Here is a 144,179-nt window from a genome sequence, read left to right as displayed (position 1 = left end):
GAGTAATGATGCATTTCATCTCCACACTTCACTTCTTCTGACAATACAAATTATGGTCTGAAAAAGGCTTATTATGGAAACGTTTGAACTTATATGTGGCTTTATTTAATATAAAGTTTATTCTTGACCTCCAGATTTATCCAGGTATTTCAAATGTATCAGTTACTTGATGTTCTGATAGTTTCCTTGTCTGCTATTGTTTTGTCAAACATTGGGGCTTGAAATGAGGATGAAATAAATAAAGTGCACGCAAACAAAATATCCTGAAATTTTAATAAGATTTCATGCCAGCTGGTGTGAGGGGTGAGACAATGAAGAGATCGCCTCCAGGTGCACGTTGGTAAGGACAGCATTTTCATTTAATAGCATTTTTATTAACATTATGAAATAATAATACAAAAAATTACACACACATGTAGTTTCTTAATTTATATACTACTTAAAAAACTGTTTCCATTTAGAAGTTTCAAATCGTACGTAACACAGACCACACAACTCTGCCACACTGCCGAACATGAAATTGGCACTTGCGCACTTCAACAGTACATGTTGACTATTTATTTTCCTGATTTTCCCATATAGTACTGTCTATGTATGGATTTTATTATTTTTACAGATTTTGTTAATTTCTGGAATGTTATTAAGGTGTCTTAAGGTTGCAACGCATGTTTAGTTAGAAAAGCAGACGAGTCTTTCAGTTTGCAGGAGAGTTTGAATGCGCCAAGGTATGAAGAGAAGCATGTGGAGTGAGTGATTCAGCCGATATTCATTTCTCATTCAATTTTACTATAAAAGTATTTTTGGGGATGCCCAACAGAACAGATGAAGAGTTTATACATTTTAATTTTTAAAATAAATATTGTTTGTTTTATTATTTTAATGCTATTTATTTTTTTTTCCAACAATAATACAGTGTATTTAGAAAGCACTTGTATCCCATTACTGACCACACACTTTATTGTGTTCTACATTTAATTTCAAATGGAAAAATGTGCCCATCAATGTATGTGCAGTAACCCATAGTACTGTATATCAAAAAAAAAAATGACAAAATGAAAACATGTTTTCAGAAACATTTGTAACCATAATTTGTTAAAGATCAAAAACTGAAATCTCTAATTCAGTAAATATTCAGACCCTTTGCTGTGGAGCTCCAGATTGTGGTCAGGCCCATCTTGTTTGCTTTCATTTTCCTTGTGATGTGTCTACAACTTGACTAGTGTCCACCTGTGGCAAACTGAATCGATTGAACAGTTCAGAAAGGCCAGCACCTTTATTTAGGAGGTGCCAAAATTCACACAGCATGCAAGGACAAAAAACAAACATGAAGTCCAAGGAGCTCTCTGTAGACCGATGCAATTTCAAACCGGCGAGGGGATAAAACCACATCTAAAGCTTTAAGTGTTCCCAGGAGCACAGGGACTTCAATAATCATGAACTGGAAGAAGTTTAGAACCTGCCGGACTCTTCCTAGAGTTGGCCATCAAGCCATACTGAGCAACCAGGCAAGAATATCCTTGGTCAGTGTAATATTTATGTGCCAACAAAATATTAATACATTGTGGAAGAATAATTTTAGGGTAACATAGCATGCATCTTTAAGAAATAGCATAAAGGGTTAATAAATGTCGGAAACAAGATAAAGATCAAGTGAACAAAATGCACACTGAAATGTAAGAATTGGTTTAGGAAAAATACAGAGATGGTCAAGTAAGTAAAGAATGTATCATCCATCTATCCATCCATCCATCCATTATCCAACCCACTATATCCTCACTACAGGGTCACCAGAAGAAAGATTGATGTAGTATACAAAATGTATATGTTGGTTGACTAAGAAATCAGCATATGTCCTATAAATGACAATGGACAGTTGTTATATACTGTGGAAGTAATACCACAGAAAAGAAATCTTCACCAAAAATAAAGTTTTGGGGACCATCCCTGTATATTGTCCTGAGGACAAAAGAAGTAAAAAAATATGCAAAATGGGATCAAAAGTAAATATATTGTAACAGATGATGATTTGGAAGTGACAAAATAGCATTTTTATAGTACAGTGGATTATGGGAACAGGAAATGATTGGCAGGAAATGACGCTGAAATCGGGAGTCGGAAACAGCATCATGGTGGAGGAACCAGAAGTGATGTCCAAGGGGAGAGCCGGAAGTGATGTCATATGGAGTCGCCGGAAGTGACATCATGGTGGCCATTTTTAAGCCAGGAAAAGCCGCAATTATTTCTTCTGTTTTCCTGTTTAGAGATGAGGTTCAGGTAAGTACCACGTGACAATCCCTCCTCTCGCGATGTTTCATTCACCTTTGAACTTTTTTGACTGCCTCCTAATCGCACGTGTGTGACACTGCACTGAAATTTCAAGGGTGGTGGCTCATCTTAAAAAGTATAAGAAGAACCAGAATATAATAGAAATTTATTTTATATAAATCATTTGGGTGTAAACCAGCGAACCAACCAGAGTAAATGTATGCATTGATTGACATTGTAAATGTAAATTCAACAGTTTATTAAATGACCCTCTGCTCTTTGTTTCTCTGATCATTCTGACTATGCTGTAAAAGACTGCTCCCTCCAAGGCACTTTGCCAAGGAGTCATTAAAAGATACGATGAGCGGCTTTTCTCCTGCTTGATTACTGAATTGTCCTGTTAGAGAATGTTTCTTTCTTTAATAAGATGTTACATTTTGACCACGACATATATACACAGTTTTATTTTAAGACTAGCAAAATACCCGCGCTTCACAGCGGAAAAGTAGTGTGTTGAATAAGTTATGAAAAAGAAAAGGAAACATTTTAAAAATAACGTGATTGTCAATGTAATTGTTTTGTCAGTGTTAGGAGTGTTGCTGTCATCAAGGATTTGATTATCATTATTTCTTTCAATCAGGTTCGTATTGGGAGGACGTGTTGTGTTCAAGTTACATTCCGTGTTTGTCAACCGTTGTAAAGATAAAAGGTTTCATTCATCGAAGTGTTCACTACCCAAATCGGTACTCGTGAATCTAAGATGTTTAACAGGCATTCATGGTATTAAGTTGTGGAATTGCCTGCGAGTATTTAGCGGCAGCGTCTCTATGAACTTGTGGATTTGCCTGCGAGTATTTAGCGACAGCGTGTCTATTAACTTGTGGATTTTTCTGTGAGTATTTGGCGGCAGCATCACGAAGTTGTTTTCGTCTAGCTGGATCAGAAAATGTACCACAACGTCTGACACGCCTCCTTTTTACTGTTTTCTCACAGCTTGGATTGCTGCTGTCATAATCGGTTTGAGTTTCATGGTTTGTTTCAATTACGTTAGTATTTGCAGGATTTGTGTTGAAGTGACATTCGGCATCTGTCAAGCGTTGTAAGCATACAACCGCCTTCATCGATAACTTCGCATCGTAATAAACGAACAATAAAACAGAAGCTGTGGATTAAATAAAAAGGCTGCAGTTATCAGCCTTCTACCTACACGGGAAGTTGGAGAATTAGTGATGAGTGAGTCAGTCAGTGAGGGCTTTGCCTTTTATTAGTATAGATATGTCTTTGAAATGTATTATTGTTATCGGGCATTTTTAGGGACCCATGTCATAAGGAGAGCACTGGTGGAAAGGGACCTCGATTGTGTTTTGTTTTGTTTTGTTTTAGTTTAGAGTATAATATAGAGCACGGATCCCATGAATGTGCTAAATAAAATTCCCTGATATATTTAAAAAATTGTCTCTCCATCACTTCATTTTCCACAAGACATGAATATAAGACATGCTGTCAGAATAGAAGACAGTCATGGATTTTGTTGGGGTGTCCTCACCACAAATTGACTGGGATTCTCTTAACCTGCTGAGATTATGGAAAAAGTTCAGACAACACATGGAGCTGATGTGTTCTGGCCCGCTAAAGGGCAAAGACGAGAGTGGGAAATGCAGCTACCTGCTCCTATGGACTGGGGAAAAAGGAAGAGACATTTTCAACACATGGACTCTCACCCAGGAGGAAGCAAAGGTACTGAAAATGCATTATGACCGCTGTGAGGTGTATATCATGCCTAAGACGTATACAATATTTGCGAGATAACGAGAAGATGCAGGGGATAAATGAGACTTTTGATCACTTTGTAATGGAGTTAAAATTGCTGGTGAAGGACTGTGCTTAGGCAAGCAAAGATGAGACAGAACAGTGTTTGACACAAACTCAACAAAAGTGCAAGAGAAACTATTAAGCACAAGACCTGAACTAACAATAAACAAAGCTGTGGACATCACAAGATTACAGAAGATAGCACAAGCACAGATAAGAAACTTTGATGCCAGCACCCCAAGCAGTTCACATGAACTAACTGTGAATACAGTACATAGACAATGTAGCTCAGTTGATGTTTGCCTAGGGAATGATGTGGAGAGAGTCACTTCTTGAGCCTGGGACTTTCCCAGGTTGTAGGCACTCTTTGGGAGAAATCAGCAAATATACTGTACTACAAATCCAACAGAAAATTTTGAAATGAAAAATGAAAAACAAACATAATAAATATGAGAATGAAACTGCTGGTAACCTTTCACCAAAACGAATACCTCGTTTGCTTAAGACAAAGAAAGTCATCTGTGATTGGCCTGCACATGCACTGTTGAACCAATCAAGATAGCTCATTTTATCTGTCATACCTAATAGAGTGTTGGGACATCTTTTGATAGAACTACTTCCAGATGATCTGGAACACTGTGACCCGACTTGTGTTAGATAGAGAAAACCTCACCAGTTTTGGCCACTGCTCCCAAACATCTGTTCAACACACAGCAGACAACTTCAGATGGAGAAGCCAATCAGATATTAAACTGACAAAAACAAGATTGCACACACGATCGTAAGAAAGCATCAGAATGCCATGCTGCTGATTTGCTGTCAGCCTGGGGAGGTGGGGGGGACACAGTGTTCCAGATTATTCAGGATTAGTTCAATCCTAAACATTGAAACGAGCTCGATACTCAAGTGCTTGAGCATGTTTTACGGTCAAGACATGTTAAACTGGAGAAATACATAAATAAATGTGATATAAAACAGTAAGAAGTCTGTTTGTGTGTTTTTGGCCCCTTAGAAATATGAGATTCATAGACATATGTAATCCACATTTTTTGTTTGATGTTGCTTATGTACACATTATTTTTAATGAGAAATAAAATGGTGGTTACAAATCAAATGTATTTCTTACATATACTGTATGAGATGCACATTTAAAGTACACTATCAATAAGTTGTTTTGGTTATAAAACCCATATTTGGACACTACTAACCATTTAATGTAAGATTCACCTTCACCTGAGTGGAACAGAAAATAATGATGATGATGATTATGAGGAGGAGGAGGAGGAAGTCATCAAGAATTAATGGCATACAATTACAGTACACTCATTGGCCACTTTATTAGGTACACCTTACTAGTACCATGTTCTCAGACCAGCCCGTCTGGCGCCAGCAACCATGCCACGTTCTGCTGTGGCAGAAACACGCTGCTCGAAGAAGGCACACAGAGTTTCAGGAAGGCAGAATCAAGTTTTATTACGTGATGCATACACGGACCCAAATCAAGTGAAATGAACAATTAGCAAATTCAGTGAGCTTACATTAATTACAACTCTTACCACTTACGCAAAATACTCTCCTCCTTCTGGCTCTTCCCATCATAACCTAATGTCCATCACCTGACCGAAACTGCCATCATTACTTCTTACCCTGTGCAGGTGTCCAAAATCTATTTATCAATCGATTTCCAACAGTAAGTCGGAATCAGGCAGATCCACACATGAGATACTGGGCTAGAGGTTGAGGTAGTTGCGCCCCTAAAACAATAATGCTGTTTCATCTAAGCTGCATTTTGCTTGACTTGTCATCACTTTTCCAGGCAGGCAGATAAGGAAGCAGAGGCCCAGACGCTGTAAGTGAAGTGAGTGGCCAAAGCCTCAGTCGCTGCATTTCTTAAAACAATGGCCCATTTTGCCCTCTAAAAGTACACAATGTCCTTGACTGAAGTTTTTAAGCTTAGCAGCTGCAAAAAAAAATTATTAAATGGGCAGGCAAGGGATTTTTATGGTTTAACCCTTACTATACTGGCGTGAATTAGGATATACTTAAATTTTCATACATGCTTATGATTCTTTTTGAATATATGCAAATCATCCACTATAAGAATATTCTTTTCTACAGTTCAAAGTCACTTCAGTCTCCTTTCTTCCCCATTCTGATGCTCAGTTTGAACTTCATAGTTGCCTAAATACACTGAGTTGCTGTCATGTGATTGGCTGATTAGATATTTGTGTTGACAGGCAGTTGAACAGGTGTAATAAAGTGGCCAGTGAGTGTACATACATGACAACAAACCAGAAACCATTACAACTAAACAGAGAAGACATGAAGTGTTGGAAATGCTGGGACCCAGGACGGGATCCCCATTTAATCTCTCTGTTGTAATAAAAAAATCCAGGGACGAGACGTGACTTTTTCAGAGAGATACTTTCAAGTCCCGCGAGAGAGACTTTGTGCCAAGAGGTTTAACCACAATAAAAGACAAAGAGTAGAATGTCATAAAGAATTCAAAAACGTTGGTGCGATACACACGTAGAGCAGTTTAGAGATTATGAAAGTACTAAAATTTGAAAGTCTCAAAAAAATGATAGTAAAGATCGCATTAGCGCAAACAAACGGAAATTATTACTCAGTGAAATAACGGAACAGCGAAAAGAGATTGAATGCTGTATATTGCTCGGATTTAAACTTTAAGTCCAAGACTTGTAGATCGTCTAATTCGCGTTGCCATCAGGGACCAGTAGTGTTTCTTCCCAATGAAGTGGTCTGTCTGTGAGAAATAAAAGATTTGTTGTTTGGTGAAAGTGAAATCTACATACACAGGCGGGAGAGACGTGAAGTGGCTGGCGTGTAGCGCAGGCCGGAGGGGGTTGGCGAGCGAAGTGAGCAGGGGGAAAAACCCCTATTAATAATAGTAATAAAAAACATTTTTTAAGAAAAACAAAGCTGATAAATCCAAGAAATGCAGGTTGTCTCTTCTCCTGAATAATGACTCAAAACTATGGAGGTCCACATTTCTCTGAAGGAGTTCCACTAATGAACAGTGACTTCTAGTGACAGCTTTGCTTAATCAGGCAGAGATGAAGTCACCAATAGTCAGCGGTTGCTACCTCCTGCATTCTGAAAGCTTTAGTTACTGTCTGTCACTCCATCATCCTTCCTGGGGTAATAATACCTGGACAGAACCCCATCAAATTTTCTGGAAGCTCATGTGTATGACAATATATTTTGAGATCTTTACTTTTGAAGGTCTGAGAACTCTTAAAATTGTTTCTAGGTAGCTATAAAAAGAAGCAGGAAAGTATAAAAACAAAATTATAAGCCTCACACCAGGCTGAAGTCCTCATCGCTCCATTTCATTGCCCACTTTCTACGTTTCACCTCAACCATAAGTAAACCGCTGCCTTCCATGTGAGTGTATCTGCTGCTCATGCAGGGCGGGAGGCCTTGACAGCTGAGTCCCAAAAGAAAACACATCTGGCATGGAATAAAATTCAGAGATATTTTTGGGAAATCAAGCATGATTTTCGCCACTACGCATTGCTTACTTTTGGGCATGGAAACAAAGGACCCTGTCTGCGGTCCGAAGCCCCGCTGTCCATTGAAGGGGGTGGATTTCCAGTAGGAGGCTGTAGACACCTCTAACTCGGGGCATCCGCAGGTCAGCAGTGGCTCGAGCATACCGACCAGAGGAAATTAAAAGAACCAATTTATCATCCAGATAGCATCACTATCTATTTGTATTCTGGAGCAGCAGACTAATTGTGCTTCTAAACGCATGTTTTATGTTAAATATGACCCTTAAAATAAACACATCCCACGCCAAATTATTAACTCTTCATAAAGTTTGCTGCACATTTCCACCAACTTGCAACGCTTAGTCAAAACTATAAGGCCATTTTGCTTTTTCACATCTTTAGCAACCCTTCCAGGGTGGTATCTGCTGCCCACCACCGTGACTTTGAAAACAATGGATGGATAGGAAAGCCCTAATAAAATGAGACCATTTTATACACCATACATTAAAGATCGTTTCAAGAAAAGAGGTAATTAATCTATCTCTGTTGTATGTATTGCCATTCACAAAAGCACACGCATCTGTTTAAAACTGTAATTTCTACATCCACTCTCTAACCTGCCTATTCAGTTTGTGGTGCTCAGGAGGCAGAGCCTATGCCAGTACATGATGCCCCACTGCCTGCAGCTATGGGCACTGACCTCCTTTGGGACATCGAATAGTCCTGTCCGAGGTGGACCGAGATAAGTGAGGAGACAAACCCCATGCCAACTTATTAACTCTTCATAAAGTCTGTTGTATGATTTCCCCACAAGATAGTCAAAAATGTATTATACAATTACGAATTAAAACGTCCAAATATGAAACTATGCAGTTTACAATTATACAATAAATAATCCTTCTTTAGAAATTAACCGTGCCTTTAAAACCGTGTCGTAGGATGTTCCATAAATAAATCCACATGATTAAATACATACGTTTAAAATCGAAACACAATAATTCCTGAGGTATTCCCTGTCTCACCCACAGTAGACTGTAAAAAATGTCAGTAAATTTAACAGTAAAAATACTGTAAATGGTGAAAGTATCTATTTCTCTATTCATTTTGTAAAGCACTTTGAGCTACATTTTTTTGTATGAATATGTGCTATATAAATAAATGTTGATTGATTGAATGTTGAAGTAAAATACCTTTTCTGAAAAAAAGGAAAGTTGTGTTTGGCGAAGTACCATTTCATTGCTGGAGGGGTTCATAGCATATGAGGTTGCTTCTTTAGGCTTTGAAAATGTGAACATGACAGAAATCTTTAAGGTATTGTGGGTTTCCTGTAAGGCAAACCTGCACATAACCCGTATGTCAGCATGCAGAACGAGTCCTTTTAAAATCAGGAACACACTGATTCTGTTGTCATCTCTTCATGGCAATTTATGGAGCATGTTGTAGATGTAAATAAATAAAGTTTCTTCATGTGGAGGTTTCTTTAGGAAACCAAAAATGGTTCACCTATGGCATCGCTCTGAAGTAGCACTCTGGCACCTTTATTTTTAAGAGTGTAGCTGCTTATGTGAACAAGTAAAAAACGTGCAGAAAACTTTGCAGTTCATGCATCCTGGATGAATCAGATGGCGCTGATCCACAGTCCTGGGTTCAAATCATATTTCAAGCCACTTTGTATATGGTTCCTTGTCAGTTTTTATATTATCGATATATATAATTCACTAAAGCAAGACAACCATGGAAAGCACGCCGGAAGGGGCGTGGATTCACTAAGCCGCCGACAAGAGAGACACCTATGGCGCAGGCAGGAAGGAGCCACGCCCACCAACTCCAAGACCATTGGATACGACGACAACTCACAGAGCCACGCCCACCAACTCGGACGCGACAACACAGAAAAACCGGCGTCATTTATATTTGTCTGTCGTAGAGGTCACATGCAGCTCCGACCACGTTGACTGTTAATAGAGGCATGTTTCTCGCGGAGGTGAATCGCCATATGTGGCGTGTAAAACTGTTTGCAAGGGGTATCACATGGAATCCTTAAAACATTCCTTTACAAGTGAGGTTAAAACACAATGAAGTGAGCAGTCTTTAAAAAACGAGTTTTCGGTTACGACGCACGACCACGTGCACCATAGCAAACTGTTTTACACGCTACATACAGCAATTCGCATCCGCGACAAACATGCGTCTTCTTAGATACTCCTGCACTTTGTACACACCCCCCTCCCACCGTGGTCGGGTGTCTTGGTGGATTATATATAGAAAGGCAGCCAAAACCGCACAGAGCAATGAAAAGTCTACGTGAGTCACAGGTGCATCTGGACTGTGCAAAGACGACAACGACTCGAGTGACGAGTTGGAGGTGGGCACGAGCAGGCAGTGTATACTGAACGAGAAATTAGCAGACTAGCATAACGGAGGGAGCGGAGTGGATGTCCTTCTCCTCTCCTCCCGTTCCACCCTGAGCGCCGCACGGACGATTGTGTGTTGGTTCGTTCCGTGCATTGGTTAAAACCCAATGAAGGAAGCAGTCTTTAAAAACCAATAAGCCCTGTGCCTCTGTTTCATTACCATCTCACCTGCTTCACCAATGCAGGCCCCGGAACAGGCGATCCGGCGGCGTCATTCCCATGACGCACCGGGCAGCCAACCGGGTAACCAAAGTCTTTGGGTTCAGGGGGGAGTATGGTTACAAAGCTGAAACTTAAAGGAATTGACGGAAGGGCACCACCAGATGTGGACCCTTTCGCTTCATTTGACTCAACACAGGTAACCTCACCCGGCCCGGACACGGACAGGATTGACAGATTGATAGCTCTTTCTCGATTCTGTGGGTGGTGGTGCATGGCAGTTCTTAGTTGGTGGAGCGATTTGGCTGGTTATTTCCGAAAACGAACGAGACTCCCGCCTGCTAAATAGTTACACGACCCAACAGCGATCGGCGTCCAAATTCTTAGAGGGACAAGTGGCTTTCAGCCACGTGAGAGTGAGCATTAACAGGTCTGTGATGCACTTGTATGTCCGGTACTGCACGTGCGCTACAATGAATGGATCAACGCGTGTCTACCCGGCGTGGGTAAGCCATTGAACCCCATTCGTGATGGAGACTGTGGCTTCCAATTGTTCCCCACGAACGAGAAATTCCCAGTACGTGTGGGTCATACGCTCGCACTGATTACGTCCCTGTCCTTTGTAAAGCCCCCCATGGCCGGGTGACTTGGCGGATTATATATAAAAAAAAGCAGCCAGAACCGCAAAGAACAATGAAAAATCAACGTGGAAACCGACTGAGGCGGTGTTTGGAAAATTAACAGTCAACGTGACTCACAGGTGCGTGTGGACTGTACACAGACGAAAGCGACTCAGGTAGGGAGTTGGGGCGGGCACATAAGCGGGCAGTGCGTACTGAACGAGCGCCGTTCAACTCCGTCCTTCGCTTTGGAAGGAGAAAGCGCGACGGCGCTCCTCCGGTTTTCAGTCACGGACAATTGTATGTTGGTTCGTAGCGTGCATTGTTGCAATGTTACTTTTCTTGGTGGTTTATTCAATTATGGATTTTTCAAAAGTTTATTTTTTTCCTCTGTGCTTAAAAATCATTTAAAAAGCGGCTTGATTATGCGGTGTATGCTACGCCGCGGATTGGCTAGTCATTTATATTTTACAAAATCAAAAAATTCTCATAAATGTATTGGCAAATGTGTTTTTAGTTTAAATATTACATATCTGTGTGTGAAGTAATAATTACATAAATGAGTCTATATACCAAGCCCTTCATACCTTGGGCTATAATATATAAAGCTACAAATGTTGTAATAATCATTGCACATTTCCTGTTAAGGTTTATACAGTTGAGAATTGAGTGTAACCAAGAAAAACTGTAATTGACTGTCACTCCATAAAGCCCCATTTACAGTGACATATTGAAGCTGTACATCTCACAATGTGTCACTTGCTTATTCATATACTATACAGCATGTATTAAAGTTCACACTGCCACAAATAATGCAGTCATCCAATCAGCTTCTGTGGTTTATGTCACATCCGGCTTTGTGACAAGACTCTACATGAGGAGGTACAAAATAAATTGAAAGACGCCAACATGTAACAAAACTTTATATCTCTTCTCTACAACATTAAATGATTCGATGAATTAATTTGTACTCCTGGTTGCTCTCCAAGTTGACACTACCATGAGACCCTCTTTCTGAGGAGTACATTTCATTTGAGATACACCGAGTGTAATGCAACAGAAACAAGGTTGCCATGCTCTGCCAGGTTCATTGTTTAGACACTTGATAATAAATTATCAGGTCAAGCTACTATTACAAATTGTTAGATTTACTCACAAAGAAGTACTGTTTTTCTTAAAAAGGAACTTTTAGATTTGATAGTGATGTATAAAAAAGTATAAAAAATGTTGTTCTGTCTTTCATCAAGCTGTGTCCATTGAGTGCACATCAGCAATTTCACACATGTGCAGGTCATATGTTGAATGTAATGGTAGGACACTAGCACTAGAGGGGGCAAAGGGGGTAATACCCTCTCAGGTATAAAGGAAATTGTTTTTTACTTTCATTAACTGAATTTGCACCATAAAACCGAGATGACAACAACACTAAGCATTGACTCAAATTTATGCCTAAAGTGCAAGTGATCACCCATCTAACTCACATTAGACATCATTTTGTCTTCACAAGTAGCAACAGGGAAGCACCTTTCCTAGCTGGTGGTCTTTCATGGTGGCTAAAATGAACTAAACATGCATGGAACACTTATGGTCTACAGTGGACTAAACGTGCATGGAACAGTTACGGGCTAAAGCAGACTAAACATGTGTGAGTTACGGGCTAAAGTGCATTACTGGCAAATTTACATTCCTTCCAGTCTGAATTTTTTGATAGAATCGACCTTCTCAATTACTATATTTGTGGATCTTCCACATATGTATTTCACAGTAAACTTTATAAATATAGTGCCTTGAATGTTTATGATTTTTTTAAAGAAGGCAAAAAAAGAAAGTCATAGCTACAACATTACATTTTGTTTAAGCAGAGGTTATTAATACATAAATAAAATATTAAAAATTAAATAAAGAATAGGACTGATTTTATTTATACCAAATTTGACGTTCCTATCATTTGATATCACTCTTTTACATTGTTGTTGGGTGATTTTAGCCCATCCTTGTCTGCTTTATTTCACAAATGAATAGGATTGTGAGTGTGATCTGCTCACTTCAGGTCCTGCTGTGAAATTCTTATTAGGTTCATGTCAGGCCTTTGACTAACCCACTCTAAAATTTATGGAAGAACATAAGAGATCTGACAAATGAGGGGAGGCCATTCCATCCACCAGACTCATTCATTCAGCTAATAGCTAAGCTGTCCCGATTAGTTAATTTTGCTTCTGCTGAGGCATTCATTTGTACACTTGCTTTTGAATTTTAGGTCATTGTCCTGCTATATATCCTAGTTAAGTTACAGCATCTGGTGACAGACACATTACCAGACATTCTTCTTAAGAATATCCTTCTAAAATACACAATTTATGGCTCCTCCAAGAATGACAAATCTTCCAGGTCCTCACACCATCATACAGCCATCCACATGTTTTAGTGTAGGTATGATGTTCTTATTAGCAAATGCTTTATTAGAAATAGACCAGACATTGTGGGGCCTGTGTCATCAAAAAAGTTCTACTTTTGACTCATCTGTCCATTATTCCATAACGCTTGGATATGATCCAGGTGATTCTTTTCAAATGTGAGACAAGTATTCTTGGACAGCAGAGGTTTCCACCATATGACCCCTTTGTACTGACTCACTTATTGCGGAGTCATGAACGTTGACCTTAGTAGCAGCTAGAGAGGACTTCTGGGATCTTAAGTGATTTCTTAAATGACTCGTCACTGTTCTCTTGAGGTTATTTTGGCAGACTTTCATGGGGAAGTTTCTCCACTGTTCCAAATGTTCTTCATGTGGAGAGAATGGCTCTCACTGTGGTGTGGTGGAGTCCTAGAGCCTTAGAAACGACTTTGTAACCCTTCCCTGATTTGTCAGTTTCAACAACTTTTTTCCTTGTCTATTCTTGAATTTCCTTTTATTGAGGGATATTGTTCTTCAAGAAATTATGTGGTGATTACTTCACTCAATAAGGGTCAATAGTGTGCAAGAAAAATTAGACTTAAGGGTCAGATAGTCATTTAAGATGAAGTGTTTTGATATGTTTTCCACATTATAAAGGATTAACAAGTACAGTCTAAGAGTATCAGGAAACCAGATAAGGGCCAACTGAAGAACAAAGAACAAGGAGACTCTGGGTGATGGTTCAAGAAGTTGGAAGACTATCATGTACACAGTAAGCTTTGCAGGTCATGTACACAGGAACTCAAGGAGTATTGGAAAGTAGTAGATAGTAGAAATAAGACTTTTATTTTGAGGTATGTTGTGATGTGAAATTTTGCATACAAGTTGATACATATTTTTTATGTCTTTATTTGTAACTTGCACAAAGCAATGTAATATTAGTGTTACATTATTGTTAATAACAGCAATGGTTTGATGGTTTAAGAACCCCTTCCCCCCTTTTAGGACGGAGTCTTTGTAATTTTACGACAGGGTTGGCAGAAGTGCCTCAAATATGTTTGGCCAATATTTCTCAGCTGAAGTCTCTCAGTCAACCCCTCAGGAAAGCCAGGCTGCCTAACTGCCAAGCTTTACCTTAACACCTGGTGTGGGGGGCAGTTTGTGAAGGTTTACTATTCCCCCATTAGTCTGAAGTATGGCTGTTTAGAACTGGCTTGTATCAGAAGCCTGTAAGTACCACAACGCCCTACTGGCTCTAGGGGTTGGACAGAAAACCTATAAATTTGCTTGTTTAACCTCGCACTCTCTCTTTCACCAAACTGATGAAAGACCATCTCACACCATGAACTGAAAAGGACAACACAATGAAAAGAACAGATCTGCAGCCATATTGAGACCTTAATGATGCCTTAACTAGAGACATTTTAAGTAGCTAACAAGTTGCTACAAGAAACTACATATCACCATTTATCAGGTTGTTCAAATGTACTTTGCACATTGTTATTATTTATAAATATTATCAATAATACATTTTTTAAATTGTAACTTAACTCCTGCTTATCTTTTACTACACCTAATTGCCTGAGGTTATAAATGTTGAAGGGAAGGTGGGGAGAAGTTATATGGTACAATACCTTATAAACAGTGGTAAGTCTGGGTGATTTGAGGCATTCTGACAAAGGCTACATATTAATAATACAAAAATGAAAAGTAGAGTAATATATTACTCTACCAAAACAAAACAAGGTATGAAAACTGGTTAAAAACACCTCATGTCTTTTGATCCAATCAGAGTAAATGTTAGATAAATATGAACGCAAATTTGTTCTTAATAAATGGACCTCTGGCTCAGTTATTTTGACCATTGTGATCATTTTGTAACAGACTGCTATGATGAATTTTCCATGTTAAGGTAATTTAAAAAACACAATAGACAAGCTTTTTCCTGCCTGGTTTCTGACTCGAAGAAGTTTTATCAAACTTGCCCTAGTGGAGGAAATGTTACTTTCTTTAATTAATACTAGAGGGCTTTGCCCCCTGCTCACCAACCCCCCATCCTGCGCTATGTGCCAGCCACTTCACGTCTCTACCACTCATGTATGTGGATTTCATTTTCACCAAACAACAAATCTTTTATTTCTCGCGGATACGCCTCTTCCTTGGAAAGAAACACTACTTTTTTTTCCCTGATGGCTAAACGAATTAGGCGATCTACAAGTCTCTGACTTAAAGTTTAAATCTGAACAATATATTCAATCTCTTTTCGCTTTTCCATTATTTCACAGAGTAATAATATCCATTTGTTTGCGTTAATGCGATCTTTACCTTCATATTTTTGAGACTTTCAAATTTTAGTACTTTCATTATCTCTAACCTGCTCTGCATGTGTATCACACCAACGATTTTGAAATATTTACGACGTTCTACTTTGTCATCTACTCTTTGTCTTTTATTTCTGGCCCTGGGAGTGATTAAATCTCTTGGCTTAAAATCTCATCTCGCAGGACATGAAAGTATCCCTCTGAAAAAGTCATGTCTCGTCCCAGGATGTTTTTTATTATGAGATGTTAATTTCTACCATAGTACATGGAGAGGTCTAGCTTCAACAGGGCTGGCTGCACTCAGTGTTGCTGTCTAATTATCAATTAGACCTAATCAGCTGTCTGAGTGGGTAACTACAGGGGCAGTTACCTTTCCAAACAAGCAATAAACATATTGGATAACTTTATGACTTAAATAGATTAAGTAGCAATTTAGAAATGGTGTGATATGTTTACTCTTGTTCTTTTTATCTAATACTAGCAAAATACCCGCGCTTCGCAGCGGAGAAGAAGTGTGTTAAAGAAGTTATGAAAAAGAAAAGGAAACATTTTAAAAATAATGTAACATTTGCTTTCTATTCGTTTGCATAAGCACAGTCCTTCACCAGCAATTATTTAATGTTAGCTCAGACCCGGCACTTAAAAGTTTCTGTCGTACTTTTGCTGAGTTTCTACCAAACACTATTCTGTCCCTGACCATCTCATTTTCGTTTGCACAGTCCTTAACCAGCAATTTTAACTTAGTTACAAAGTGATAAAAAAAGTGTCGTTTATACCCCGCATCCTCTTATTAAACTTGTATCTCGCGAATATCGTATTCGTCTTAGGCATGATAAACGCCACTGGCAGCGTGTCTATGAACTTAATTTAAAGTTAAGCTTTACACCTTGTAGCTGCACTTATGAATATGCTTGTATGCGTCACTCGCTTCATATTCTTTTGCTGCCTTCTCAATTGTGTAAAGCATTTTTTGTTTAGCACTCTTTGCAGTTCTTCCTTGTTCTCTACGTACTGCATTCACAGTCAGTTCACGTGAGCCGCTCTCTTGTGTGATCTTGCGATGTCCACGGCTTTATTTAATGTTAGCTCAGACCCGGCACTTAAAAGTTTCTCGCTACAGCAATTTTAACTCCGTTACAAAGTGATCCAAAGTCTCGTTTATATCCCGTGTCTTCTCATTAAACTTGTATATCGCGAATATCGTATTCATCGTAGGCATGAGAAATGCCAGCGGCAGCGTGTCTATAAACTTAATTTAAACTTATGGTTTACACCGTGCTTTGTTTCCGCAGTAGCTGCACTTATGAATATGCTTGTATGCATCACTTGCTTCATATTCTTTTGCTGCCTTCTCAATTGTGTAAAGCATTTTTTGTTCAGCGCTCTTTGGAGCTCTTCCTTGTTCTCTACGTACTGCATTCACAGTCAGTTCACGTGAGCCGCTCTCTCGTGTGATCTTGCGATGTCCACGGCTTTATTTAATGTTAGCTAAGACCCGGCACTTAAAAGTTTCTCTCACACTTTCGCTAAATTTGCGCCAAACACTAGACCATCTCATCTTCGTTTGTATAAGCACAGTCCTTCACCCGCAAATATTTACCTTATATAGGCAGGCACTCAATTACGTGGGAGGTGTGATGATGCGGGATGCAACTCCGCCTCACATGGCGACCGAGCTGCAGGCTATGGCCGTACATATGGTCGAAAGTAGGTTCCAGTTATGGCCGTTACGCGTAGAATTTTGAAATGAAACCTGCCTAACCTTTGTAAGTAAGCTGTAAGGAATGAGTCTGCCAAATTTCAGTCTTCTATCTACACGGGAAGTTGGAGAATTAGTGCTGAGTGAGTGAGTGAGTGAGTGAGTGAGTGAGTGAGTGAGTAGTCAGTCAGTCAGTCAGTCAGTGAGGGCTTTACCTATTATTAGTATAGATTACATGTTGTCATATTGTACATACATATTGTATATGAAGCCATTAATTGTGTCAAAAATGTAAAAATAAAGGCTATTAGGAAGGGGGCAAATACTTGTTCTCATCACTGGGATTGAAGTGGTTTAGGCATGCAGTTAGGGTGGCCTCAGTTACTACTGCAAGGAGTGCGATGTACACAACTCTTTTGAAAAGACCCCGGGCATGCTGAGGAGAATAATCTGTACATTGTGGAGGTTCAGCCCTTTAACACAGACAGACACGACTACAGATGTCCACAAAACACACACATTTAATCTTTCTTTTGGCTTACAGCACCACACAATGTACAAATCAGCTAAATTGCTCACAGTCCCTTCTTTCCTTTACTCTCTCTCAGTACTTCTGCTGCCTCTACTCCTCTCCTGGCAAGAACCGTCCTCTTCCTCCCGACTCCAGCTCCTCTAATGGAGTGAGGCAGCCCTTTTCATAATGCCCCAGATGTGCTCCAGGTGCTCCTTGTCGATCTTCCAGCTGCACTTCCTGGTGTGGCGGAAGTGCTGCATGGGCAAGGCTCTGTAATCCTGTGGGGAACCCGTGGCAGTGGCCACAGGCCTCAATAGGGTTGAGCTTCTAAGCTCTGACCAAGTGACCCCAACACAGACCAGGGCGGCTGCCCTTTCATGGCCTGGGGGAGGTATTGTCCCTCTCCCTGTCTTTTCACCTTCCAGGTGTCTGCCACAACATAAAGCAAACCCACCGGTCCTGGGAGGGTCACATGGGGGGAATGTGGACTGATGCTGCTCCTGAGAATAGGACAGCCAGTATGTTCTGCTCCGCACTCACCATACAAAAAAAATTGGATGTGAAGGAGAAATGAAAATGAAGCGCCTTTCATCGTTTGTTCGGCACTGCCACAGAGGCGGCTTTTCTTCAGTTGTTTTAGACAGCAGCCATACTGTAGCTCGATGACTGGCCTAGGGAAGGGTGCATAATTTTGAATAATTTTCTTTAATTTTTAATTCAAAAGAAGCATTGACCTTCCAAGGCCTTTACTAGCTTCGAGTCAATACTCACCTGAAACATTTTGAGATGCAACAGAAGCCAAACTAGGCCTGGCCTCGTTCTGGCATACTGTGGCAGGAAAATACAATAAGAATTAACTGTAGAGACTGGTAAATTATTTGCATTTGGCGCATGTGTGCAACATTAAAACTGTAAAAATCACAATTTAAATGCATACAGGTAAGCAAGTGTGAAGGGTGAAAAATCAGACGTAATGAGCAGGATCCAATCAGACAAGGGCTACATAATAAGCACAAACAAATCAAGGTGGGATTCAACTCGTGAGTTTTCAAAAGTCTACGTGTTCACTTATCCACCCTGAAGCACCAAGCCGCCATTTTTAGAAGCATAAGGCTCTGGATAGCATCTTCAAAAGTCTCCGTTCTCAGAGGTTAAAAATTCCAAGGTAGCATGGATGAAGTTGAAAATGGAGATTAATGTCTGTGGCTTTAACGTAATGTTCACCCCTGCAAAAATGAGTCAAAAACTGCATTTCTTTCAACACAAAGTTATCTGTAACATAAAGATGAAAATATACAGTTGTGCTTGATAGTTTGTGAACCCTTTATAATTTTCTATATTTCTGCATAAATATGACCTAAAACATCATCAAATTTTCACTCAAGTCCTTAAAGTAGATAAAGAGAAACCAGTTAAACAAATGAGACAAAAATATTATACTTGGTCATTTATTTATTGAGGAAAAGTTTTAAGTCCTTTCAGGATGTTTCCGTCAGGTTTCTAAGTAATATTGAATACATGACATGGTGCATGTTGGGAAAGTAGGAATTTCTCTGTGATCATCAGTAATTCTTGGTGATTTCAACATTTATGTCAAATGTTCTTCTGCTCCTTTAACTTTAGATTTTCTCTCCCTTTTCAACTGTTTTACGCAGCTCATAATCTATGAGTCCATGCACTTTGGATCTCCTTATGCGTGGAGAAATTGGCCCAACAAACACCTCAGCTTCTGCTCTCGCTTGTAATTTCTTTCTCTCAATGGAGCCTTCTTGATTATTTCCTCCTGTACTCTTTTTTTTTACTATCATTCCACTGAAAAATTGGGTCCTCCCATCTCTTGACATTGCAAAAAATAAGTTGTTAAATCATGGGGACTATATTTTAAAGAAGAGATTAGAGAAGGGCAAGACAATCGCAGGATTCCGCTCCAAAGTATGGACACGTTGTACCACCACCACTGCTGAGAAATCACTCAGAGCTCCAGCCCTCTCATCAAGACATCCTCACATGGAGAAACTGGTCATGAACTCTCGGCTTCTGAATCAGAAAGCACCCTGCTTAAGTGAGCAGGTGGTCATTCGAATTTTAAAATGTAGCTGTGAAGCTGTCACATTACACAGCAGCCACTATTTTCAGCTTGGCTTCTCATTGCTAAACGTCATTCTGGAAAAGAGACAGTGCCCTCCATCTCTTCCAAAATTGCAAAACTTTTCCCTTTTTATTTTTTTTTTTAAAGGTACTCCCTTCTCTCTTCTTTCCAACACCTTGGTCCTCTCTTCCTCTTCAACTTTGACAATAATCCAAATAATCCTTCGTCTATTCCACCTCTGTTGCTGATGTCACATATACAGTGCCCTCAATAATACACATTTTTCTGATTTACCCCTCTGCTCCACATTTTTAAATTACACATCAAGCAATTCAGACATGATAAAAGTGAACATTGCACACTTTAAGGGTATTTGCATACATTTTGGCCACAATGTGTAGAAATGACAACACTTATTATGCATGTACCCCCCATTTCAGGGCACCTAATCTTTGGACAATTTGTGTCACAGAGTTTGTGATTCCTCATGTGTGTCTCCTTGCTTCTACCCTTTGGGGTCTGTAGTTACTTTTGTTCAACAAGAGAACAAGAGCTGTGCCAATGAAAGTCAAAGAAGCCATTATGAGGATGAAAAACAACAATAAATCCACTAGAGACATTGCTAAAACCTTAGGATGACCAAAATATCATTAATAAGAAAGAACACAGTGGTGAGCTTAGCAATCACAATGGGACTGGCAGGCCAAGGAAGATCACCATTGCTGATAACCGAAGAATCCTAATTAGGAGAAAGATAAAACCCCCAAATGCTGACAGATTGGGAGGCCGATGTGTGTGTCAGAGACGACTATCAGCACAAGACGACTTCATGAATGGAAATACAGAGGTCACAACGCAAGATGCAAACCACTAGTTAGCCACAAAAACAAGACAGCCAGATTAGAGACTGTAAAAAAAACTTCAGAGAGCTCAGAATTCTGGAGAAAAACCTTTTGGACAGATGAGACAAAGACGAACCTATATCATATCAGACTGATGGCAAGAGCAACGTGTAGAGAAAAAAAAATGGAACTGCTCAAGATCCAAAGCATACCACCTAATCTGTTAAACATGGCGGTGGGGGTGTTATGGCTTGGGCATGTATGGCTGCCACAGGTCCTGGAATACTTGTCTTCATTGATGATGGAACTGCTGACAGCAGTGACACAATGAGGCTCATAGAAACATTTTATCTACTCAAGCTCCAGTAAATACCTCCAAACTCTTTAGACGGCACTTCTATAACAAGACAATAACCCCAAACATACTTCTAAGGCAACACAGGAGTTTTCCAAAGCTAAAAAAAAGGAAATTTATTGAATGGTCAAATTAGTCACCCGATTTAAATCTAATTACGCATGCTGTCCATTTGCTAAAGAAAAAAAACATAAGGGGACAAGCCCTCGAAACCAGTCGAACCTGAAGATGCTTGCATTAGAGGATTGGCAGAACATCACCAGAAAAAATCCTCAGCAACTAGGCAATGTCTCTGCATCGCTGACTTCAAGTAGTCATTGCCTGCAAGGGATACGCGACAAAGAACTAAATATGATTGCTTTAATAGACCTGCCACTGCAGTGTCCCAACCATTATGGTGCCCTGAAATGAGAGGACTGTGGAATAGTGAGTCAATGGCTAGTCCGTTTTTAAATAATTAAATAGCCATCTCGATCTTCGTGGGGGCACATTCTCGCACACCTGCAGGAGGTTGATGTGGTGATTCAGAAGGACCACACCTGTCAGGTTGTGTTCTGTCTTAGTTGCTTTATTGGCTTCCTGCAGTTCACGAATATGGAACTGCGCCCACGAAGGGATATAAGGAAGAGCCAGCATGAGAAACAGGGGAAGATCGGACAGAAAGAAAAGGATGAGACAGCAGAGCGGGCGTGAGAACGGAAACGAGAGAAGAGGCAGTACAAACCAGCCAGCTAGTGTGCGAGAGGCAGTGTGGTAAATGGCCCTGCGAAGAATTGGCACTTTAGAGGCAGATCCTTCCCCACTTACAGTACTGTCTCAAGGGGTGGGTGCGACCAAGAGGGAGTCCATTCCCAGGGATGCAAGGTACACCAGGGGAGTGAGAAGGAAGACCAGAGGACAACCAACCCAGAGAGGTATGGCCGACGCCACTTGGAAGCAGCTAAGACGAGGGTCGGGTTGCGAGGACAGAGGCTGCTAGTGTCTTTGCCGGCTGAGCAAGTACTGAAATCGATGGGGAGATGAAGATCGAGTTGGGCTCGGCTGACAGACCATAAAGGACCTGATAGCTGTTGGTTTTATTCTCGTTCAGATTTTTTTTTTTTTAACCTCCCAGACAGCCAAAATGTTTATGGATTATTTATTTCTTGATGAAGATTTTTTGAGCACTGCACTGTTGGAACACTTTTTGATGGTTTTTAATAAAAGCACTTATTCACTTTATACACGCACCCCTTGCTATGTGCGTCCTCATTTGCTTGGCTCATCCCATGGTTATGTTATTGGCAGTAGCAAGTCCTTCCAGGAGACTCTGGAACCTGCTACTGTGTTATCAGCCCGCACCATCACAGGAACGATGAAGGAACCCAGTAGCATGTATCAACCCGCACTGTCACAGGAACAAAGATGAAGGACGCCTCACGCCTGAACAAACTTGTTAAGAAGGCAGGCTCTATTGTAGGAGTAAAGTTGGACAGTTTAACATCTGTGGGAGAGCGACGGGCATTAAGCAAACTCCTGTCAATCATGAAGAATCCTCTGCATCCACTGAACAGTGTCATCTCCAGGCAGAAGAGTAGCTTTAGTGACAGACTGAGGAGATCGTTCCTCCCCTACACTATGTGACTCTTCAATTCCACCCAGGGGAGTAAATGCTAACATTACCCATAGTTATTGTCTGCTTTTACATGCATTTTTTTTATTACTCTTTAATATTGGGGTTTTTTTTGTATCCATATACTGCTGCTGGATTATGTTAATTTCCCCTTGGGATTAATAAAGTATCTATCTAGAAAAAGTGCTGTCAAGGCGTATGAAAATACCCTTAAATGAAAGTTTGCAATATGCACTTTAATCCCCTTTGTAATTTTAAATGTGGATTAGAGGGGTAAATTGGGGGTGGGGGTAAATTGTTTTGCATCTTCCCATTCTAGGTCTATGGCCTACGCCTCTAAAGAACTTATGTCAGGACAATACTGCTTCTTTCATCATTCCCATTGTGCCAGCAGCCTGCTTTACAACAATTGGTCCAGTAATGAAAAAAAAAAAAAAAAACTACCTGTTGACTGTTTGGTCCTATGAAGCTTGTATCTAATCCAAAATCTTCTCTCATCCATAAAATTACTGCTTTGTTTCTTCTTTGATTACTCACTATATCTACTTAACTCACTGCTGTCTGGATTCTGAACCGATAACATTATCAAAGTTAGTGACATCTTCAAAGTGCTGAAGATGGTTGCCCCCCTGCACGGAGGTTCTTTATACTGTTCTGCTTTTCATACTGTCCAGCATTACAACCTTCCAAGTTTCTAAAGTAGTGTAACCAGTTACTCCTGGAAGCTGTCCAAGACTGTTGTGCTGAATTCAGTGGCTACAGACTTTCTCTTGAGTCTTTCCTTAGGTGCTGAGCTCAATCCACTTCCTTTAAAAAGCATCTGCGAAGATGTCTAAACATCCACCCCAGGCCTATATCGAGATAAGACTTTCTTCATCTTTAATAGAGTACTGTAATCAACAATGTTTGAAAATACCAAATGTTTTTTTCTTGACAATAGTACATCTTGAAAATTTTACTAGCTTAGTTGCACATGTGCACTTACCTTTGAACTGTCATTTTGTGGCTTTTAGAGAGTAAGGATGGCATGAGATTATTGTACAGAGATGTACAAGCATAACTATTTTTAGTTTAAAAAAATATATAAATATATAATTAATATTAGATATAAATTTAATGTTATATATAAAATTTAGCTTTTTTAAGTAAGTAAGGCATTAATAAACTAACAAGTAGATTAAGTCAAATGTTCAAGGAAAGCAAATTAGAAAACTATGCTTTAAAAAGCAAAAATTCCATAAGCCTGGGCAGGAACAGAAGGCTGAGGAGCATGACGGTCGTAAATTGAAACATGACATTGCAGCATGGCTCTAATGCAACATGACAAAGAAAGACAAAAAGTGCCAAGACACAGATTCACTCACAACAAGGTGAATGGCCTAAAGTGGATAAGGAAAGCCCACTGTTGGGCACGAGGAACAAAGCTGCAGCAAAATACTGCTACTGAATCCAGTGATGCAACTTTATCCTGGGGTTCTCCTCAAGACAAAACAATCATTTAGTGAACAAGTGTAAAACATTTAGTGAGTGCATTAAAGCAGTTTGTTAACAGATGGAGTGGGCCTTACTTCAGTATAAATAAAAGGCTACCTAATGGCATTCTTCTTAATGTTACACGAATCCTTCCAATACTACACTTAAGATCTCATAGTACTCATATACTGCATGGAGGCCTCAACTCACTCGGATTGGAAGGGCCAGTTTCTTAAGTGTTATGTGAACACTACTGAACAAACAACTTTAACAAGGAATGACGTCCCATCAAGGGTACACCAGATTTAAACACTGAATTTTGAGTAGGACTGGTGAGGGGTTTCATTTCATGGCATTCTCATCAGGATGAAGTTTACTGCTCCATTGTACAGGAAGGGGTGTCAAAATTACTTGGGCAAAAATGCATGTAGACAGAAAATAATTCTTGCTGTGCAAGTTAATGTTACTTTATTGTTTTCGTAGCTAAAGTACCCATCTAAGACGGGTTGAAATCTAGCACTCAAAGTAGACTTGTAGATTCAGCATTAATGTGTGCAGTGCACCATCTACTGGAATGCATTTTGTAATTCATGTAGTAATAACATGCACTGTACTCGTCACTTCAACAAATGACATATCACGAACATTTTCAGTAATACAATGCATTACTTCAAATGTCTGTGAGGTGCCATCTGTTAGAATGACATGCAATGTATCCGTTGTACCACTGGGTCTGAGATTCAGAAAAACAGTGTAAGACTCACCTCTACTTGATGAGACTGCACAGCGAAAATGACATCAGATTTGGAGACACACTGTTGCATGCATACTGCGCAAGAACATTTTTCTATGTTGCACAGTGGCCATGTATCCAAAATGGGGAATTTCAGGGAGAGGCTGATTACATGGGTGCCAGAAAGATGAACAAAGGGCTTAACATGACAACAGGTCATCAAAACGAAAGGAAGTGAAAAACATTGACTAATCATGGAGGATCCCCACTCACAGGAACATTACATTTTCCCTTCCTCCACCATTTTTGGGTCAGCAGGTCTGGTACTCCATTTCATTTTTTTTTTTGTCTTAAAGTCAGCCAGATGCAATTCTTCTTCCATCATCAGACTGTCACATCCTCTGCTGTGACATTATTAGCTATGCAACCCTAACCAAATACTGTCTCTTTTTGACTAGGAGAATATTAATGAGCTGATTGAATGGACCTCAACAAGTATAAATGTGGTTTGGTCACATATCACATGAAGTTAAAACACAAACTGTGCCACAAACTATCAAACGGGCTTTAATGTTTCTAATGTGCCATCTGTTGGATTGGCAAATGTAATGCATTTTTTTTTTTAATGCAAATGTTTGTGATTGCCATCTGTTGAAATGACAGAGACATAGCAACCAGACAGAAACACGGTGGATACGGCTTAACTGCATTCACACCGACATACAGAAATAATTTAAGTATTATGTTCCTTTTGTAAGAACATCACCAATATGTTTTTCAGTATGCATTAACTTCCTGCTTTTTAAGAAAGCAATTAAGTTTTGTAATCCTAAAAGCTAAGTAAATTAAAATCATGGCATCAAAGTGGTTATAGAATAACATTTGGCTTTACATTTTAGAAAATGAAAAGAAGATCAACTTGCATAACAGAAAGCCCAGTATCTACTGCTAGTGGAATGATGACCAACGCAAAAACAATTGAGCTTGTGGGTACAGCATCCATGAGTTGACCTGACACACAGAAGTAATATAGATATAACCCATTTCCATTTCACTGAGGGAGTGCCAATAATTTCACCAAGTGAGAGTCCACCACCTTTGGTATGGTTATAATATTGGTAACTATGCATGCCCACAATGACGACCCTACCCAGTTTATCTTTCCAGAACAAAGGTAAACAGAAAAGAGCAAATACAGAAACAGGGAAACCAGTACACGAAACAAGAAACAGGACCATTTCACATACTTATTCTGTGCTTTATTATGGATGTCTAAAGACTGTGGCTTAAGTTTAGAATTTTATTGATCTGTGTCGATAAAAATAGGAAGGAATGGTGAATAAATGGTTAAAAAGTTTGCTTACACTCAAAATGAAATGCAGTTAAGTAGTGGTCTCTGAAATCTTTAAAGAAAAAGCACCTAAACAGGACATTTAAAGAAAACAAAATCTAAATAAAAGTTAGGTAATTCAAAACATACAAGTAGATATAATATATATGCATTTCAAAAAAAATTACAGGGTTGGATTGGTTTAAACTAACAATGAATAATAAGCTACGCATACAAATAAGGCCCAGAGGAATGAACACTGTCAGGTATAAAAGCATCCCCTCCAACCCCCCTTTCTACTTCATTATTGAAACGTTAAGCCAAAAAAAAAAAAAAAATGTTCACACATCCACTACATTACAATCATTTGTCACATAATCATTTGAGGCACTAATCTGACCTCTTGTGGAAAAGGAGCGTCAGACAACAGGGGCAGTTCAATCTTAGAGCAGAGCAACTCCCAATCAGTAAATGACAGTATTTCAGTCTGCACTCCCACCCTAAGATGCTATACAATTACATGAGAAAGTTAAACGTGTGTAACAAGTATATCTGAGGTAGATCCATAGAAATCTCTAAACTGATTCCAGTTTTCATGAAGTGGTATAGACAGTCACCTCTGAATCAGATGTCCTTTATGGTAGTAAAACATTTTTTCCAAACACACACACACACACACATATATATATACAGCTACTCAACACAAACCAGCCAAGTATTGCGATGCCACAACTCCAACACATTCAGCACAGCAGTTTTAGTTGAACCCTTTCCGCAGCCCTTCACTTTAAAAGCACATTCCTGCTCTGACCATTTGTTTTTAGAAGCGCCAGTGCAATGTTTAATGCAGATAGTGCTCAGTTATACAAATAGGCACTGTATACATTTAAACCCAAATATTATTATACACCGGTTACCATTTACTTCCTTTTCTGATCTATGATTCCCATTTGATTTTACATCTCTTAGAGCTGCTGGGGTAGGCCCCATCTAACCTGTGGCATACTATCTGGTTTATTGTATGGGTGGTTAAATAAATAAGGGAATAAAGGGGTCTTGTGCCATTTTCTATACAATTCCAAGAACCTTCAAATAAAATATCACATTTAGCAGATCTAAATGTTAACAGTACGACTTTTCAAAGAAGTGTTTAAAATGGAAAACGGTTCATTTGGTAAACTGAAAATTTATAGCATAAACCTTGGTTAATTTTATTAGATCAATAGATACCATTAAATGTAATATTTGCATATGTAAAGCCATTTTCAACACATTTTTACAATTTAATACATTCTTAAAGCCAAGGTATCGTGAAATAAACTTTTAAAGCTTTATGCAGTGTGTTCAGACAAGAAGGTGTCGCCCATTGTAAGCTGGCTGTCAATTCACACCCTGAGAAAAAACTGCATGCATAACTCAAGAATTTCTTATAACCTTCAGTTCCCATTCCACATGCATTCACTATTGTCATTCTTTTCCTCATAATGGTTTCAACTTGTATGTACTTTGAAAATGTATGTCTAAGGCAAATCAAGTTTATTTCAAAATGTAATAAAAATTCATATTTTTGGTAAGAAAAACTCTGCAAAATTCTGCTTATTCTACATTTTACAGTATACAAATGCTAGTTGTATATTGTTGAATACTCATAGAAACACATTTAAAGATTCAAGAGATAGTAAAATCAGTCACAAATAAATGAAACCATTAATATTAGACTATAGTGTTTAAATTTGCCATACATACAAAATTTTAGTAAGACACACAGTTTCTTAGATCAATTAATTTAATTAGTAAGCTCATTGTATCAAGTAGCTACTGAGGTCCAGCACCACCTCCAAGTTCATGCAGACTGAAAGATTAAGGAATTAAACTATTAAGCATAGTTTGCCTTGAAACACTGCACCATTGTGTGGTAATATTAGATACAGCAGATCTAATACAGTAAAAAACAAAAAAAAAAAACTTCTGGCTTTGTATGCAGTTTGAAACAAACTATTTTCAAGCCAGGTATGGTATGCAAGTGGCCAATCCATAAGCCATAGACTGGGGAATAAAGCTAGAAGAGCAATGCTTAAGACTAAAATATTGTAGTTACATTCTAGACTAAAGAAAGTTTAGAATCCCTCCTCAAGTTTTAAACACATTTCAATGCTTCAAGGCCAAAATGAAACATAAAAATTTTAAATTAACAATACACTGAACCAAATAACTGATGGGCTCTGCTTTCTGTTCCATTTTGACATGAATTAAATGACAAGCTATCACAGAAAATCACAGACTTGTGCAAAATCTATTAACAATTAATGCAATTTGCCTCTTGAAATTTACTAATGAAATAACTTGTATAACTAATTAATAATAATCTTCAGTCACTTCATTCATTACAATTATTATTTAGTTATGTGAAAAGATTCAAAAATTGTGTTCTTTAAGGCAAATCTTTCTTAGAAATACTTCAGGAAATCAAAAATAACATTTGTAAAGAAAAACCTATCACTAAAGTAGATGAGAGTTCATTTAAATGGTGTCTTGTTGAAAAGAAAGCAATGAGTATGCAAATTTTCTGAGAAGAGTGGCAGAAGAGTAGAAGTGGATGAAACCGGTGCCAGTTAGGACAGAAACAAAGACAATATCAGAGATCTCCCCTTGCATGTCGAATGTAGTGCTGGTGAAGACTCGGCTCTGTGGTGAATGTTTGCTTGCACTCAGTACAACAGAAAACAGTAGTGTCTGTTGGTGGTGGTAACGGTGAAGAAAACTGATTTACTTTAACCTCCTTTTCACAAACACTGGTATTTGGCTTGGAACATGTATATTCATGATATTTCAGTTTGTTTTTCTGTTTAAATGTTCTGAAACAAGATTTACACTTGAAAGGGCGTTCCCCAGTGTGTATAAGCATGTGACGAGTAAGGTCTGAGGGGTAGCGGAAGACTTTCTTACATAGACCACACCTGTAGCAATTGAGGATGTTTGCAGAATTTGCCAGAGAGGTTTTCACCTTCTTGGATGGTACATTGCCATGAACTTTTTTCAAATGTGTACAAAGATTTCCTCTATGTGAGAATGTCATACTACAGAGCATGCAACTAAACGGCTTCTCCCCAGTGTGGGTGTTGACATGGTAACTCAACTCTGCAGGAACTCTGAAGCGCATGTTGCAATATTTGCACACATGGGGTCGCTTTAAGCTGTGTCTCGGAATGTGTCTCTGGAGACTACTCTCACTATTGTATGCACGGCAGCATATTAAGCAGCAGTAAGGTTTGCTTCTTGCTTGACTCCTGTGAAGTTTCAGCTTATGAAGACTGGTAAAGGACATTCCACACTTGTAACATTTGATTGGACATTGCTTGGGATGCATTACCTCATCAGGCTTCAGTTTTTCATCGGTATCCCCTTTTTCACCAAAATGAAGTTTTATGTGGTTGTTAAGATCCAAAGGTGAGCGGAAACTGGCTTTACAAGTCAAGCACATGTACAACATTGAAGGTGTCTCAGAACAGTTACCATTTCGAAAACAGGAAGACTTGTTTAAACTTTCAGACTGATTTTGAGAACTGGAAGAATCCTTGCCTACAGTTTCAGCCTGCTTACCTAATAGTTTTACACTGCCTACATTTCCATGGGTCTTCCTGTGGTTATAAAGGGCCCCTCTAGAGGAGTATGTTTTTTCACAATCAGGGCAGTGATACAGCTTACGAAGAGAACTTCCCTGGGCTGGTTCATTTTGAAAACTACTTGAAACCACCTCTTTAGATGATATAGCTTCATGGTTGGGTAGTTTTAATACAGCCTCTTTGTGAAGAAGTTCATGTTTCTGAAGTGCATAGACAAAGAAGAAACCCTCGCCACACACGATACACTTATATGGGCCACTATCAACAGCAGTTTTTTCCATGTTTCTATGTACATCTGCTATGGTGGACTCATTTAATTCTCTTTTTTGATTCATAGGTCCATGGGAACAGAACTCAGAGCATTCCCCAACACAATTTCCACAATCAAGGCACCTGGAAACGGGCTCTGAAAGATCTTTATCAAATTTGCTACAGTCCTTTAAAACAGATTCCTTAAATAGGTAATGTGAAAACGGAATTTTAATTGTAAAACTCTTGAAAGGTTGAGTTGTATTATCCTGATTAACAGGCTGTTTCAGCTTAACAATACTGGGCAGTTGTTCAGAGGACTGTACTTTCCCTTCACTTGAAACATGGCTTACAGTATTGGTAGCTAAAGCTGAAGGAGATATTAAAGGTCCAATGGTATTATGAAAACTTGAAGATTCCGATAATGAAACTGGCTGCTTACAATCTACTAAAAGTTTAGCAGATCTTTTATGCCACTGACGATGTGAACGAACTGCCATTCGACTATTGAACATCTTCTTGCAGTCAGGACACTGATACAAATTTTCAAGATTTGCTTCAAGGTGGCTCAGCATGTGAGAGCTTAGGGAAGATGCATGACGGAAATTTTTTCCACATTTTGAACATTCATATGACCGCTCCAAAACTGGGGTCTGGTGGCATAATTCTGTTGACTTTAGAGACTTATGAAACAGTAGTTCATGTGTCTTGAAGCACTTATAGAAGGTATATGTTTTTCCACAAACTGTACAGCTGTAGAGTTTCTTTGAGTTGAGCGGCTTACCATTACTCTCATTTTTGTGCAACTGGATATGGCATTCACGTACAGCAGGCAGACTAAAGCTTTTGCCACAATGAGGACAAGGGCACATATTGGCCTTGAATATCCGCCACTTGAAGTAATTGAAGAAAGCCAGAGGTCTCTGTTTCACATGGCAGCGTTTGTGACGATACAATGCCCCAAATGTCCAGTATGCCTTACCACAAACCCTACAAGGGTATGGCTTATCACCCAACACCATGTTATTGGTATCCAGATCCACCTGAGTAATTTTGCTGTGGTTTTCATGAGTTTCAGAAATTCCATCAGAAGAGTGAGACTTTTGGTGTTGAGAGAAAGCCTCCACAGAATTATAACATTTTCCACATTTGTTACAATTGCAGTGGTTTCTTCTCACATCACAGACAAGTTTCTTTGCATGAAGCTGTCTATGCAATTGCAATGTAGAAGCTTTACAAAAACGTTTTCCACATTCTGCACATTCAGAAGAATTCTCTTGAGCTCTCTCATACTGAAACAAAAAAGGCATCAATGACTTCCCATTTATGTGCTTTTGGATATGACTGCGGAAAGACTGCAGAAAATAATAACCTTTGCCACATTCACTGCACTGAAATGGTTTCTTGGAGTCAACAAGAGTAGTGTCAGATGATTTTAGAGGCCTCAGTCTCCAAGTGTGCCAATAGCGATGAACTTGCAGTGCTAACCTACTGACAAAAGTTTTTCTACAATCAAGGCACTTAAAGCGTTTTTTTCTTTCCATGGGACGTGAATGAACTTCTGAAGGCGGAGAGTCAATCACAGGTTCATTTGTGGTAACCTCTTGGTTTACACCTTTGGGGATTACCAGCCTGGCAACAAAGGTGCGGTCTTTCTTCTCTATAACCTCCTCTTCAGATGAGTTTTCCAAGTCTTCTTCAGCAAAACCATACAATTCCCAGCTGGAGTGGTTCCTCTGGTGAGACTGAAGAGCTGTGGCCCGCGTGAAACGTTTCCCACAAATGGGACATTCAAATGATTTCTTCTCTAATTGACCCACTTGATGAAGAAAGGATTTTGAAGGTGTGATGTCAGCATGCATCATTCGATAATGATTTTCAAGACAGGTCACCAAGTAGTAGCTCTTCTCACATTCAGTACACTTGAAAGGTTTTTCTTTTTTAGCTTCACTCAGATTGTCCTCTGTTCCACTTTTTAAACCCTTACGATAACTGTGCCAACGCTCATGGGTTTTCATGGCTGCTTTGGAAGAGAAAGGTCTCCCACACTCCAGGCACTTAAACATTTCCTTTTCTTTGCTGATAAAAACTTTTGGCTCAATTTCAGAATGGTATCTGCGGTGTGCATTAAGGCCAGCAGTAGTAGAATATAGCTTTCCACATTCATCACAAGAAAATCTTTTTTCAGTCTTGGTCTGCATCTGTTTTTCTGGGTTAAGTGCTTTGAATAGCTTTACATCGGCATGGCATCGCTGATGAGCTTCCAAAGCAGATACCCGAGAATAGCTTCTCCCACAATACAGGCACTCAAAGGATTTCTTTTTTAACTGGGCCAAATCGTTAAATACTGATTTCATAGCATTCATATGAGAGCGCTGATGACTGAGGAAAAATCCAAATGACTGGTAAGATTTTCCACATTCATCACATTTGTATGGTCGTTCATTATTTGCATAAGCAGCTTTAACATGTTTTGCTCTGTGGGAGAGCATGTGCCCATAAAATCCTCTATTGCCAGAGAAAAACTTTCCACAAATGCCACAAGTCAATGACTTCTTCCCCATCCTGTTAATCATTGTATAATTATATTCACCAGAAGAATCATCTAATTGTGAGCCATCATGAGAACTGACAATCTCATACTTTTCCTCAAAGTCTGATTCACAGTCCTTGAAGTGCCAAGTTCTCATTCCTGGAAAAGAAAAGTGAAATATAATGTGAGACAAATGCAGCTGTTATAAAAACTTTATGATATAAATAGGCATGTAAATAAGTACTACAAATTAATTCTGGCAAAGAGCTGTACTAAATCATTAAAGTGAACATACACCTAGAAATTTACAAATCCAAACTGAAATGTCAGTAAATAAGAAAACCTACAAATCAAAGCAATGTATAAAGCAAAAAATACCAACACATTAATCATTAGAAAATATTTTGTTTCTCTTAATCACATGCAGTAAATTAACTGTACTAATGTCACATCTTCTGCAACATTTACATGTGTTGACAGAAGGAATCAAGAGCTACGATCACGGAATCAAACCTGTTCAACAAAACTTAAGACAGAGCCCACATGTTTTTCTTAGATGAAAATAAAGAACATTGTCAACCTTTTCAAGCACGGTTCCCTCAGAAAAACATTTAAGTGTAATAATTTAACTTGGAAACAGAGTAGTTGGAAGCACACAATGGCTGTGGGTTTAATTCCAGTTAATTTCTTAGTAGAAGCAAAAATCTTCTGATTAGGAAAAAGTTGAGAGTAAGTAATTCCTTTCCACAAATATCAGACAGTTCCAAAGTTGCACATTTTCCTTTTTAAAGAACAGTATCACAATCTTTAGTGTGCTGAAGCAATATACTAATTAGAAGACATCTTTTTCCCCCAAAATGATTGACAAAATGACAAACAAACACAGATAGCAAATTTGTCCAGCTTCACCAGATAGGCTTTTATTTCTGTATTATTTACATCTTATTGTTAAATGACTTGCAACTGCCAAAAGGTAAAAAACAATTAAAGCATTTAGAAACTTAATCAAATTAAGAGAAATTAAAGGAAATCTAGCTTTGCTTTAACCCTTGAATCCATGAAGCCTGCGAATATATTTATAATGCCGGGCCACCTTAATTTTACTCACAGCTCCTCATCACTGCACCAACTGCCCACCAATAGCCCCTTTGTTTTGCAAATGTGCCAATTGGTTGCAAGCAGACAGCCTGCTATCTCATCCCCAACAAAGGCAGCTGAAGTCAAACACAAAATTCTCACAGCTGAAGTCTGTGTATCTGGGAGTGTGGGGTCTTTAAATGCATAGGAAAATATATCATTATTTGAAATACACACATTTCATGTGTGTTTCATGTCTACAATGATCTGTGTAAATGTAGGATGACAGGAAATGTGAGGCAAGAAATGTTTTCATGTTATAGTAATAATGACAAAATGTTGATGTGAAGTGAGTAATGTATGAAGACCTAAGTCCAAATATCAAATAAACACTTTCACAAAAGGTATAACAAGTGTGCTTTTATTCAAGAATAAAACCGAAGCAAATGAAGTTGTTAAATTTACATGTTGCTGCCAATGTGTGAAAACAGAAGCCCAAATATCAATCGATACGAAGTAAAGTGTTTGCAAGCATTTGTGTGATTTTGTCTTTCACAGTGGAAATGTGGTGTTCTCGCAGATATTTGCTTTGCTGGTGCAGGGGGGAAAACTGTTGCTTCATAATTAAAATGTAGCTGGTTTGATCCCAGGTCCTCCCCATGGTTAGAGGGTTGGGCTGCTATTATTACTACTATTATAATAAAAACACTCAACGAAACAAGTTTATTCAAGAAAAAAAACTGAATTTTCCTGTCATCCTACACTTGCACAGATTGTTGTAGTCACGGAACACACATGAAATATATGTATTTTAAATAACAATATACTTTCCTATACAATTCAAGAACCCTCACTCCCAGATACAGATTCAGCTGTGAGAATTCTGTGTCTGACTTCAACTGCCTTGGTGTGGGATGGATAACAGATTGCCTGCCTGCGACTGACTGACACATTTGCAAAACAAAGATGTTATCAGTAGGCAATTGGTAAAGTGATGAAGAGATGAGAGTAAAATTAAGGTGGTGCGGCATTACAAATATTTTCGGAGGCATCAGGGATTTCAGTGTTAAAAGAACAGCCAGAAATAAGTAGCATCCTTTTATTGTGCTCTTTGGACATGATTATGGTAGTCAGCAGATATTGTAAGTGTTAGATATTTTTCTGAATTTATGAATCAAACTAGCAAAATACCCTAGCTTCGCAGCGGCGAAGTACTGCCTTAAAATTTTTATTAAGAAGAAAATTAAACCTTTTTAAACTGAGGGAAAATATACCAATAATTATTTGTTAAGGATCTCTTTGTATACCACATTGCGAGTTCGGCCCTCCGGTTGTAATATGACCAAGCTGTGCACTGAGCTTACTCTTGAGCATGTAACGTACAGTTGGCCATGTGAACAGTAATCTTGTTTCAAATCTCACAGCTTGGATTGCTGCTGTCATAATCGGTTTGAGTTTCATGGTTTGTTTCAATTACGACAGTATTTGTAGGACTTGTGTTGAAGAGACATTCGGCACCTGTCAAGTGTTGTAAGTATACAACCAGTTTAATTGATAACTTCACATCCAGCTTTTGAGAGTTTAAACATTTCTAAACAAAGTGTCCACTACTGAAATCATAACCTGTGAATCTAAGATGTTTAAGAGGCATTGGCAGTTGTCCAAAGGTGTAAAATATTTGGCCATTTCGGTACACTTGAAAGCAACAACCGAACAATTCAGCAGCAGCCATCAACTCACATGCAGATGCATAGGTGAAGGGCTTAAGCATTTCACTCTTCTAGTGCTCCTGTGTAGTATAATTATCTCCTGTACCGTCATCAGTCCACACCTTGAGCTTGTCCCAGTCATTCAATACATAAGACACAATGTTCCTCCGGATATCAAGAGTGAGCCTGCAATATGTAACAAAGAGAATGGAAAAGGCAGGTGCCGTCTCCAGGCATGGAAACCACTCGGTAAGTGACAGTTCTTTGATCAATGGTGATCACCTCGATAGACATGTTAATGGGGGTATGGTTGGAATGATAAAGGAAATGGGTACCTGAGCAATGTAAAGTAAGTCTAAAATACCTACACAATAACTATAATTGTAATAAACAAACAATAAAACAGCGGAGAAGCCGTGGATTAAATAAGAAGGCTGTAGTTATCAGCAGGGAGATGTGAATCCCGTGGCGAAGCAAGGAAGGGAATGTAGAGACTGGAGCGACGGATGGCCTTATATAGGCAGGCAGCCAACAGCATGGGAGACGTTGGGTTGGGGGACCCAACGCTGCCTCAAACGGTCACCGAGCTGCAGGCTATGGACATATATATGTACGTAAGTAGGATTCAGTTAGTGTTTGGAACCCGTGTACCAAATTTCTTGAAGATGGGCCCATAAGTAACAAAGACCGTTGAAAAGTTCAATATGGTGGCCAACAGTGGCATCATACCACCGAAATAAGTACCAAATTTCAGCCTTCTACCTACACAGGAAGTTGTAGAATTAGTGACGTTGGGAAGTTCAATATGGCGGCTGACAGTGGCGTCATACCACGGAAATAAGTATGTACATCGGTTTCGGTTAGCGCAGGGAAGCCGCCTACCAAATTTCGTAAAGATGGGGCCATGAATAAGAAAGTTCAACATGGCGGACGTTGTTGACCGTTATGACCATTACACTTAGAATTTCGAAATGAAACCTGCTTAACTTTTGTAGGTAAGCTGTAAGGAATGAGCCTGCCAAATTTCAGCCTTCTACCTACACGGGAAGTTGGAGAATTAGTGATGAGTCAGTGAGTGAGTCAGTCAGTCAGTCAGTGAGGGCTTTGCCTTTTATTAGTATAGATGATAAAAGCATCCAGCATGTGTAGCAGTTTTAAGTTTAAGGGTCTGTACTTTTAAAGGGGCACAACATTGTAGGAAGCACTTAAGTTTCAGTTTTGTTTTAAAAGCTGACCTGAATAACAACAACAACAGAGGAGTACAAGTAAATGAAAAGGCTTTCAGACACATGGGCAAAAAGCAGAAAGAGTGAAGCTGATGGCTCAAAATGAATATAGCTTTTGGTAATGTTTCATTTAAGTAGTTTGTTTTTATTTTTTACTGTACATTAACAGATGATCCTCTAAATGTACCGTAGATACTCGCGTATTAGTCGAGTGTATTTTTTTTAGCTGAAAATTACGTAATTTGTTATGACCCGTGTATAAGTCGAGGGTAAAACTTGGGTTATTTCAAGGCCCGTTTTCTTATTAAGTACGATCGTCTCACCAATACCTGCTACAGTTCGATTCCCCGGCAAATCAAATGTCATTGGCGTTTCATCCATGTTACCAATGTTACTGAGATCAAAGTCATGCCTTTGTCTTTGCTTGATAATAAATTTATGAAAGGAACTGACCTTTTCTTCTAGATCTTTCGGCAGCTTCTGCACGATTTTAGTTCGCTGACGAAGGCACAGCCCATATCTGTTCATAAACTGTGTACACCTGCCAGTCAATGTTTGAAATTCCAACAAAGGCTTATGTGGTGTTATGGGTCCACAGATCTCTTAGCAAAGGCTGTTTTAGTTTTTAAATAAATAATCACAGTGCTCGCGACTTAGCGAGCCGCAGGGCGATCTGCGGTGCGGGCGTTTCTCACCTAGAGCACAGGTAAGGGACTGCCCACATCCGTGATTGTTCCTCTGGCTAATGTGCTGCAGCTGCTATGTCCTCTCTGCATATAAAGAGAAGCGCGAGTCAGTTACAGAGGAAGGAAAACGGAGTAAAAACAAAAAACACCACAAGGAAGAGAAATCAAGACGGAGGGGGCTGGAGAAAGCAAAAGAGAGAGAGAGAGAGAGAGAGAGAGAGAGGGAGGGTTAGTGCAAGTGGGCGCAGGCGTGGAAGCCAAAATGGAGTAAAAAAAAAAAAAAAAGGAAGAGAAAGAAAGATGGAGAAGATGTGCAAGTGGGTGAGCAAACGAACGAGCCCTTGCAGGCAGCTGTGTGGTAGCCTTGGTGCTAGGCCGGGTTTTTAAAGGATTGTTCCTTCAATTTTGTTGATTTTTAAACCTCCACGTTTGCTTTACACTGTGTGCACAATTATTAGGCAAGTGAGTATTTTGACCATATCATCATTTTTAATGCGTATATTCCAACTCCAAGCTGTATTAACTTGAATGCTTATTGGATTTAAGCACATCAGGTGATGTGTATTTGTGTAATGAGGGAGGGTGTGGCCTAAGGAGATCAACACCCTATATCAAGGTGTGCAGAATTATTAGGCAGCTAGTTTTCCTCAGGCAAAATGGGCCAAAAGAGATTTAACTGACTCTGAAAAGTCAAAAATTGTAAAAAGTCTTTCAGAGGGATGCAGCACTTTTGGAATTGCTAAGATATTGGTGTGTGATCACAGAACCATCAAACATTTTGTTGCAAATAGTCAACAGGGTCGCAAGAAACATGTTGAGAACAAAAGATGCAAATTAGCTGCCAAAGATTTGAGAAGAATCAAACGTGAAGCTACCAGGAACCCATTATCCTCCAGTACTTTCATATTCCAGAGCTGCAACCTACCTGGAGTGCCCAGAAGTACAAGGTGTTCAGTGCTCAAAGACATGGCCAAGGTAAGGAGGGCTGAAACCCAACCACCACTGAACAAGAAACATAAGTTGAAACGTCAAAACTGGGCCAAGAAATATCTGAAGACAGATTTTTTCAAAGGTTTTATGGACCGATGAGATGAGAGTGACTCTTGATGGACCAGATGGATGGACCTGTGGATCAGTAATGGGCACAGAGCTCCACTCCAACGTGGAGGTGGGGTACTGGTATGAGCTGGTATTTTTAAAGATGAGCTAGTTGGACCTTTTGCATTGAAGATGAACTCAAAATCAACTCCCAAACCTACTGCCAGTTTTTCGAAGACACTTTCTTCAAACAGTGATACAGGAAAAAGACCATGATTTTTATGCAGGCCAATGCTCCATCACTTGCATCGAAGTTCTCCACTGCGTGGCCAGCCAGTAAAGGCCTTAAAGATGAAGGAATAATGACATGGCCCCCCTTCCTCATCTGACCTAAACCCTATCGAGAACTTGTGGGCACTTCTTAAACGCTAGATTTACGGGGGAGAAAAACAATACACCTCTCTGAAGAGTGTCTGGGAGGCTGTAGTCACTGCTCCACAAAAAGCTGATCGTCAACAGATCAAGAAACTGACAGACTCCATGAATGGAAAGGCTTATGACTGTTATTGGAAAGAAGGGTGGCTATATTGGTCATTGATTGATTGATTTATTTTTTTTGAAATGTCAGACATGTTTATTTGTAAATTTTGAGGTATTTGTTTATTATTCTCACTATAACAGATGAAAATAAACAAGTGAGATTGGAAAATTTTCATTTTTCCTTTAGTTGCATAATAAATCTGCACACTAATAGTTGCCTAATAATTGTGCACACATATGTATTCCCCTGATGATGTTCACACTCACATTTCCGTTGTGAAACATTCAGGTTTCAGGTTTATTAACATTTTGGATTGACTGATAGCACTGTGTTTGTTCCATATTAAAATTAATCCTCAAAAATACAACTTGCCTAATAATTCTGCACTCCCTGTATGGATTATTTATTTAATGAAGAGTTCTTTTGAATCACTGCACTGTTTACTTTGAATACTGATTTTGATTGACTGTTACCATTACCCAAATTCTATGGAAAATTGTGTTGCCCCGCGAGTAAGTGGACACTGTTTTTTTTTAATGAATTTTAAGGCATAAATTTTTCGACTTATACGCGAGTATCTACAGTAATGATTTAGATAATTTACCATGCTATTCTTAATTTCTTTGCAGATACAATTCTATATCGCAGAGTTTATATTTACTTGGCATTCATACCCCCTTTTGTTACAAGGTATTTTCCAAAATCTGATCTGTTTAAACTTTACATTCTATTAATTTTGAAACACTCCATTCAAATGGACATGGGTGCACTTAATTCTCATAGAACCCCATGCTTTAACAGTGTGAGTCATTGCACATCTGAAAAGCAATCACTCTGTGGTGAATAGACGAACTGAGAAATTAAATGAGACATGACAAAATTATATTTTTTTAATCCAAAAATTGCTTACTAATTTGAATAGCACACAGTTAATAATATCCAATTTATACTAATTTTATGTACTGCTATCACCTGAGGGACTTTTCTATCAGATAGCACATTTAATGAAATCTATATGAAGTAGTGCCTTGCATCTATTCCCTTAAAAGTAACAATGGGAAAAAGTTTAGATAAAAGTCAGAGTTGAGAAGGCCTTACAAATGTACAAATACTAACTGACATCAGTGCACTACTTTAAATTACATGAAAGGGGGATGTGTGTTGCTTTAAAGACACAATCTTGTACTGTTGCATATTTCAATTTAGGTAAGGTTATTACATAAAAAAAGATGAAATTATTAGGAGACCAGTAGAAATGCACATGTCACAACATAAATGAGGACACTATCTACTATACCAGGTCAAATGTAACTGTTTTTACCTTCTGATGTTTTCTGCAAATGGTAGAAAACATTCATCTTATTGATGCATTCTGTTAATAACTAAAAGCTTTACATAATCTGCTTTATCAGACAGTGTTAATCACACACCTGGGAAAGGCTGGGCTATCTAAATGCTTGGGCACCATATGCATTAGCATGACAAAACAAACTGCTTCTTTTTAATGTAGAAGCAAAAAAAAAAAAAAAACACAAATTCAAAGCTGCAAAAACTACTAGATTCAAAACAAATAATCTAACATGCCAAAGGTAGAGATAAACTGTGGGAAAACTTCCAACAACCACTGAATGGAAGCACCTCAAGGTTGTATTAAAGGATAAGTTCTGCATTTTTCAAGTTAAAGCTGTTTCTTCACAATTACGGTGTCTATTAATCTGAACCAAAAATACTGTTCTAAAGTGAAGCATTTTTTTTACATACGTTATAAATAATACCTAACTTCTTGTTATGTTTTAAAATAGAGTTGATGGGGCCAAGGTCCAAAAGTGAAAACAAAAGCCTTAAAACTTTTCTGAATACATCTACTTGGACACAGCAAAGCTTTCAAATTAAAAAAAGTGCCTTCTGAGTAAATTGGAAGTAAATAGATTCTTGGTACTATGTTCCCGAGGTTAAGTAAATGTTTCCCATTCTCTTGTCTGCTTATAGCAGCCATTGTGGGAAGAGTTTTGACATTTATCCTAAGCACACTCCAAATTAATCAAATAGATATAGCTTCAGACAGCATAATTATCCTATTTGTGTCTCTTCAGATGTTCCTTTAATGGTTAGATTCTACCACAGCTTGTAACAAATAATGCTCTGCCCAAAAGAGGTGTAGAAATCTTAGTTATTGAAAAAATGAAAGCACTGAAAACCTTGTCCCTTAGCATTAAATATCAAAGTGGAAGTTTGTAAATAAATAAATAAATAAATATAACCCAACCTTAACTTTAAAGTCACACATTACCCGCAGTGAGTTTTTTAATTTAGGAAACACTGCAAATGTTAAACCTTCGGTAACACTTAAAGACTCTAAGCAATTAATTCAGGCTTTTGGTTTTAGTCAACTACATTACTATAATGCACTTCAGATAGTACTAAAAAAAAAATAAAAATAAACACACACACACAGAGTTTCAGTTAGTTCAGAATGCACTAACAAGAATCCTAACCAGAAAAAGAAAATCTGGGCACATCTCACTAGTTTTAGCAATTAGTGATTTAATAATTCTGTGTCAAATCATCACATTCTTGGACTTCATCGTCACAGATTTTAACAGAACATAGTATGCTGATTTGATCCAATGAGTAACCCACTGGACTGAAATTGCACATGGATCAATATTAAAGGAAATTTAAATTAACAAAGTTTGAACTTCTTGAGGTGGGGTGGAATTATGACTTTGACTTGCTGTATCTTCCTTAATATAAGTTGCACAGAAATGATCTATTCTTTTAAAGCTCTTATCCAGCTCTATATTTTGTGTAACTACATGACATGGAATTACCTACTATTACAATGGTTACCCATGTTCTTTACAATTGACTTTGACATACTGCTAATGTACATAAACTTTAAATAATCTTGCTCCTCTATATATTTTGGAAATGCCTGTCTCCCATGTTCCAAGTCGTATCCATAGATCTTCTGATAGTAGTCTGCTTATTATTCCAAAAGTGAGCCAGCCTTTCCCATTCTATAATAAAAATATTAAATACTTTACCCAGAGATGCACTACAGGTGCCAGTCATAAAATTAGAATATCATGACAAAAGTTGATTTATTTCAGTAATTCCATTCAAAAAGTGAAACTTGTATATTAGATTCATTCATTACACACAGACTGATGTATTTCAAACGTTTATTTCTTTTAATTTTGATGATTATAACTGACAACTAATGAAAGTCCCAAATTCAGTATCTCAGAAAATTTGAATATCAATTAAGACCAATGCAAAAAAAGGATTTTTAGAAATGTTGGCCAACTGAAAGGTATGGACAGGAAAAGTATGAGCATGTACAGCACTCAATATTTAGTTGTGGCTCCTTTGGCCTGGATTACTGCAGCAATGTGGCGTGGCATGGAGTTGATCAGTCTGTGGCACTGCTCAGGTGTTGAGAGCCCATGTTGCTCTGATAGTGGCCTTCAGCTCTTCTGAATTGTTGGGTCTGGCGTATTGCATCTTCCTCTTCACAATACCCCATAGATTTTCTATGGGGTTAAGGTCAGGCGAGTTTGCTGGCCAATCAAGAACAGGGATACCATGGTCCTTAAACCAGGTACTGGTACCTTTGGCACTTTGGGCAGGTGCCAGGTCATGTTGGAAAATGAAATCTGCATATCCATAAAGTTTGTCAGCAGCAGGAAGCATGAAGTGCTCTAAAACTTCCTGGTAGACGGCTGCGTTGACCTTGGACCTCAGAAAACACAATGGACCAACACCAGCAGATGACATGGCACCCCAAACCATCACTGACTGTGGAAACTTTACACTGGACCTCAAGCAATGTGGATTCTGTGCCCCTCCTCTCTTCCTCCAGACTCTGGGACCTTGATTTCCAAAGGAAATGCAAAATTTACTTTCATCAGAGAACATAACTTTGGACCACTCAGCAGCAGTCCGGTCCTTTTTGTCTTTAGCTCAGGCGAGACGCTTCTGACGCTGTCTCTTGTTCAAGAGTGGCTTGACACAAGGAATGTGACAGCTGAAACCCATGTCTTGCATACGTCTGTGCGTGGTGGTTCTTGAAGCACTGACTCCAGCTGCAGTCCACTCTTTGTGAATCTCCCCCACAGTTTTGAATGGGTTTTGTTTCACAATCCTCTCCAGGGTGTGGTTATCCCTATTGCTTGTACACTTTTTCTACCACATCTTGTCCTTCCCTTCGCCTCTCTATTAATGTGCTTGGACACAGAGCTCTCTGAACAGCCAGCCTCTTTAGCAATGACCTTTTGTGTCTTGCCCTCCTTGTGCAAGGTGTCAATGGTTGTCTTTTGGACAACTATCAAGTCAGCAGTCTTCCCCCTTATTGTGTAGCCAACAGAACTAGACTGAGAGACCATTTAAAGGCTTTTGCAGGTGTTTTGAGTTAATTAGCTGATTAGAGTGTGGCACCAGGTGTCTTCAATATTGAACCTTTTCACAATATTCTAATTTTCCGAGATACTGAATTTGGGACTTTCATTAGTTGTCAGTTATAATCATCAAAATTAAAATAAATAAACATTTGAAATACATCAGTCTGTGTGTAATGAATGAATCTAATATACAAGTTTCACTTTTTGAATGGAATTACTGAAATAAATCATCTTTGTCATGATATTCTAATTTTATGACCGGCACCTATAGATTATAGTTCTACTAATAGACAACACATTCTTGAAATTATCATATTTTTCATTGATTCACAATCATTATTGTCTACTTTTTTCATGCTTTATTTTCGGTTTTATTTCATCACCACCTGAATGAGGCATTGTGCAACCCCTTATGATGTTTGAATGAAGGCAGGTGCCTCAGCTGTCTATGAGAACGACCCAGTGCATCGAATTCTCTAGGACAAGGCCTAAAGAAACAATATGGAATAACTTAAGTATATTTGTGCTACACGGAATGCCCAGTGGCGACTGGCTGGTCTTTAGACCTCTGAACCCCGGCAGATTTATTAAAAAAAAAACACTTGTATGGAGTTTTTATTTTTTTTGTCCTCCACAGCCATATGAACTTAACATTGGATTTACCTTTAATGACTTAAAAATATTCTGTATAAGAACTCTACCTTTCTACCAATTACATATCTATTGTATGCCAAGTCCACAGTAATGTATTATTTTTACCTTATTTTGTTTTTCTTTCCTTGCAAATATTTTTTTGACATCTTGCAAACTTCTTTGTGCTATTTTCTGTGTACGAAAATTGCTAATGAAATGAATGTGGTTGTTGTTCACTGTCTGATGTAACAGGTCTGTCAATATGCCCAGAAATTATCTGATTTGAGTAAGCATCTGAAATGAAACACAACCTGTACACTCAGATCATACTGTACTATTTTGTTATGGCATCATGTACTCAAATCTTTCTTTATAGATAATGCTGGTACACATGCTGAATCAACAACAGGTGTGTACTCAAATCATATGGTGTTTTTTTTTTCCTGTATGGTGCCTACTTTTAGCTTATTACATTCTGTGTTTTTAGCATAGCCTATGGAGTGAGACTGAAAGCGAGTGGCAGTGTGATGCATGCTTGTTAAGTGTGGACATTACACTTTCACTGCACACATAATAATACATCTGAACCAATCACACTGCGCTTCTTATAAAAGCCTTAGATTTTTCAAAGAGCTACGGCCACTTTGGCATCAATGCTAAGTTCACAGTGCCCATCAAACTCTGCATTATGCACTTCCTGTGGCATGTTGTGTACACGCATGATAAAAGCAAAACACTGAGAAAATTAAAATGTAAAAGATTTTCCAATACAGCAAAACTACAATGAAACAGACTGAAGTGCCACAAACCAGTTATTGAATTTTACAGTACAAGCTGCTCTTACTGAGGATATGGTGGTAAAATAACAGAAGACGGCAAGTTTCACGGTTTTACCTGGTAGACTAGTACGCAAGTCAATAATATGATACATTTGTTTGCAGAGTTTTATTTTCCTCAAATGAAGAAAGGCTTTTTTTTTTTTAAACAAAATCTTTCCTAGCTATATGAACAAGAAAATTGTAATGTTTATTTATAATTTACAAAAAAATTCAGTTAAAATAATCTGTCAGTTAACAGCCTTGCACAATAATTCAAATTATAAACCACTGGTTTAAAAAATGCTCTCTCCAGTGATATTAAACCACCATAAATGGATAAATAATGCAAATCACAAATTCTTAGGCAGACAGAGCAAGCATTTGAAAATACTGTCATCATTGCTGAATGTAGTGCTAGGTGGTATGACCGAAATTCTATATCACGGTATTTTTCAAAATTATACCGGTTTCACGGTATTTTCTTCCCTTGCATGACTGGCTGTTAACCACATTTTCCACTTCAATGACTGCAGCAGACTGGCTAAGAATAACCTATTCCACTGTCATGAGAATTGTACATTGTACAAAAAACATTTTTATGTGCACACAGGTATTAATACAGGTTTGCATAGCCCCATAAAGTGATAGTTTTCAAAGGGGTGGCACATTGCATGACAGTTGCAGTCAAAATATAGAACCTTTTTATTGAACAAATTTTGCTAAATACTTACAACTATAATTTTGACAACGTATTTTTAACCATCCAAAGAGACATTTAGACTTAATAAAATATCCAGAGGTGCTTGTCAAAAGTTGTATTGCATTGAACACGTCTTAGAAAAGGAATAAATAGTAAATATTTTTTGTAAGCCAACTACACTTTCTGTTAATGTTAACAGTATCAGTCCACTGACACGTTACCTACTGTATATGGATTGTAATGGCGTTGGTTATCTTGATCCACTGCACTGTTTTTGTCATCGGCAGTACCTCTAGCAAACGCGTCTACAAGTGACGTCTGACTCGAGTGTCCTCTAGATTTTCAGTTTTACCTGAGGACGTGGAGGGTGCCAATCTTAGTTCCATACATTTGTGGCACTCCAAAGCATGCTTGCGGCTAAGGTGGTGCAGCAAATTGCTTGTGTTGCCAGCAACAACTTTAGCTTGACAACATTTGCAGTAAATATTTGTTTGGTCCACATCCAACCATTTAAAACCAAAAGTATCTCTAGACAACAGACACTGCTCCTTTTTTCAGCAAAAGTTCTTCTGTGTCATCATTTTCAACTTTATCGTCTGCTACAGCTTCAGTTTCGGAATGTTCTCTGTCCATTTTCACCGCTCAATACCTCCACTAATGCATGTACTCCATTGCATGCGTGTAGCGGTGAAAACTGTCCCCCCACCCCCCCCTTAAACAGCTTCCCACTACGCCACGTTCCGAACATTGTTTAGGCTATTTAAACCGATGTTGCGGTATAAGAAAAATCCAAATCATAACACAAATAAAAAACGTTTTCGGTATGAACTGGTATACCTCCCAGCACTAGCTGAATGCACTCTGAAAGAGCACTTGTTGTAGGAATGAAAAAGATATTTCTTTGCATCGACAATTGGTTTGCAGAACATTAACTGAAAGCACTTACATTTACTCTCCCTCTCTCTCTATCACTACCTATTTCTCATGACTAGATAAACACTACAAGGTCAAAAGCTTGTGTACACCTGACCACCAAAAAAAAAAAAAAAAGAGAGTTGGTTGGACATTCAGTTCAGGTTAGGTAGATGACTTGGGCATTTTTATGGAGTCATCAACCACACAAGCTGGCTAGAACAGCTTCCACTCTATTGGAAGTCCTTGCCAGGCCATTTTGGAGTATATGTGTGGGAACTGTGGCCATTTAGTCAAAACAGCATTTGTGAGGTCAGATACTGATGTTGAAGACCTGGTTTGCAATCAGCATTCCAATTCAATCCAAAGATATTCAAAAGGACTGAGGACAGGACTCTTTGTAGGCAACTCAAGTTTCTACATGTTAAGTTAATCTTTTTATTAAATGGCACTGGTGTTGTCAAACATCAATCAGGGCTGGGTGTATGGACTTAAATACATACTATGATTATTCCAACCTAAAATGAGAACTGATATATTTCTGGATATGATCTCAAAACACCTTAAGTTTGAAGATTAGCACCATATAGATACGTATGGTGAATACATGTCTGTTATATGGAGTCCAAAACCTGGTACAATTTGTTATAATCATAATATCAAGTATTAGCTTTGATTTTATTATTTGCTTTGTTTTTCAAAATGAACAATTTTGTGAATAGCTGTGCCTCAAACAGCAAGATCAAATATTTTTTTCCAACTATTTTTGCTTTACAATAGATCCCCAAAATTTGCAGGGGGTGTTATGTTCCTAGAGCACCCGCAAATTTTGGGTGTGGTTAAAAAGAAATGACTGTTTTTATAGTTTAAACCCTAAATATGCCCCAAAAACACTTTAATTTCAAACTCAGCTTAATACATTACCTAAACAAAAGAATGCAAAGGTAAACCTGCATACTGTACAGTACTGTACTGATATGTCACCCGCAGTGCTAGAATGTAAAATACTGATGTTACTGCTATATGTACTGTAATTCATGCAAGCGCGTTTTCATTGCCAGAAGCCTGAGAAGGTGCAGGGCGTTTCGGCGTTTTATACTTGGGGTTAATGCATCCCTGGACACCAAATACTTATTTTGCTGCACTTTAAGTCAACGTCACAATTCACAAAGAAAAAGTGCAATTTTAATGGAACACTTTTTTCATGCAAAGAGTGTCACAATTACTGCAACACTAATCATTTTACACACTGCTAATGAACTGTAAAGACTATTTAAAAAAATACTGGAACAATACGGTATGTACACAGTGCAACTGACGTTATGGACGTAAATCACCGAGCCAACTGTGCTTGAACTGGCTGCAAGTAAGCACACTGAGGTAAGCACTGATGCTGGTAGACTAGTCTAGTGCAGTGTCAATCCCAGGGACAGTGAGGCTCCAGAGTGGAACGCTTGGGTCATAGAATTGCACAGAAACACAGGAGATTGTAGAGACAGGAACTTTATTTAAACACTTCAAACAAACATGTCTCTTTCAGAAGTAAAACAAGCTCAGTATACAGTTATAGATTAAAGGATAGACAAACATCATAGGGGAGCACAACCCCCAACAGAAGCATAGGAAGTCTGGGGGAGGAGAGAGAAACAAAGCAATCAGCCAAAAAGGCCAGGTACTGTTCATGCTTTTAAATATGCGTTGCGCAAGAAGCAGCCGCAAGTAAGCCCAGCAAGTAAGGGAGCAATGTGAAAGTAGTCCATCAGCGTTTTTTAAGAGGGGATTTCTGAGCAGCTTCCGTGTCTTCTAGAGGTGCGTTCAGCCCCCCTGCTCACAAGGGACTGGCAGTGGTCATGAGCTGGCTGCTCAACGAATGTACGGCACTGACTGATCAGCTCCTGCGCACTCGCAAATGGCACTGGGAAACAAATACCATATAACCGGATGTGGCGATTTAAGGGTTAAGAGAAACAAAACGGAAAATACAAGAACACTCAGCTGGGGATGCATCACAGTCATTCAGCAGCAAGGAGAAATGAATAACACTGTGGCAGTCCGGTGCCGCTTAAGATTCACACCATCAAGAAGACGGTGATTTACTTATTTTTATAGTGGAGAATCCAGGGACATACCTATCCTTGGCCCGACCTGCACGCACTCACAAACAGACAAAAACAAAGCAAACTGGTAATCAAACAGCAAATAAAGAATGTAATGAAAACAAATGAAATAAATGAAAACAACAATACCACCTCTTGTTCCCCTTACGGCGATTATACATTAAATACAACAAAGCACAAACAAAACACACACAGTAAATCATGAAAAACGGCAACAGATGAAATGTAATGATGAAAATTGATAATCCAGAGTTCTGCACGTTGAATGGGAATGTAAAGATAGTCCTACCGCTAGTTCCTGAAATGGTGAAGACGTGTGGACGGGTTCAGGAGCGCTCCTTTCTTTGCAGGATGCCCATGAATCCACTTACAGTCCTCATGTACACAGGCAGACAGCAGACAATCCAAACGCACAAAATGATCCAGGACAAAATGAATAAGTACAGGTAAACCCAACAGAAGGCAGACAGACAGAAACTTCTAACACAAATTACAAAAACTTTTTTTTTTGCTTTTGGTCACAGGCCCCCTTTTCAAAAGCCGCGCTGACATCCTTTGACCCCAACAACCACAGCAGAAGACCAATTAGAGCCACTGCAGGGACTGCTGGGAGTTGCAGTTTCAAATTCTATTGGCTACTTTCACCATCCCAAGCCCGGTTTTCCACTACAGTTGCTTCCTGTTCTCTCTACAGTCCAGTATTGCCACTACAAAAGCCATAAAAATTGCGGGGGATATTTGCAGTTTCCGCTAACAATTATTACATAGGTTCTAAGGAAAAATCTGGCAAACTCTGAACCGCGACTTTGCGGGGGTCTACTGTATATCTTCTCTACTTATATTTGAGTTCCTGTTGTATGTATTGAGTTTAACACCTTGAATACTTTGCTGTCATCTGTGTCTACCAGTCAGTAAACACTGCTCTCTATTTCTGAGTTTCAATTTTTATAAGGAAAGACAAAGGTTTTGATTTACTGCATTACTGTACTAATTACAGATCATAATACATGCATATACTGTATGTAAATTAGACATCTATATATATAATTCACTAAGGCAAGACAACCATGGAAAGCACGCCGGAAGGGACGTGGATTCACTAAGCCGCCGACAAGTGAGACACCTATGGCACACGCAGGAAGGAGACACGCCCACCAACTCCAAGACCATTGGATACGACGACAACTCACAGAGCCACGGCCATCAACTAGGAAGCGACGACACAGAAAAACCGGCGTCATTTATATTCGTCTGACTTAGAGGTCACATGCAGCTCCGACCCACGTTGACTGTTAATAGAGGCATGTTTCTCGCGGAGGTGAATCGCCATATGCGGTGTGTAAAACTGTTTGCGAGGGGTATCCCATGGGATCCTTAAAATGTTCCTTTACAACTGAGGTTAAAACAGGAGACAGGAGATCCGGCAGCGTCATTCCCATGACCTGCCGGGCAGCCAACTGGGTAACCAAAGTCTTTGGGTTCAGGGGGGAGTATGGTTACAAAGCTGAAACTTAAAGGAATTGACGGAAGGGCACCACCAGGTGTGGAGCCTTTCGCTTCATTTGACTCAACACAGGAAACCTCACCCGGCCCGGACACGCACAGGATTGACAGATTGATAGCTCTTTCTCGATTCTGTGGGTGGTGGTGCATGGCAGTTCTTAGTTGGTGGAGCGATTTGGCTGGTTATTTTTCAAAAACGAATGAGACTCCCGCCTGCTAAATAGTTACACGACCCAACAGCGGTCGGCGTCCAAATTCTTAGAGGGACAAGTGGCTTTCAGCCACGTGAGATTGAGCATTAACAGGTCTGTGATGCACTTGTATGTCCGGTACTGCACGTGCGCTACACTGAATGGATCAACGTGTGTCTACCCGGCGTGGGTAAGCCATTGAACCCCATTCGTGATGGAGACTGTGGCTTCCAATTGTTCCACTCAAACGAGAAATTCCCAGTACGTGTGGGTCATACGCTCGCACTGATTACGTCCCTGCCCTTTGTAAAGCCCCCCATGGTCGGGTGACTTGGTGGATTATATATAAAAAAAGCAGCCGGAACCGCAAAGAACAATGAAAAATCAACGTGGAAACCGACTGAGGCGGTGTTTGGAAAATTAACAGTCAACGTGACTCACAGGTGCGTGTGGACTGTACACAGACGAAAGCGACTCAGGTAGGGAGTTGGGGGCGGGCACATAAGCGGGCAGTGCGTACTGAATGAGCGCCGTTCAACTCCGTCCTTCGCTTTGGAAGGAGAAAGCGCGACGGCGCTCCTCCGGTTTTCAGTCACGGACAATTGTATGTTGGTTCGTAGCGTGCATTGTTGCAATGTTACTTTTCTTGGTGGTTTATTAAATAACGGATTTTTCAAATGTTTATTTTTTCCTCTGTGCTTAAAAATCATTTAAAAAGCGGCCTGATTATGCGGCATATGCTACGCCGCGGTTTGGCTAGTATTTCATAATTTACATCATCTGTAATAGTTCCAACTTATGTACTTTTATATGCACAACTCTGTTACAGTCTTCATGATGATTATTTTACAATATTTACAAGCAATGCAAGTACTGCATTTGCAGCCAGGCAACTCATACTTTACATCCAGGGTTCTTAATAGTTCCCTGAATCCTCCTTTCTCTAGGGTATAGACACGTACTTTACATGGCCAGCACCACAGAAAAAAATGTGTAAGGACAAACGCTTGAAATTCTGAAGAGGATGGTGATACTTCTCTGGAAATGAGGCTGTGCTAACTACCTGTGGAAACTTTACTTTCAATCCCAAAGAACAGTGAAGTAACAGCTCATTATTAAAATTTGGGATTATAAAAATCATACAGATTTTTATTTCATTAACTGATACTTTATTATACTATGACTAACTTCTGCCCACAAAGTAATATGGTTGTATATTTGACTTTTTGTAATAATCTTAACAAATTCAAAGATCACCCAAACAACATATTTAGATGTTAATGCAAAATTAAAGTGCTATATGTTAAATATTCATTTTTTCCCATTAAGAAGCTCAATGTACTTGCTAAACATAAAATGAAAATAAGATGACCAGCAATGCAGCTAACCTCAAAGGCTACTGCTTTAATTCAACACAGAGCACATAACGGCTTCTCACTTCTGGTGTGAATTTGTGGTTAGTGTAGACATATGCAAGACCACTGACAAAGCAGTGTATTTTTAGGAAAGAAGTAGGTTAAACTGTATTTTGCAATATAGTAATTCACCGCAGCAGTCTCCTCCTTCAATCTACTTCTTGTCCACTCATGCACTATGCAACGAAACAAACATCCCTAAGAGCTTTGCCAAGCAGGGACCTTTGTTGCCAGAAAGCAGAAAGGCATGTTGCAGACGAAACACACACAAGGATAGCCTCCTTATATGCAGTAACATGTTTTAACAGTGGAGCTAACACTACTTGCTATGATCCTTTTCTCTTTTTTTTTTTTACTGATCATCACTTCCTATGAAAAATGGGTGTAGTCGTGCTTATAAAGTGCGCCAAAGATTTTGCAGATTTTAGTTAATATTTAGAAGCAGTAATGGAAATATCAAATAAAAGTGCTGAAAATATCGACACTGTATATTGATTTTTTAAAAATACTGAATCAAAATGAAAATTTAATATACTGTAAAGTCCTATACCAGTACAAGCACAGCATGCCCAAAAGCAGCATGTAAGGGAAAATGCATGTCACACCCCTAGGAAGCAAAAAATAAATACACCCGAGTCTCAACAGATTATGTAGTCTGGTAGCTGGTTTATACTGGGTGTCAATACCCACAATAGAGCTATCTGTAATAATGTCAAAGGAAAATTGACATTGTGCCCACTGTCAACAGATATCCAAATATAACAACACATAATTTGATCAAAGAAAAAAAAAAAGAAAAAAAGATTTGCCTCTAGTGTGTGCATGGAGGTTCCATACAAATGCTTTAATAGGCAATGAGCATTTAGAATGCTGTGTTCATTTCTGGCCATTATGCTGTTGCAAACCTTGCAGAGGAGGGGGGAATAAAAAGTTACTAAGGTCTAATTTATACTTCACACTCAGAACGCGTACGCGCCTGCATCATGGCTGCCACACGTTCCCAGTGTTCATTTGACGCGTACTCTGAGCAGGTCTTCAGAAATTAACACGACACGTGCGTGAGTTGCAGTACCACCAAAAAGTTGGGGGGGCGTGGTGTGATAAAAGTTGGAATGTGACATCAGTCTCTGTTTTACTATCTACATGTGACAGAAAGCTGCTTTGAGGATCCTCCGGAATCAATGTGTGTGCTTTGATGTTTGATGAATTGTTCAATGTGGTGAAGCAAAATGCCGACATACATTCGCATGCCGATATGCATTCCTGGAGCTTTTATATTTAAGTTTAGCATATTCCCCATCGTAATGACACAATACATTTTAAAAGTCTCACATACCATCTTTTGTGCCATTGTTTTTTTTTTTTTTGCAACTTCACAACAGCAACATAATATACAGCGCTGTATTTGAGCCACAGAGGAAAAAATTAAGAACGCAGTAAAAATGAGCTGATGCCATGTCTAGGGACTGTTTCTGCTTCGTGCCCAATGCTAGCTGGAATGAGCAAATCCCTGGATTGATGGATTTAATCATTAAACATCCTTTTCAGGGATATTGCGGTAAGGTGTCATCGGAATTTAATGGCTATTCCAGGCAATCCAAGCCAAACCTGTTCTCACTGTGATAATATCTCACACTGCCACCTGGTGGATTCCTCCAGATTTACGTAAAGTATGCGCGCAAGTATAAACAGTAAAACGCTTGTGCAGCATGCATTGCATCGCGTGAAGTATAAACCAGGCCTAAGAGCTATTAAGCCTCAGACCCCTTTAAATAAGTGAAGACAGTGATCCCAAGAGATTGTAAATAACAAAAACAAGCACCAAGTTTAATATAATTAATATGCAAGCTATGTTTCAGAGACAAGTATAAAGTCATAGGCCTAAGGTTCCCAGCCATTTAGAATTTAAGAAGCTCCTTGGACTGCAAGAAAGAAAAAACTAAAAAAAATGTATAATTTTAGGCAAACTCAGACAAGTACGGGTGAGTTCAACGCGTTTTAAAGAAAATAATTTATGTTGGCGGTCTTCTGAACCAAACTTAGGCCACTACAAGGCCAATGGAGCTACGTACAACCTTGGCTTAGCAAGAAGTCAGAAAGTAACCTTGAATTCAGTGCCAGTGTACCATTAGAAGTACAAGTGCACATAGGCTCCAACAACAGGCCAATTTAGAATGACAACTAAGTGAAAGAAAATGAAAATTATTTATTCCAGTTTCCATTATTGTCCCTGGCTAAATTAACCCATTTAAATGGGATAGAGTCAGATAACTGAACAGTTATTTTGACCCTTACCACAAAAGATCGACCAGCATATAACAAAAATCAAAGGAAATTCCTGAAGAGATCATAAAAATAGTTTCAACATTTATCTGTCTGGAAATGACAACAAACCTCAGAAAGAGCATATTCTTCAAATGGAAGACACTGGACTATAGCTTATCTTCCCATGAGTGGTCAGACTGCCACAATTACACCAACTAATTACATCGGATTTTTTAATGTGGTCAAGCACCATCTGATCATGATGCTCATATATACAGTATGTGTATGTATGTATGTATGTATATTATATATATATATATATATATATATATATATATACATACATACATACATACATACATATATATATATATATATATTACACTCACATAAAGGATTATTAGGAACACCTGTTCAATTTCTCATTAATGCAATTATCTAATCAACCAATCACATGGCAATTGCATCAATGCATTTAGGGGTGTGGTCCTGGTCAAGACAATCTCCTGAACTCCAAACTGAATGTCAGAATGGGAAAGAAAAGTGATTTAAGCAATTTTGAGCGTGGCATGGTTGTTGGTGCCAGACGGGCCGGTCTGAGTATTTCACAACCATTTCTAGGGTTTACAAAGAATGTTGTGAAAAGGGAAAAACATCCAGTATGCGGCAGTCCTGTGGGCGAAAATGCCTTGTTGATGCTAGAGGTCAGAGGAGAATGGGCCAACTGATTCAAGCAGATAGAAGAGCAACATTGACTGAAATAACCACTCGTTACAACCGAGGTATGCATGCAGTGTTGTGAAGCCACAACACGCACAACCTTGAGGCGGATGTGCTACAACAGCAGAAGACCCCACCGGGTACCACTCATCTCCACTACAAATAGGAAAAAGAGGCTACAATTTGCACAAGCTCACCAAAATTGGACAGTTGAAGACTGGAAAAATGTTGCCTGGTCTGATGAGTCTCGATTTCTGTTGAGACATTCAAATGGTAGAGTCAGAATTTGGCGTAAACAGAATGAGAACATGGATCCATCATGCCTTGTTACCACTGTGCAGGCTGGTGGTGGTGGTGTAATGGTGTGGAGGATGTTTTCTTGGCACACTTTAGGCCCCTTAGTGCCAATTGGGCATTGTTTAAATGCCACGGGCTACCTGAGCACTGTTTCTGACCATGTCCATCCCTTCATGACCACCATGTACCCGTCCTCTGATGGCTACTTCCAGCAGGATAATGCACCATGTCACAAAGCTCGAACCATTTCAAATTGGTTTCTTGAACATGACAATGAGTTCACTGTGCTAAAATGGCCCCCACAGTCAACAGATCTCAACCCAATAGAGCATCTTTGGGATGTGGTGGAATGGGAGCTTCGTGCCCTGGATGTGCATCCCACAAATCTCCATCAACTGCAAGATGCTATCCTATCAATATGGGCCAACATTTCTAAAGAATGCTTTCAGCACCTTATTGAATCAATGCCACGTAGAATTAAGGCAGTTCTGAAGGCGAAAGGGGGTCAAACACCGTATTAGTATGGTGTTCCTAATAATCCCTTTAGGTGAGTATTATATATATATATATATATATATATATATATATATATATATATATATATATATAAATAAATGGATGTGCTTTAGCTACAGATTCTTGCCTGTGTCCCAAATGCCACTCTCACTCGACTTTTTGTGCTTATCCACTCTCAATGCTGATTTCAGTCCTGTGCTTACCGATTGCTTTCCCAATCTGCTACCATGAACACCCAAAAATAAATAAATAATAGGAAAGTGCTTCAAAAGAAATAAAGAAAATTTGACAGCAGTTGTGTTCTGACATATTCTGACCCTGCCTGGTATATGAAATATTGGTATAAGTACAACGGTATAAACTTGTCACAAGGTGAAATTTTTGTATATCATTTCTGCGGTGGTTTAGCATATCAGGAAACCACCTTTACTAATTGTCATCAAAGTGACATACATGTTGTAATGGTGTGGTTGAAAGTGGGGGGTTTCATTACCATCCAACACAAGGCAGCATGTGGTGGTATAACCATAGAGAAGGAAAACAGAAGGTGATCAATGACCAGCTGGCATCAGTGAAACATGTGCCACAATGACAGAATACCTGGTGTCCACAGGACCTGGATGACATCTCATAAATTAAAGAACCATGAATGATATTCTGTAAAAGAAATTTGTTAAGGAGAATATTTGGTCATTTGTCCAAGAACTGAAACATAGCTGGGCTGTAAGATGACCCAAAAAAGAAAAGAAGCAAAATTATAGTTTAAGACAGACCATGTCAAATTCCAGTACTAAGTATAAAGGTGATACTCTGGCAGGCCCCTAAAGGAGCTGATCAAACATTTTTGAATAGTAGTTTTGTAAGGAAGGGAAGAATAAATTTCCTACACAGGATGAGAAAAAGCTGGTAGTAATCACTACACCTAAAGAAGGCACAAACTTTTATTAAGAGTAAGTGGGCAATTCCTATTTCACACATTGTTAGTTTGTGCTGGATACCTGTTCATTCCAAAAAAAGTGTTACTTTTTAACTAAGTTTCACTAAGGTGGTCTATATCCAAACAAATTATGCACTGCACCATGACTTTTCATTGCATTACTGTACTTTGATTTCCAATTCTAAACTATACTGATGGGAGGTTTTTAATTAATCCCAACCATATCATAAAGCAAAAGTACGAAATGGAGGCTAAGTGGATCAAGGGATTATCACATAGCAAAACAGCAGCAGCTCATTATTATTTGGCCACTGGTTAAAAATAAAGGTTCTCAATCATAACAATTAATCAAATTCAAATTAATGAAGACGTACGTTCAATTAGCATTAGCACCTGGTTGCTAATTAAGAAAGAGGTTAGAAAAAAAAAACCTTCAGCCAGCGTTGTCCACAAAAATATGAAATTAACACCCTAGCTCACAGATCTTTGAATGTAAGAGGAAACCCTCCGCAGACAATGGAAGAATATATAAATAGTGCTACTCAATTTGACACCAAGCCAAGCACTGTAAAAAGAGATTTTTGCAAAATTAACATACATTACATAAGGCAAAAGATACAAAGTAATACAGTAATGCTGGGTAAACAAAATCGATTTTTATTAGAATATACAACAAAGTAATAAACAATCTCTTAAATAGCTGCTGTATTATAGAATTTTTGCACTGCAAAAGTGTGTCTGGATGACTTAAAGCCATTAACAATGGTACTTCCCTGTTAGCCTAAACTATGGTGTCATTTTATGTTGCAACATAAGTTTAATACATAAATGTATTTGGTAAATCATTTTAAACAATTTGCTATAAAAGTTAAACTATCAAATACCACTTTAAGCCATATGCTTTTCTTAAAAACTGAAAAAAAGAAAAAAGTAACTGCAACTGATTTAAAAAAAAAATAACTGGAAGAACATCCATCTTTTCAAAGAGACTTTGAAGCTTAAGTCCAGAACTAGTATGTTTGTGGATATGTATCAGCTTTTCCAGTATTTGCAAATTAAATTAGCAGGCATACAGAACAATTATGCACACAGTGTTTTTCCATTTCAGACCTGCTATTTCTTGCTACCATCCTGACACATATACTCACAGAAAAGTAAGTGGACAAGTATAGAACACTAAAAGAACTAAAAAACATAAAATACCAAACCTCTACTCAATTTTGAGATTATTGGTTATCTGTTTTTTAATGTTTAGTACCTGTAGTGGAAAACACTCTGGGCTAAGTTTCTTAAACTCATTTTTTAAATTACCACTGTATTCAGAAATTTTCAAAACTAACATTAGTTCTTTTTGTATTTTTAGAGTTGTGGATCGAGCATTTTGAAATTAATGCTACAGTTCCAGCGTAAAGGAAAACATTGTGATTGGTTGTGCTCATATCCACCAGTTTAATTTTGAAACTAACACTTTGTTTTCAGTACAGTGTACAGTGAATGCTTAGAATACAACTGCCTTAATTGTCAACCATTATACAGGCAATTTAAAACAAAAAAAAAAGAACAATTTCTAACATGTAGCACTTTGGGCTACATTATTTGTATGAAAATGTGCTATATAAATAAATGTTGTATTTGATCTCAGAAGAACAGAGGTTTGGTCAGATGGTGGCATACGGGAAAAAAATGTTGGTCTAAGGGTTTAATAACATTGCAGAAACTGATGCACTGAGAAAAAAAAAATTAAGAATGTACAATATAAATAAGAAATGTACAACATTTGAATTTTTCTGCACAAATAAAAAGATGTGAAAACCTCAGTGACAACAGCTCATATCAAAAATTTATTTGACAAAATGTTTTCTTTGACTAGGTAGTTTTGGCACACTTTCATGAAGGTATATAATAGGTATATATTGTGTATCTGAACACAAATACACGGAATGGGATATTTCTGTGCTATGGCAATATAAAAAGGTCAAGCATCCTTTATCTTCTAACAGTCTTTTCACCCATGTTCACAAGGTATTTTGGGGGTCTAATCCCAGCAGGGAAAAAAAAGATGGAAAATATGAGCTATTAGTCATGTTCCGATTACAGTACAGAATAGGATGATGATTTTATGACAAGGCATAACAAAGCTCAATATGTATTATAAGCAGTTTGGCATATGTTAAAGTAACAGACCTCCATAATAGCTAACTTGATATGTACCACAGTGCACCACTGTAACCAACATGATCAAGTGGCCAAACTAGGCTAGCTTCTGCTTAGTTAAAGGTGGACTAGCAAAAAATACCACACCTTATTCAGCCCACCAAGCCAATTATGTCTCTGGTAAGTTACAAAATAAATATTAGACAACGGGAGAACAGGCTATTTTGCCAGTAGCAAGAGTATAGCTTGGCTCCACACAAAAGTGGAATAAACCAATTAAGCAAGTTGGGCACTCCATAAACTAAATAAAGACAGAATTCAATACTTATATTTAAATTTACATGGTTTTCCCCTTTCCTATTATTATTATTATTCTAAAGGTGTACTGTTATAATTAAAAAATAAAAACATGAAAAAAGGAGTACATGAAAATTATGACTGCATCCTCTGCATTATTGTACAAGTTCTGAATTTTATAATCCTTATTGGAGTATTTAATGGACTCTTAAGCATATACATTTACATATACATATTGTCTTCTTCAGAATGCTAATTTTTTTATGCAGAAATTGTTTAAAAACAAGCAAGTCCTTCTTCTTTGTTGACTTGCTTTGCCAGGAAATTGTAACAAATTATATTGATTAATAAAACACCAAATATAAACAACATACAAAAATGTCACAAAAACCAAACAAAAAACAACATCGTATTTTTCATAATGCACGTACAAGTTGTATTTATATATTAGCTATAGGTACTTAACATTTTAATAAGAATGCAGAAAATAACAAGAAAAATCTAACAGTTTTATATACTGTTTTTATAAGAAAAAAGTGCGATAAATAAAAAATACATTTCATATTGAAAGAAAACAAATTCAACATGAAACCCCTAACACCACCAAAACAGAAAAGCAATGATATACATAAACTTTCTTATGATTAAAAAACATAAGTTCATCTATTTTGTAGGAAGCAAAACTGTGCAAAAAATGGAAATTAAGTATTTTTCAAACATTTTGTTTTAAAAAGATTGCATTGCAGTAAACAGCTAATAAATTCACTTTCTAAAACACACACACACAATTTGTATTACATTACACTAGTAAAATATGATTATAAATAAGCAGTAATAACTTTAGGGTTTCAATCCCTGAACCTTTCACTTAGTCTAGAGCATTTTTAAAAACCATTTAAGCTTTGTAAGAAGACTTTTGCCGACAGGTTTAAAAAAAAAAAAAATAGAACAAGGACCCTGATAATTCATAAGCCTAACTGTGGGCATCAAGTGCTAACTCATAAAACCATATGAACTTTTTGGGGAAGAAGAGAGAGACATTTTAAAAACTGACAGTGAAATTCTGAAACCATCACATATGTATAAAACATACCTTGGTTCACACCAACACTCAGCTTAAGTTAGACTCTTGCACAACTATAATGCCACTTGTAGCATCTGGAAATGTTTAAATTGATTTACACTGGGCCAATCAATCATGTTATTAAAAAACTGTTCCATCACTGGAAACTCTCCTCCAGAAAACGTACCCTAAGAGCAATTTTTTTTAAAGAGCCAAATGTGCTCTTTCAGTTTGTGGTAACCAGCCGAGAGCAGCCATATCTCCCACACATTGTGCTGGTATGTTAAAAAAAAAAAAAAGAAAGACTGCACATCTGCATTTATGGTTCTGTACAACAATCTAGATTATTTATAATAAAACTGTATGTGTTTAACTTTTCTTTAATCTTTTCAGGATAAACATTTGTCTTGATAAAAAAGTCAGCTATTCAAAATGTTGAAATATTCACTCAGTCCATATTGTTTCAAGTATAGTTGTAAAGTAATCAACACCAAAAAAAAAGTTTAAACCCCCACACTTGATTGAAAACTTTGTTTCACATTCGACAATTATTTGAAAAATGTGAGTTAGAATACATATACATAACCATACATTGCAGAATAATGTTTGAATTACTATAGTATATACAGAAAAAAAATGCTTAAGAAATTACATTTAGATTTCATGCAAGGATACACACAATAACATGCCACATAAAAATAAATGAATGCTGCAACTGCACTTGGATAAAAAAATGCTACAAAAAGCTGTAGCCATATAGTCCCATCCTGTAGCACTTATTTTAGAATGAAAAGAGTTAAATTTGGGAGTACAAGATCTCTGGAAACACATACCAGAAAGTATATCTTGGCTTCTGCTTCAAAAGGTTTATTATATTTTAAATTTGGGACCCTACACTTAAAATAACCCAGTGACCTTTTAAAAGACATTCTCAGAAATCTGGCAACTAACTGATGGAGAAAGCTATCTCAATCTGTCTAAAATGTGCTTGCACAAAATAAGTTCACCTAGGTTGTTTTCTGGCTAAAAGTGTTTCATTTGTTTCTAAAATTGTGTTAACCTCCCTTGAAATTGCACAAATCCCCACTACAGTATTCAGAAGAATGTTGTTGTCAGCACAGGTGTTCAATGAAAAAGAAGGAGTTGGGGTCATATCAGATACTGAAAGCAAAGGTTCACATGCTTTTGCAACTCACAAATATGTAATAATCAATCATATTCCTCAATAAATAAATGACCAAGTATAATATTTTTGTCTCATTTGTTTAACTGGTTTCTCTTTATCTACTTTTAGGACTTGAGTGAAAATATGATGATGTTTTAGGTCATATTTATGCAGAAATATAGAAAATTTTAAAGGGTTCACAAACTTTCAAGCACAACTGTAGGAACTTAAAGCTATTCTTCCAAATTAGACAACTAATTACACTGACGCCATATTGCATGCTTATCTAAACATTACAATGTGGTAACAAAGACTACATTTTTGACCAAACAAAGTTCTTTTTGCTTCAGTTGTGCAAAACATTTTACAAAGCAAGACTGAAATTGACATTTTTATATATTTTATATTATATATATATATATATATATATATATATATATATATATATATATATATATATATATATATATATATATATATATATATACACACACATACACACATATACATATAAATATACACACATATATATACACACACATGCACACACACCCAGAGCATAATCTCATTTTACACAAAAGATATGTTTCTAGGCACTAGGTACTATGAAATGTCCCAAAACACTTCATAAATACCCCTGAATTATAGTACAGCAATCTTTCCTTTTGTTTACATTAATATTTAGAGTATTAAAATATATACATCAATAGCTGTAAAGAAAAATGTATACCTAAAGCTGTTTCCGTTCTGTAGAATCAGGCTCTGCATGTGAGACTACAATTAGAGGCAGATATACAACTTTGAGTGATTTAAATCAGTTCACTATTGCAAGGGACAGACCAAATCTCTAATTCACCAAAAAATAAAAAAAAGATAAAACAAGAATCACAGTTAGATAGCTTCATCACAATCAAGCACTACATGCTGTGACTAAGACAAAAAACTAATCTGGAAGACAAGAAAAACTCGTCACACCACCATACATTATAATTTTTGAGATGGAGTAACAGTATAGGAGTAGCATATCTCACACTTTATGGTGAGCAAGACAGAGCACAAGAATAGGACTAGCATATCTTAATATAGTGTGCCACCAAACACCACAGTGAGACAGAATGTGTGCATCTCCATCTCATTTAACCAAGTGCACAATATAGTTCTTTGCTCTATAAAAAAAACAAAAGAATTAACTTTGGTCAATTTTAAGTCCTTCAAATCCTTCCCGTCTTTATTATATTTACCTGCCAGTCCGTATAAAATTGAATTTGCCCAATTTTAACTGTCATAAGTGGAGATTCAATAGCATTTTTCCATTAAAAAAAAAAAAACTGCATTTAAAAGGATAACGTATTGCATCATACAGTATAATAAAATAGCTTGAAAATAAATCTACAAATCATGTAATCAAATGTGCAATAATGCAATATAAATATTTCGTATTTTAAATAAATAGCACAATGCCATTGATAAAATCCTTCGATTGAAAAACTACTTCAATCTAGAATGTAGGCAAGTTAAATGGGGAACTTTGAATTATCTTTTGTTAATATATGCTATTGGCATTAATTACTTTTTTTCAGTAAACAAAAAAACAAATATTTAGCTTAAGAGTCATTTTAAGTGAAAGCAAAGCTAATAATCTGCACATGTAACATAAAGTGAAACCACAACCGTGACCAGATTTTTTAAGCACTACTGCACCACACAATACAACACTGTTAATCTTGGTGCAGTAGTAGCCACAGAATCATAAAATATTTTTTTCTGAAGTGCTAAAGGGAGGAGCAACGGGATATCAACTGAAGTTAACAAATAAGTTCACTACATTGCCTATCTTTTCATGACAAGAAGTTGATAAGCAGAGCACACTGAAGATTCAATAAATCAGTACACTAGGTTTCAGAAAACATATTGCAGTAGTGAAAGAGGAGGAATGAAACTTTACCACAGTTTGAGGTAACAGGACAATAAGCAGAATTTGCATTATTTAGTACATTCAATATGCGCAATTTCAGTTTTCATGCAAGTTTTGAGGCGTTTTCATACTCCTAGTTCATTTTCTTTGTTTTGAATCAGGAGGGGATTAGTTACTTTGTTTCAGTCTTCAGTTAGTTCAGTTGTGTTTCACACTGCAAACTTTCAAGCAGCAGAATTATCACTAGAATGTCCCATGGGTGTGTCACAGACTTTATCATTGGGCAGAAACATTTTTTATAGGAAAAATAATAATGAAGGGGTCAACAAGAGGTGCCACATTTAAAATCAATACATGGTTTGTTTAACACAGATAGTACTAAAAGCAGAATGTCTAGGATAACCAGAAGAGTACATGAAGATGATGTGTTCCTATAAAAGCTACAGAAAGGAAACGTTTCATCTGGGCAATACTACATAAGATGACAAGCTCTGCTGAAGGAACTCAGTGAAGCATTTTACTTTTATTTATTTAGACACTGAACTTATCAGGTGAATTTTGTTTCACTGCATAATGTTGTGTTTTTACTCTCCAGTAGCCTACTATATAAATATAACCTATCTTTTTCACATGGTCAACTGCTTTTCAAATTTGAACCTCTGTGGCTGAAAGATGTGCAAAGGCTGAACTAACTGAATGATACTTGCATGAGCTGTTTTAACTGTAGAATTGCATGCAAGTGTGTATTTATTTTTATGCTAACATAGCCTGATTACTGCCTGGTGTGGCGTCAAAACCACAACTTGCACATATTTTCCTCATAGTATCTCCTGCACCTAGATTGGCCCCATGTTGGATCACACTCATTCCTTACGCAGACTAATCCGTAGTTCACTTGGTACTACACTGAGACCACCAATTTTAAAGGGTCTCAGTTCGGTTGTTTTGGTCAGTGTTATTGTCACATCTACCTAAATGAACTAGACTAAAATTGCTTCAAAGGTGGGGGAAAAAAAATTCAAATGAACTAGGAATGAAAACACCTTTAAATACTATTTTAGACATTAAAACTAAATATAAAGAATTAACCTTTTTCAAAAAAATTAAATAGGTTTAAAATATAAAGCTATTTAAAATCTGTGAGGCTTGCTTTAATGTTAATAGTGTGTCTTATAACACTCAAAACTAGTACATTTTACTTATAGCTTTAGATATAATTTTCACTCCAAGCACTAAACCACAAATTCACCCAAAAGAAATGGTATCAATGAAATTTCTCTTAAAAAGCCTGTTTAATCTATCAAAGAATGAAGCTCATCTGCTATAACCTAAAGGGAGAGAGATGAAAATTAGGAAGACGTGCACTACCAGTGAAAAGGTTTAGAAAACCTTAATTTATCTTCAAATATAAGTAATACAAAGGATCACCTAAAATGGCGAAAAGGTAAGTATTAGACTGCCAGAGGTCTAAATTTAAAGTTTAGGTTAGCAAAAACTGAAAAAAGTAAATTTCTAAATATTACAAATGGGCCTTTATTATCATTGGAATTTACAACTTTGTAGGATGTAGAGGGTGAAATATCTCAAACTATTCCAACTCTGCTTTAAGACAGATAGAGGGATTTTAAGTAATCGAGAGAAGTTGGGACACCGGTGTAAATTGTTTGCTTCAACTTGCAAGGCTTAATTTAATTGCCGCATAACATCTCTAGGTTGTAACCTATTAGCTGCTCCCTGAAGAAGCTCAATTTGTAACATTATGAAATGACCTCTCTTTCAGTTTTTGTTAACCTAAAATATAAAACTGAAACCTCTGGCAGAATACTGCTTACCTTTTCACAATGTAAGATAATTTATTGCATTTCAACCAGTTACATTTTAAGAAAAACTGGAAAAACATTAACATCATCAATATGCCAGTACTTATAGCTTCATTACAGAGCAGGGCTAGACTGTAACAAAAAATGTAGCAGCCTAAGCTAGAGGAATTAAAAATAAATAAATCTTTAATTCAGGAAAATCTGTCCAAAACTGGTCAAGTCTGTAAAAAACTGCATAAAATGCCAACTAGCACAATTACATTTTGACTAGCTGAGGTATGATTAACAGTATCTTTAATGTGCTTTAATTATATATTATACGGGTATATGCACTGTTTATATCTCAAATGCAAGAAATCTGTATATATACAGATCCAGCTGTATATAATTAACAGCTCCATATAATTAACTGGGTAAAGTCATAATTTTCGGTAATCAAAATGTAATTGCAGATATAGAATTTAAATTGACTAGTTAAAATTTAACTATTTTGAATTATAATTTTGGCTAGCCATACATTATTAAGTACATTGTAGATCTTTCACATGGTGACTAGTCCAAAATTGTGCGGCTAACTAAACCATCAGGTCTGAATAGTAAAAACTATATTTCAGACAACTAATTTGTAATTTTAAACTTTAAATAATGTAATTATATTAACTAATATAAGTTAAACAAAAGCTTTAAATGTTAACACAGCTTGGTATACACATGACCCTTCTATGCTCAAAGGGAGGGAAAAAATTTAAAAAGCAAGCATCCACAGAAAAGTGCAATGTTAATCAATGAATGAAATTAATCATATTCCTTCAATAAAAAAGTTATGTCTATAGGAGTGTGTCTCTCAGAAATGGATGCATAGATGAAAACAAAAAGGATAACAAGCAAAGTTTCTGGAACATAAAGCAAAGGGAGAGCCAATGGCTGCCGTGAGACATTAAAAAAGTAGCTTGTGAAGAAAATTCAGTTACATGGAGTAAAACTAAGAAAGACACAGCAAGTAATCCAATACAGCTGTACAAATCTTAACCCCTGATCTGCATGTTTTACACTACCACCTATCCAAGTGATTAATCCCATTAAGGAAGATTACATAAAAATCTTAACAGTAAGAACAGTTAAAGACATTTTCACAGAAACTTCAACTGACGTTTTTTATCATTAAAACTTCAGTATCTGACTGGACTATTTTTACGGCAAAAAAATCTAATCCAACAGGAACATCTTGCAGTCTGATCAGGTCATCATTACCACTTTTGAACCCTGCAGTATATATTTGGGAAATGCAAGTAATATGGTGAGACTATCATTATCGCTACAAATTCTGGGAACACATTTTTTACAACATATAAAACCATCAGAAACAAGGAAATACATAGATACACTCAACATTCATATCACACAACATACATTCTTATGTTACATATAAAAACGCAAAGATGGTTTACCATGGAGAAATAAATCTTTCAAGAACAGTGGAATCTTCAAAGCAGCTCCAGTGGTGAAAGGCCCACCAAAGCAAGCTCACCAACTTGACAGCTGTGTAGTGCACCTTTTTAACATACATGCTGATTTTAATACTACAGTTTCAATGCCCAATGGATAACCATACTTTATTCAATATACAAACCCATCTTACATATTGTAGCTTGCAGCTTGTACCTGACAGTAAACACTACTCCATATCTGCCAGAGCTGCAAATGTCATTGTAAATCATGCGCTAAACATTCTCTTATAATTCTTAACTACTGACATAACTTAAGTAGTATTCTATTTGTAACTGATGAACAAAAATTCATGAGATCCAATGTTTATGTATAATCTGGGAACCTGTGCTGTTTTAAACTAGCATATTGTAATGATACTTTCTATGAGACAATACTCAATTTAGAAAGTGCTATTCAAGTTTTGAAAATTAAGCTAAAAACATGCATGTATAGTCACATAAAAATTTCAATGCGAGTTATATCCATGGCACACTATTTTGAATGTGCCAGTACTACTTCAATATTGAAGTCTGCCTTTGAGATATACAGAATTGTGTGCATAATTTATAAATGTTTACGCAAAAGAAAAAACATCTAAAATTAAGTTTAACATACGCTTAAGAATCTGTGGTGGGTTGGCGCCCTGCCCAAGGTTTGTTTCCTGCCTTGTGCCCTGTGTTGGCTGGGTGTGGTTCAGCAGACCCCCGTGTACCTGTAGCTAGGATGTAGCGGGTTGGATAATGGATGGCTGGATGAGCTTAAAATGCGTTTTCAATGTGTATACATATAAACAGGGAGTACTACTTCTGAATTTCAGTCCTGTATGAAGAGTATCTTTAAAAGTAATAGTATTGTTAGTTTAAAAAAAAAAAGTCCAAACTATGTTTTAACTGATGCTTTGTGGAAAAAGCTTCAGCTCAGTAGGTGAGTTTCAAAGATAAATGAATGGATACAATCTTTCCACCTTTAAAACTTCATGTATAGTTAGCCTTTTTAACATTTTTCTTTACCAGTAAAAGCAGTTAGGAAAATAAGATGTTTCTATTTACATAATACACAAGAACTTCAAAGAAAATCATTTAGTCTATCAAGCCCTATTGTTTAACTGATAGCTAAGCAGTCCCAATATCTCAACCAGATTTTTCTTAAAAGAAAACAAAGTCACAGAAAGTGCTTTATCCAGCCAAGTATTTTCAAACATCTTCTTAGAAAATTCACTGTGGTGCCAGAAAGATGTGTAACCCCTGCCTAACCTTGCAACCAGTAGCCACTACTTACAGGTGCCTCTAAATCATAAACAGCCCTAACCACACCATCTCCCCTTAAACTTTGCTTTAACAGAGCTTGCATTCATTGTCCAAGGCTCCAAGGAAGTTTTCACATCATGTAATGACTTTTGTGTTCCACCAACTTAAAGACTACTGCAAGAGTATTCACATTAAAAGACAATTTCTATATTGCAATTTCACCATCTACAATAAAGTCTGCTTAAACTACATACTCAATAAGGTCCATTTTCAGTATCTGCTGGTCAGTTACATCATACCATTGCTCATAATGTGAGCTGTAAATAATTCTTACATTTACATATTACAAAAAAAAACTGTAAAAAAATTTAAGTTAATCAGCTGAAAAGAAAATAATATTCCAAACTTTGACTATGCAAGACATAGCATCCCAAATATTTTCATATAATATTCTGAAGGTAACAGAGGATTTGTTTTAATGATGAATAAGGAAGAATGTAAAAGACACAGATAAGCAGATAGAAAGGAAAATCACTTGCAAATTGAAAACTACTAAAGCAACAGGAGAACTAACATAATAAGAAAAATAAACAGAACATCCCCAACAGTAAAGCTTTAGTTACTGACATTAAGTTTGGTTGAAAAAGTGTAGCATTATACAGTACCTGGATTTACACTCATTACGTCAGCCCTGCATATTGTACCTCAGTAAATTCTGACAATAATGATACTTAAAATCAGAAATTCTAAATCTGTCAAAAACTCAACAGAACTGTGCTCCAAATGTAGGCATGCCTAATATGTTTCCTCTGTGTAATGTTTAAAGTGAAAAATAGAATTGTAAGCAAGCTTCAAGATAAATATTTTACTTTTAAGATGACAATTTTAAACTTCAGACTAATGAAACAAAGGATTGCACACACAAAACAGGATACATCATTTAACCATTAAGCAAGACCTCAGAAGACCAATTGAGAGATATTTTAAATTTAGCATATGCCTGCTAACAGTCAAGCAAGTCTATAAATGTCCAGTTGCATGCTGTATCAAGTGGAGGTAGAGCTCAAATTCCTCAATAAAAACCTTTTCACAAATATTGCATGAAAGCTGTATAGCTTTTTCACTTGAATCTTGTGAACTGCCATCCTCCTCTGCTGGTGCTTGGATGTGCTGAGAGCCATCATTCATTGATTCAACCTGTTCTGGCTCAGTCTGACTCTGCAGTGTACCATGGTGAGAATGTGTGTGCGAAGGTGAGGATGGGCCATCCGGAATCTTTTCAAGACACATCAAAGGCCTCTGTCGTTTGTGGCCTGCTAAGTGCTGCTTTAATCTTCCCTCTTTGAAATATATTTTGGAACAAATAGGGCAAGAAAAATGCCTCCTACGATACTTCCATTTGTTACTCACTCCAGTTTCACTCCCAGGGTTGATTTGGCATTGGGAAGGACAGGATGTAGAATGTACTTTAAGTTCAACATCATCTTGAAAATACAGTCCACATTCTGAGCATGTCAAGTTATGGGAGGGATTGTCCATATCCTTGAACTTAACATCCAAGTCATCTTTCTTATGAGTGTTTAAGGAACTTGACAATGTGTTACTTCTTCTTGACTTATTGCGCACTATGCGCCGTTTAGGGAAATTTTTATGACGCATGTTAAACGAGGTTGATTTGGAAAAATGTTTTCCAAGTTCGGTGTTTTCAGAAGAGATGTCCACTGTGTCAGGATTTTGATTCAGGGACGGCTGTACATTCACATGGGACCGTTGGTGAGCCTGAAGCCATGTAAGTCGAAAATAACCTTTTCCACAGTAAGAGCATGAAAATCTTTTTTTGTTAATAGCAGGAAAGTTACTCAAGTCAGATGAAACATCAGTACTATCTATAATTTGACTTTGAGGTAATGCATCTTGAGGCAAATTTTCTACCACAGAAACAGATCTAGGTTTAATTTTATTTAAAGGAGAAATCCCTGCATAGTCAGCCGATACTTTTAAGATAGCATGAGTCTTTTTGTGGGTATAAAGTGCTCCTGGTGATTGGTATCCTTTTCCACACTCACATGTATAAGGTTTGTCAAGAGCAGCAAATGCCTCTGCATGTCGCTGCTGATGTGCCTGAAAAGCAGCCATGCGGGAAAAACTTTCTCCACATTCTTGGCAAACAAGGGCCTTGGATTCATCACTTGCAGGGCTCAAGTTTGAAGCAGATTCAACTAGCCCTCCTCTAACCTTTAATCGTTTCCTAAATTTAAGAGTCTTTGCCAAGAAGCCACTTCGGTTAGTCTGAAAGGTTTCATTATTTCTTTTATAACGTTTATGCATGGAAATTTCTCCACCATCATTGGACACACTGTTATTGTGTCCAGGACTTTGCTCATCTATCTTCACTCCAGACTCCCGATTTTCACCTTGTTGCTCATTATCCACATAAATGGGCTTCCCATCCCGTAAGCTTTCTGGTACCCCACTCTGCTCACCACAACGCTTACAATGAGAAAACCACCTAGACTTTTGCATAAACTGCTTTCCACAAACTATGCACCAGTAGGATGCTGAACGGCCAAGATTAGACGCTGGCTTGGATAACACAGGGTTGCTACGGGAGTACTGCGTTTGACCATGGCTAGAAATGTGGCGCTCTAGTTTCCCTTCTTCTCGGTAACTCTTACAGCAAAGTGTACAACGAAAACGTTTCTTGGAGCGTAGCTTTTCATGATTCTGCAGTCGCTGTAGAGAAGTAAACACTCTTTTGCATTTAAGACACACATGTCCTTGCTGACTGGTTTCCATTTCTCTTCGACAAGTGCTCTCAGGATCTTTGTGAGACAGCCATAAATTTTGTTTATTGTAACCACCAAGTCTTGTGTGTGATTTACTTTCATGACAAGCTAAATGGAGTATTAGCTGTTTTCTGCTTTTGCAGGTAAAGCTGCAAGAAGGGCAGGAAATGCACTTGGCCAAAAGTTGTTTCTTGTGAGCCCTTAATTGGTAAAGGGAATCAAAAACTTTAATGCAACATGAGCAGCGGTACCTGGGTGGTTCTGGTATATCATGTGATTGCTGGATGCTAAGCAATTCATTTTCACATGTAAATTTCACACCATTCTCAGAGCCAGTGATCAGTTGTGACTGGGCACTTTTGCAAAGACGATCTGGAGAAGTTTCATCATGCAGAGACTTCAGCCAGGGCTTATCAAATGCTGCCTCACTTTTTGCATGACACTTCATATGGTTCTGGAATGCTGCAGAACGAGAAAAAGATTTCTTGCATTCAGGGCACTCAAAAGAACCCAAAGGGCTACGCTCTTTAGAGAAGGTCTTCTTTTCCTTTAAGTGGGATTTCTGGTGCGTTTCAAACCATGAAAAACTAGAATAACCTTTTCCACACTCACATATGTATCGTTTCTCTTTTGACTCTGATGGCTGATTAACAAACGTTTCTGTACTGTTGATATCAGAAAGTTGATTCTGGAGAAAAGGAGGCAGTCTGACTCTGGGCAAGCGGACATGGCATTTTAATGGTTTTTCGTTAGGCAATTGGACCTCCTTATGTTCTTCCCTGGATTTCTGACGCTCAGCACATGAACTATACCTTTTGTGATTTAACAAAGAACCAAGACAGGAGTACTGTTTTCCACATATACATTTGAAAGGCTTATTAATTGCCGTCTGAGATTTATCATGCCGCTGCTGATGGGTCTGGAGTGCAGCTATGCGAGAAAAACGCTCACCACATTCTGCACACTCAAGTGGCTTATTCTCAGTTGTTTTCTCATGATCTGATACAGTAATTACAGTCCTATCAATATGCTGTCTTTGATGATTTTTAAGCCATGTCATGGTTAAATAACCTTTTCCACATTCTGGACATGTGTAGGGCTTTCCTTTGGAAGTAAATGAGCTTAGACTAGGCACCTCTTTCTCAGGTAGGTCTTGAAGAGAGTGGACTTTCAAATGAGATTCATAGGCTTCCCTCAGCGTAAATGTCTCTCCACAATCCAAGCACTGGAAGGGACCATCCCCTACAAACAAAAGGGGGAAAACACGGACGTGAGGCAATTCCAATGGTTATCCACAAAAAGTAAGTTAAAAAGTAAAATACATAAACAGAAAATGTGGAGATTTGCCTGCTCCATTTGTCCAGTGCCAATGACTTAGTTATACTGCTCAGTTATATTTCAGGTATAATTTAGTCAGAAGAAACACCAAGGAGTTTTTCCAGTTTTATTTTTGTTTTCATGAACAACATAAATAAATGTATTTTTACAGAACACTAATAAACAAATGTAACTGAAACACAAAAACATGCAAATAAAAAAGACAAATATAAAACATAACTGAACTTAAAACATGTCACCTGTAATCTCAGAAATTTTGAGAACTCTACACAGTATTAATGGAAAATTCCAAAACATTGTAAGATTGTTTTATTTACAAAAGTGAATATGGAGCTTGGGTTAATCCAAACATTATAAACATTTTTTTTTTCATTTTAAAGTTTAAAAAGCAAAATGTTAGGGAGTGATGAAATTTGCATACATAACATCACACTCTCTATGCATATGCACCAGCATTCAATCTTGTGCAACAAAGCCTGTCTTACACCTTCAAAAAGTATGTACTATGTCCCACACAGTCATGGATGCAAGAGAGTTAAAGTTCATATTTTTGTAGTACATTTAATAAAATGGAAAGACACATGAAACTATGAACAAGAAGGAAAAATCAAAAGATATAATCAATTATTTCTGGGAATTAAGCAACAGAGATTAAAGAAAATGTTGCTGACACAAAACAACACTTATGAAATCTATCACCATGGGAAAAGACAAAGAACTGAAAAATAAAAAGATAAACTGGAGAAAAAGTACAACCATTTTGTTCAAATGGGAAATGGTAAGGAAGTTAAAAACCACAAAAACATGTTAATTTACTCAAAGTGAATTCACGTAATGAGGGAATAGTGTCTGTCAAGGGCACTGGCAATTAGTGCTACTGAAAGAATTTTTCAGTGATGTTCAGCAAATAGCAGTGTAACAGGGCTCAACTGAAGTCAGTCTGTTACAAAAAACGTTTATTCAAACAACTGAAAAAATGAAACAGAACAGGTTCTTCTTGAGCTCACCTACCTAACAGTTATTTTTCCATTCACCATGGTGGAAGAAAACGCAGATTTATGATCACTATTTGGTGTTTTCTAGCCACATACAATAAAGGTTTCTGTTAAACCAGCACTAAAAAAATAAATATCCAAAGACAGTTTAAAAAATTGGGGAAAACATTCTAAATACATCAGGTTACTCCAAAATATATTTCATACAACAGGGCAGTAAACCATGGATATCAAAGTTAGCAGTGGCACGGATCACCATATAGTCAGTCTCAGTTTCACTTAAACTTATCCAGTAAACCCAATCTTGTCTAGGACAAAGAAGGGATTGGAGAACAGTTTACTCGAACAGTCAAAAAAAGGAAAAAAAAAAATACACATTTGTGAAAGCAAAAATGAATGACTTTGAAATTTAACTATTTACAGTTGTCTATGAATCTTTTATTGTTATGGTCCTGACAGATGCCATTAATGAAACCCAAAAAAAAAAACAAAAATCCTGATTTGAACCCCACCCCTCCGTTCAGGCTTCCGCCCCTTTTCCTCCCTTTACCATCAATCACACCCCAGATGTCAGATCTCAATTGACCCAACAGTCACTTCCCCACAACCCTAACTTCAATCTGGCCGGCACACTACAATATAAATATCTAAAATGGTAGACTTATTTCTCATCATTTATAGTGTTCTTTTTTAAAAAAATAATTTAATTCAACATGTAACATAAGTCTAAAAGTAGTTATGACACTACCAGTTCCAGCTTAGGATGGGTTGCAAAGACTATGCTTAATTTAAAATATTGCCATAATCACAGAGAATTTACAATACCCTCCAATGACACTTCTTTTCCATCAAGTCTCATGAAAAATCTTGATATATTATCTGTGCCAAAGATACACTATAAGGATAATCAAAAGAAAGCTATTATTACTAAGAAAATTCTAGGAAATCCACAGTTTGTATCTGTGTACATGCAGATTAGGTTACCTGATGACAAATTCTCCTGTTATGTGTAAGCATGGAGTGTATACGCATTTGTCCTGGAATAGAGGAATTCCCTGTACAAGTTTACTACTCACCTGACACCTAGTGCTGCTCAGAGCAGCACTGAGTGAAGTTTTAACGTTCACCTGTGCCTGCTTGGTTTCCCTTCGACATCCACAAAAACATGCAAGTTAGTTAAACTGCTAACTCCAAATTGATCCCAATAAGAATATAAATAAGTGCTTGAACAGGACTTGCAGAAGGACTCCCTTTCTTCAGTTCTGTTTTAATAACCTGTCGCCCCTCACTACACTGAATGGGATTAAGCAGGTTTGAGAATGTAATTTTTAAATTAACATATACACTGGGTTTGCAGCAATCAGACGGGGAAAAATAGCTGCAAATGCTAATAGACATAAATTAACACGGTTCTTCTAAAAGATCTCAAAGAAGTTGAAAAGGAAGATTTTATAAGGTAGAGGAAATAAAAAAAAAAAAAAAACTTACAAATGACACTAATTAGAATAGACAAAAAGTTTAATTAAGAAGAACATAAGCAAGCTCTGAAAATGCTGGTAACCCAAATTGAATCGGACTCAGGGATAAAAAAAAAAATAAAAATTATTCAAAAGAAATATTTAAACATTCTATTTTCTAATGTGAAATGAGCACATTGAGGAACATATTTTATGACACTGTCCGTCCAGCACCATGATTAAAAATCTCATTCAAGGAAGGACAAAATTGGTCTGAAAATGGCAATAGCTTATGTAGAGGTGGATCTTACTCAAGGATAGTAAAAATAATTTGTTGGTTAATTTGCACTAAACGTTTTCCAATGGCAAAGTGCTTTACCACTTGATATAAGAAACAACTCAGACTTAAACTTCTCACCAGAACTGCAAATACCTAAACCTGGCAGAATCTTTGAATTTATACTCTTTTTTTATTAAACCTTGAAATGCAATCATTGGCAAAAAAGTAAACTGGCAGGTTGTTTACATTGTTAATGTGAAATATGTGAAGGGACTAAAACTTCATAACTAATATTAAGGTACTTATTGAGATCAGGCTTATTAACTATGACTCACAGTTAGAAAAACAGTCACATGTTAATTTCTAGACAGTAACAAAGTTTACTACAAGGGAGAGATGCAAATATATTACTTCTCAAAGACAAAAGGAAGACATAGCAGTGAAATTTGTAATAAGGGACCTTTCTCACTACTGTCTCTTGCACCTAGTCAGGAGAGTAAAACGTTTATATTTATTTATTTTTTAAATAGGAGATATAACATAACATGTTAATGAACTGAAACTGGAGATATTTAACATATGCAGTAGTCCAAGGCAAATTCCTCTGCTTTGTAAAAAAAACATTCTCAGCTGTATAGAAAGGCAGCTATAGCAAAAATAGGTTTAAGCAACTTTTGACAGCTTGCTCGTTTTATGCTACAAATTGTCGCTTATGTCCAACACAACTTAAGTGCTCCTGGCATGTGCTACCAAATGGAAATATTTTCTAAAAAGGCTGTGCTTAGGGGTGCACAATTACATAAATACAGGTTATTGAAGCGAACACCATACATATGGATAGTATCAAATTTGATATAAGGATTAATAATTGATGATTACTGCCTTTGATGTTATTGTAATTAATTTTGATTAACAACACTACAAAGATATAAATATTTTGTGTTGTCAAATTCATATACTATATCCAGTACAGTAGAGCCTCCTTTTAGCAGGGAACTGCTTGAAATTGTTGCTGGATTAGTTGATAAATTAAAAAATTAGTGTACAGAATTTTTTTTAACAATAAAGACACAGTACATTTGATGAACAGTTATTACTGTTTTTCCAATTTAGTAAATACAGTAAATTACTGATATTAAAATTATGAAAAAAACTTTTTCAAAACAAACATTACATCAGGACCATTCCGCAGTCAAAATGTAAAATGTTGGAACATGATATTTATAGACAAGATAAAGTAGAGCTCTCCTGTATTAAGAAAACAAAAGTTCCAAGTGTACATAAAATCAAGGCAGATCATGAAATCGTTAAGTGACAGTAATGCAAGATTAAGAATTTAATGCACACACAACCTGATAACTCTGTTATACAGATACTTTGTGTAAAAGCGGTAAATGTAACAAAATAGCAAAGTATTTTGATGGTGACACGCTGACATTCTACTACCTTTGTCATTTACATATTGGTGACACACTGACATTCTACTACCTTTGTCATTTACATATATTTTGCTACAATACAAATACAGCACTATCAAATTAAAATAAGAACATAACTGTCTAAATACTATATGTCACTATATGCTTATACATTATAATATATGCAATACTGCAACATTATAACCACCATGGTATTTAGTATTTGCTTGTAAACAGCGATTAGCCTATTGTCAAAGCACCAGAGACTAGTTCAGTCACTTGTTCATGGTGTTCGTGACGTTTGCCCCAATTTCTGTGATCTTGCAAACCTGCTGCTCCAACTGCAACTGTCAGCACTTGAATATTTGCATTTCCATTCTTGATGACAGTATGCTGTTTGCAAGTATCTGCTTTTAAGCCTAGACTTCTCATCAATATTATGAACAATTATGTTCAGATATGCTCCCATTGTTCTACTCAACCACAAATTTGTTGTGTCACTTGTTTCAGTCCGAAATCTAGAATAAAGTAGAGCCAATTAATTTTTGGAAAAACTGAGGGAGTAGTTTGCATTTTTTTTAAATCCTTCATTGTGCAAACTTCTAATCTGAGCCTTGATTTTTGACAAATAAAGCATTATGACTATGATTACCAAATTTTGCTTTCAATGGACAACTGGACATAACCATTATCTATTTATGCTATAACGCATGTCTATCAGTCTCCCAGACATAAAGTTACTGGGACTTGGTGCTGCTTGCTTAACTTTCATTCACACACTAGACTATGTGCTTGAATTTTACATGGCTGTATAAATGTTTAAGTGCATTGGTGCTATAGTTTGCATTTTTGATCAACATCATCACCGTTGAAAACAAAATAATGGCAAATAACAGTTGGTTCTATTCATTTTGATTAAACAAATGCAATAATAATTATCCATCTCATTTCTTTCTGGAGGCTGCTGCAAACGCAGGAGATACAAATTCACACTTTTTAAAATATGCTGATAGAGATCACACTACTAAAAATGCAATCAGCATGGTTACCCTATAATTAGTCGTATGATAAGTACTCGTATTCGTCCTTGTGCAAACACCTAGGAAATGTCTATGATTTATTTTAACACTGGTGTTGCTGTTTGAACACTTTGCAACTAGGAAACAATCTCTGATGGGACAGAAGTATGAAATTGAATGCAGTAATCACCATTTTTCACAATTAATATATCGCTACACCTATAACTGCAATTGCTATAAATTTAGAATTAATTGTCCATTCCTAACCGTACTAAAGACTTTGATATTGCCATCTCCTTTAAGGTGAGGAGATTAAAAATTTTCAGTTCAGCATTGAGGACTGCTTCTGGTAGCTTTTCAGATCTAGATGGCTCATATTTTCACTTATATATGGAGAATCTAATATTCTTTAATGGAGACCAATATTCACAACCTTCTAAAATTTTAGCATCTACTAAAACTTAAACACAAGCTACCAAAACTAAAGTGAACTTATAATATTGAAAATGAAATAAGTCACATCAAGACTACAATGGTGTCTGCTTAAGGTCTAAAGCAACTATTGTAGTCAGACGCGCATGAGAGAGACACACAAATACACACATTGCGTGTGGGAGACAGACACACACACAGGCACACGAGAGAGACACACACGCGAGAGAGAGAGAGGGAGAGAGAGAGAGACGGCTGGATGTAAAAGGCCGAGAAGGCAGTTAAAGAATGCACCAGGCTAGTTTTTAAAGAGACAGACCCGAGCATTGTTTTAACCTCATTGTATATAATGAAGACTTTTTTCTATTGGATTTTAACCTCCACTTCACTTCTGTTTACAACGATCGGTTCATAGCATGCATTGTGGCAATGTTACTTTTCTTGGTGGTTTATTAAATTACGGATTTTTCAAATGTGCATTTTTTACCTGTGCTTAAAACTCATTAAAAAAAAAAGTGTTTTTAGCGAGCGGTTCATAGCGCTATAGCACGAACTCTTGTAATGTTAGTTTTCTCTGTTGTTCAAGGTTTTCTCATTATTTAATGTTTTTACATTTAGTTTACTATTACGCTGTGCATTCTACGGTATTATTATTTATATCTGTGCTTAAAAATCTTTAAAAAAATATATTTACATACAGTTTGTATGTCTGGAATGGATTAATTGTATTTACATACAATCCTATGGGGGAAAATTACTTCGGTTCACGACCAAATCGGTTTACGACCAGAGTTTTGGAATGAATTATGATCGTGAACCGAGGTTCCACTGTATATAGCAAGTGAGGTGTGGGGGTTAGGTGAAAGGTTGTATTAATCCCCTAACTAAGCTGTGGTTCAGAAGGTGTTGGTCATAAAAGCTTTTTTTTATTATTTGGATGTTGTTCTTTTAAGCCTGCATATGCAGGGTTCAAGTCAAAGTGTCTGTTAATGGCGATGTCATTAGAGAGCTATGATTTAGCAAGCTCTCTGGCATTCTTAGTATTTTACTTTCACAGTGTCCCGATTAAACATGTGTCCAGTGGAACTTGTGTGTGTGTATATCAAAGACCATGGGTCCTTTCTTCTGACGGTATTCTGACATACAATTGTACAAAACTGTGTGCAAGCATTCCAACCTGTATACAAATAAGAGACTGTAGGAGAGTAGAATGTCACAGGTGTAACAAAAGTTACAAAATAATTAAAATATACAAAGGAAAATAAGAAATAAAAAAAGATTTCAGAAAATAGGTTAAACGTAAAGAGATTAAATGTTCCAAAAATTAAATGAAAACCAACTGATAAATCAGGCAATCACAAATACAAACAAAAGCCAATGAGAAACATGCAATGATGAAAATTAGCAATTAAAAAAGAACACAATAACTTACTGTATTATTCTAATCAAGTCAGAATAAAGTTGCTGAAATTGAAAGGAAAGCAAAGCACTGAATAAAAACATTAACAAGAATATAGGGCGTCTGCCACTGAAAACGTGACTTCACTATAAAGATTGTGCTGCTGCGCATTCCAAAGTAAAACCGATATTTCAAAACAAAAACAATTTATATATTTAAATTATTTCAAAAACAAAAATAAATCCCAGCAGATAAACAATTGCTAGTGGTGGGAAGCTAGGTTGTCATATAACCACTAGTTTACAAAAAACAAACATTACCTAAAACAAAAATACTACTTTAGCAAAATCTGGAACACCGGAGATAACTTGATGAGAAGAAATAAACCCACTACTGCTTTATCACAGAACCGTTTGACACTGCTAAAAAGGAAACCTACAAGCATCTCCAGCAAGTGCATTTCTACCCCAAATATCCCAAGAGAATCGTTTAATCACATTGGGCAAAAACAAAAGAGAAATTGTCTGAGCAAGTATATATATGGAATCCACATCCAACTGCAACATGCTATTAAGCAGGTTAAATAAACAATACGGTAATAGATCATTTAATCTAGCAGTAAATAAAGTACCCATTTTTGCTAATGATGAAAAAATACACTTAAGTATAATATGATTCTTTGAACTGTAAAACAAGCTATAAAAAAGTAAAAATCAACAGATTACATTTTTTTTGCCCTATACAAAAGTTATTCAGTGATATACCAAAACTTCATTAATTTACCAGTAACACCTTTTTATGAGCAGTTTGAAATGTAATAAGGACTGCAGTTTCCACAAGAGATAGACACACTGGGCACATCACGTACTTCATCCCCACCTAAGTAGCAAACCCACAACTGCATGCTACATGCAAAGGAATAGAACAGCAATCAGTACAATACACTAAAAGGAATTATGCTTTAAAAATGTTTGTGTCAAAAATGATTTTGTTAATAAATTATTAATTTCCATTCTAGTTAAACCTTTAATTAAATAATATTCAATTAAGTATTTTTTTAATATTTATTTATATCCACTTATGGGAAAGATAACTTAGTACAACAGCTGTACTAAAGTTTGTGTTTTTGGTTGTAAGTTTTTTGGTGTTTAGTATAATGTGCAATTTTTATTTATTTATTTGTTTATTTTAAACAGAAAGGACTAAAATGTCACATCACATGATTTTTGCATCAAGTCAAATGCATAACTTGCTGAAAATTCATTAGGCTGCTATAAAATTTAAGATCCCAACAGTTCTCTTCTGTTGCCAAGAAACATTAATAAATAACAGTTGTTTAACAAAAGAAGGGGTATAGATGTTGAATGAAAAAGTTGCAGAAAGTGTCCTGGGCTTATAATTACCACTCGGTAGTAAACGAGTAATACAAATGCAAAACTAAAACTTTAAGCTTAGAAAAACGTTTTAATAAAAGCAAAATAAGTTGCTATATTACTATAAAAAGATAATGGCAAACATATAAAGACGTCATTTATTATACTTTCAACTACCCCAAGTACTGTATCTTTTAGTGAATTCCGACAGTAATAAAGTCCCCCTTAAATTTTTCTATATTTAATTTCAAAGCAGTTCTGCCAATTTCCAAAACATTATTGTGCATATATTCCACAGTTTAAAATTACATATTAAACAGTTCAGACGTGATTAAAGTACACATTGCAGGCATTCACTTATAGGTATTTGCATACATTTTGGCCACACCAAATAGAAATGACAACAATTTTTTTTTTTTTTAAATCATGGTCCTCCCATTTCAGGGCACAATAATGTTTGGGACAATTGGCATCATACAGTTAGATCCATAAATATTTGGACAGAGACAACTTTTTTCTAATTTTGGTTCTGTACATAATGAATTTTAAATGAAACAACTCAGATGCAGTTGAAGTGCAGACTTTCAGCATTAATTCAGTGGGTTGAACAAAACGATTGCATAAAAATGTGAGGCAACTAAAGTATTTTTAACACAATCCCTTTATTTCAGGAGCTCAAAAGTAATTGGACAAATTAAATAACTGGAAATAAAAAGTTCATTTTTAATACTTGGTTCAAAACCCTTTGCTGGCAATGACAGCCTTAAGTCTTGAACTCCTGGACATCACCAGTTTTTAATGCTCTGCCAGGCCTTTACTGCAGCGGCTTTCAGTTGCTGTTTATTTGTGGGCCTTTCTGTCCGAAGTTTAGTCTTCAACAAGTGAAATGCATGCTCAAGTGGGTTAAGATCAGGTGGCTGACGTGGCCATTCAAGAATTCTCCACTTCTTTGATTTAATAAACTCCTGGGTTGCTTTGGCTGTATGTTTTGGGTCATTGCCCATCTGTATCATGAAACGCCGCCCAATTAATCTGACTGCATTTAGCTGGATCTGAGCAGACAGTATGTTTCTGAACACCTCAGAATTCATTCGGCTGCTTCTGTCCTGTGTCACATCATCAATAAACACTAGTGTCCCAGTGCTACTGGCAGCCATGCACGCACAAGCCATCACACTGCCTCCACCGTGTTTTACAGATGATGTGGTATGCTTTGGATAATGAGCAGTTCCACGCCTTCTCCATACTTTTTTCTTGCCATCATTCTGGTAGAGGTTGATCTTGGTTTCATCTGTCCAAATAATGTTTTTCCAGAACTGTGCTGGCTTTTTTAGATGTTCTTTAGCAAAGTCCAATCTAGCCTTTCTATTTTTGAGGCTTATGGGTGGCTTGTACCTTGCAGTGCACCCTCTGTATTTACTTTCAGGCAGTCTTCTCTTTATGGTAGTCTTGGATATCGATACGTCTACCCCTACGTCTAACTGTTGTTCACTTGGTTGGCTGTTGTGAAGCCATACATAGAAATGATTCTGCAATCATCCACCACTGTTGTCTTCCATGGACGTCCAGGTCTTTTTGCGTTGCCGAGTTTGGCAGTGCTTGCTTTCTTTCTCAGGATGTACCAAACTGTAGATTTTGCCACTCATAATATTGTAGCAATTTCTCGGGTGGGTTTTTTCTGTTTTCGCAGCTTAAGGATGGATTCTTTCACCTGCATGGAGAGCTCCTTTGACCGCATGTTGTCCGTTCGCAGCAAAATCTTCCACATGCAAGCACCACACCTCAAATCAACTCCAGGCCTTTTATCTGCTTAATTGATAATGACATAACGATGGACTTGCCCACACCTGCCCAAGAAAAAGCCTTTTGAGTCAATTGTCCAATTACTTTTGAGGCCCTGAAATGAAGGGATTGTGTTAAAAAAATGCTTTAGTTCCCTCACATTTTTATGCAATCGTTTTGTTCAACCCACTGAATTAAAGCTGAAAGTCTGCACTTCAGCTGCATCTGAGTTGTTTCATTTAAAATTCATTGTGGTAATGTACAGAACCAAAATTAGAAAAAAGTTGTCTCTGTCCAGATATTTATGGACATAACTGTAAGTGCTTACGATTCCTCGGGTGAGTTTCATTGCTTTACCAATGCAGGCATAAGATGCCTAGGATTGCTTCTATCAAAAAGACTACCTTAGGAGTCTGTAGTTGTCATTGTTCAACATGAGGAAAACAGCTGTACCAAAATCAAAGAAGATATTATGAGGCTGAAAAACAAAGATAAACCTTTACAAACATCTATAAAACCCTAGGATTACCTAAATCAACTGTCTGGAATATCACTAAGAAGAAAGAATGTACTGGTGAGCTTAGTAATCACAATTGGACTGGTAGGCCAAGGAACACCATCACAGTTGGTGACAGAGTAATGATCCTCACTAAGGTTAGAGAAAAAAAATAAAATCCCCCAACACCTGTCCGACAGATCAAAAACAGTCTTCAGGTGGCAAGTGCATATGTGTCAAACTGCTATCTGCTTAAGACTTCATAAACAGAAATACAGAGGCCACAATGCAAGATGCAAACCACTAGTTATATACAAAAACAGGATGGCCAGATTGCAGACTGCAAAAAAGTACTTCAAAGAGACTGTAGAATCCTGGAAAAATGTCTTTTGAACATATGAGATAATGTGGAGACGAAAAGGTACTTCCCAAGATATAAAGCATACCACCTCATCTGTTTAACATGGTAGTTGGGGTTGTTTTGGCTTGGGTATATATGGTTACCACAGGTTCTGGCACACAAAACAGTATCTGTTCAAATTAAGTAGAGCAACTGAAGACAAGCCTGGCATTTGGCTTATGCCTCTCATACTGGACTATAACAAAGTACTATTACATTAAAGGTCTTTGAAATAATGAGAGTCCGGGAAAGGATAAAGTGATTTACTAACCTTTAGAGTTCAATATTGAAGGCATGATCATGTTTACATTTATATACTCACATTACTGTAGAACATAAGCCAAAAGGTTAGCTGAAACACTGATCAAAAAAAAGATGCTAACGTGTTACTTAGTCTATTTTAAGAAGAACAAAAAATTTCTAGAAGAGACAGGATATTCATATATCACGTTATCTAACTTTACATTAATAGAGTTAGAATATGTGAAGATACAAATTCAGAATTGCGTTATGCAAGTATGTAAAACATACCTTATTCGTATTAAAATATCAGCTTGAATAATCCATTCATCTATCAATTTCAGGGCTGCACAAGAGTGACTGGACTATAACCTGAACAACCTGGGGCTGTGAGACAGAATCAGCAAGTACCCTGCAACCCTGGTCAATTTAGATGACATTTTACTAAGTTAGTGAAAAATTAAAAGAACTTAACAGAAGTTCAGGTTGTTAACTGCTATTACAATACTAGGTTTTAAATTTCACACAGACAAGTTTGGGTTTTTTTTTTTAAAATAACCTTTTTACAAATATTGTTATTTTTTAACAATTAAAATTTTGACAATTACCAAAACTTGAACATTCAGTATATTATTTTATGCTACGACCTTGCACCAGCACAGAGTACTACAGTAAAACCTTGATTATCTGTCACTTGATTAACCATCAGTCTCCATTTCCTGTCAGGAAAAAAAACTCTCATGCCAGTGCCTGCCTATTACCGTACTGCTACTGCTACACAATACGCTGCAAGCTATGCACATTGGGAAAACTCTCCCTTTTTGCTAGCATGTAGTGTTTTTCCCCAGTACCACATTATACCGCATTTTGAAATCAAAGTGTCAGTTACATACTTTCAGCTTTAATAGCATTTTGTAGCTTTTCTCTTTTGTTATAATTAAACTACTATACAGTGTTATAGCCGATAAACCGATACATATAGCGATGAAATTGTCCCAAAAAAAATGAAGCGCCAAAATTGTTTCAAGTATTGCTTCAATTTATGGAGTGGAAAGAACAACAGTGAACGATATAAAGCAGGATGCCAACAAAATTGAAAGACATATTGAAAATGGAAACCACTGACAGTAAAGTTATTCTGTATTAATATTAACGTTCTCCTACATTGTAATTTTCTTTTTTAAATTTTGTCATATTATGTTTTGTTAATATATTGTGACATGCAGTCAGCTTGTGATGTGTTGTGCAGGAGCAGAAAGGACGTAATGCTGAGTAAGTAATAGGACTGGGTGAAGGGCTTCTATTCTGTGAGGGGAGGTCACATTTGTTAGAAGATGACTGACAGGAGAAGTTAGGAAAAAAAGGAAGGCAGGGTGGAAGGATGTTTTGAGTAGAGAGTCAGGAGACAATAAGCAAGAGTGTTTGCAATACAGAAAAATACAGAAAATGAGCGGAAGGAGGTAATTATTGGTAGGGAAAGCTTTCTTTTATTGTTTTGAAGGTGCACTCTGTAACACAGATAACGGCGGATTGAAGACTCCAGGTAAATAAGAGAAAACTCTAGTACTTCTGAGTTGTGTTTGCTCATTACGCTGATCATTACAATATTAGATAAATTAGTTTTGTTAATACTATATTTTGTTAATTTAGCTATTTGCTAAATTAATCTATTGTATATCATTTTTAAAGTAGCTGTTATGTTATCCGTCTTTTCTTTTATCCATCACGGCCTCGGTCCCAACCCCTGATTTAAAATCAAGGTTTAACTGTACTTGGGTGGAATCTAAATATTCTGTATCCATATTCTACTGTGAAAAATCATGGAAGAAATATGGCATCAAAGGAAAAAAGAACTCAGATAGGGCAGTGTATTGCTGAAAAAAATCACCACAGTAGTTGTGAAATTTGTGAAGTCACAGCTTCATATGAAACTGACTGCAAAACACCTCAACTCAATGACAGAATGAGGCAATCCCACTTGAAGAAACATGTTCATCAACTCAGCTCCTAAATTCAATTCAATAAAAGCAGTAATATACGATATTATAGCATACAGACATACAGTTAGTTAATTTTGTAGTGGGTATAGTCTTTACATAAATAACTTATAAAGTCACAGCATGAAGTTCCTTCCAAAAAACTACCATTAAGAGTAGCAACACAACGAAACTGTCCAGAAACAAAAATAAAGTTTCAAATTTAGAGACACTAGCAAACTAGAATGCTTGATTGAAATTGTGTACTTCAAAAGAATATCTTAAAAAAAACGAATATGTAAAAAAAAACTTCCCTCACAGGGGTGTCCCACCCATCCTCCACTATATAATACAATATTAATATGAGAGAGAAATAATTTAAAGTAAAAGGCTACAGTATGTATGTTGTTGTGAGTAAGTAATACCACTGCAGTGAAAAGTGTGACTGTAAGGAGTGAGCTTTTGGAGTAATGCTGTATTGGGAGAGAAATAAATACATACATAAATACTGTTGGATAGGTTGATGTTAAAAAAGGAGGAGTGTGGCAGTTGCCTCTTATATCAGCCAATATGTTCAGTTTTGTTTTTTTCGCCGTTAACTGAATATTTGCTTGTTAACCATCACAGACAATAATATAGAACAATTTGTCAAAATGCATATCCCCATTTTAGACATGGTTTTACATGTGGAGGTATAAATTACTGCAATCATTTCAAAAGAGCTTTTTTCTTTTTGTACTATTCTCCTTCTCTTGCTTTAATTCTTCTGTCATGCATAAACCATAAATCTAACAAAATAGGTGAACATCAACACGCAAAGAAGAAAAACCATTGCTGGCATTAGGCCATGTATTATATTTCATTAATTATAGGATCCATCCTCATTTCCTGTATGAGGACTTCATGAATTTTCACCAGAGATTAAAATGGTAAACTGGCTGACAAATGAAATACATTTCACATTTGCTTGTATTACTTGTAAAACATAGAAAGCAGCAGAATGTGAAATACAACTTAAATAGGTCTAGACGTTGCTTCTTGAAAGGTTAAAACGAATTAAAGCTTTTAGGATAGGCTTATTATTTTACCCTCCGTGCCTGTCTACCTATGATGAATGAATACACAATGATAAAAAAAGAAATTGGGACTATACCAAACATGTTGAAGGCTACATAAACAATGATGTAGCTCTAACCTTCTTGCCTTTTATCATGGATGAAATATTTTTTTTTCCTTTTACTGAAATTTGCTTATGCAGTCTTCACTAACTCCATCAATAGTATACCTTCATAATTTTAAAGTACCACATTCAGAAATATGTGTATCAACCAATTGCATTCCATGATTTATGGTGAATTCTGATCTTTCAGTATCAGAGAGCAAGGAATCAGATTATATGTTCACATAGTACGACATAGAAATAAAAATTTCCCAGTATGAAATTTCACCCAAGTCCTTCCAAATGATACAATTCAGAAAAAACAGTAAATAAAAAGTAAACAACCAGGAAAAAAGACAGGAAATTGCATTTTTGTTGTTTTGTATTTGCAGTGATATGATACACACTGTTTAGTTTTCCTTTTATTTTCTGAGAATGTGTTAATACTTGATTGTTTTAGCGCAAAAAAATATAACGAACTTAATGTTTGGGCTATTAAAACACCAAAAAAAGGCTATTACACTGCAAAGAGCAGCATTGGAATATCCATACTGAATTTATCCTGATATCTATTACTTCAAATGCTTTACATTAGATAAAAACAATAATTATAGTAAAGTAAAAACGACAGTCTTTTCTGTGTCCCCATAACAACAGGCACTATTTAAAAAACTATATATGACTCCAAAACAATTAAGAATAAGTAGGCTCCATTCATGATAATATTATTTTCCTTTTATTTTCTAAAACGAAGCGTGTTACTGGGCAGGTAACGTAATTTACTATAACTTTATCAAAGCTGATTATCGCTAAATCCAATCAGGATCGCGGCGTTACTGAGCTCATCACAGCACAATCGGGCGATAGTCCATCGTTTGATCCACTTGACCCTGGCACAGCGTCCCTCTGTAATTACCGATTTAACTACCCTGTGGGTTTTTAGTAATATAGGGGTAAAAGCCTAGGGAAGAAACGGGATGCGGGAATCAAACATCAAGTCTGTCTGATCAGGTATCTTGCCCAGGTACATCCGTCTAAACACTGTTGGTACGACGAAAAAGGAAATACAACTCGTGAACTAGGCATTGTATATAATGAGAAGATACCACCGATTGGACGCTTTAACTATGAAAGAGGAGGGTCGTTATTTGCAGTCACCAACGTGCGAGATCGCCATAGGACGATCACAGTATGCATTTGAAAAAACAAACACTGTACCAAGTCTGCGACTAGATGAAAGAAAAAAGCAGAGTAAATACATATTATTCAAATGGTATTTTTATATAAGTCGTGAAGTCATACGCAACCCCTACCGGCTATGAGAAGGCAGAGCAATTAACAATATTTATACCATATTTATCGAACTCTAAAATCGGGCCACAAGCTGCTAACATAACATACCACTGTTGTTCTCGTCATTACTGGCGCCCTCTTGCTTGCAAAGGGTCCCGTCTTCACTGCTCTCTCCAACCTCGCACACTTTAACCTCCATGTACTCCTCCTCGACCTTGATTTCCGTACCAACTCCGGGATTTGGTTCTTTGGACACACTACGAGGAACGGTGGATTCGCGGTTGGCACCCGAATCAACTCCTTCGCTGCGGCCATGTTCAATTTGCTCCACTTTAATTTCAACTCCATCTGCAGTAATAATCTGCACGTCGGGAACACTTTCCAACAATGACGGTGGCTGAGCTATGCAGTCCAGCTCGATGCTGCAGTCATTAACGGCAGGCGATCCCGCAGACGCGTCCACATCGGCCATGACAGCCTTTCTCTGTGCAAGCCGCGCCACAGTATACTGCGATGTGACATCAAAAGTCGCTGCGCATGCTCAATTGGCACTACACCATGTGGCGGAAAACGCCTTTCCCCAAAAGATGTTTTGTTAATCAGGGCGGTTATGGCTAAAAGAGGAATCGACTTTTCACTAAACATGTTTTTAATAACATCTCGATACATTACTCGCATTTCAAAGTAAACGTTTATAGGTTATTCAATAAGTAATACTCACATATTCAAAAGAAAGTATCTTTCAACAAGATTCGTTTTTTTCTGTTTTTATTGGAATCGTATTGCGCTTGCCCTAATTTTTAAGCAAGGAATATTGTGAACATTTTAATGTAGGGGCATGTTTTTCTGTTCCATTCAATGTTCAAATTCCATTTTAAATGTTGTAAACTTGTCCGTAATTGGAAATACATTTTACGTAACACGCAAATATGAAGTTTATGTTTTGTGCTGAAACAAAACACGTAATGTGGCGGCGTCACCAGTCCACCGCGAAAACGTTTCCTTCTGGAGTAACTATACGAAGCAGTTTATAACTTTACACACTAGTGTATGTTAATATGTGTATTACACTCCAAATTGTTATCATTAGCATTTCTAGGAAATTATAAAATTTTTATTTGCATCAACGTCTCAATATTTAATACGCACCAAGCGGGATTGGGGGATGGTACTACTTCCGCAAAACCAAATGAACAGAACATTCAAATATCAACCGGAATTTATCACGTCACTCGCAATTTATACAAATTATACACACAATTTAAAAATATTTTTTGTTTTGGAGTTTACACATATAATACAAATACCGAACAGAAACAACTACTAAAGATATGTGCGTCAAGGAAGAGAATATGCAGTCGCTATCGGTAATGTGTACTTGAGCGAGAAAAACAGACCTCGCCATATTTTACTTGGGTTCACAAAAGGGAAATAATGCGAAGTCAAGCAAAATGGCACCTTTTATTGGCTGACTAAAAGAATTACAATATGCAAACTTTCGAGGCAACTCAAGCCCGGAAATTCAGGGTTATGAAACTATGCTTCGTGTTTTTTTTTATCATAGTCACAATAAACGTTAAAATCATGATGCATTCATTTTGTGATTATTTTATTTACTGGCATTGTCCGTTGTTTTTCAGCTCTGAGATTATCCTAATATATTACAATAGAGTGCCTTCCAAAGGCGCAAACAGTCCCCTTCTTCTTCTGGGTTTTTACGGCGGATGGCAGGCCAATGTAAATGTTGCATTACCGCCACCTACTGGGCTGGAGTGTGAAGCAAAGACTCAGGAGGCATAACCACCCGGGGTTTTTGGAAATGAGAAAAAACTTAAAATAATGTAATATCAAAAAAGTCCGACACTTTTTAAGAATTTAAATAGGCATTTTGAGACACTATATTGCCAACACTGCCCTAGTGCATTTTCTATGGTAATAATCTCCTGTCCCGTAAATTTCAGTTTTTTTAAAAATAGGTTATTCTTTGCTTCGTGTATTCAGTATACTCCTGCAGTATATATTTTACTGTTTCAGGATAAATACATATTCTGCATATCTATGTGTCATACCTTTACTCTAAACAGTAAGTAATTCAACCCTATGTGCCCAAGACGTAATCGTGTGATTATGACTTCCTTTCCTCTATTACGAATTCCTACTTTGGTCTTTCCCACCACCTTCTGATTTTAATATAAATACCTTCTTTTTATTTTTATGCCATCTCTGATGCCTAATTGATTTAATTGATGTTTTTATTAAGGATCTTGTTTCCCTTTAAAGAGTGGTACTGTTACATTTATATTCTTAACACTAAGTGACTGCTTAGTCGAGTGATCAGCTACCTCTTTCCCCTGAATACCTACATGAGCAGGAGCTCATTGAAAATAAACACCAATGCCCAGAATCTTCAAATGTTACTATATCTCAATTACTATATCTGGTCTTCATTTGAAATTTACTGATTTAATACTTGATAAAGCAGCTAAAGAACCTGAACAAATCAATATTGCTTTGGGTGCAAACAGCCTTTTCTACTTCCGGATTAATATTGTTTTAAAGCCTGAATCTGACAAGTGTTAATTTGCAAGATTATCTAAGAAAGAAATAGCTAACTTACAAAAAAATGTGATTTTTAGGCTTTCATTTTTTTACTCAGAATTTTCCAACACTGTAAGCAAAAAGCGATGGCGCGACGGAAGAATAGGATTTCATTTTGAAAGTTCAGCGCGCTAACGGACAGCGGCTCGTTCACAAGCTGCACCATTTTGAAGACGGACGTACTTTCGCGCATGCGTTGTTTACATCGGGTAACGACAGTATCACCGGTAAAACACCCGCAGAATGAGCTGACATTCCAAATGAGCTAGCGGCTGGGAAGTCTATAAAACCAGAAGCTAAAGTCGCATGAAATAAACCGTGAATTTAAACGATTGCGGCGACAGCAACCTGTCCTTCATATTGGGTCGGCGCCAGTGGATGCATTTTTTAAATTTACCATATATGTATTGTTTACTACAGGAACAGTCTAAAGCCGCAGTCACAAACAGCATAAAGCAGATTAAATATGCCATCCACACAAGCCGATATTTCCCCCAGATGTGTTAGAGCCGGTAACTGAAACTCAATAATGAAATGAGTTTTAAAGAAGCACACTGTGATTGTGGATATACTGTATTAACACAGTACCAGCTTGTGGAAATTTCAATCTGTAAAATAACACTACATTTAAAATTAAACATGTTTGTATTTATTATTTGTTTACCTAAATCTTATGTTAGGAGTAGTTAAGAACGATGCAATTCAGTCTCATAATATTAATGCAATTATTTTTGCATATTCATCACTTATTCAGCAGAAAAATTAAAAAGTAATTTTGTGAGAAAAAAATCTAAACTCCAATAGTAATGAACACCTCTTTGTCCTGCCTTGCTAAAATGCTTAACCCTATTCCCAACCATTCCTCCCAAGGTGACAGTCCCTTATATTATAATGGCACAGGCAAGCAGCATCAGCCAAGGGTGAGCAACCACCACTATAATCACAATGAGCAGATTCAGAGTCAACTGCAGTGTGCTTATAAAAATGGTAAGCTTGCAATTTTTGAAAACAGAATAACATCTAGTACAGTAGAGGCAAGTAGTCTTTTAAAGATAGCAAGCCACCTAGAGAGCCATGCAAGAGCAAAAGAATCTATTCTTGCAGTCAGCGACGAAACTGAGGATAAAAAAAAAAAAAAGTAGTACACACTTTGGGATGCTGGCAGAAGGAATTTAAAGGTAACTGAGACACAGAGGAGTGGATATTAAAATCCCTTACTCAAGAATTAAGACTTTCAGGAGCACTATGACATTGGGACTAATACATTTCTTGCAAAATTGATTCTGTCTAGTCTTGGTGGAGTTGTTTGTTATTTTCATGGCTTCAAAAAATCTGAATTATTAGAGTATAAAAAATTAATATGCTTTTTCTTTTGTGCTATTCCAGCTGATGTATGCTGTTTGGATGTGATTACTTTAAACTTGTACATTAGGGCTTATTACTGTTTATAGACACTCCTGTCTTTATTGACATCTAATTTAATTTATAATGTAGTAACAGTACTTAATGTATGCTTACATTTCAGACACCAGCAGCATTAGTGATTTGCTCAGGATCATGATTAACAAATCATGGTTATTAATAGTTTCTTTTAAGCAGTACACCACTTTTCTTTGTTATTGTCAAGCATTATATATAGGGCACTTTAAACTTAAAATTGACCTTACTGAATAAATTACTCATATCTACAAACAGACCAAAGTAACTGCAGAACAAATACCAGTATATCAGCACAACTCTGCTCTAGGTCTCATTTTCTAAGCAAAATTTATATCATATGCAAGCATCTTTATTTTTTTCTTATGTTGTAAATTTCCTTAAATATGTTTACAGTGACAGTCGCTACTTTACACCCTCAGCTTTGCTAGGATAGACTCTGGCCCCCCATATATATGAACTGGAATAAGCATGATGAAAAATGGTTGGTCATATTTTAAATTAAATTTGTACTCTGTAAGATTTTCATTATTTTATATTCCTTCTCAAGACATTCATATGGTTTCAGAGTACATAGGTAACACCACAAGTAAAACTAATGTATGCATTAAAGGTGATTTGCATAGCTACAATAGTTCTGTGAATTGATATGGTGGCTTTGTGAAATAATGCATAATAATGCAATACTTTTGTGAAATACAAAAATGTACAAAATAACACAATTTTTTTCTGTGACTGGAATAAGCTCAAGAAGATCTAAAGGTCATTATGTTAAAATGTTTGTGAAAGGATTAAATTTGCTTCATCTGTTGTATAACAACTTGGATGCCGTCAAGACGCATGCAAGGCTCCTGTTCATAGATTTATCAACAGTTCTTAATACCATCCGGTGCCTACATCTTGCAGAGGCACTTATAAAAGATTTTAATTTATACTTCAGTTTGGTAAGGTAGCTTATTGACTTTTCAAGTGACAGTATGGCTCAGAGAGTGAAAGTAATTGGTTGTCTGTTTGAGATACTGTCCTTATCTGTAGGCTCCCTTGTATATTTTCCACACAAATCGTCACTGTATAGGTTCATCTTAACATCTGCAGATAACTCAGTGATTGTAAGCGTACTTAATAAGACTAAAACCAGTCATGGTTCAGTGGCAAATAATTTTGTTTTGAGTCTTTTCTACAGGTAAATGTTACAATAATTAAGGAACTAAGAAGAAACACTGTTCGCTCACAAGAAACAATTATCAAGGACAAGGCAGCTGAGATTTTCTATAGTTTTATATATTTTGGGACAATTATAGACTCAAAACAGGCCTTTAATGAAAATACAGAAACTGCCTGCAAAAGAGCAACAACACCTCCACTGCCAAAGGAAGAGGAGTCTTTTTAGTGTGCACCCTACCCTATATGTCAATCTTTTATAAATTTTGTATTGAGTCTGTCTTTACTTGCTGTATGTTCAGCAGGCCAGGTGTAGAAATTTTAATGTCAGCAACAAAATCAAAATAAATCAAATTGTAAAATGGATTAGTAAAGCGATAAGATCTCAGCTGTCAAATCTGACAGACCTGTTTAATAAGCACATATTATGGGAGCAGCGTGTATTCCCTCAGACAGGACCCACCCACTACATTCTCAATTTCAGTTTTTGCCATCAGGGCTCAGGTTCAAGGTTACAAGAATAAAAAGTAACAGGTTCAAATACTACTTCATCACAACTGCTATTAATCTTCTAAATAAGTTCAACTTTAATAAACATGAACAAGCTTAAATCAGCTATCATATGCATTATTCTCATTCATTACTCAAATCCTAATGTTGGTTTAATTTTTATGTGTCACACACACAATCTGATGTTATAACAAAATATGTTTGATGGCTGTGTTCTTTGTGATGTGTTTTTAATGCTATGTCGTGATCTCTCTGTAAAGCCTGCTGACATACCAAATTTCCTTCTTAAGACAATAAAATGGCTGTGGTGGGCTGGCACCCTACCCAGGGATCTGTTCCTGCCTTGCTCCCTGTGCTGGCTGAGATTGGCTCCAGCAGACCCCCGTGACCCTGTGTTAGGATATAGCGGGTTGGAGAATGACTGACTGACAATAAAATGGAATTGAATTAAATTGATTGTTTTTAAATTTACAAACTGTCTAAACAAAGGTTGTTTAACAAGAATTTAAGAGATTAACACATTAACAAGGAGCAAATTATTTAGCTACTGAAGTGGATGAAATAAGCAGCTTAGTAGTACTCAAACACATCTAAATATCTGTGTACAGTAGATGTACGTATATTTAAAAATAAGGTAAAATGTAGTATTTGTTCGATTCAAGTAGCTCTCTTCCATAACATTTCAATTAACAATATCATAGGTTTCCTTAGAAATTTTCCAATAATCAGAAAGCTGTTTCTGATCAAATACAGAATGTTCCTGAGTAACTGAAAAATACGCTTGTTCGGGGGCAGTAAGTAAATCTGAATCATCTGATTTTTTTCTAGATTTTGTTTTCAGTTCTAGCTAACTGATGGCTTTCAAGTACATGTGGCACCAAAAGCTGAAAAATACATTCTTTAGCTTACATTTTCACTTATTTTGCTGCAGGGAGTTTAAGTGTATGGTGTTTGAAACCAAAGTTAAAATCTTTAAATATAATGTTTTTTGCTACTTGTGTATACATGTCTGTAGCTATTTAGCACCAGTTCAAGCTAATGACAGACCCCTTGAGATTTTTTTTTGTTCTGGTTTGGTACAAGTATTACAAATTACAGCAACAAGGTTTAAACCAAAAAATTACATTGGGTCATGAAAAACTGTGAGGTAAATGGGCAACTATTCTTTCCATAATATTTACAGACTCAATCCTCATTAATTTTCTGGTTGTTCTATTATCACATTTCCTTTAAGAATTTACGAGTATTAAAAGTGAAAGGAGCTACATATAATATTACATTCAAGATCACCATCATTTTGTTTTGGTTGGAGACTATTAAAATTACCTAGAGATTTTATTATTATTAGTTTCATATAGGAAGAGAAAAATAATTTACAAAACAATCAAGTAGGAGCACTATGAGAAAAAATATTCAATCAATTTCAAAGCTTATCAAAAACAACTTAGCTATACAGTGTTTTCAAAAAGGGAAACTGGGTGGTAGTTAATATGAATTTGTCTAGCCATTCATGCATTATCACATCCACTTTTCAATTGGATAATAAAATATACACTTTTATTTATACTCTACATTTACTTCCAAAGAAACTCTGTTCAGAGCCGATTCTTTCCATTTGTCTATTGTTGTTGGGATAGGCATCGGCTCCCACTTCCCTGAACATGCTGATTAAGTTAAGTAATGGACAGATATACCATGTGCAGGTGACAGATAAGACCTACACATCAAGTACTTGCCGTTTTGTGCATCACTGTGAAGTAATTTTAGGACAAAGTTGGCTTTGGCCATTCTCTTAGGCTTTTAGTGGCACACAAGGCCTGTTAAGACAACAGATTCAACAGGGATGTAGAAATTCAGCTTCCCCCAATCTGCATTCCTGAGAAAGTGACTAAAGTGCAGCTTATATCACACTTGATCAGCCGTGTACTTCATCTGATAAAAAAGGTGTAAATCTGAGTTAAGCTGATACTTTTGGAGAGACTCCCTCAGACATGAACATGCCTAAATGGACATTTATCTTGATCCTTATGATCCTGCCTGAATGTGATGTACAAAATAACGCACATATGAGCATGTTCTGTAATCTAATCACCAAAGGTTACACCCTCCTTTAAAACTAGCTGTACTTGTCTTTTTCCGCTCTCCAAAGCCTGCTTGCTCTCTGAAACCAAAAAAGTGATGAAAAACCTGAAAGATGAGATCCACTCAGCAAAGCCAAGTGTTGTCCCAGCTTGAGAAGCAGCTATTTTAAGAATGGGACTTTACAGCCTAAATTCTTGTTCCAGAAAGTTGGAGAGGATACAGCAAAGAGACTGTGACTTAAGAAAAGCACAGCACACCACAAGCAAAGACCAAATCACAAACAATAAGGATGCATTTCAACGCAAGTAAAATCCTCCTTTTGAACCCAGAGAAACAACACTCAATTCCACATAGCATTGGGCATCATCCGTAAAAATTTGGTATCTTAAAACTTTATCTGTGTCAAGATAAATTAGAACTGGAAACCTCCTGCCTCTTCTGTGTTATAAGTTTGTCTGTCTCTTCTGTCTTTCAAGAACATATTCTTTTTACTCACCAGTACATCATTGCTACTCAAGGATTGATTACTTCTTTATAGACAATAACTTCTTGCCTATGATTAAATCTTGCAAATACGATGCTATTGTTATTTCCGATCATGCACCTCTGATCTTGGAGATAAAATTACTAAGCCCCATACACTCACCCCGCAACCCTCAACCCGCTTCTATTAGCTGATGAGAATTGTACGGAATTTATTTCCAAACAAATCAAATTCTTTCTAGAGACAAATACATCCCCTGAGATCTCTGCAGGAATACTCTGGGAAACTCTTAAGGCCTTCTTAAGAGGACAGATTATCTCATATCTTTCCCACAGAAATAAATCCGAAGCCAAGAAAGTAGCAGAGATAAAAAGCGAAATTACTAAAATAGATGAAGAACATGCCAGACTACCAAGCGAGACTCTACATAGGAGGAGGCAGGCTCTACATTCAGAATTAAACCTCTTGACAACTAAAGAAACTGAACAACTAATTTACAAATCCAGACATCATTACTATGAACATGGAAAGAAAACTAATAAGCTTTTAGCTCAACAAATTCAAAAGCAAGAAGTGCAACGCAATCTCGTAATCACAACATAACGGAGATAAAATCATCGAACACAAAAATATAATGCACACTTTCAGAGACTACTATAAATCCCTATATACTACTGAGTTTAAAGAAGACAATACACAATCTAATGCATTTCTGGATACATTACAGATACCACAAATAGACGCTTTTAGTGTGGAGGAACTTGATAAACCTCTGCATTATCAGAATTACTAGATGCTATAAAGTCACTCCAAGGTGGAAAGCAGCAGGCCCTGATGGCTACCCTGCAGAATTTTACAAGAAATTCTCCGCTCAGCTAGCTCCCCTCCTATTAGCAACATTTACAGAAGCCAGAGATAACCAATCTCTTCCACAAACCTTTCGCCAAGCACTAATCACTGTTTTCCAAAACAAAATAAGGACTTATTACAATGTGCATCATACAGACCAATTTCACTTCTGAATAACGACGTTAAAATACTCTCTAAAATCATAGCTAGAAGGATGGAGAAAGTGCTCCCTCGTAATATCACAAGACCAAACTGGATTTATTAGGGGCCGACACTTATCTTCAAATCTTCGACGCCTGTTTAATGTAATATACTCACCAACTAAATCAAACACCCCAGAAATATTATTATCATTGGATGCAGAAAAGCATTGACATGATTGAATGGAAATACCTTTTACTACATTGGAGAAGTTTGGGTTTGGCCCAACATTTGTGCATGGATTAAATTACTGTATACTAACCCAGAAGCTTCAGTTTGCATCAACAACATTTGCTCAGACTACTTTAAACTAGAACGTGGCACTAGACAAGGATGCCCCTTGTCACCGCTGCTGTTTGCATTGCCATTGAACCACTGGCAATACATTGTCGAAATACTGATCAGATAAAGGGGATTAGCAGAGAAGGACTGGAACAGAAAATCTCATTATATGCAGATGATATGGTACTGTATATATCGACCCAGAAAATTCTGTGCCTGCAGTCTTAGCAGCACTCACAGAATTTCAAAAGATCTCTGGTCTCAGAATTAATCTGAATAAAAGTGTACTCTTTCCAGTGAATTCTCAAGCATATAATATTAGATTAGATACCCTACCTTTTATCATTGCAGAACAGTTTAAATACCTAGGGTAAACATCACAAGTAAACATAAAGCTCTTATCAACAAAATTTCCTCTGCATGGAAAAAATTAAACAAGACTTGCATAGATGGTCAACCCTTCATCTCACACTAGCTGGAAGAATTAACACTGTTAAGATGAATATTCTTCCTAAGCTCCTTTTTATTTCAAAACATCCAATATACATTAATAAATCATTCTTTAAGCAATTAGATTCAACAATAACCTCATTTATTTGGAATTCAAAACATCCACGCATCAAAAGAGCGACCCTACAAAGACAAAAGGCAGAAGGCGGCATGGCTCTACCTAACTTCCAGTTTTATTACTGGGCAGCAAATATACAGGCGATAAGAACCTGGACACAAATAGAAGAACATACACAGGCTTGGACCGCAATAGAAGTAAAATCCTGCAGTACTTCTTTGTATTCCTTGCTCTGTGCTCCAATAAACACACGTTATCGGCAATATACTAATAACCCAATTGTGCTCCACTCACTTAGAATCTGGAACCAATGTAGAAAGCATTTTAAGACGGAGAAGCTTCTATCTGTGGCACCTCTGCAAGAGAACCACCTCTTTCAACCTTCACAAACATATGCAGTTTTAATATCTGGAAAAATTTGGAATTAACTTGCTTAGAGATCTTTATATAGACAACGTCTTTGCATCCTATGAACAATTACATTCCAAATTTAACATTCCAGCTACACATTTCTTTCACTATCTTCAAATCAGGAACTTTGTTAAACAGAACCTTCCAGATTTTCCTCATCTTGCACCCTCATCCATGCTGGAAAAAAATATTGCTCAATCTCAAGGACTTAGACTCCATCTCTACAATATATAAAATCATTTTACAATCCCTCCTTTCAAAGATCCAAGAGGACACTGGGAAAAGATCTCTCAATTAATATATCAGAAAAGGAGTGGAAAGTAGCAATGCAGAGAATTCACTCGAGCTCCATATGCAAAGCATACAATTATACAACTCAAAATTATATATCGAGCACATCTGTCTCGACTAAAACTCTTCAAAATGTTTCCAGGGCATGATCCAACCTGCGAACGTTGCAACCAAGTCCCAGCCTCACTGGGTCACATGTTCTGGGCCTGCACCAAATTAACATTATTCTGGACAAAAATTTTTAATTACCTCTGAGATAGCCTTGGACTCACAATCCCTCCTAACCCATTAACAGCTGTGTTTGGGGTTCTTCCAGAGGAGCTTAAAGTGGAGAAAGACAAACAAATTGTGATTGCATTCACTACACTTTTGGCACGCAGACTTATTCTGTTAAACTGGAAGAACCCAAACTCTCCTCTTTAAGTCAGTGGGAAACTGATGTGTTATATTATTTGAAATTGGAAAAATCAAATACTCAGTTAGAGGATCTGTACAGACTTTTTCAAAACATGGCAGGATCTAAACAGTAATATTTTAAAATAAGTTCATAAAGCACAGAGAATTTATTAATTTAGGTATGTTTACAAGTCTTAAATTTCACGCCGTTTGGCTTGCTCTCTCTCTCAGGGGTGGGGATAACAACAACAACAACAACATTTATTTATATAGCACATTTTCATACAAACAGTAGCTCAAAGTGCTTTACATATTAAAGAATAGAAAAATGAAAGACACAATTATAAAACAATAATCTGATCTGTTCTTAACTCAGTTTTTTTTTGTAAAAACTTGATTGCTGTGTATGGATTGCAATAAAATTAATAAAAAAAAAAATTTAAAAAAAAATGTTAAAGCTTGTCCTGTTTCACTACTATGGGGCAGAGCCATGGGGGACAGCTAGTAATTACTAAAACTAACAGATATAAAAATAAAATAGAAATGTCTTTGTGAAATCAAAACTAAATTAAAACTACAACTACACAATGATGGAAAACTAAAAATAAACTGAATTTCCCTACGGTGGGCTGGCACCCTGCCCAGGATTTGTTTCCTGCCTTGCGCCCTGTGTTGGCTGGGATTGGCTCCAGCAAAACCCCCGTGCCCCTGTAGTTTGGATATAGCGGGTTGAATAATGGATGGATGGATAAACTGAATTTCCAAGTAAGGTCAGAAAAAGTATAAAAATAAGAACTAATATAAAAAGTCAAAAACTATAATCACCATGGTGTAAATGCATTAAGCTAACAAAATAAATAACCAATCTTCAAAAGTCTCATATGAAATAAATGTTTTAGATATATACTCCTTACCATGCACAAATCAACACTCAGTTTTATGCAGGACCAATCTGGAATCACCAATCACATTTGGTAATGAAGGAGGAAAACTGCAGTATTCAGAGACAGAGACAAGAAGGATATGCAAACCTAACATAAATGGGCACAGGATTCAAACCTAGGATCTTAAATCTGTGATTTAGTAGGGCTATTCGTAAGCCAAACAAGGCAAGCAAACTGCAGTAGTTATTATCTGTTAGCCAAGGAAAAAAATAAGTTTATTTACCACAGAAGTGACATCTAGCAGGAATATCGATAAATACTATATACAGTTAGGTCCATTAATATTTGGACAGAGACAACTTTTTTCTGATTTTGGCTCTGTACATTACCACAATGAATTTTAAATGAAACAACTCAGATGCAGTTGAAGTGCAGACTTTCAGCTTTAATTCAGTGGGTTGAACAAAAAGATTGCATAAAAATGTGAGGTAACTAAAGCATTTTTTTAACACAATCCCTTTAGTTCTGGGGCTCATAAGTAATTGGACAAATTAAATAACTGGAAATAAAATGTCCATTTCTAATACTTGGTTCAAAACCCTTTGCTGGCAATGACAGCCTGAAGTCTTGAACTCATGGACATCACCAGATGCTGAGTTTCCTCCTTTTTAATGCTCTTGCAGGCCTTTACTGCAGCAGCTTTCAGTTGCTGTTTGTTTGTGGGCCTTTCTGTCTGAAGTTTAGTCTTCAACAAGTGAAATGCATGCTCAATTGGGTTAAGATCAGGTGACTGACTTGGCCATTCAAGAATTTTCCACTTCTTTTCTTTGCTGTATGTTTTGGGTCATTGTCCTTATGTATCATGAAACGCCACCCAATCAATTTGATTGCATTTAGCTGGATTTGAGCAGACAGTATGTCTCTGAACACCTCAGAATTCATTTGACTGCTTCTGTCCTGTGTCACATCATCAATAAACACTAGTGTCCCACTCCCACTGGCAGCCATGCACACCCAAGCCATCACACTTCCTCCACCGTGTTTTACAGATGATGTGGTATGCTTTGGATAATGAGCTGTTCCACGCCTTCTCCATAATTTTTTCTTGCCATCACTCTGGTAGAGGTCGATCTTGGTTTCATCTGTCCAAAGAATGTTTTTTCAGAACTGTGCTGGCTTTTTTAGATGTTCTTTAGCAAAGTCCAATCTAGCCTTTCTATTCTTGAGGCTTATTCATGGCTTGCACACTCTGTATTTACTTTCATGCAGTCTTCTCTTTATGGTAGACTTGGATATCTTTACGCCTACCCCCTGGAGAGTGTTATTCACTTGGTTGGCTGTTGTGAAGCCAACCATGGAAATGATTCTGCGATCATCCACCACTGTTGTCTTCCGTGGACATGCAGGTCTTTATGCGTTGCTGAGTTCACCAGTGCTTGCTTTCTTTCTCAGGATGTACAAAACTGTAGATTTTTCCACTCGTAATATTGTAGCAATTTCTCAGATGGGTTTTTTCTGTTTTCGCAGCTTAAGGATGGCTTCTTTCACCTGCATGGAGAGCTCCTTTGACCGGACATGTTGTCTGTTCACAGCAAAATCTTCCAAATGCAAGCACCACACCTCAAATCCAGGCCTTTTACCTGCTTAATTGATAAAGACATAACGACGGACTTGCTCACACCTGCCCATGAAATAGCCCTTGAGTCAATTGTCCAATTACTTATGAGCCCCTAAAATGAAGGGATTGTGTTAAAAAAATGCTTTAGTTGCCTCACATTTTTATGCAATTGTTTTGTTCAACCCACTGAATTAAAGCTGAAAGTCTGCACTTCAACTGCATCTGAGTTGGTTCATTTAAAATTCATTGTGGTGATGTACAGAACCAAAATTAGAAAAAAGCTGTCTCTGTCCAAATATTTATGGACCTAACTGTACCTGTACTGCTAATGTGACAATGACCACAGTTAGACTGAATTGATGACAAGGTGGTGAACATACACTGCAAAGTTTAAAGGCATGCAAAGTTCAAAAGCCAAGAAATCAAACTAACCAAAGAGCCTAAATGATAGTCAAAAATGTAAATAAGAGGTAAGTAGCAAGGAGTCATTAGCAAAGAAGAAAGCCCACTGAATATGTATTGGCATGGTTTGCCCACAAATTAAGATGATAGCAGCTCTCTGCTGTTGCAATATATAGGCATTCAGAGATGATATCACAACAAGAAGAATTTTTCACTTGACTGCCATGCAGTTATTATAGAAACAAGTCAAGGACACTTAAAAAAAATTACAAAAAGTAGCAGCAAAATGCGAAAATAAGAAATGCACAAAATGGCAATGAAAACATTATGTAGAACTAAAAATATTTATTTTAAATCAGAACAATGAGGAATAAGGACAAAACGTGTGAACCCCACACTAAATAACCCAACAGTGTAAAAACCATAACAGTACTATAGTATGTTCATTCATTTATTCATTTAGAGTAGTCATCTTGATAATCATTATTACTTAGTATATTGTTTCTTATTTACTACTGTAATTAAATTTTATAATTTAAGGGTCAAGAATGCCAGTTTTAAAACAGGTACTTTGATTGATTGACTGTTTAAGATAATGATGAAGAATTAAAATGATCCCACTTAAGACAATTTACCAATAATAAGACTGCCATTTTAACATTATCTATGTGCAGTACTTTTTAATGTCACAAATATTCATGAAAAATGACAGTATTGTAAAAATTATTATCAATTAGTATTAAATATAGCTGTGGATTCTCACCCTACATCACCACCCTCAGCAGTCTCCTATAGCAATACAACTCAAGAATTTTTAAGTGCCAATGGCCATCCTTTTTTAACATCCACTCTTCACATTCATACATTATGTTGTAACTATCAGCAATAGGATGCACTATTACACAATATAATACAGTATAATATGGCAATATTGATGAAGAGTTTTACATTGTGTTACTTATCCACCCATCTAGCATCTAGTATTCATGTTTGTCCTGCTTTATTATCGGTTGCTCCTCAGATGATCTAAATAATGAGCGTGGAGACAAGTATCTTCTGAAACCTCTGACAGTGTTTCTAACACATTGTCATTATGTACAACTTAAATAATTAAGGTATATGAGAATAATTTCCATTAATTAGCTCATGTATACATATTTCTGTACATGTTTTCTTTAGACAATACAAAAGAAGTTCAAGCTTCTATCAAAACTATGATGAGTATCAAAGCACCATGAATTTCACTTCTTTAAGGTAAATATCAACATGACAAATAAAAATGCTAAGTAGCTGTTGTGGTCTATGGCCGACTTGTCATTCTGGCCAATACCCCCAGGCCGCCAGATGGAGCCCTCCCTGCAGCATGGAGGTGCCCCAAAGACAAGCAGGGAATCATGGACAATGGAGTTTTCATCCACAGCCCTGCTGGATACCTCAGGGGCCGCTAGAGGGAGCTGCAGGGAGGAGCAAAGAATATTATTTGCCCTACGCCCCGGAATTATGTCCGAGTCACATGGACAATTGGAATGACGTGCTTCCGGGTTAAAGAAAAAAGAAGAGTTTTGATCTGACCCGGAAGTGCTAAGAAGTCACATGGACTGAGGGTTCAGAAGCACTTCCGGGTCACGGACTATAAAAGGACTGTGGCAGCTCCTAGACAGCAAGCTGAGCTGGGTGGAAGGGTGGCAACACGACTGGGAGTGGTGGACAGTTTATTGTTATTGTATTGGTGAATTTGAATGAGTATTGTGGAGGAGAGGGTGCTTTGTGCACTGTGCTGTGAAAATAAAGTCAACTTTTGGACTTTTATCTGGTGTCTGGAGTCTTGGACAGGGGTTGAAGGGAGCGATACTGCCCCCTATCTGTCACACTGTCAACAAGAACTCCTCAGTCAGAGCTTTTTTCTTATCTTTAACTATCACTAGGACATTTTTGACTTTTGGTTTATAGGAATTTATCCAGCAGTGAGTTAATCAGAGCATGTGTGCCCTCATCTTTTATATTCAAAGTAAGATGACATACAGTAACCATCAGTGGGCACAGAAACAGCAAGCAACATGACTGTGGCCAAATAGCAGCACCATGGTAGCTACAGAGCTACACAAAACTCTTAGGCACCTGCAAAAAATATTGTAAAGTGGGAGTGCTTTCAAAAATAGTTCCATAAATAGTTTTTATTAATCAATAAACATCCTAGAAAGTACAGTAAACAGAACAAACCATAAACAAAATCAATAGTCTGTGTGACCACTTGTTTCCTTAATAACATCTGCAATTCTCTCAGGTCTACTTGCTTGGAGTTTCTGAAGGTTTTTAAATTGTTCCAAGCCTCTTGGAGAACTTGCTACAGTCCTACTGCAAATCTTACTTGTAATCCCAGACTGATGCGCTGATGTTGAGATCAGGTTTATGTGGGGTCGTACTCTCTGTTGCAAGAATCTATGTTCCTCATTTGTCTGCAGATTGCTTTTTTATTATTTTCACTATGTGTTTGGGGTCATTGCCAAGCTGTAGAATGAAGTTAGGACTAATCAGACATCTTCCTAATGGTCTTGTGTAATGGATAAGAATTTGCTTGTGTTTTTCAGTAGTGAGATGGTCATCAAGTTTGATCAAATCATAAACTCAATTTACAGAAATAAATTCCCCAGATCTACAGGAAGCCTCCACCATGCTTCACTGTTGCCTGAAAATATTCATCCATGAACCATTCTCCAGTCCATCAGTAGACAAACAACCTTATGTTAAAAATTTCCAATTTTGACTTATAATTTCAGAGCACCTGCAGCCATTTTTTGCACTGCAGTCTTTGTGTTTTTATGAGTAGTTGATCTGTTTGCCTTTAATTCCACTTAAGAAGAATGGCTTTTTGGTCACAATATTTCTATCAACACCACTTTTATTTCTCCAGAATGTAGATGGGGTACCCAATGATGGACATCTTTCAGTTTCAAAGGGAAACAAGCTTGACATATTTGTTGTTTGCAGCACTCAGTTTCCATGGCTGACCACTGTGTTTCTGGGACTTAACCTTACCCCTTCCCTTCTGTGCTTCTGCAGAAAAGCTAGAAGAGTGCACCTAGAAACAAATGTCTGCCGCAAAACTTCTGCTTGGGAAACACCATCATGATACAGGGTGACCACCTTGCTCACATTTGGTGCAAAATTTTCAAAATAAAATGCTACATTTGCCTCACCTTTTTAATATGGTTATCCCTCAGTCAGTTTTATTCCCTCTACTCAACTGTTTTAGTTTCAAAGTTAATAATTTTGGCTCAATCTACACATGATGTCTTTGATCATTACCACCTGTTTGGTAGATTTGCTTATATGAACCATATGAGTAAAAAGGTATCACAGTGATTTTCAATCAAATAGTGGCTTATTATAGTATTAGTTTCTTTAAAAACATTCAGATATCTTTTTGTATTGCTTAACTTTTTCTAAAAGAAATGATTGGTAATGTAAAATATGCTCTTTTCCTTTTGCACAATAATCCAGGCATAAAATAGCCATCTAATTCTAATATTTTTGTAAACTATCTAAAGTACCTAGAATTTGTATACCGTAAACTATATTAATTAATTAGCTGATTCACTGCAATTTAGTTTAATTCACAGGTCATTTCTTACTTTTGGAACATTCTTCTTTTGCTATGTTTGAACCTCTTATATGTTTTTCTTAAAATGATGGTAAAACTGATTTGAGTACACAGTCTTAAGGCTAGTGTAAAAGTGATACATTTACTGGATTTAGACTGCTTTAGAACAAAGTTAAACTTGAGGTCACATTCGGATTCATTAACTGACATGCATTTTCTTTGAAGAGCCAAACAAAATAAAAAAATATGTTTTAGTAATATTCTAAATCAAGCATTAGAAGGCATGCCTTTTTGAAATTAGCTTCACTAGGCAGTGTTAAGGTTAAAGTCCCTTTTCAGGTTTTATCTAAAAACCTGTTTACTCAGAAATTACTTAGATGAGGGCCATCAGCTAGCAACCGTATTAAATAAGTAACAAACTCACATGTGTACATTAGAAGAAACTGATCCATAATGTGTCAGGTCATACACTATTTTAGTGTGGTGTTAATTGAATTACCAATCACTTTACCTTCATGTTTATTTATTGAATATAGTGGTTTTGTGTTTACTGTTTCTTGCTTTGTTTACCACACCCACAAATTGGTACCTAGGAAGCAATCTATAAAAAATGATGCCATTCAAAGTATGCAGTTCCTTGTTCACTAGGAGTCTATGGTATTTTGGGTGCCTAGTATTCATGTAAATGCCCCAGCTTTCATGTACCCATTTCATTGCCAATTGTCAAAATCAGTTTGACATACCAGAACTCAGGTTCTAATTATAGTGGGCATCCTAGAATCAATTTTAATGACTGCACCAGAGAGACAATGCCATCCTATGTGAAAGAATGTAATTCCTCGAGATACATGGATAATATTCAGAACAAATTTGGGAGGATTCTACTATCATGCTACATTTCTGACTTTAGCCTTTCCATTGCTTTTTCTCACACTGTTCACCTGTGCTACCTCTTACTTTGGGTTACACGACAATAATGGCTACAGGGCAGTGGTGTGATGTACATCTAGACATGCTTCAAGCTTCAATGTGGCGATCATGAATTAACTTCAATAAGTCCCTTGAGTTGTATACAAAATGTTCCGATTTTGTTTCATTCTTGGATTTTTGGCCTCTTTCTTCTATTCTTTACTTTGTTTATTGGCTCAAAATGTTGTTTGACTCAGCTACTGACTGTCAGCCTGCCTTCTCCTACATTCCAGCCTCATCTTATCATTCCTGAAAGTCTTTCCTCTCTCCAAGGTTTTTATGTGTTCAAGTTTGGTATAATCTACAATTTTGTACATCTTCTATTTCAACACATACATTTGGATCAAAAAGTTATTAGTTACATAAGACTGCCAAACAGCCTATTTATGTAAATTTTAAATTTGACATTTATAACAGTCTGTGATTCAGGGGAATGTTTTAATAAACTGTCAGAAGATCTGGCAGCCTGACTCTTCAAACACCTGTGTCCCTAAATAGAGAATAGTTTTACCACTAACTTGAACTAGTAGCAATATATACCCCCCTAAATCTGCATATCTATGCCTCGGCATCTCAATGAGTACAGATTTACAAGAACTATGTTTGTACTAGATACTAGGAACGTGGATTATGTACAAAACTGTTAGTAGTACAGAATGGACAGGCAAGTACAGATCAACAAAAGCAATGGAAAGTAAGACCAAAAAGACCATCTAAAGTTGCAATAAATAAAACAGACAAAAAGAACCAAAACTGAGATAAAACTTTTAAATTAGACACCATAAAATTTTTAGAACCATGGTTAATTAAAATATGCCAAATAAAAGTGATGGGGACAGATAACTAAATATAACATTCTCAAACCTGCTTATCCAGTTCAGAGTTATTTCGGTCTGGGCCCTACTCTGGCAAGATTGGACATAAGGTAGGAACTGACCACGGACAAAACACCAGTCCATCACAATGGCCACTCTGTGCCTATTTTTAAATCACCAGTTAACTTAACATGGGGCGATACAGTGGAACAGTAGTAGCACTGCTGCCTCAAAGTAAGGAGACTTGGGTGTGCATTCCGGGTCCTCTCTGCATGGAGTTTGCATGTTCTCCCTGTGTCTGTGTCGGTTTCCTCCGGTGCTCTGGTTTCCTCCCAGTGTCCAAAGACATGCAGGTTTGATGAACTGGCAATGCTAAATTGTCCATAGTGTGTGTGTATGTGTGTGTGTTCACTCTGTGATTAATTGACACACTGTCCAGGGTTTGTTCTGGCCTTGCACCTTGTGCTAGCTGGAATAGGCTCCAGCACCCTGCAACTCTGCTCCGGATTTAGTGGGTTAGAACATGACATGTCAATTAACTTAATGTGCATCTTTGTAATTATGGAAACTGGAATACCTGAAGGAAAATCCATCTGGATATAGAAACAACATACAAATTCCACAAAGAGTTATGGTTCAGATAGATTCAGACCCACAATGCTGGTTCCATGTGGTAGCAGGGACAGCTACTGTGTGACTGCACCATCATATGCTTAAATAATTTATATTAACTAATTTGATTATCAATATAATTATAGTATTTGACTTTTTATATGTAGGAAAAAATGACATTTCCAAAGATGTTATTGCATTTATTATTACATTTTATTCTAGAAGAGAATAATGATAACAGCTACTTTCATATACGATCGTAGAAGGCAGTTTTGCTGTTAGAATATAAATGAACATCTAACTATGCCACTTTAAACATCTCTAACTAGAACTCTCAACATTTCAGTTAGGTTTTGGACATCATGGATGAGAAATGTTGATGAATAATTAGCATATATAGTATAATATTTGAACAGAAATACATGTAATGCATTAAAGTTATAGTCTAAACAGAAAAGAAGTAAAAAGCAAAATGAGAGCAATGTAGTAAAAAGTTTGAGTGTCTAAGACTGCTTCTTGTTTCCATTCCATTACATATTTTCTGAATTTTCTTGGCAGTAATATTTCATAACTTGTTTGGTTCCTGTTCTCTGCATTGAACTCATTTTGATCTGGGGAGGCTTCCTGCCAGTATCGTAATGGAGATGAGAATGCTTTGCTACAACTATTATTACTGTGTGTACTGTTTTTAAACACTGGTTTTAGTTGCTTGGATTTGTTTTGTGCACCACTATTTTTTATTCAAAATGCACTGACTAGTGTACAGGAGAAGAAACTAAGTCTAAGCAGTTATTGACAGAATTCGATGCAACTTGGAAACTTTAATGTGCATCAAATTGCTTTGTATATTTGAATAATAAAGAATATGTCAGGTATGGGCATCCTGCACTGCATATGACCATGCAGAGAAAAAAATAAAACTCCAACAAGAGAGTACAAAAGCAACAAAATGAAAAATTTGCATGACTGAGCAATTTCCTTTATATTAATTATATGGCAAAGAAAGCAAACGCCTAACATTTAGTTTATGTAATCATTGCACAAATAACGCTAGTGGCCTAGCAGCAGCAAAGTACAAACCAAAAGTGCACCTCTTTTGAAATTTTGGAAGGAAAAGGCCAAAAATGTATGCATTTTCAATTTTAACAGCTTGGTATTTTGCTGTCATTCAAAAATGTCCTCACTTTTGCCACACCACAACAAAGGTCAAAGTTAACCAACTACATATCCTAATATAACTCCTGACTGAAAAAAACAATTTACATTAAGAAAACCTCAGCTTAAGATCTAAATATGGTATGCCAGTTTTCTACCCATTTTTACAAAAATGTGCAGGTTAAGTAAATTTTTGATTCCAACTTGTCCTTACATGGGTATTTGTGTGAGTTAGTACTGTGATGTTCTTGCACCCAGTACTGCCAAGATATGCTCTGGTCCCCCAATGGCTCTGAATTGTAGCTAGTGGGTTTCAGAATAGTATGTTAAGATTTAAGTATATAAGGCAGATATCTTATTTATATTATCACTTTCTTTGTCTGTGGTATATGTGAGCCATCTGTAACAATTCAATTTACTTAACATCTGTCTACAACTATACAATATATTATACCTACAAATGATTATATCATAAAAATAAGCTTAAAAAAGTAATTTATCAGTATAGTTGTTGCTTCTAACATTAGAAATCATAAAGACTACATAAAGCAAATGCTAACAAAAGCTTAGAGAGGGAATGTTGTAAGTATTTGGTCATGAAAAATCAGTGAAGACTAAATAAAATGGGTTGAATGCTTTAATGGCCTGTCTTGACTGATATTGATCTGAAATTTGTAATTTGGAAGCAACATATCCAAGCATGTATCAGGTCATCTTTTAAATGTGGGAAGAAGAAGAAGAAGAAGAAGAAGAAGAAGAAGAAGAAGAAAATGGACAGCAAAAACACATCACATTAACAAATTATAACAGAAAAAGAAAAAACTAGACTTTAATCAAAGCATTAACTTGGCAAAACAACTTCCTTTAGATGTATTGTTGGTATCATAGGCTTGATGTTACAGTTAATATAGCAGATGTAACAGATGATTTGCAATTTTTAAAATGTGAGTTGGCTTGAACTAAAGGGTGAGTAGATATAGTATGATAATAAAACCCTCACCAAGACATAGCACCTGGTTTAATACATCAGGCTTAGAAAGCAAAAATAGAGCGGAAATAAAGCTGGGACCTGTCGTGAGTTAATAATAAATCATCATTTTTATATCTTGTTACATTTATTTTTGCAATATTTTAATTTTTTTTTTTCGTTTTACTCTCATATGATAATGACATGTCCCATGTTCATCCATACGTATGGTGCCAAGGTGCTTCATCACACAGTTTTGGTGATCATTTTATCTAACTAAAGCCATTTTGTGATTGTCGTAAATTTGTTCCAATAAAATTAAAACATTTTTGTGCAGAGGGAGAGTTAGCTTCTCTGCCTATTTATTTAGAAGAGTTCAAGATGAAAGGGCTTTAAACTTTCCTTTTTAATATTTCACCCAAGTTACTCTTGCAGCAGGGAATACTTATGTGAAACCATCTGAAAGAAAGTGGTATTTATTAAATAGCTTGTTCATTTGCCAATAGAGGGTGATGACACTCCAGCTAGGTGGTCTATAGTAAGCCATTATGTATATTGCATTTAGGCAAATAAAGCTATAACTTGCAGTTAAACATCTCAAGTTTGCTCTGAGACATTTAACAATTTCCTGTTTCTCCTTTAAGCTTAATACCTCTAACTTAGCAATGGGTTTACTAAGGCACTTCAGATTAACAAATCTTGCATTTTTACTGAAACATTGAGAGGCATCTCACATACGGTGGCATACCTCTCCTTTTGGAGAAGCAAGATGGCTATTGTTTTTTAAATCCAGAATAGTTTAATATGATAACACCAAATTACTGGTTGCCTTTTTCCTCCACCTCCTGTGCTGTTTCCAACACATCTAGAGTCCTGAGCTATTGTAGAATTTACTTGAAAGTGTTTGCTGTCATTAAATTGCCCTATCCAGTGGATCTTCATTTTCTTGGTCTTAATTTAATGGGTGGAACTACCTTATTTATCAAAATTTATCTTGTAATGGTTTTGTCTGCATTTTTCCAAATATCTTGGTGGAACAGATGACCATTATTTTCACTGACTGAAGCTACCTGTCAGCATTTACCTTATCATCTGCCTTTAAGGATTATATCATCTGTAAAATGTTTGTTGCCACCTGTCTGTCTGCAGATTTTCATGACCTCTCTTACTTACACTTTGTAGAAGGTCAGGTCCTGGTCATTTGGTAAAATGTTTGCCACGTAGTTCTTAAGTGAGGCATTATGTGTCTCTCCCTAAAGTGCTATTCATTGTCTTATGCTTTTGTTACACAAATCATTGTGCAGAACTTCCCTTTATCTGTTACTGCTGGAATGGCACCTGGCCCTGGCACTCCTTTATACTGATTAAAGGTCTTACATATGTAATTTATACAACTGACTTATATTCAAGAATGTAACTAAGTCTATATTTTTTGGTTTTACCTTACCTATATCTTGCCTGACTAGATAAACTACTTTGCTAGAAATAGAAAAGCACCCATACAGAAAGAAGACAAAATGGGCACATTAGACAATGCTCCAAACATAATGTAATTCTAGAATACATGCTTATTTAATGTTAATTGCAGAAGATTGCATGCTACATTGGTCTTTTTATCAAACCAAGAACATGAAAACTATGCAGCACTATTTAACGTAAATCCAGGAAAGCTATAAAATATATAAGCATTCTGATTTTATGCAATTGGCTGTTTTGTTAGCTACTGTATATACAGTAAGCAGTAAATGCGGAAATTACTGGAGCTCCTGTCTCTTTGTAATTCTACTGCATTGGACTGTTATTTATTGTTGTTTAGTTCATTTATTTCCTTTTTGATAACAACCAAGCAGTTTTTAACATAGTAAAGCATACCTTAAACTGAAATTTTCATTTTTTTACTTGCCTTTTTTAAAGGTGGCTTAGCAATCACTGTTGCTGCCACACAGTTCCAAGTAACTGGGTTCAAATCACTTTGTCATATCTACGAGGAAAGTGTGACAGTGGTGAGGTCTGCGGTAGGAGTGACGGATGCATTCAAGTTGGAGGTGGGATTACATCAGGGATTGGCTCTGAGCCCTTTCTTATTTGCAATGATGATGGACAGGTTGAAAGACAAGATTAAACAGGAGACCCCGTGGACTATGATGTTTGCTGATGACATTGTGATCTGTAGCGATAGTAGGGAGCAGGCTGAGGAGACCCTGGAGAGGTGAAGATATGCTCTAGAGAGGAGAGGAATGAAGGTCAGTAGGAACAAGACAGAATACATGTGTGTGTGAATGAGAGAGAGGTCAGTGGAATGGTGAGGATGCAGGGAGTAGAGTTGGTGAAGGTGGATGAGTTTAAATACCTGGGATCAACAGTACAGAGTAATGGGGATTGTGGAAGAGAGGTGAAAAAGAGAGTGCAGGCTGGGTGGAATGGGTGGAGAAGAGTGTCAGGAGTATTTTGTGACAGATGGGTATCATCAGCAAGAGTGAAAGGGAAGGTCTAAAGGACGGTAGTGAGACCAGCTATGTTATATAGGTTGGAGACAGTGGCACTGACCAGAAAGCAGGAGACAGAGCTGGAGTTAAAGATGCTAAGATTTGCATTGGGCGTGACGAGGATGGACAGGATTAGAAACAAGTACATTAGAGGGTCAGCTCAAGTTGGACAGTTGGGAGACAAAGTCAGAGAGGTGAGATTGCATTGGTTTGGACATGTGCAGAGAAGAGATGCTGGGTATATTGGGAGAAGGATGCTAAGGATAGAGCTGCCAGGGAAGAGAAAAAGAGGAAGGCCTAAGAAGGTTTATGGATGTGGTGAGAGAGGACATGCATGTAACGGGTGTAACACAGCAAGATGCAGAGGACAGGAAGATATGGAAGAAGATGATCCGCTGTGGCAACCCTTAATGGGAGCAGCCAAAAGAAGAAGAAGAAGACTGTCTGTATCGAGTTTATGTATTTTTTTCTCAATTTTTCCTTCTAGATACCAAAATCACTCTAGTTAATTTTTTTTGGCAACTATATAATGGCCCAGAGTAGGTTGAAGGTGAGTGTACGTGTGAGTGTGCTTCTGCTATGGCATGGCATGAAATATGTACAGTCAATTGGTACCTCAGACCCTGTGAACCTGATTTAGAGCAGAAATTAGATGGATGGATGGATGGATATTTTTTATTATTAATATATGCTGAAATTAAAATAATATAATAATTAGATCAATTAATATTAATTTTGCACATAAATTAACCACAATCCATAAGCATGAATTTAAGAAACTATATCTGTGTAGATTTTATTAAGTTATTGCAGAAAAGTGCAGTTGTCTTTAATGGCTAAATTTAGTGTTTCTTCTTACTCTGATTCAGAAATAAAATGTGTAGTAGGTAATTCTTGTTGTGGAATGGATAATCAAAAATTTGGGATTGCAGGCACTATATTAAAAGGAAGCTGCAATCTGTATTCTTTAGGAGTGTTTAATCAGATTGACTGCAATTACGTGTAAATGAACTCTCTACAATTGTCTTATATAGAGTAGTGTTGTGAAAGCCTTTGAAGACCAATGCGGTGAGACATTATTTTGTTTCAATACGTTGTGTTGTGTTTTGTTTATTGTCCTTTCTATGATATCTACATTTACAACTCACATTATAAACTTATTATTAAATGGCCAGATAATTTAGCCTATAACTTAAATTTTAGCAGAGTATATATATTTTCCCACAAGAAATGGATAAGTGCTCTTGATAAAATAACGTTTTCTTTTGTACATGCTTTTATTAGTCATGGTTTTAGGCAGAGCTATCCATCACCAAAGCAGTTATCCAGGTATCTGTGTGTAATATTGCTAAGTGTGGAACCCCACGTGGGCGTTTTGGCATAAAGAACAGCTCGATTGAGGATTAAAGAAAGATATCAGTGACACTCCATCCACATGGACAGCAAAGACGCTGTCCATGCATCAGTCCAGCTGCTGAATTCAAAAGCTGCCCAACGATATTCCTTCTCTGGTACAGATGTTACCTTTGCCCAGAGGTTCTCAAACTTTGGGGCGTGGCTGAAGCTGTACAAGGGATCGTCGAATAAATAAACATGACATCAAAATAAATTTTTTACATCTTTATTTCAAATTTAAATTTGCAAGCATATAATCACAACGAATGCATTATAACTAAAATTAAAATAAAATATTTCTAAGGCATAGATCTAATGACTAACTGACGAGCAGCGCCGCTGCTGCTGCTGCTTTTATAGTTGCGTATTTTCAATCTAGAATGTTCGAGACGTATCGGTATCTGTCGCGAACATTCGGGTAACAGTAGATCAGGTGATAATGCGGCGCGGCCGAACCACATTGGCAGCTTTGCCAATATTGCCAAATTGAGTTAAATAATGTACTGTGTATTGGGTTATTTTCATGATACAACTAACAGCGGTATAATATTTGTCGGACGAAAATACATTCGTCTCGCGCAGATTGACTTCATCGGTGTCCTCGTTTACGAGATTTTTAACAATTAAAACATATTTAATCGTTTCTTTACATAAAAAAATAATTACAAAAAAATATTAATTGTTTTTGGGATTAGAATTACTACCAAAAACCACACAAGGCATTTTAACAGTTATTAAAGCACTTTAAAAAAATAAATTGCAAATATTTAATCGAATTTAGCCGAACACATGCAAATCGTATAAAAGTAAAAATGATAGGATACCGCGACACCGCACGAGTATCACACCTTTGTTAGTTGTATCATGGGTTATTCTCATTTTATATTATGCTGGGGGCGCAGAATTATTCCAGGTAGGCGCGAAATACGAAAGTTTGAGAACCGCTGCCTTTACCTTTACATAAAGTATTGTATAAGCTTTTTGACTTTAAAGTAAGAGTATATTTTTAGGACTTTTCAACCAGACTTTGTTATTATTTACAATTAAATCATTTTTTATCAATGTTTTTCTTGAGATTCTGTAAGGTATTAATTTTCTCTTGTGGGCAAATAAATTCTATCTATCTATCTATCTATCTGTCTGTCTGTCTGTCTGTCTGTCTTATTAAGACAACATTAGTGGCACAGATTCTGGCTGAAACACAAGGAAGTAAGCAGTAAAACTTCTCCCTAAAAGAACACAATGACTAAAGCAATGCCCTGTCCTCACTGGTATTGAGGAATTTGGCATTACATTGGAATCAATGAAAGAGACTGCACACATAGAAATCTAATTTGTTAAAATATGCAGCAATTTCCAGTGTAGAGGACAAGGACTTAATATAACAGAATCATAGCAGGAATCTGCACATTCATGGTTAGGAAAGATCGGAGTCCATCCCAATGAGGCCAGCAGTCTGTCCAGGGGAATACTCATTCACACACCCACAACTACCAAAGAGAATGTCTCTCAGCCTCATGCACACTTTATTGGCATCGAAACTGTGACCCAACATTTGCGCGATAGACATATGCGCGCCGACAAAATAGCGCCGATTAAAACGCGCCGACAAAATCGCCCCAACAAAATCGCGAAAGTTTCATTAAATATGAATTACTAGTTTAAACCATATATAATAATGTTTATTTTAGAAGTCAATATTATGAGACGCGACATGCCATCAGCACGGCACACTGATGGTCCTTAAGATCACGCCTTGCATTTGTAGGAAGAATTGCAACAAGGGCGTCCCACTCTCTTGGGCTCTCTCGCGATTTTGTCGGCGCGCATTTGTCGAAAACCAGTTAGCGGGTTTGTCGGCGCTCATTTGTCTGTCGCGGTTTTGTCGGTGCGCATATGTCTATCGCGCTTTTGTCGGTGAACCCATGAAAACCCCGAGAAATGTACTAACATGGGATCTGAACCTACTTTCCAGATGACATAAGGTGGCAGCATTAACCATAGCACCACCGTGACACACATAGAAGTAAATAGGATTTGAAAATCAGAAAGAATGTTAGCTTCTGTGGAAAAAATTGTGCATTTATTTCAGAATGTGTGTTGTAGTGTGGCCAAGTGGCTAAAGTACTGGATTATAAACACTGATGAATCATCTAAAAAGCCACCATTCTATTTTTCCATATGCTGGTAACACCCAGCTTTACATGAAAGTCACTACTGGCTGTTTGGTATATTCAGACAATCTCACCATCAGCCTTATTGGCGTCTGGTTGCTTGCTAAAATTGTACATCTAAAAATTCAGACGTGAGTGTCAGTGGGGTTTGCGACCTAGGGAACCAAGTTGCCCGAACTATTCTATAACATTTCAGCAATTTTTTATTGCTCTGATGCTGATCTTTCTGATCATAAAATAGGACTTACGATAGCAATTGATGAGGAGAACTAAAATTACAGTATTTGAGGATTCCAGAGTGCCTCTTCTTATTGTACAATGTGGCTCAAAAACTAATCAGCACATTGTCATCTCATAACAGACTTAACCTTTGAGTTTGGTATTTTTCCGTCCAGCCGTTTTAGCTCTAGACCAGTGTTTCCCAACCTCGGTCCAGTGGCCCCCCGTCGCTGCAGGTTTTTGTTCCAACCTGCTTCTGTTTTTAATTGAACTCCTTGGCTAATAAAGTGATGTGTTATTTCCCAAGTTCTGTGTTTTGGGAACAATATAGAAATTAGAAAACTAAGTTTGGTATATATATATATATATATATATATATATATATATATATATATATATATATATATATATATATATATATATATATATATATATATAAAAAAATGTACCAATGTACCAAGCACTTATATGGGAATTATGTATTTTTTTTCTTTTAAACAATATTTTCATCTTGATTTTCATTCTGCTTCTGTTCTAATTGTTTAATTAATCCATTATTTACTAATTAGTGGGTCTGATGTTAAAGTACTTGCAGCCATTGATTATTCAGTGTTGTTTGCCAGGGTGTCTGCTCTGCTTATTTTTAACTGTCATTAATAAGATACAGCGAAGGGGGAAAACTGCACAGAGAATGGGCAAAATATAATGAAATCAACAAAAGAGAGTTAAGCATTTAAATCTATAGCAAAAACAGAAATATTTCTAAAAGTCTTATAAATGTAAAACTCATGCTTCTTGCTTTTCTGGATGTAGAATAAAAGAAAAATAATACCAGCTAATTAAATGAGATCCGTGTTCACTGATTAGGAATCTGTTTGGAACAAAAACCTGCAGTCACAGGGGGGCCACAGGACTGAGGTTGGAAAACACTGCTCTAGACCATCCTCAAGAAAAGAAACAGACACAGACACAGGGCAGACACACACCCATCATAGTGATACCAATGTTTTTTGTGTCAGGGAACCCTAAAACATTGAGATCCATCGAAAACTGGAAATCAAAATTTGATGAATCTAAAGCTTTCGCTCCATTCCCATAGGTGATGGGTTATGGTGGGGGAGAGCACAAAGCCAAAAAACAAATACATATGGAACATTTATAATAAATAATATTGTTCAAGTCAGGAAACTTAATGTGATGCCGATTCTCAAATCCTGCAAACATAGCCCATCTCCTTCTACAAAATCCTTGGTTCAAACTAGAGTGCAGTCAGAACTTCTTGCTTTCAGTTCCTTGATACTGTCAAAATCAGAGCCGGCATTTTCTCTTCCAGTTTGCGCATACATTACCTTTTCATGCCTTAGTTACCTCTGATATGGAATACTGCCCAACATATTGACAGATCACCTAGAGTCCTACATAAGCAATTATCAATGTATTTGTTGCTTCTTTTCAGTTTGCATTTCCCTGATATTTATTATGAATTCAAATTATACTATGTTCACCTTGTAATTGTTTGTCAACTTTTTGTATTGCTTTAAACTATATATTGTGCTTTGTTTAGATATAAAATAAAGGTTTATTGATTGGAGTAGAAACAGAAAACACTTATTCTGTACTAGGGCAGAATGGTGAGACAGTGGTTAGCACTGTATACCTCACATTGTCTGAGTCTTATACAAGGACACTAGTTTTTCTTGAGTTTGTATATTCTCCCTGTGTCACTTTGAGTTTTCTACGGAATTGATGGGCTTTTGGATGGGTGTGTTAGACTAATTATTTCTGCCCCCTGCCCCCACCTCAGGATTGGTTTCCAACTTGTGCCCAGTGCTGCAGGGCTATGTACTGGCTCCCTAAAAACATGAAGTGGACAGGCGGGTTAAAAAATGGATAGATGGATGGATGGATGGATAGAAGTTAATAATAATAATCATAATAAACATAAATGGGGACAACACAGTGGTGCACCAGTTACTGCTTTTGTTTCACAACTCCAGAGGCCTAAACTTGAACTCTGGGCCCATGCACTGCATCTACGAAGTTTTCATGTTCTTTCCATTCTATGAGTGTTTTCTCCAAGTACTCTGGCTTCAGAAAACATCTGTAAAATTTGCATGCTATGTTAACTGGTAAACCTGAATTGGCCCACTGTTGGTGTTTACATTTACATTAATGTACCCTGTGATGGCCTGGCATCTTGTATATGTTTGGGTCCCATCTTTCACCCAATGCTTCTAAGATATACTCAGACATCCTGTGACACTGAACTAAATAGGTGGATTACAAAATGGATATACGTTCTGTTCATTATATGCTAAGTAAGATTGGATGGTGCACATTCCTCCCATTTTCTGAGAGTGAGTTTTCATGTGCATACAGCATGCTCCATTAAATGGCACAGTGGTACTATGGGTATCACTACCACCACACAGCACTTATGACTTTTATTAAGGTGAAATGCCTCCTGTTCACAGTTTATATGTTCAATAGGGTTTTCTCTAAATGCAACAGCAACATTCCATACTCCCAACACATTTTGTCATATTTATTGAATGTATAGTGAACTGTCTTACTTAAAAGTCTGTGATGGACAATGTTCCTGTTCAATTTTTTTTCACACTGGAACCTGCCACGCCCTGTCTGAAAATATTCAAACGACAGGTGTAAGAAACACATGCTATGGGCTCCAATAGGTTGATATGGTAACAGAAAGATAGATGTCTCCTGAGAGAAGTGTGATGTAAAATATGATCTGTGGTTGATGACATTTCCTTCTTTACAATTAATAACGCTCATATTCATTTTGCTTTCATCTCAGAGCACTTCGTAATTACTACTGCACTGCGATGGTAATTAAAAATCATGTAAATGAAAGAAAATTGCAATGTATGCCTCCTTGTAGCTCATCTTCGTGTATGTCAACTTTGCATAGATGAACATTTGGCACAAACCGGAAACCTTGTCTCATTCTGGACATGGATCAGCGGTCACTTGACTCCATGGCGAAATAAAATACAAGGGTGAATTTCCATAATCCCGGCGCCCAGTTTTTGGTTTCCCTCAACCCCAACCCCGGACGCGTTGTCCCGGTGAGCCTTCTAGTTGCTAAGGACGCCAGCGACGCACGCGGGTGACGTAGTGACGGCGGCGGCGCACCGAGCCGAGCGTGCGGGTCCGCCATCATGGCCGCTGTTTACCCTCCTGCGGGGCTCCCTGCACTGCCCCACACCGCGGCCGGAGACGCCCACAGCGACCCGAGCCAGCCCGTCGAGGCCGGAGCCGGAGGTGGGGGCGGGGGCGAGGGCGAGGGCGAGCGGAGCAGGGAGGAGAAGGAGGAGGAAGAGGAGGAGGACGCCGGTCGGGCGGAGGCCTGCTACACAGCGCCGCCCCCGAACTGCGGCGGAACAAAAGCGGGCAGGCGAGGGGGCCAGGGGCGGCGACGGAGGAAGCGGGCGGGGAGGCCGGACAGCAGCTCGGGTGATCCCTTGTGTCACCAGCCTGGCGGCCAGAGCTGCGGGCAGGAGGCTGTGGCTGGCGCCGGGCACGGGGGTAAGGAAGCCTGCGCGGTGGCATGCGCAGTTTAGGGCGGGGGTTGCAGCTCTGAAAAATGCCTACTGCAGCAACGAGGACCGAGAAAATGGCTTTAGCGATGCAAGTCGATTAAAGCGAGGGAAAAAAAAGACAAAGCTACTTAACACTGAGGATGCACATGTCAATTAGCGATTGCGTCACAGGGCTGCTTTTCTCAGAAAGACAAAACTAGGCATCTTAGCGCAGAGAGGCGCGTCTTCATTAAGAGCTGTGTGTTTAAATCTAGGACATTAGGCCAGCTTCGCAGCAGAATACCCAGACAAACTCGACAGAACAATTCCGTTATTAGACACAAAATTTGGCCTGAAGTGACTTGATGAGGTGATCTGTAGGTTTTTTTTTCCTTCAGGTGCTGGTGAATAAGGTACTTTAATTAATAGCTGAAGTGTTTATTTTTGGATACAGTTCATTTTGCGCAAATGAGGTGTGACCAACACCAACCAGATTGCTTAATGAATCTGTCCTCGATTTTATATTTCCGTTAATTCGCACAGAAAAGCAGCGAAGACATTACTTTTTTTTCCCCCACACATACAGAACAATGTTTCTATTTTCAGCATGCTGAAAACAGTCAAAACGCTTGACTTAAAAGAAAAATTTGAATGCAGATTTATGCACTATACGTGCTTACAAATTTATAGAGCTCGATATATGAGGCGTTTTACCATGCTAACTTTAATACCAAAACATGATGATTTAGCGAACAATAATTAAAAACAAAAAAAAAAAACCCAGTGATTTAATATCTTCACCAGGGGACCTGCCTTATTTTTTCTTGGCAGAGAGATTCCACAGTGAACCATGACGTGAGAGAGCAGTGTCACATAGAGCATAACCAAATTACTACAGTGTTGGTCAGCTTGGTTGCACGTGTAGGGAATGAATGATGGAGCAAAACCTCTATGTAACTTGGAGCTTAGTTATTTTTAGATTTAAAGGTTATTTGCAAATTTTTAAATCGCATGCATGCAGCATAAACAGAGGATGTGTGCTTTGATGTTGGCAATTTAGTTAAAAACCAATCTGCTGCATTTTGAAAGTCCCAGCAGGACCATCAAGTGAGACAAAGTAGAGTATTATAGATGAGGTAAACGCATAAGTTAGTTTTTTCAGGTTTAAATAAAAATAGAAATAGCCTCTGAAAGATGCATTTCTATGAAGAAAAATGTAATTTTAGTACTGTTCTTGAGATGTGCATCTAAAGACAAGTTAAATTACATATTACACCTCAGTGGCTTATATCTGACATCTTTGACATAATTTCTAAATATAACTTTTCTAGATTCATAAAGCTGTTTCCGTGTTTCACTAAGTACTAAGTAATTTTTCTGGGTTCCTCAGTAAGATATTTAGCTGCATTTTGTTTAAGCAATAGAATAACTTGTAAGTATATTAGAATTCAGTTGATGGACTTTACATAAATGCTAAACAAAAACATACAGAACTGACTTTTGTGTGACACTAGAAGGAACAAATGGAACATTTTAATCAGCACTGCTTCTTATTGGTCAGATGGGCTCTGAAGGAGCTGAGTGCTAAACCTACAATATGAATAAAATTCCCTGCTAAATTAACAGGAACTAATGAATGATCATGTCAAAGGTTTTGCTCAAGTCCGAAACAACAAGCATTAATGAGGCTAGAGGCAGCAGCTGTTGGTTTACTTAAGCAAATTACATTTTGTTTGAAAAAGAAAATGTCTTAAAAGTTATTGTTATGAAATGTTAAGTTGTAAATGCTAATTGCTTTAAAGATGGTTGTTTGTTTAACCTATCAGAGTCTATCTATCTGTCTACTTACAAAGTATTTTATGTTTATAGCAGGTGTCAAAAAAAAAGAAAAATATTTTAAAGGTGGGAGGTTTGTTGCAGGAGATGTATATCAGTTAACTGTTAATTCTAAGTAAGCATTGACATCCATTGAATGTATTCGTAAAAATAGAATGTGGATAGTAGTAACATATTGTTAAATGATATATTTTGATTGGGATATCATAAAACATCTAGAAAAAAAAGACAATTTGCACAAAATCACTGTTGACTTTGTGGGGCTCAAGTGAGTAGGTGAAGTAATGCACTTAAGAGAGGCAGTGATTAAAAAATCCATACAACAAAAATGTAGATTTCAATCAAGAATATGGTGTTTACTATGAATTCAGGGAACTTTTGTGCAGCTTGCAAAGAAAAATATATATTTGCAACTTCACTTGAGCCATTCTCATCTTCTAAATTGAACAGATTTAGTCGGTCTGTTCAAAATTTGGTATTAGCTTACACAAGAAAAAATACTAATATGAATACAGATATTTTCCAGTTTAAGAATTGCTCCAGCAATATTTAAATAATCATTAATATACATAGCCTAATTGATTGCTGGTGTAAGCCAGTTAAAATTGCAACACTGTCCTTATAATAGTTTTTTTGTCTGTCTGCAGGTTTTGATTTTGAATTAAATCACCGTGTACTTCGTAAGCGAATACCAATCAACTACTCTGTAGAAGAAGAAGATGTTGCGGAAGGTGTTCTTGCAGAAGAAGAAGAATGCCTTAAAGATGGCGAAACCTTATTGCCTAAGCAAAGAAAAAGAAAGCGGCAAGTGGTACGAGGTCAAGTTGCTGTGGACCAAAAAGAGACATCAGATAGGGTCTGGGAGAGCTCAGAGTGTGGCCACTGTGGAAGGGTATTCAGCCGAAAGTATAACTATCAGAGACATTTCCGACTGGTACATGCTGGGAGTAGGTCATACAAGAAATATAAAAGAGTGGGAAAAGTTAGGCTGGAAGCAGGACAAAGGGCCCAGATTAATGAGGACAATCCTGATGTCAAAACACTTTCTAAAAAACAAATCCCTAATGACGGTAAACCAGCTGAGAATGGAGAGAAGCCTTTTGTATGTGACAAGTGTGGCAAATGTTACTCCTCTTCTGCATTTCTTCAAAACCATCAACAAATGCACTGCGCTCTCAAAACCGTTCCAGAGAAGCCTCACAAGTGTTCAGTATGTGGAAAAGGCTATTCCTACCTCGAGTCACTTAAAAAACATCAACTAGCCCACTCTCCGCTCAGTCCTGCTAAGAACAAATTAAGTGAGAAGCCCTACAAGTGCAGTCAGTGTGAGAAAGCATATTCATATCTAGCGGCTCTCCATAAACACCAGCAAAATCATGGAGACTTCTTGCCATTTAAATGCCCCGACTGTGGAAAGCAATATCAACACTGGTCACTTATGAAAATCCACCAGCGCAAGCATACCAATGACCAGCCTTATCAATGCCTCCAATGCAGCAAAAAATTCAAGCACAGGTGTAGTCTGTACCAGCACCAGGTCACACATAAGAAACCACACAGATGCCCAATATGTGACAAAGCGTTTGCCACAGCACAGAGCATGAGAAGTCACCAGAAACTACATCAAGAGAAGCCATTCAGGTACAATTAATTCAACTTTGCATCATATGGGGTGTTGAAAGCCTGAAATTTAGAGTGTGATTAAAGTCTGGGTCTACCTAGAAAAAAAGTAGAGGAATCGCGTTTTCAGTGAAGACGCATAAACAAAAGCCAGCAAAATAGTGTTGTCTAAATGTCTAAACCATATCAATTGTAAAACAATTAACTTTTTTTTACTGAAGGTAAGTGGAAGGGGTAATTGACTATTTCTAAGGTGACAACGTGAGCTGAGCTTTAGGACATAACATAAATATAATTTTTATAATAGGGTAGAACAAGAAAGGAACCAGTAACAGCCAGAATTATAATTTTAATAGTTTTTTTTCTTGATGTTAATATGTCTGATTAAATAGCCATTTTGTATTTTACTATTCGTTCAGGCTCCTTTTGTGGTAAAGGAGGCCATAAGAATGCATTTCCCATTTACAATCATCCAACAACTTGTATAAAAATATCATTCCACCTTGTTGTTCAGTGAGTAATAACAAGGAAGACAGCAGTACATGCAAGGGTCATTTTTAAATGATTGATGTTGAATCTTGTAGGCCAAGGGCCAACACCAGTGATCCAGGATAGCCAATGTGTTTTCTTCTAGCTTTATTGGCAACCAAAATAGTATTTGTGCATGTTTACAACCACATCTGGACTACAGTTTAGGTAAGATTGGTTGCATTGTGAAAATTTTTCTGTGGGTACTAATATTTGCAAGACCTGATATTCAATACATGTTATTTGTTTGGAGTTGATAACATATTTCTTATTAATGTACAAAGTAACATAGCATTCTAAAATACAACAAATAATATTGAGGGTTGTGGGGGTAAAGCCTGTCCTTGTAGCAAGGCATGAAACAATCCCTAAGCAGGACAGAAGTTCAATGCAAGGCCCATCGTTTTACATACTTGCACAGGATCAATTTGGAGTTGCCAATTAATCTAAGTATCATCGGTATTGTGGACTAAAACAAGAATGCCCATGAGAAAATCCATGCACAGTGGAAGAACATGCAGACTCTGCACAATGACCAAACATAATCCAGTACACCGAATGTGTGAAATGGCAATGCCGCCCCAGCCCTTTACATACTTAATAACCTTTGGGGAGTTTCTATTTGGAAGAACTAAGCAAAATTCATACTGAAGATTCACAGTTGCTCATTGACTATATATGTTGTCCAGTCTGTATTAATACAGATATCTTAATATTGATATTTAAATACATAAGGTTAGCCCTCTAAAGATCATTTCTCCAGTTATGTGCCTATGCAAATGTAGCAGATTCCCTGAAAGTGTTTGATACTCAAACATTGATCATTGACTGTTCTGCATTACTCATCTGTTGCATCATAAACTGTTAAAAACATGCAGTAACAATCCTCATGTAACACCCCATTTCGCATAACTGCTTTCAGACAATGGTGGCAATTTTCTATATCCTTTTATTTCCTGGGTATGATGCAAGAACAGAACAAGCTTTAATCATCTTAAATCTAAAAAGTCTTATCAAGAGAGTATCAACATAATATTCATCTAGCTAAGTATTTAGCATGGTTAGCATAAAAATGTGATGTAATATCAACAACTTTTATAAGCTACTAGTTTTTGATCACAAGGAACATATGCGGGTTAGAATTTGGCATTGTTTGGTATGGAAAACACGTAGGTGATCTGTTTGGCCTGGAGTTGTACATTGTACTTGAAGTGTAAATCAGTTCAGAAGTTTTTCCCTACATTATAACAGACCCCTTCATTGTTTGGAAAAAAAAAATTGGGACAGTATGTCTTTAGGTTGATGTACATACAGTATACAGTATTCTTCCTTTACAGTGTTTTGTTGCTTGGCCTTTTTCTGTTGTTAGGTATGCAAATTTGAATCGACTTCTGTGATTTAACTGTGGTGTCCTGCCTCTTTAAGTTCTCCTTAAACGCGTTTTGACTAAGTATTTTATTCTAGATTACTTGAAGGCTTTTACCCCACACATTCAAATATAATAAATATGTATATTTTCACAATTATGTGCTTTTCCTATATATTTTCTTTGTACATTCTATAATGAAATGTTTTTAGACACTGCCAAATATATCACATCTTTTTTTATGGGGTCTTGGGTTTTTGTGCAGTCATGCTAACTATGATTTAAAAAACAGGTCTGTCTTGCCAGAAACCTTGAATTGGAATGAGCATATTTAAGGTATTATGATTTAGATTTTTATGCTTAATGTAAAATATGCTTATAATAACATTCTCTAACCATCTGGATCCAATTCAGGGTCATGTGGGTGTAGAACCTATTGCAGCAGAATAAGAGGCAAAATTCAGATTTGGAACAGAGGCTTGTATATAGCTAGTATGAGTAGTCCATGACAGTTGTTTGTAACTTCCAGTTAGGTTTTTATTTTGTGTTATTGGTAGCTTAAATGTGTGTTTCTTTTCTCGGAACAGTTTTTTTTTTAAACAATATAATTGGAGGAAAATTGTTCATATTCTGTCATCTAGTGGCCAAAATAGATATCATACAATGCCACAAAATACTGCAGTATGAATAGTTTATGGTTGTAGGACCTGCACCATTAATATTTATTTTTATATTCACAACTGTTGTCTCCTATAAAGGTTTCAATTTTACTTATTTATGTTAACAGTTAATTTTATAGTGCTATTGTGCCTTCTATTAGTCATAGTGATTATGGGTATTTCCATTGCAAAATGAAATACTGACAACATTTGATATGAAGAGAATTGTACTATAAATACTTATAATTTAGAATAACATATTCCTCCTTAGAAAAGTGCAAAATAGTGTGGAAGCCCAACAGAATATTAATGAAAAAGAAATAAAATTTCACTGGAAGTCAGATTGATTTTTTTTTTTTAAGATGGTCATGTTGAGACAGAAACACCAACAATTTTAAATGCACTGCCACTGTATGCACATTATACTTGCTTGTGTAGTAGGAGGAAGTCACCATGGGAGATGATTATTATTAGCTAGTTTAAATTCCTCATCAATATCAGGAGCTCATATCAGATCAGGGCTGCATATTATTTTTGCCAGGATATACCAGACCAGTTCGAGTTTAATTTTCATAACCGATCAATGTTGTTTTTTTCTTCTCTTAAAAATCAAAGTACTGCTACTCTAGTTCTGCAGAATGTTGGAGATGGATTCAATATAGAGTAAATGCATTTTTTCTGATTAATATTGTTATAATACAAGAACATTGTTCAGTGCCTAAGGGTTCATTTGTAATGAAAACCAGAATGTCACTACGGTTCCTTCGATCCAGAGTTACAAGGCTTTGCTAATATTGCATGAAGCATAATGTTAGGAAGCAGGTTTTCATCAGTTAGAATATGTCAAAAATATAAGTGTATGTCTTAAAAATTAGCATGTATATATGATGGGACATGAGTTTTCATTCATATTTGAGAGTAATTATATTAATTATAAAAACTAATTTTTCTGCAAGAATTAAATTGTATTAAATTATATAACATGCTCAGACTTGGGGAACATTATTAATTGTAAGTTACCTTAATAAAGGCATTAGTCAAATGATAAGTAGCAATAATCATGTTATTAGGTCACTGGAGCTGTTTACTCTTGAACATGTTATTCACAGTTGTCCATAAGGACAACATTCCTGCACTAGATCCATTCCTGGTTTTCCTAGTGACTTGGCATTTATTGATAAGGCATTGTAAAACACAATTTTACAGGAAAGAGTACTGATTATAATTGAAATGTGAAATTTAGGGATTTTATAATTATTATTAGATGTTTACAATTTTCACTGTTTGAAGTGGACATACATAAGTGCTAGTACCTAATTTCTTACACTGATGTATTAATGTGAAGAGCAAGGACTGCGTAGCATTTCTCCATTCGAAACTCAAGCTCCACTATTTAATGCTGGGCATGCACTGTGTGATTCTTGTTCAATTTTATGTCTGATTTGCAGTCGCTGACTGATTTTCTGAGTCAGCCAGAGTTTCAGGTTCGTCGGCCATCATTTCACATGAAGTACAAGAGGGACGGTGATGTCCAGTTGCATCTTATGATTGGGTTGTTGTGTGATTGAAAGAATTTTTGCCATGCCAGAAATTTCATTCAGCTGTTTTGGAATATGAGCTGACTCCATTCCCAAGTCACTATCGAATGTCATTATGTATCAATTACAGTATACTTTGCATTGGATATTGCCATTGTCATGCTCATTTTCACATTTTTGATTTCAAAAATTTGAATATCCTATACCATCACACATATAACTAAATGGCCAATGACACTAGCATCTTGGGAAACCTTTACTGAAGAACCCAAAATAAACACAAAACAGAAAATTACATCGACTATGTTCCCCTGATTCTCTCTGTAAAATAGGCAGACTCCATTGTCTGCACCTCAGTGGTCCAATTGTGCCTTTTTCTTTGTACTTTCAGAACACAGTATGGCAAGAGTCAGGAATGTAGCTCTTTGCTTTGTTGACACGCCTGTAGCTATCATGTTTATTTTAAATGGGTCAGACTGTCTGTCTGGGTCTTGTACATGTATAATCTATGCATTCATGTCATGGCATATTCATCACACCAAATGTGTTCATACAGTTAGTCACTAGTAGTATGCATGCACAATCATGCATTGTGAGAAGCTACTTGACAATTTCTAAAAATTGGACAGAGTATGCCTGACATAAGGCTGCTGTTTCTCCCTTGGAGTATGAAACATCTCAGTCGCGGGCTCCAGTGCCAGTGGCTGGTGGTCAGCGGAGCAGAAAGGATAACCATGATGAGAGTGGGTATGCATCTAAGAGTCAACAGCAAAAAACAGCTCTTGCTCTATTTTGCAACGTGATTGCGTCTCTTTTTTTTTTTCCTGTCCAGGACTCTGCCTGTCTTTATTTATCCATCCACCGTGTTAGTTACTGGTGCTATTTGTGAGAAATTCTTCTGCATTCTTCATTTGAATAAAGCAAGCTCTCAGAGCAGCTGAGAGCTTGTAAGTTAGTGTCATATTAACAAATACATAATGACAAATTTAAAAAAACAAAAAAACATTTCGGTAATTTCCACTTTTTTACAACATCACCAAGATTTGATCAACTCTGACAAGGCATTTTTGAGATATTGGGCTATTTGGTTTTTCTAATTTATTTTTTTAAAACCAATAAATATTAATATATCAAAATTACTATTCTTCGTAGATACCTAGTGATCTAGATGTACCATCCTGAGAATTGTAAGCTTTTTATCTAAACAGGAAATAGTTTTTGTTGATGATTGAATTAGTCAGTCAGCATTTTTCCCTTACTGCATTGCTGAAACTGGCCAGTAAGTCACCCTTCCATTTGACCATACTGAAAGCCATTTTACTAGAAGATGAAAAAGTTTTTATTTCAAAGTCTCTTTTCTAGCAGTGTTTCTATATTATTTGGCAGCTTTCACCAGCACTATTTTCTTATGCTGTATGCTGGTCTCTGTTTCTGGTTTCAACAAGGAAGAAACAATCAGTTATATGAATTAATGTATACAAGTAGCATATGTGCAAAGTATAAGTCCTAAATAATGAAATGAAAAAGAAGTGACGGGATTGAGTGATTAATGGTGTCTAGAATAGTAATACATTACATAGTGTGGTATTATTAATAATAATAAAAATGTTCAGTATTGCAGTATAATATTGTACACATGTGACAATAGACCACTTCACTAGTATCATTTGACTTTAGAATCTAGCATAGGGGTTCAAAATTACTGTGTAACCTCATATTTGTGCAGATGTTGTGTGGTGATTGGTTAAATAATTTCACTTTACCTGTGTATTTCTCCACCACATTTTAATAACAACAGACACAGTTTGTATGCAAGGGCAAACTAGCCCTGTCAAAGTTTTGTTTTTAAGTTGCAAAGTAAGAACATTTCATTAAAATGTATAGATTTTCTGATTTATTTTCTATGTCTAATTTAACTGGTGGAGAATTTTGGAAAAACAGGTGGACACACATGGTCTTTCCTGTTGGCTGTATTCCATGGTATGCTACATTTTGAATCAAACATGTTATATAGGGTGTTATGCAATTTTTATTGTCAGCAAGGTAACTTAGTTTGTTTTGTCCATCTCCTCCAGGTGTCCACAATGCCCTAAGGGATATAGTACAGAAAGTTTGCTCAAGGACCATCTTTCTAGTCATGCTGGAAAAAAGATCTACAATTGTAATGACTGTGGGAAAAGTTTTAGAAATCTCAACAATCTGCAGGATCATCAAAACATACACACTGGTCAGACACCTTACCAGTGCCAATTGTGTCTCAAGGAGTTTTCATGGCTTGGAAGCTTAGTAAAGCACCAGAAAGTCCATGATAAAATGAATACATCTGCCAATGTTCCAACACAAGCTGTGATACCTGGTCCATCAAAAAAGATTCCAAAGAAGAGAGGCAGAGGGAGGAGGAAAGGTTTTCGGAAGCGCATGGCTCTTCTTAAGAAGAAGAAGAAGAACATTGCAGTGGTACAAGAAATTAACCCTGAGGTGCCAGACCAAAATGTTATTGAGACAGCTACTGAGAACCAGAGATCAGAGGACAAGGAGGAACCTGTGATACAAGAGAAAGAGGAAGAAAAGTTGCTGCCAGAATCAGCTGAGCCACAAAAAGAAAATGTTTCTGAGACCCCTTCCCAGCTCATTGAAGAAAAGGTGACTAGTGATTTCTTAGAGGTGCAAAACAATGATGTGAAACAGCATTCATCTAATGAGACAGAACAGCAGCCAGCTGAAGATTCCATTACAGAGACAGATGATCTCATGGTGCAGGCCAAGCCTAGTGATACAGAGCCAAGTATACCAGATACAAAAGAGCAAGAAGAAACCAGAGAAGACACACAGACAGATTCTCAACAAGAAAAAGTTGAAGACTCCTTGACAAATAAATGCATAGAGATTCAAAGAGATGATATACAAAAAGAAACGGTAGAGAAACCCAGAGAAAGCTTTCCCCCAAAGTCCATCAACCTGGATCGTAGAGGAGTTCTAGAACAAAAGTGTGCAGAGCTAAAACGCAAAGTCATGCAGAGCAAGTCCTTGGAAGACTCGTCAGATGCTATTCTCCCAAATAAAACCGCACAAGGGCATGGTGGAGTCTTGGAGCAAAAATGTGCTGAGCTACAACGAAAGGTGGTATGGAATGAGACACTTAAGGAGCAGACAGATAAACTGAATTCTAGTCGAGTTCATCAAGAACCGAGAGGTGTTTTAGAACAAAAATGTGCAGAACTGCAGCAGAAAGTTGTCCGTAGAGAGATGTTTAAGATACAGAGAAATGAGGTCCCCCTGAACAGGCCTGCACAAGAACGAAGAGGGCTCTTAGAAAGAAAATGTGCTGAGCTACAACGTGAAGTTGTAAGGAAGGAAAGGTTGAGGGAGCAAAGGGACAAGGCATACATAAGTTCTCCAACACCTGAGCAAAAAGTAACTCTAGAACAAAAAGTCACCGAGGTGCAACAAGAATTAGCTCAAAAGGAGATGCTTAAAGGGAGAAGGCAAATGATGCACCCAAGAATTCCAGTGAATGAACACAAGGGTTTCCTGGAAAGAAAGTGCACAGAGCTACAGAGAAATTTTCTGCAGCATGAGAAGATGGCCGAGTTAAGAAACAAGGTTTCTCCAAAAACCAATACACAGGAGCAGAAAAGAATTTTGGAGCAGAAATGTGCTGAGCTCCAGAGGAAGCTTGTGTATCAGGAAAAATTAAAGGAACAAAGACATGATATGCACCCTGTCACACATTCTCATGATCAGAGAATGATTATGAATCAAATGTGTGTGGAGCTACACAAAGAAAAATCAAAGGATCAGAGAGGGGAGACCCATCCATACCCTTATCCTTATCCCTATGGAAAGAAAATGGCTTTGAACCAGATGTGTGTAGCACTACACAAAGAAAAGACAAAAGTACAAAGAGAAGAGATTCACCCCTACAGTCACCCCCATGGGCAGAAAATGGTTCTGAATCACATGTATGCAGAGCTGCACAAAGAGAAGCCAAAGGAGCACAGAGGGCCAATCCACCCATATACTTACACACATGGACAGAAAATGGTTTTCAATCAAATGTGCTCAGACATGCACAGAGAAAAGGCAAAGGAGCAGAGAGGAGAGATATATCCATATATTCATCCACATGGACAAAAAATGGCCCTGAATCAAATGTATGCAGATCTGCACAGAGAGAAGGCAAGGGAACATCGAGAGGAGATTCACCCATACACTTATCCACATGGACAGAAAATGGTTTTGAATCATATGTATTCAGAGCTGCACAAGGACAAATCAAAAGAACAGAGAGCAGAGCTTCATCCCTACACTCAAGCTTATGGACCTAAAATGGTCTTGAATCAAATGTGTTCAGAATTTCACACAAAAGCTAAACAACAGAGGGATGAGCTAAACCCAGGTACTTCTCCACGTGAACTAAAGAGGGCTTTAAATCAGGTTTGTGAAGAGTTACAGATGAGGAACCATTGGAATGTGATCAACCCAAACATTTCCCCTGAGCCAAAAAGAACTCTAGAACACAAGATGGAAATGCATAGGGGGATTGTACAGAAAGGGACCATGAAGGGACACAGAGATGGTATCCACCCAGGCTTTCTCCATTCAGAACATAGGAGAACTCCTGAAGTGTGTACAGAAGTTCAAAAAGGACCTATACATAGAGAATTGCTCAAAGAAAAAACAAAGGAGATATATCCAAATAGCATACAGCGTGAACCGAAATGGACTGTCAGACAATCTTTACCAGAACCCCACAGTGAATTTGAGCATAACATAAGGAAATACAAAGATGAAATTCCTCAGAACAGTCTTCTACATGAGCAGAGGAAGGTTCCAGAGCAAAGGTTCTTAGAAAACGAACACCCTCATGTGGAAGAGAGGCAAGAGGATCAGAGGCACACCATGCAAGGGAACAGATTTCCTCCAAACCAGAAACAGTTTCTACAGCAAAAGTGTGCTGAGCTGCAGAAACGTGTTCAACCAGAGAAGGATGTGCAGTTGCTTAAGTGCTTTGACTGTGGAAAAACATTCATCCAGGAGAGTGACCTTCACCAGCACTACATGGCTCATGCAAGGGGTGACCTTTAACCTTTTGTCATTTAACAGAAATGCTTAACATCATGGCCAATGATAATTTTTATATGGTAAAGGGGAGCACACATAAAGAACATTTTGAATATTATTGTAGAAAGAAATAGAACAGGGATTTTAACAGAATGATTGAAGCGAGAGATATATTACTGTGGTTTCAAACAGGATCATTCCTATACTGGATGAAAATTATAGTAATTTTCTATAAAAAAATGCCAAGAAATGTTTGATTTGGTATCTTACAACATGTAAGAAGTTTAGTTGTCACTAACTTTTGTATTACATTCATGAACTGATTAAGTCAAAAATGTTCAATAGATAGATATTTAGCTCAAAAGGAAAAGGGCCAACAGTTTACAGATTGTCTGTGTGGGATAAATCTAAAAGAGTAGTATTCTTTAAAGTATTAGTTTTCATATCTGTGCCAAGTGCGCAGCCATCCTATAAACAGACTTTTTCTAAAGAATTGGTACGAGAACTGTAAGTCAAAGGCTATTTTAAGCTACAAACAGAGCATGCTTAAAAAAAAAAAAAGTTAAGAGAATTATGGGAAATTTAGGGTCATTGAGTGATCTGATTCTGAATGCTTGCTCTTAAAAGAGCAGGACCATTCCTGCTAATAAGACAATTGCGAAACTAAAGTGTAGTAGATAGTTGTGTGTTTTCATTCATTTATTTTTTAATGTTTAAAGCCGTATGTACCAAAATTTAAATATTTATTGTGTGTTATATATATATATATATATCACTGTATGTGCGTGTGTGTATATATACCTATATACAATGTATAGATATATATACACTGTATTTAGCCATATGTAATTAAACTGAACACAAAGTGTTTTGCTTTCAGTGTAGAGTTTAAATGGCTCTCACAGTAAAATGAGGCATTACTAAATGTGCATGTACAGTAGACACTCATTTCATCCATTTCTTTGGTCGTTCATTTTTTGCTGGGAATGTTTCCAACCATTTAATTTTCATCAGTCAGTCAAAGAAACTTGCACCACTTAACATTATTTAGACGCACCCTATGTATGTGTGTGTGTGTGTGTGTTCCTCTGTGTAGCAAGCTCTTGAAAGTGGCCATTGAATAATCTATATTTTCATGCTCTCATCTTAAAAAGCTTATTTGTCTGCTTGTTCATAAATATTTGATCAACAGGGTAACAGGTATTAAAACCATTGTTCAATAGGCTTAAAAATTTAGCATTAAAATAACAGACATATATATGAGAAGCCTTTAATTGATACCTCAGTAAATACAGTATGAAAATATTTTATGGTTCAGCTTTAGCTTTTGACTTGGATTTATAATTTTTAGTCATGCACCTTTTGGGTGGACAAACACAAACTGTGAAGTTTTTATGTTAATGAAATAATGTTTCTTATTAATGTATTGGTTTGTTTAATACATTTTCTAACCAGTAAAAACAAACCTGTAATTAGTCAACCAATCAGTGTCTACCTATCTAATAGCTTGTATTTGCATGACTTTAATGATTATCCATAACTATCAATGTTACTCTAGTCTCTTATTAACTAATAAGAAATTAGGTAGCTAGGATTCTAGCAGTACTGGCCCTACACAGAGTAAAGAGATGACATAGGTTTATCTTAAAGTTCGACCTCAACCCTTCCACTTAAATAGACCACATTAATATGAGGATTTGTCATCCAGGGTGCAGTGTTTGCAAAGATTACAATGGCAAAGCTTATGGCAGGAGAGCAAGTACCACAAAATTTTCTTTTAAGCACAAATATAATTAGCCAAAATACCCTGTCTTCAGAAAAAAATAAGTCTGAATTTTCATTCTTAATTTGCTAAACAAAGTTGATGTGGTATGCTGCCAAAATGTTAAGTGTGTTAAAAGCATGACTTAGCGTTCACATTTATCTTGCATGATATACTTTGACAATGATTTGACAATCTGCTGCATTACAATTTTTATTAGTTTATATAATGTAAGTTTATCTGTGTGTGCCTTTAAGTCCTTTAAATCAAGTTTTACCGTTAAAATGTTAGTATTATCATTTTACAGATGCAGTTACTAACCTTGAATGTTTGTTATATACTATTGAATAGACAACATGGCCCTTGTTTATCAAAATAAATTAGAAATGTATCTAAATAAATGCTTACAAACATTTAGATTAAACGTACAGTGCACAAGCATGCTTATAAGAAATAATTCTTACTGAGCCTAACTGCTCATTTTGCAGGTGCTTGTGTATGAACAGTTTGATTTGCTTATGCCTGTGTTACATCTTATAATGTGAACTTATGTCTTAAAAAATGTAATTAACTTTATTATTAGCAACTTTAAATAAAGTGATAGTTCTGAAAACTGTTCAAAACAGAAAACCCCTGTCACAGCTAACAGCAGAAGTTTTTAGCAGAAGTAAGAATCCAGGGCATAAGTATACCTCAGAAAAACACATGACTAGTACTGCTTTAGTGTGTACATGTTAAAGTGGACAGAGTTCAGTTCGTTACAATATTGTGCATATTCTAATGTACAAATAACTAGTCACTTCATTCATCTGGTGTAGCATGCACCAATTAATGCAGTTACTTATATGACTTAATTTGATTGATTCTTTTTATTTGAAAATGTCCTACTTTGCAGTTAAAAAGTGACAGAATAAGGAAAGTTAACATTTTTCAAGTGTAGTGCATTATTCTGATGTTTACAACGGAGGTAAGCTAGTCCTGGAAAGTGGGTCTGGAATATTTGTGATGGTCTGGAAATATTGGTAGTTTCTCCATATGTGGTTGAAGCGTGATCTTTTGATTTAAGAATTATTGGCATGCTGTGCCATAAGGGTGATATTTCACTTGTTACAACTTTTTTTTTTTTTTTATTTTATATAAATTTCAAGCAAATTTTAGGAAAGCTCACAAAACAGACTTTAAGCGAATCATATAGTTGTGGACCATGGTTAAAATTAGAGTGCTTTTTATGAAAATCCAGGTAGCCCTCCTTTATGTAACATATACTGTATGGGAATCGGCAATAAACTACCGAGTCATGAAGCTGAAGTGGAAATAATTAAAACTTTTGAAAAGTATCTAGATAAGTTATTAGGAGTGTTATGAACAGAAAGGTGTAATTTTGTTTGTCAAACCTCCTATTTTTATAACTTGATGTAAATGCTGACATATATCAAGTACTGCATATGCTATTTTTGGCCTCACTTTCTTGTTTATGTCATAACTGAAACGCAAAAGAAATTAGAGCTATTGGACTCTGTCCATCTTTACTTTTGTTTGCCTAACTTCCATTATTCTGTCACAAAATAATGTTTGATGTCTGGTCAGAAGTGTACGCTAGTTTTTATTTTTTCACATAAATTTGTGGGAATCTATAGATATGTAATAAGTATAAAGATTGATACTAATGGTTGTAAGAAATCTTTACAGAACCCTTTGGAATGACTTGGATTTCTGCATTAATTACTCCTATAACTATTGTCTTTAACTAAGCCGCAAAAGTAGTCAAACATAATCTGTTCAGACTAATAATGTGTAAACAATTGTGCTTCTTCCTATCAAATAGCTTCTTTTTTGCTTGTTTATAAATATTTCATTAATAGAGTAAAAGGTGTTAAAAAGAGAGTACAGTAATCTTTAAATATGTTGCCAATCCTAAACATTCATAGTACAGACGGGTAAAAAGTGATCCTCTATAATACTGTTTCTAAACGTTTTTATGTGGTGTCTCCCTTTCTGTAACCAGAAGCATCCTAAGGCACACCACTGTTCTACTAACCACAATCACTTGATGTCTCATACACATACTCAACTGTCTGAAGAGGCAGGACTACCTGAGAAGCCAGTTAAAAAGCAGCTCCGAGATTAGCGTTTGCAGACACAGCACTTACTGAGCACTTTGGGAGCATCTCCCAGCTACTTCATTTCTTTGCCAGCCCCTCCCTACCTCATAGGCAACTTATGTGCCCACTGTCCACCGGCCCTTTGAGACTTTCTGGCACCACACACCCAACCAGATGGACTGTAGAAACCAGGAGACGCTTCCACTGTGCTTAAGCGCAGTGATTGCAACACAGTGATCGTAGATCTGCTTATATGCTAGCTTCTCCATGTAGTTCTGTCCTCTTCTGGCATGTCTAGACCACCTGAGGAGCTTGGCCCTCTCAGGTTCAGACCCAGGTGCATTACACTATTTTTTTCCACAGCACACCTGAATAGCTCTCGCAGCGCATTACTATACCGTGTTACAGTGGTTGAAAAAACCTACTCTGCACTAATGCCTTTTTCAAAAGCAAACTGGAATTAGGTGTTCAAATCAATAAGTTGCTGTTGAATGTGTCCAACCCTACCAGTTATTCTCTTCTAGTGCCCAATAACAACTGTTGCAAAAATATCATTCCAGAGGGTTTGCAAAGTTTTCTTGGAACTGTATATGCATAGTTTATAAATAAGGGTCCACTTGAAAATATGCAAATATGTACAGCTGAAACCACAATCAAAAATAATATATTTATGAAAGTGAGGGGTGAAAATATACATATGACTAGTTGTACTTGATTTAAGCCAGTATTTCTACTTGACACATTGGAAACATTCAGCTGATCCAGCCAATGATAAACACCTCCTCTGAAAGTTGTTTCATGAAGGATACTTGTGAACACTCTAATCCTTTTAAGCTGTGCTAAGCATCAGATACAGCAGTCAGACACCAGCTACTGATCATTAATATATATTCACTACTGGCAGTTTATTTATACATCACACAGGATGCTGCAAGGGTTTCCTCTGCAAGCCCCCAGTCATAATGTGCACAATGACACTAATAAATGTTTTGTACAACATGCCGACTTCTCTGCTTTTTCCTTGGTAGAATAATTTTGTCCACAAAACATTCATTGTTTGCCTCCACATGAACTTTATATCCATTTTAAATTTTGTTTGTCAAGACTCAGCACTTTGGAAAAGGCAGATATTCTTAGGTAATTATTTTGCATCAGGTATATTTTAAGAATACTTTAGTTTGATCTCTTTCAACCACTTTTCAGCTGGCTATGCAAGTATGAAGACTGGAATTTTTTTTTTTTTTGCCAGTGAAATTTAGTTTACAATAATTTTAGACAGACAGACAACTACAAAAATTAAAGGTGGCATTTGACCTGTATTTATTTTATTTGAGTGGAATCCACATCCGCATGGAAGACAATTTGATTTATTACTCTGAATTGGCCCATATGAATGTGACTCCGTAGGGGTGTATGCGTGAATGTGAATAAAATGATTTATTTAAATACATTGTCAGCAGGGTAAAAAATGAGAATCTAATGTGTACATTTATAAAATAACCTGTGCAAGTCACATTTCTCAGTAGCACATATTGATTTTTGTGCAGAATCATTCTAACATGGTTTTTCTTTAAGCAACAACATAGCTTAAAAATATGTATTTTGAAATCATTTTACTGCATCATGCATGCTTGGCCACTTACATATATACTGCACAAAATCAATGAAGTCTGACTAGTGAGGGGAGCAAATACATTTGAAATAATTCGGGTGTAGCCACATAAATTGTTAACATTTCCAGGCGTTCACATTTTTTGCTTTATAAAACTTTTTTACATTAATTTTGAAATTCTAGTAGTTTTCTACTGTGTTAATATTGTGGTAAAATCGATATCTACATGAACAGACATGCTTCTAATATATTCAATTAAACGATATAAAGTCAGATGATTTTCCTCTTGTACCATTTACTTTTAAAGTGTTCTGCAGTTCACCTGTAGTAATAATAATAATAATACATTTTATTTATATAGCATCTTTCCCATGCACAAGGTGCTTACAAAGCAACATTTCTTTAACTTAGTTTACCATTTTCATATGATTATCTGTTTATTCATGGACTTGCTTTAACCCAAATTTTAAAATAGAATTTGAAGTGAACGCATTTGATGAGAACACACAAATCCGTCATTAATCCAGTAGGTGTCCATGTGATTTACTGAATTATTGCATAGCTTTATTTTTTGTAACTTTTTTTCAAAGTTTGATTGAGGTTTTTTTTTTTTTTTTTTTTTTACTTTTTGTGTGCTTCAGATTTTGAAAATACATTTTAAAATCCATGAGAACTAAAATTTTTGTTGTGCATGCTTTAAGTACCAGTCTTTCTGATATTAACACATTCCCAGCAATATCAGCAACAAAGCGCTGAGAGGTCCGGTTCATAACTGAGTGTTTACTGCACATGCATCTTCTATTATTGTGAAGGGAATATATATGATATTTTCATTTAAATAATACCATGCTCATTTTATATTTTCCTTACCATTTACACAGAAATCTTACATGTCCAAGAATTTAAAAAGACAGGTTTCTGGGTTTCCCATTTATTTTCATTTTGTTTTCTATTTTCTTTTTACATTGCTCAGCATTTTCAATTAGTTTAATTTCTGTGTTTTTCTTTGTTGACACCTTGCAATATAATGCTTCAATAACATAAAGGACATATTGTTGGTTTTAAATCTTTATTGCCATCATGGACTTGCACTGGCTGTGCTCCGACCAGTTTGAACCCGCTCTAGCCAGTGTAAGCACTATTAAACCAAATTAATGCTTGATTACCTCAGAGCATCATCAAGCTACATTAGGTGAGCTTTATCCTCAGGACAGCCCTGCACCGGCCAGATAGGAGCACGACAGTTATTAGAAACTTTAGTCTCTGTACCTAGTGAGCCAAGAGTGAAAAAAACGGACTTTAGACTTTTCTAGGAACCATGAGTGAAGTTGTTTTAAAATGAACTTTTATTACCATCACATTATAAAAGTAGACTGTGGTCATATTTGTCATTACTGTTTCAAGAATAATACCATTTTTACCTTTACATTTGGATGTTTGACTCTTAAATGGTATTTTTCTGTTTAAATGTACAAATGAAAATGAAGAGCACTGCTGATCACATTTGTCTTGCTATCATTTGTACCTTCTCAAACTAGCAGCATAGACTGAGAATGGCATTGCACACTATGGAAAATAGTGTACTGCCTCTCCCTGGAAGTAAAGTTCCATAATATTTCAAACACACAACTCTTCAGGTTCATAAAGACTTAAGCTTATGTTAATTTTGCAATCATACTGATCCAAAGTTAATTATAAGGGGACAAACATTCTATCCTATAAAATGCAATTTATAAAGAGTTTTTTTTTTAATGATGTAGAAAGTAATCCTTCAGCACCTCTGATCAGTGAGGAACTAAACGGAAAGTTACATGTAAATACAGTTTTTTAAAAAGTTACTCTTAATGGTCATTAGAGAAGGCAATGTCAGAATAATTCATTTGTATTATACTAGGGACAGTTTTGTTCCATATAGTCAAGAATAATAATTGGGCAGAAATTTAGGAGGTCTGAGAAGAAGGTAGAACCAGCAGTCTTTTAGAATGAACTGGTGAGAGAGGAGACAAGTTAGACTGGTCATGATGGCTCAAGGATGGCACCAAAGTTCACAGTTGAATGAAACAGTTCAGATCTTTTCAATAAAAAGTCAATCTTTTAAGATAGCATTTCCTAATTCTGTATGATATTTTAAATCATGCTTTGAAGCAGCGGATTATTATGTGGCTCTGGGAAAAAAAAAAAATCTGTAGGTGTTCCGGTGACAATACTGTAAAGTTAAGACCCACAAAGTTGGACATTTGCAGAACTGTTCTGTGCTATAGTGAGTTTGACTTTCTTTCTTTTTGTCCTAATTTAGTGGCATTATTGTACAGAACCCTTGTTATTAAACTTTGTGGGACTTTTAGTTTGGGGAGTGGAGCAAGAGACTTACTTATTTTACAGTGGAATCAGGTTGATGATTTTGCCAAACATTTTAAGTATGTCCAGTATTTATTTGGACATTGCAATATTGCATCTGGGTTTTTTTTTCTGTATATAAGTCACTCATTGTATATGGCTATTATTACGTCTAGCAGAAATATATAAATATATTTTTTCTGTGTTTTTTTTAACATTTCCAAAGTTAGGTCTGCATTACAAACCACACTGTTCTGAAGCAAGCACAGCATCACACCTGTGTTGGAGTTAAGCGCTTATTCCTGAAAGTAACAGTTTGGTTTGGTGTGTTGACTATGTTGAAAATTGAAAAAAAAAAAAATGCTATTGTATCTTTATTATATATGTTTCTTGGGGGAATTTAATTTTCTTGTTATTTTTTCCGTCTTAGAAGCTATATCAGCATTTCTGATCATGCTGTTTCAAATGCTCTGCTTTGAGATCAAGCACAGTAATGAATCATGGAGTCAATAAGTTTGACTAAGAAGCTGAATACATGTTTGTTCAATGTGTTGGCAATTTAAAATGCTATTATATTTATCATAAATGTTTGTGGGGCTAAAAAACAGAAAAAAATACCCCTTTCTTGTTTTTATTATGTCTGTACAAAAAGTGATGTAATCATTTTTTGTTTTATTTCTGTAGTGATATGTATTTGCTATGCTATTTGCGTCACTGCCATATTTTTTACTTGCTTATAAAAATGTTCATTTAAATGTATATGAATTATTTGAGAATCACTTCTTACCCAGAGGGTTGTGTTCTGAGTAGTTTCAGTGTTTTTATTTAATGTGTGTGGAGTTTGGTGTGACTGGTGGCTTTTACGTAACGTTCAATGTAATCTACAGTTTTTGAACTGTATTTGTGTTTTTTACCTTCGCTTCATATTTTGGACCTCTTTAAAGCCATGTATATGGACAAACAAAATTAATTTGAATTAATTTTAAAGGGTTTCCGAAACCCTTTATTTAACTGTAGAATTTTATATACTGTAATATAAAAAAAATTGAAAAGGCAGACTTCTCATTTCAGCCATAAAAATGTATGCTGTTCTTTAAATATAATTGAATGCATTTCAAAGTATCATTCATCCTCAACTAAAAAAAACCAAAAACAAACCTTAATAAGGGATGACACAAGTTTAGCACTGCCACCATGCTGTCCCACAGTCCTCATCCTGTCCTTGTCTGGGTGAAGTCTGCAGCTCCCTTTGTTCTCTGGATGCTCCGGCTTGTTCTGCCACGTTTTGGATTCTTTGGTATATGTGAACACGACCCGTGTGTGTGTGTGTGTGTGTGTGCGTGCGTGCGTGTGTGCGTGTGCATGTGCGCTCCCCAAGACAGTTTATAATGTTGGCCCGGGTTCTTTTTCACACGCGATGATGCCAGGAATCATTTTGGCTTCAGACTGCCCGTACTGGACTAAGTAGGATCAATAATGGATGAACATAATGAGATCCACTTTTTCTAGAAGGGCAAAGTCATGTAACATGATGTGAATTACATTTCAAAATTAAAAACAAATATTAAAACAAGAGTGACCTTTTCTACCATTGCAAAGAGGATCTAGCTTTAAGGTCAGTGTCTAGTGGTAGCACATCTACCTTTTACTAAACCTTGGAGACGTTTGACAGCCAAAGTATTGTCCAAAAGAAAATGGAGGTAATTAAAATATTCTTTGAGAAATAGCTATAAATATCATTAAGGGCAAAAATGAACAAAAACCGAATGTGGTGAGGAAGAGAAAGATTTCAATGTATGAATGAATCCACCTAAAGGACCACATCCCGTAAAACTCTTACACTTTTTCTGTTTTATGATTGGGAAGAGAATGGACTTGTGGTTCACATAATAATCCAAACACATTTCCTTTAATAAGCAAATTAATAAAATTCATTCTTTAGTCAAAGATAATGGAAAATTGAATATATGCAAGCACAGTGCCGTAAAACATTTCATCTGTGACTACATATTTGTGAGTTTGAGTGTTTTCAGGTCTTCAGCCAAAATCTAATATTAATAAAGGACACCTCACACATTTTAAATTGAGTTGATTTATCTAATTAATGATGTTAATCAGAAATAAGCTGGTACAGCATGGAAATATGATTACAGTACAGCCCAACTAAAAGGGATGACACGAGTCAGACATTGAACAACTTGCTCAATATAAACCTCACCGGTTTTCACCCTTACATCAGAGCCCAGCTGCCAGCCCTGAGCCTCAACAAGCACATAAATGGGCACACAAAGGAAATTACCCAGAAAAAATGGTTAATGTCCATCAGTTTGGCAAGAATCAGAAAGCCATTTTTAAGACTGGGGCTCTTCTGAACCACGCCAGGAGCTATCTGCCGCCTGACACCTGGAGCAGCAGCGAATCTTGCGAGAACTTGTTAGTCCTGTACTCTTCCCTTGCCACAGAAAAGTTTAGCACCAATCAGAAAGATGCTGGCAAAATTAAGAACTTTATTAGAAGGTAGCCAGACAGAAACTACTGCTATCCAAAAACAACATAAATGCTCATCTCTCTGCTAGGAAGCACCTGGATGATACTCAAGCCTATGGGCAAGTAAAACAAAAGTGGACCTTTTGGGTTCCATTGTATTTGGTGTACATTAAAAACAGCATTTCAGAGTAAGAACATCAAACTAAAAGTCAAGCATGGTGGGTAGCAGCATAATGGCACGGGCATGATTTGCTTCCTCAGGACGTGAACTTGTCTGACCAGCCATCCAGTTGTGAGGTGATGCTGAAAGACAGCAAGACATTAATCCAAAACATAAAATCAAGTTCATATCAGAAAGCCAAATTAAGGACTAGACTTTGATACAATAGAGAAGCAGTGGCAGGACCTAAAATAAGCAGATTACGCTCAAAAACCTACTGGTATTTGAATTATTGGCGGTTCTGCAAGGAAGAAGGAGCTAAAATTACTCCTGAGTGATGTGCAAAAATGATATTGAATTATAGGAAGTGTTTGGTTGCAGTCACTGCCATTAAATGTGATTATTAAGAGTACGAGTGTAATTACTTTTCACCCTTTGACAGTTTCTGTTAGCTCGTTTATGCTTCCTGGTAAAATGCACCACTATAAACATTTGTGAAGCGCTGTCTGTTGGAATGACAAATGCAACAAATATATTTGTGTTACATGCCGTTTGGTATGGGGTTTGTAAAGGCAGTGTTAAAATTTGTCATGCAACATCACTTGGAATGACAGACGTAGCAAACGGGCACAACAGTGGTGGTTTGTAATGCTGGAAGCCCCCAGAATATATATTTTTTAAAATAATCATGAAATAAATTCGTTTACTGTATTTGCAAAACGTGCCTGGTGTCAGTGCATGTCAATGTCCATTGTAAATTGGTTTAATTACTTTAATTTGTGTGAATCAAAAAAAAAAAAAAAACCTGAGTGAATACCAATATTTCCGGAGTGAAGGACGCCGTCCAAATGAGGCTCTGCAAGTCCTTGATATTTTTGGCAAGCAGGTGGCTTAAGGCTGCCCTTTAATTGGTGGCTTTCCGGTAATGCAACTCAGTTCAACCCGAACACTCCCGCGTTTATTGGCAGCGAATCAGTGTCGTTTTTCTTTTTAATCGAATCTGATCGGACAATCGTCAGCGCGCCATTTCATGTTTACGTCCGTGGTTCATAGTTCACACCCACCATTAACGTAACGGCAGGCTAGTGTGCTTTATTTTAGGGAGAATGGCAATTTAAGAAATCAAAGAAAATTCGTTTATTTCTTTAATGGTACACCCCTTCATAAATCGTTCACTTGTTGAAAAAAAGAACGCGAGTTTACACACGAACGTTTACTCGCTCTTGCTATGACAAACGAAGTTGGCTGGATGTGGTGTAAGTAATGCCTTTTTTTGCTTTCCCAAAGTGTCTGTACTGAAGCAGTAACCCAACTATTGATAGGTCACATTTTATAAACATGTAGGAAAAATATTAAGTAATTTTTAAAAATAGAAAGAACAATGGGTTAGAAGTTATGGGAATTGATCACTTCTGTGCCTTAGTTGGTAATTCTTATTTGGCTGCAACATTTATAATAAAGCATTAAACTTAATACATTATGCATTTGTTAGAATATATTTTTAAAGAATGGGGTCCTGTGAGTGCAAAATACATCGTGTTTCATCAGGATGGTCGTAATTGTGTTGCTTGGGTTTAGCGGTGTCATCTTTTTGATGAGGAAAAAAGTTAAAGGTCAAAGGAAAGAAGGTAAGAGACACCATGTCTCGGTGACACACCTGATGAAGGATATATACAGCCGAAATTCTGAGTTTATCTTCATTCTTGTTCAGGGTGTAAACAAACTTTTAACTTTTTTCCTTTGCAGATGC

The 144,179-nt window shown here is 36.9% G+C and overlaps 2 protein-coding genes across 3 annotated transcripts; one reads left to right on the top strand and one right to left on the bottom strand.

Annotated features, from left to right (window-relative positions):
* Positions 1–26,055: 26,055 nt before the first annotated feature.
* On the bottom strand, positions 26,056–87,781 carry LOC120541525 (zinc finger protein 850-like). Its single transcript, XM_039773247.1, has 2 exons — positions 87,358–87,781; positions 26,056–32,712 (listed from the first exon to the last, which is right to left on the bottom strand). The coding sequence occupies exons 1-2, from the start codon at positions 87,719–87,721 to the stop codon at positions 28,784–28,786; spliced, it is 4,293 nt and encodes a 1,430-aa protein (XP_039629181.1). The 5' UTR covers positions 87,722–87,781; the 3' UTR covers positions 26,056–28,783.
* Positions 87,782–118,994: 31,213 nt separating this feature from the next.
* Positions 118,995–132,530, top strand: LOC120541524. Of its 2 annotated transcripts, none has more exons than XM_039773246.1 (3): positions 118,995–119,101; positions 121,842–122,835; positions 128,981–132,530. In XM_039773246.1, exons 1-3 carry the CDS (start codon positions 118,999–119,001, stop codon positions 131,991–131,993), a joined length of 4,110 nt encoding a protein of 1,369 aa, XP_039629180.1. In that variant the 5' UTR covers positions 118,995–118,998; the 3' UTR covers positions 131,994–132,530. The 2 variants fall into 2 exon arrangements, with proteins under 2 accessions (XP_039629180.1, XP_039629178.1); XM_039773244.1 differs by having other exon boundaries at positions 118,995–119,365.
* Positions 132,531–144,179: the final 11,649 nt, after the last annotated feature.

Source organism: Polypterus senegalus, chromosome 12 (genome assembly GCF_016835505.1).
Source record: "Polypterus senegalus isolate Bchr_013 chromosome 12, ASM1683550v1, whole genome shotgun sequence".
NCBI lineage: Eukaryota > Metazoa > Chordata > Cladistia > Polypteriformes > Polypteridae > Polypterus > Polypterus senegalus.
The sequence above is the reverse complement of the archived record's forward strand: the minus strand, read 5'-3'. Positions and strand labels throughout refer to the sequence as shown.

What these genes read in the sequence shown, in the direction of transcription:
- LOC120541525 (XM_039773247.1), bottom strand. Translation starts at nt 87,721, where the DNA reads ATGGCCGATGTGGACGCGTCTGCGGGATCGCCTGCCGTTAATGACTGC. An exon ending in TAATGACGAGAACAACAGTG is followed by an intron (nt 32,713 to 87,357) that starts GTATGTTATGTT and finishes TTTCTTTTCCAG; the next exon opens with GAATGAGAACTTGGCACTTC.
- LOC120541524 (XM_039773244.1), top strand. Translation starts at nt 118,999, where the DNA reads ATGGCCGCTGTTTACCCTCCTGCGGGGCTCCCTGCACTGCCCCACACC. An exon ending in GGCTGGCGCCGGGCACGGGG is followed by an intron (nt 119,366 to 121,841) that starts GTAAGGAAGCCT and finishes GTCTGTCTGCAG; the next exon opens with GTTTTGATTTTGAATTAAAT. An exon ending in CATCAAGAGAAGCCATTCAG is followed by an intron (nt 122,836 to 128,980) that starts GTACAATTAATT and finishes CATCTCCTCCAG; the next exon opens with GTGTCCACAATGCCCTAAGG.